The sequence below is a fragment of the Anabrus simplex genome, chromosome 6 (assembly GCF_040414725.1).
Source record: "Anabrus simplex isolate iqAnaSimp1 chromosome 6, ASM4041472v1, whole genome shotgun sequence".
Lineage (NCBI taxonomy): Eukaryota > Metazoa > Arthropoda > Insecta > Orthoptera > Tettigoniidae > Anabrus > Anabrus simplex.
The window spans coordinates 332,753,880-332,898,058 of record NC_090270.1 but is presented as its reverse complement, the minus strand read 5'-3'; the positions used below and the strand labels follow the sequence as shown (position 1 = coordinate 332,898,058).

Genomic DNA, 144,179 nt, shown 5'->3' with positions numbered 1-144,179 from the left:
CGGTAGATTTACAGGCACATAAAAGAACTCCTGCGAAACAAAATTCCGGCACCTCGGCGCCTCCGAAAACCGTAAAAGAGTAGTTAGTGGGACATAAAGCAAATAACATTATTATTTATTAAAAGTACGAAACCAAGAAAATCTCCCAGACCAGGTAACATCCCTCTGGAACTTATTCCAAGTGGAGGACAATATTTTAAGACCAGGATTTTCTCCCCAATTCTTGTAATTTGGGAAACACGGAAGGTGCCTGGCGACATGAAAAATGCCACCATAGTAACCATTTTCAAGAAAGGTGATTGAGGTATCTGTGGCAATTATTGTGGGATTTCCCTACTATCCATAGCAGGAAAAGTTCTGGCAAGGATTTTGTTGAACCGTCTTCAGACTGTCTCTGAAATGGTACTGCCTGATTCTCAATGTGGGTTTCGTGCCTCAAGACGTACCATTGACATGATCTTTTGTGCTAGGCAAATCCAAGAGAAATGCAGAGAAAAACAAATCCCGCTTCTTTTAGTATTTTATGATCTGGAAAAGGCCTTTGATTCTGTTCCTAGAGAAGCTATGTGGATGGTTTTATGGCGCTTTGGCTGTCCTGACCATTTTTGTAGGCTTAACTAGGCTCTTCATGATGGAATGGTTTGGCGAGTTCTTTAACTGAATGAGCTATCAGAAGAATTCCCTATCACAAATGGGTTTAAGCAAGGCTGCGAGCTTGCCCCCACCCTTTTCGCCCTGTACTTGACAGCTATGCTTCACAAGATTTCTACTATCGACCGTGTAGGTTTGGAAATTAAGTTTCAGTACTAAACCAGGCTCTGTTCTCAGAGATTGACTCATAATACTCATATAATGGAGCTTCAATATACTGATGGCAATGCAACACCTGCCCATACACCTGAGGAGCTTCAAACATCCATCAACTGTTTGAAGTAAGCTTATGAACGATTTGGTCTAATCATCAACATCCATAAGACTAAAGTACTTGCACAGCCGGCACCAGGTGGTACCATCCCAGAACTAAATGTCACCCTAGCAGGAACATCTCTTCAACAAGTAGACCAATTCAACTACGTTGATAGTATTCTAACTACACGCTGCAACTCAGTAAAGGATATATAAATAAAATACACTCTGCCAATGCAGCTTACGGCTCCCATCAAGTCTTCTTGAATAAGGATCTCAAAATATATACCAAACTAATGGTGTACCAAGCTGTAGTCATAACAAAAGAAAATGGAATGATTCCATCAGCAGAAACTTAGATCCATCATAAACATCAAATGGGATGACTACATAAGCAATGTGGCAGTTCTTGTCAAGCCACATATGAACAGCATAGAAGCCTTCATCATCACTCATTGGCTTAGATGGATTGGTCACATCCAATGTATGAATGACAGCAGACTGCCTAAACAACTTCTCTAAGGCGAGATTGGTCATGGTTAAAGGCCTCAAGGTGCTCCTTTGAAACATTATAAAGACCAGCTTAAGAAGACTATGAATAGCACCAACATAAATGTTAACACCTGGGCAACAACTGCACAAAACCGTGTTCTTTGGTGCAAAGCTACTGCAGAAGGTGTCTCACTGTTTAAGCAGGCATGTCGCAGACAAGAAATTGAAACCCACAAAAAGCGGAAACTACATCAGATCCAACCACATCCTCCACCCACCTTTAGATGTGACCTGTGTGGCCACATGTTTCATGCGAAGACTGGCTTGAGCAGTCATCAGCGACATCTCTACAGAGCCAACAAACTTTAAGAAGAATTGCAGGAGGAAAATGTTTTCTCAGAAACGAGTAGCAGCCGACAACGACAGTTAAATCAGAATCATTTGTAGTACAAGGCAAACAGGTAAAAATTCCTTGAGATAGATGGAAACGAAAACAAACAACTGGCACTGTTCCTCATATAGTCCCCAATTTGTCACAATATCTCACGAAACAATTAAAGAAACAAAAGTCACCCCTTAAAAGACAGCCTCCGAAGTTGGAAAATAGTTCAAGAAACAAATCACACAGGCCTAACCGCAAATTCAATTTTGATACTTGTACTGAGAGTGCTCAAAGAAATGAAGTAGGTTCGGACACAACTAAAAAGACAGTAAGTTCACTTACAAAAAAAAGCTAGAGACAGGAATGTAATTTAGTGACCACTACCTGTATTAAATTAAAAATAGCTAATGGTAAGATTTTGTAGGAAAACAACTAAAGGATTCCAAGTTAATACAGTCAAATTATTTAAGTGAGTCAACATTAAGCAGAAAGCAAAAAGGGATTATTTATTTATTTATTTACAAGCCTCCATGCCTCAGGCAGCAGTGCACCGGCCTCTCACCGCTGTATACCATGGTTCAAATCCCGGTCACTCCATGTGAGATTTGTGCTGGACAAAGCGGAGGCGGGACAGGTTTTTCTCCGGTACTCCAGTTTACCCTGTCATCTTTCATTCCAGCAACACTCTCCATTAACATTTCATTTCATCTGTCTGTCAGTCATTTATCATTGCCCCAAAGGAGTGCAACAGGCTTCGGCAGCCGGTACATTTCCTATCCTCGCCAGGCTTCATTCATTCCGTTCTTGACCCAGTCGAATGACTGGAAACAGGCTGTAGATTTTCATTCATTCATTCATTCATTCATTCATTCATTCATTCATTCATTCATTCTTGCCTTACATTTGTTGCAAAGTTATGGCTCATGGCCCTCTCTTACACGTAACCACTTTCAATAATAAAATTTAAAATTTAAAAATATAAAATATACAAGTAAAAGTAAAACACAGTAATTCTACAAAACTAAATACTAGGGACACATACACTAAGATCAGGTTACAAATTAGTAAAGCATTAGGAGTGATTATATTAATAGTAAAAGTAAAAAGAGGAAATAAAAAGAAGAAGAGTAGTTAATGAAGTGCATAATAGATAACAGAAAACTCATTCATACAACATACGCATGCTGACTCTCACAACTCAGTTATATGTGCCCAAGAAGAATTTCCTGCAGGCAGATTGGAATGTATGAGAGGAAGTTAAGAATCAAATGTCCATTGGAAGTGTACTCCAGTCTTAATGCAGTAACTAGAAAAGTATGATAGGAATTTACTCAATTTAGTGGAATTTCAAGTAGGAAACCAGAACGGGTACTGATTTCGTGGAATGAGGAAAGAAAACGAAAATTAGAAGATAGGTAAATAGGAGTGTTCTTCGATAGCAGTTGGTAAATAAGTGTCATTAGGTAAAAACTCCTTAGTTCATTTATGCCTAGCCATCCCAGTGTCTTGAAATACGGTGTAACATGGGCGTCATGTCGCAGCTGGAAGGCATATCGTATGCATGAGTTTTGTGTTCGTTGAAGTTGCGAAGCTTGTTTACTAATACCGTATCACAGTAGACTGTAGTCTAAAATTGGGAATGGGAGTGTTTGGATCAATTTTAATTTAAGGATTTGAGGAAAAGCATTATTGCGTCATTTCAGGGGATATAGAACTGCATTAACCTTTCTACACACATTAATAAGTTATATGTTCATTCCAGGTCAGATTCTCATTGATACCATTCTCAAAAAATGTCAGCTAAGAAATAAGGAAGAGATGAGATGAGATATGACACTGAATTCCTTTTAGATAGCCTCTAACATAAAGCTAAATCACCTAAGGACTATAGGCACTGTTTAAGGAATGGCATGCTTCCATTTCCATTGGAGATCCATCTGCGAAAATGAGTTAAAAGTCTTCAGTGCCCTTGCTTGGTGAAATGTCATTACAGCTATTGAGAACTATTTCTGCGATGAGAAGAATGAAAACAATCACACAGGAATTCTCATATTTGACAAAGTAAAACTATGAAAAGAGCTTCACTTTAATACCAACTTATTAAAAGTCTTTGGATTCGTAAATTACGGAGAACACACCGAAGAACACTGGACAAATAAATTCTTAAACCATGTGTTAGTGTTCATGTTTGTGCCCCTATTGCACAATTGGGTTTAACCGGTTGCTGTGTATGCAAGCTGAAATTCCACACCTGTTGATATTTTGTCACAAATTTTAATCCACGTGGTCTTTCAATTGGAGCAAATTGGCACAGGAATTACTGGTTTCACTTTAAATGGAAGTCAATCTAATAAAAAGGTGTAGAAATGTTTAGGAATAAATGGAAAAGATTCGAATAGACTTTGGGCCTTTTCAGATGCTGTACATATAATTAAGTGCATCAGAAATAATTTCCACTACAAAAGGCAAGGCTATTACAATAATGAAGTTGTGGACTTGAAATTCTATTGGCAGATTTTTGAAATGGATAACTGCTATAAATTTGCAGGTTTGAAAGTTTGCCTCAAATTGACGTCTGCACATATAGACCCCCATTTAATTTCAGCGCATGAGCGTGAGACTTGCTGTACGATTACTTAGTAATTCTGTTGCAAAAGGTAGAAAGATTTTTAGGGAGAGAAACTCGGAGGAATTTGAAGACAGTGAACCGACAGAAATGTTCACTAGGGAATTAAATATCCTAATAAATGTATTAAATACTTCAACATCAGCAGGGGCTCTTTGTAAAGATTCAATAGGGCATCAAACCTTAATAAATGGAGAGATTACCTCAGTGGGAACAATAATACTTTTGCTTCAGACAGAACTCTTGAATGTGTAAAAGTAACAATTGAGAGCACTATACAGGTGTCCAGTATTTATGTAATAATGGATTCTGATATGTGCTCACAGCCAAATTCTATCAAGATCCACTAAAACGGCACTTTGGTATATTATGCTCATTAAGTTGCGATGGCCACCCTTCAACAATAGATTTTCTGAATTTACACATGTTGCAGTCTATTTATATCCCAACAAAACTTGCCCTGTCATCAGGTATTAATCATGTGCCCAAATCTGAATTGCCATTGACATCATTTGCCAATCTCCTCTTACTCTTACTTATCTCTTACTAGACACGGAGAACAATTTAGGCCTACTTAATCAAAATCAAATCAAAATCTCTTTATTTGCAAATGAGGTGTCTACCTCGGTGGCAAATGGTACACTAAAATACATTATTGTCAAGCACTAAATATTAAATTGACAAGAGAAGAAAATTTTCCTATAATACAATATTATACAATTTACGCTAACAATGTTTTCTATTAAACACACAGCTCATCCTTAATAAATTTATATTGTTTACAAAATTCTACTTATAATATCTCCTGTACTACTTACAAATATAGTCAACTGATATACAGTATGTGGAATTACTTCAAATGATACTATACAACTGGTATAAGATTAATATTTACATTGCATTTATTTATTTATTTATTTATTTTTTTTTTTTTTTACCTGTTCTGGATCCTAAGTAGCATAACGACCTGCTGCGTCTTAACCAGAGCCCCTTTTGCCACCACTTTTCAGAGTTCCTGAAGGGCCTTCACAGCTACCGTAGCGGTCCCAGGGCCCTTGAAGTCCCCACTGTACTTCACCCCTACAGGAAGTCCCCTACTTTGGCTGTCCAAACTCCTTAGACCAGGGGATGGAATTAATTTATTCACACACATTTTTTTATTTACAATAACCTGCACTGGTCGAATGCCCTCTAACACTTCATTTATTTTCTCTGTTGCTGTTTATTCTCTTCTTGAATATCTGTACAGATTTTGGAAAAGGATCACACACTACCCCTGGTAAACTGTTCCACTCCTTCACACCCTTCCCAATGAATGAAAATTTACCCCAATCGCTTCTGCTAAAATTCCTTCTAATTTTGTACTTGTGGTCAGTTCTGCCGATATAATTATTTTCCAACTGAAGCCTCTCACGGATATCTCCCCATGCTTCTTCTCCTGTATAGGCTCTATATAATCCTATAAGTCTAGTTTTCTCCCTTCTCTTACTTAAAGTTTCCCACCCAAGTTTTTTTAACATTTCTGATACACTACTCTTTCTCCTGAAATCCCCTGTTACAAATCTTGCTGCTTTCCTCTGCACACTATCTATTTCTTTTATTAGGTATTCTTGGTGAGGATCCCAAACACTGTTTGCATATTCCAATAATGGACGAACCATACTCAAGTAACTTTTTTCTTTTAATTCTTTGTTGCATCCTTTAAGTAGCCTCATTATGACATGTAATGATCTGTATGCTTTCCCAACAATGTCATCAATATGACCCTTCCAGTGCAAATTACTTTCAAATCTCAAACCTAAGTATTTGCACTTGCCATCTTTTGGAATAACTACCTCATCCAAAGTATATTCAAATTCAGTTTTAAAGCTCCTGTTTGTAAAAGTTGTAACAGTTGATTTGCCTCCATTAACCTTCATATTATTTTCTTCAACCCAATGTTGGATACTTTCAAGGTCCCTTAGTAATTCTGAACAATCCTCAATGTTGTTTATTTCCCTATAAACAATTATGTCATCTGCATACAATCTTATTTTTGATGTTATATTGTTCCCTAAATCATTTGCGTATATTAAGAAAAGTAACGGACCGATTATACTACCCTGTGCAATTCCCTTCCAAACTTTCTTTTCCTGAGATACATTATTTCCCACTTTGACTTTCTGAACCCTTGAATTTAGAAATGTTTTTATCCAACGTGTAACCCTTACGTTCAATCCTATTCCCTCCAATTTCTTTAATAATATTCCATGTTCCACTCTATCAAAGGCTTTGGAAAGACCTATGGCTATGCAATCTAACTGACCTCCTGGATCCAACTGATCTGATATGTCCTGCTGAAATCCCACCAGTTGTGCCTCACAAGAAAATTTCTTTCTAAATCCATACTGGCTCCTCATGAACCAATTTTTATCATCACATATCCCTCTGATGTACTTCGATATTAAACTCTCCAGTATTTTACAAACTATACTGGTCAGGCTGATTGGTCTGTAGTTCTCTGGTTTCCTTTTATCACCCTTTCCTTTATAAATTGGTATTATTATAGATTCCTTCCATTCCTTTGGTATTACACTATTATATATATATATATTCGTTTACGGCCATTAGAGACCACGTTAGATAACAATTACATGTTTCTGGAAGCCTTCCTCACAGCCCAGAACTTCAGCATCCTCTCTCTGGCAGCCTGTCTTCTTTCGTCCGTCCACCCACGGTTAAGTTTTGGTTCGTCATGGAATCCCTGAAATCTGTCGATCACTGACCTAAACATTGTTCGGTTTGAGATGTCTTCCGAATTTAGTCCCACCTGTCTGAGATCCTTTCTCACCTCCCTGAACCATTTGTCCGACACTTTAGGTCTGCTGTCTAGTATTGTGAAAATCCTTTTCGTTAGTCTCTTCTCATCCATTCTAAATAAATGCCCATAGAATTTAAGTCTCCGTTTTCTCATGGACTCAGTTAGCCTTTCATTGTCTCGGTAAAGTTCTTCCCTTCCTCGCAGCCTATACTGTCCATCCACAATCTTTATGACATAGTCAAAGATAAATTTTAAATAAGGCACTATGTACCACCCCATTGTCTTTAATACCTCCCCAGTAATTTGATCACTTCCTGCTGCTTTTCCTTGCTGAAGCAGTTGGATTTCTCTGAAAATATCTTCGTTTGTGAATGAGAAGCTTCTTGTTTCCCTCTGTCTCTCTCCCTCTCTATCTTCTGTTTCGGTTTCCAACTCTTGACAATCATCTACTGAATCTCTAAATTCCCTACTAAATAGGTTTGCTTTCTCAGTATCTGTTAAATAGTGTTCACCCCCTTCTCCCACCATTGGAGGAATTTGGATTCCTTTTCCTTTTTGATTCCTGATATATGAATACAGCTTTTTCCATTTCCGTTTGTGGTCATTACCCTCTTGAAATATGCCATTCATATAATTCTCTTTTGCTTCCTTTTTCAATCTATTCAGTTCCCTCATTAGCTGTTTTCTAGTTTCTCTAGTCTCCATACCCTCTTTGATTTTCCTGTTTACTATTCTACATTTTCTTTTTAATTTTCTTATTTCCCTTGTATAATAAACAGGGTCTGAGGTCATTTTACCCTTCTTAACAGGTACAAATCTCTTCTCTCCTTCCCAAATGATTCCTTTAAATTTAGCCCAAAGTGTATCCACGTTACTCCCTTCACTTATCCAACAACTGAATTGTGATTTAAGGTAAGTCCCAAATTCATCAACTTTAGTTTTTCTGTACAATTTCTTGTCTTGTGTAACCCTCTTATTAAGCCTTTTTGGTACGAGTCCTACATCCATTATTACAGCCTTATGGTGTCCTATTCCTTCAATTACCTCAGTTTTATCAACAATTTCCCATTGTTTAACCAAGAATACATCTAGTAAGTTATTGAGACGAGTTGGTTCTTGTACTACTTGTGTAAATCCTCCCTCCCAAATTAACTTATTTGCCAGTTTCTGTTCATGGGCTTCACTTGCAGCTCCATTCCATTCAACTTCAGGAAAATTTAGATCTCCCCCAATTATTATCATATCATTATTATTGTTTTTATGAGTATAATCTATTATTTTCTCAAAGATTTCCATGTCTCTTTCCTCTCTTCCAGGCCTGTATGTTCCTATAATTCCCACCTCCTTCATATTATCACAAACTAATTTTATCCCTAATATTTCATCCCTTTCATCGGTAAACCATTCATGTGAACAGTAAGTTTCCTTCACCAGAATAAACACCCCCCCTCCCTTTTTATCTCCTCGGTCTCTACGATAGACTGTGTACCCTTCTGAAAATACTTCTCTATTACCCACCCCTTCTTTCAACCACGATTCCACTCCTATCACCACATCAGTCTCATAAGATTCCATCAATGTACCGAATTTTAATTGTTTATTTACTACACTTTGACAGTTTACCAAGAGCAATCTCAGACCCCCTTCCTCCCTAAAACTTGACTGTTGCAATTGGGTAACTTGAAATTCCTTACTATCCTGAGTTTCTTTTTCTAGTTGACTGAGCCAGCTTGAAGTACAGCTGGCTCTTTCTACTAGTTTTCCTGGTCAGTATAATAACTCAAAGGAGTTGCCTGTTTTACAGTACCGGTACATATCTTAAGATTAATAAAATCTAGAACAATATTTGCTATCTTTCGTTTACCTGAATTGTTTAGATGGAGGCCATGTTTGGTATAACAGTATCTTTCAAAACTGCTGCATTCAATAACCTGAGTATTCCGAAAATGTTTACAAATTTTAACAATATCTGTATTGACCTTGTCCACTTCAATGTTCACATACGAGTCTCTACTCAAATCATGCCTGTGGGGCACGTTCACTACAAAAACATTAGTGTGGGTCAGCTTCCCTAGTGTATGTTTAAGTTGTGATCTTACATTCTTGGCGTCATCGTGAGTTACGTCGTTCGTCCCACCGATGATAAGCACTGCATCGCCGCTCCCGAAGTTCCTAGTTGCTGCTTCTACGTTGATAGACACAGTGTTGCTAAGGAGTGTGATTTATTATCTAGCAAATTTATATAGTATGCAGCATATCCAAGGTCACAAAATGTCATAAATGAGTCAGTCAGCTTCACAGAAATCCTACAGAAGAAATACTTGCTGCAGACCTAACATTTATGAGGGACTATAGCAATAAATACAAGCAATGGCAGCATTTTCCTCAAGAGCCATTTTTAATGTGTTCATGCAAGTTGAAAATGTACTGTAACATTAACACTCATATGAATATAGTTTTTGTTGCGATATATTTGACGAGTTATTTAGTTCATCTTCTGCGTTGAACCAATTTGTTGTTTTCTGTACATTCTGTTCAGTTTGCCGATGTTTAAAATACATTGCAGTATTCTTTGTCAAGGCGACTGAAATACCCCTACTCGATCTGAGGTAATCAGTCTCCCAGGCAGCTAGCTCCGTACAGTTTGCTGACATTTCAAATACATCATATTCAACCCAAGTCAAGGGCAATGTTCTCGCTCAAGACTGATTCTCCCTGTGCTGCGATCTGTGCAACATCACAGTAACTACGAGCCTAAGCTTGACAGTATATCAGCAGTAATTGCGTGAAATAACGTTCTCATGTGGAAACGTGTGCCGATAAATTTTGTCAAAAGCCTGGAAAAGTACTGCATGTTGTCTATGAACCCCTGAATACCATTAACGAAAGTGAAAACAGAATGTCAGTATCTTAAACGGTTCATGAATAATTTCAGTTGGACGTCTTAGCTGAAGAACCCAGGATAATTTATGAATAACTGTAGATAGGATGTACACCTACCCGGATACCTCACAGTTGTTGTTGAGATTCTCAATATTATGTGTTTTTAAGTGCCAGATCATCCCAGAAGTATTTCTATTCACATATTTTACTTCTCTAAAAAATCAACATGACAGGCTGTGCTATGTGGCATCTCTTGAAAACAATTCCACGTCCAAGATTTATGTCACGTGCAAATACACACTCCACCAACATATACCGAAGTAATTATTTATAAATGTTAATTAATTAATTAATTAATTAATTAATTAATTAATGTTTTTATAGCTAGTTCATGAAAATACAAACATGATCCAACTTACTTAACTAAAAGATTAGTACATGTTTCATTCCTAAAATATGGAAAATCTTCAGCTAAAAAATGTAAATGCAAAAACTGACACATATAGTTATAACACTCATGGTGATGTTCAACTCCATAATAAAATCTACGTCCACGATTGAGACTTGTTTATACAAAGTGGTCTTCCTTTCTTCAGAAATGATGGAACTGTTATTGTTATGCTTTGTATAAACTTTACATAACTTAAAGCTGACAGTAGTGGACTTAGAATTTAAAAATTTTATACGAGGACTGGCGAAACTTCTTGAGAAACCAAAGTTGAAGTTAGGTTTTGAGTAAACTTGAGTAAACTTGTTGGTAAGACAGGAGTAAAGGGAAGAAAATTAAAAGAAGAGGAAACCTTGCGGATGTGCAATGGATATCGAAAAACATTCAAACCGCTTACCTCCTGGCCAGTCCCGCTGTGCTTACTTTCCTTGTGCCGTCACTGACTGAGTGTGTGCATCATGTGGTTGACCTGTGAAAGGGGGAAGACTGCAAATGGAGGGGGAAGTAGGAGTGATGTCATCGGAAATGAAACCGATGGGAGGGAGACGTACTAAACGTTTATCCGGACCCTTTTTGGAAACTTTTCTTTGTAAATCCAGAATAGAAACCTCTTCCAATAGTACATTTATGTTTTCAGTAATCTCATTTATATCCAGATCATGATTTTTTCTTTGGTCAATCTCAATATCAATTATTTCCAGGATATTCATTAATTTACCCTTAGTTCAGAGTGTGTAGGATGGTCAAGTCTTTTTTCTATTGTAGTGAAACTATGATTATGCTCGGTCATATGTAAACTTATGGCTGAATATCTATTGTACTTCTCTGCATTGATATGTTCTTGGTATTTTACTGAAAAATTCCTCCCTGTTTGTCCGATATAAGAAGTATTACAATCTGCACATTTGAGCCCATATATCCCTGAATTTAAAAATCTGTTATTACTCACAACACTATGGTGATTGAACAGTAGTCTTTGGTTATTATTATTTGTACAAAAAGCTATGTTAAAACTGAGTCTTTTGAAAATGTTTGTAATTTGGTATATATTTCTGTTGTTGTATGTAAAGGTAACAAAGCTTTTCTTGTTACTTTGTTCTCTTTCAAGCAGTGTTCAAGGTTTACTTCTTTCATTTATTTTATTAATCTATCAATGTAGTTTTTGTGTACCCATTTATCATCATTTTAGAGTTCCAGTTTCCCGGGTACTGTTGGCAAGCCTCTTCCATTCTGTTTTATTGAGATATGTTCTGTTGTTAGTGATATCCTCCAGTGTCCTTCCCCGATCTGCAATGTCCATCTTTATGATGTCCTTCCAGTGTGGGTTCTTGGGTCTACCCACCATCCATTTTCCTGCCATACGTCTCTCCAAGTTAATATACGCTGTCCTTGTTAGCTCCATCCTCATTATATTCCCAAACCACCTCAGTCTGGACATGCTGCCCGGATCTAACAATGCTGTCTCAACCACAGCTTCCTTTCTAACAATGTCATTTTTTAACTTGTCCAGTTTTGTTTTTTGAGTTGTGGACCTCAAGAACTTCATCTCAGATGCCTGCAACCTTGATGAGTCCTCCTTAGTGAGGGTGCAAGTTTCGATACCATAGGTTTGATTTGATTTTGTTGGTACAGTAAAACTTGCTCAAAGTGGAATCACAAGGGTCCAAGTTTCTTTTCCGAATTAGACAAGTTTCCAGATTGAACAAAATTATACAAAAAGATTCACAAATTACTTACCCCTGATCCATTAGTCTCGTTTTGGTGATGCAAATCTCAGTAACACAATATCTTGATGTACAGTAGGTTTTTATTATTCTCACATAGACCTGCACTACAACACACTCAACATATTATGTGCAGTATGTACTGAATGTACCGTACTCCATGAAAACAAGACAATTTCTGCCTTGTTCCACATGTTTAATAAACAAACTACAGTATACATATACTGTAACACATATTGTATAACACAATTTCTGCCTTATTCCACAACATTAAACATATAACACATTATACACAATACTGTATTTGTCAAATTATTCTTTCTTCCACATGTCTAACAAAGAAACCTGTTTCACCTTACTTGATGTCATGTCTTTCTCAATGCAGTCTTTAGCACTGTACAGTAGCAGTGAATTCGACTTGACAGCAAATTTCATAATGTCTACTCAATAGCTTGTTCATGAGTGCGTATTTTTTCCTAACTTTCTCTTTCCTCCTCCTCTTCCTGGTCTTTGTCCCTCGGATTATCATCTTCTTCATTCTCTGTACGGCGGATCTTAAGAAGCTGTACAATAGACTGCAAACTGTAGTGAGTAGCAAGCTGGTCATATCAGATGTAAGGCTTTTCAGGCGTTTGCTCTATTAACCAGCGTTTCGTCTTAGGTCTGACACTAGACTCGTCAGAGTGGGATGTGTCAGACCCTACTCACTGACGCTGGGTGTATGCAGGTGAACTTATCAGAAGCCTATATAAGAGGCACAGTCTGATAACTGCATACGGGAGATAAATCTCCACAATGGAATTATTGCCCGCCTAGCAATTCCGAATGGAAAATTCTAAATTTCCATGGAGGGAATTAGATATTTTTCACCAATAGAGCATGTCAAAAACATATCAGATGTAAGGCTTTTCAGGCGTTTGCTCTATCAACCAGCGTTTCGTCTTAGGTCTGACACTAGACTCGTCAGAGTGGGATGTGTCAGACCCTACCCACTGACGCTGGGTGTATGCTGGTGAACTTATCAGAAGCCTGTATAAGAGGCACAGTCTGATAACTGCATATGGGAGATAAATCTCCACAATGGAATTATTGCCCGCCTAGCAATTCCGAATGGAAAATTCTAAATTCCCATGGAGGGATTTAGATATTTTTCACCAATAGAGCGTGTCAAAAACATAGATGTAAGGCTTTTCAGGCGTTTGCTCTATTAACCAGCGTTTCGTCTTAAGTCTGACACTAACACCTGAAAAGCCTTACATCTGATATGTTTTTGACATGCTCTATTGGTGAAAAATATCTAATTCCCTCCATGGGAATTTAGAATTTTCCATTCGGAATTGCTAGGCGGGCAATAATTCCATTGTGGACATTTATCTCCCGTATGCAGTTATCAGACTGTGCCTCTTATATAGGCTTCTGATAAGTTCACCTGCATACACTCAGCGTCAGTGGGTAGGGTCTGACACATCCCACTCTGACGAGTCTAGTGTCAGACCTAAGATGAAACGCTGGTTCATAGAGCAAACGCCTGAAAAGCTTTACATCTGATATGTTTTTGACATGCTCTATTGGTGAAAAATATCTAATTCCCTCCATGGGAATTTAGAATTTTCCATTCAGAATTGCTAGGCGGGCAATAATTCCATTGTGGACATTTATCTCCCGTATGCAGTTATCAGACTGTGCCTCTTATATAGGCTTCTGATAAGTTCACCTGCATATACCCAGCGTCAGTGGGTAGGGTCTGACACATCCCACTTTGACGAGTCTAGTGTCAGACCTAAGACGAAACGCTGGTTAATAGAGCAAACGCCTGAAAAGCCTTCACGTCATTATCTGTAAATCCTGCTTTTGCAAAACACTTTACGACTGTTTGAGGTTTGATCTGCTTCATAACCAAACTGATCCAGTTGACAGCATCCAGTATGGAAACTGAGCATGCAAGGGAATAGGTATTGTCAGCTGTATCAACATTCTTGATCAGTGATTGCATCAATAAATGCCAGTAGTGAGATTCAAAGGTGTAAATCACTCCTTGGCCCATAGGTTGAACAACGCTGGTTGTGTTAGGTGGAAACCAGGCTAGCTTGACATTGGAAAGCAACACATGTGGGTGACTAGTGGCATTGTCAATAAAAAGGATAACTTTGCAATTTTCCTTCTTCATCCTACAGTTTAATTCGTTCAGCCAATCTTCCATTAGAGCATTGGTCATCCAGGCTTTCCCATTGCTCCTTCAAGTTACCAGAAGCTTGAGCAAGTCCAAGTTTTTAAAACACCTTGGTTTTGATGATTTCCCGATTACCAGAGACTTTTCCATTGTCCCCCCATGTTACTGCACAACAGTACCGTAAGTCTTTCCTTCGACATTTTACCCCCACCATACTTTTTCCCACGAAGCACAAGTGACTTTGAAGGCAAGGCTCGAATAAACAATGGAATCAATATCTATGTAAACAATCCTGTTTCGTCAGTGTTGAAATTGTCCTTAGGTTCATAGCCTGAAATTAAATTTTACAGCTTCGATTCCCACTCGGCTACCCACGTATTTGGACTCACACACAGACTTCATTCCATACAACATTGTTTTGAAACTCTCCAGCCACCCAGTTGATGCTTTAAAGGAAGGCGGTGTTGCCAGTGATTTAGCAACGGCAAAAGCCTCATTCTGTAGCATAGGTCCACTAACCGGAAGGTTTCTCAAACGGGCAATGATGAACCATTCCCACACTAAATCATTGATTTCTTCATTGTCTGTTATCTTAGATTTCCTCTTTATGTGTCCATTCCCCTCCATCCACAGCTTAGTAATGTTGTCCTTATGTTTTAAAGTCTCAGAAACTCGAGTGTTTCCACATCTGAAACGCGACATAATTTCACGCACAGACAACTTTTCCTTTTCACTCGCTTCAAGAACTTTCACTTTCTTGTTCAGTGTCATTGACATATATTTCTTAACCATCAAGCTGTCTTTAAAATTGACACAAGTTTACTAACGGGACACAAGTAAGGGAACTGTTCACCTTAGAATTGGGCTCAAGTTGTACATCAAGATAAAGATCTCTACAAACCATGGCAAGAGTCAGAGGCAACTAGGGGAGATTTAAATCCCATTCTACCAGAAATTTGGGAAACCTGGAGCACATTAGAGCAGCATGTTATGGTGTGTAAACACCTGACTCTTCCCCTGGCGAAATATTTATGTACCTGCAGTACCAAGTACGCCTAAATAAATTTCACAGCTAAAGCATAATTTTCGCATTATACAGTAATTATTTTCATAATTTCTTTCCATTTCCATGTTGAACAGATTCCATTTTATACAACATAAATAACAAGCAAAGCCATATCCAGTGCGCCAGGATCATAACTTTCGTACACATTGGACAAGTTTCCGTTTTATAGATATTCTGCTTTGAGCAAGTTTTACTGTACTTTGGGATCCCAGAGGAGTGTTCGTACTTGCTGGTAAAAGTGGGAGCTCTTCTGCACTCTATTTGCCACCTCCTTTGTGGCTAGTGTATCTCAAGATATTACACTGCTGAGATATTAAAGTTTTTGACACTTTCTAGTGGATGGTTTCCTAGCATGATGTGCGCTGGTCATACCTCTCCGTTTATTGCCATCACTCCTGTTTTGGGTTCACTGATCTTGATATTGAATTCCTGGAACTTAACCTTCCATTCATTGAGTCTCAATTGTACTTGTTCTTCAGTTTCTCCCCAGATCATAACAACATCAGTGAAAGCTATTGCATTTAGTTCACCAGAGGTTTTCTTGATGTTCTTCCATGTCATACATGATGGTGATAAACAATAATGGGGATAGTGCACTGCCTTGTTGGACTCCATTTGTGGTCTGGAACCAGGGTGAATGTCCGTCACACTATTGCACATAGCTAGTACAGTCCTCATACAGCATCTGAACTTTCCTCATCAGTCCCTCTGGCACATTCCTTTTTCTCAGCCATTTCCATATCTTCTCTCTTGCAATGCTGTCATATGCCTTCTCAATATTGAGGAAAACCATAAACAGATCTTTGCCTTTTTCCCAACATTTCTTCATTTATGTATGGGACAGTGAAGATTATGTCTGTTGTGGACCTGTTAGGCCTGAAGCCATACTGTTCCTTTTCTAACTGTGGCTCTAAGATGACTTGCAATATGCTCTCCAAGATTTTCTCAAGAATCTTGAGCCCATGAGAAAGAACTACCGATTACCCACTGTTATTCTGTAGGAGAGGTTGATTTCTTTCTGTAAGACATTCTTAGATAAGGGGATATTACAGGCTCCATTCAACATGTGCTTCGGGGAGGTGCAAATATTTTTGTATAGTATTTAACATTTTGTATGTCTCCCTCCTGTCGGCTTCACTCCTTATGACATCACCCCTACTTTCCCCTCCATTTCTCGTCTTCCACCTCTTGACCCTCTCACACTCCAAATGTAACAGTATGGGCACCCACCACCGTGGGGGTGGCCGCAGTGGTGGGTTGGCCACATTTGGTTTCCAGTACCGATTTCGCTTTAGTGATCCTCACCTGGACTGTTTGGGAAAATAAGTATACGAATAATAAGTATAAATGAGTTGATAGCAATAATAATAATAATAATAATAATAATAATAATAATAATAATAATAATAATAAGTGTAGTAATGGTGGCATTAGTAGGTTATGTCTGTTAGGAATTTGTTTGGATAACTCGAGCTTTGCTCATTCAAGCTTTGCACCGTGTGTTGACTATGATTGAGGTGTTAAAACTTTAATAATGAGGGTGGCTCAGTGACAGGTAGTAGACCAGTATGGTCACCGATCCGGGTACTGACCATGCCCAATGTTGCTTAACTGTAGCAACCTTGAGCCCTGTCACTGTATTTTCAAGCATATCAAGAATATGTGAAATTCAGGTGGTTGATACGTTGTTGTGGCTTTAGAATATAGCATCTGTGATTGGCAGCTTCGTTGTATGCGTCCCGCCTTGGCGTCCGGTTATTTTCCAGTGCTTCTGTACAGGTGGGGATGATTACTGTTTTGTGGGATTAGTATTGGTTTGTTGTGGTTTTAGGCTATGTTTCAGTGTGGATTTAGAGTTAGAAGGCTGTTTCTTGGTAGGAAGTGAGGCTAGAAGGCCGTTTCTTGGTAGGAAGTGAGAATTTTCATGTAGTTTTTACTAGACTTGATGGGAATGATGCTTGGTAGGGGTGGTGATCTGGGGATATTTAGGTACTGAGGGGGTGGGGGTGGGGGGGTAGTAGTCTGGTTTGGGTCGAGAATAGGTTCAGTAATAATAACTGTAGCAGGGTGGTTGTGTCTGGGATGAGTGGGGTGAGAGGATTTATGATGGGTCTTGTGTTGGTTCGGGTAGGTCTTGGGTTCGATTGTGGTGGAACTGGAACTGAGAGGCTTAGTAGTGGGGGAGGTGTGGGTTTGGGTGATGTAGGTGGCGTGACTGTCTGTAGTGTGCCTTAATTGCTCTTTTGATAAATGGGCAGCCAGGGAACGAAGTGGCGTGGTTCCCTTGGCAGTTGACACACTTCGCCTGGTCACAAGGCACCTTACAATCAGTGTAGCAGTGGGGACCCCCACACCTATTGCAGAGGGTGGGTTCTGAGCATTAAGCTGCAGAATGATTTAGTTTTAGGCAATTAAAGCACTGTGTTATGAGGGATGGGCGTGGTAGTGTGTGGGTTTGAATCTGTGGTAGTGTTTTGAATGTTTGTGTGGCCTGGGAGCAGGTTTTTTTTACGCCTGTTCCTGGTCTGCATAATGGTATCTGTTTGGGTTGGCTGCGAGTTGGTTTGGGCTTGTGTGGACTGGGTAGGTGGCAATGGTAATGGTGGGGGTGGTGGTGGGGGTAGAGGGTTGGTTTGGGCTTCTGCTGGCCTGGTAGGTGGTGGTGGGTTGGTTTGGGCTTCTGCTGTTATGGTAGGTGGTGGTGGGTTGGTTTGAGTTTCTTGTGACTCGGTAGGTGGTGTTGGGTTCGTTTGTGTTTCTGTGGACTGCGTGGGTGAGGGAGGAGGTGGTCTGGGTGCTGGTGTGGATTCAGGATGGTTAGAGGTATCATTTAGTGGGTTTATCACAATTGGAGGGGAGATTTGGAGACCTTTGAAGAAGGTGAGAATTGTATAGACTGATTTGTTTCCGATCGGGGTTATGAGGAGGTGGTTGTGGGTTTCTTCTATGATTGCTATGTGGGACGGTATGAGTGGTTTAATTACTTCGATGATTAGGCGGCAGGTGATTGGAACAGGTCCTGGGTTTGTGAGGAGAAATATAATTGATTGCTGCTTATAAATCTCATATTTTGTCCTGTATTGGCTCAACACAACTAAGGTTAAGTTATAAGGAGGTTCCCACCTTCCAATACTTCTTCAGCCCTGAATTTAAATTTCAATCACCAAAGCATTGCAAGTAATAATAAATATTTAAATTCGGGGATATATAGGCTTAAATGGTCAAATTGTGCCAATTCATACATTGGGCAAACAGGACGTAATTTCTTAGTAAGATACCAAGAACATATTAATGCTGAAAAACATAGGAAGTACTCAGCCATGAGTCTTCATATGACTGAATATAAACACAATTTTACATCAATAGAAAGGGACTTGACCATTCTAAGAATATTAAACAAAGGTAAATTAATGAATATTTTTGAAAATATCTATATTGAGATTGATCAGAAACAAAACCCCAGCCAGAACATTAACGAAATAACGGAGAATATCAATATATTGTTAGAAGATGCTACCAAATTAGACTCGTCTAGAAAAGCCATCAAAAAGGATCCCGAAAAACAACCAACACACCTCCTTCCAATTAGTTCCACCCTACACAACATTCCCTCTACTTTCCCTTCCATTTCCCCTAGCCTATCACAACACTACTCCTCAGTTAGCTCCACCCTACAAACATTTCACCTGCTTCCCCCACTTCCCCTACCTCTCCTTCTGCTATTCCTTGCCCACCGCAGGCGCCTCACACACGCACACAGAACTCAGTCAGTTGACGACACGGCATAAGGGAGGACGTTACATACGACACGATCGACTACAAGGTAAACAACTCTATTATCCTTTTATCCTCACGAACATACATTCTTACAAGGTTTTCTCATTTAAATTATCCTCCTTTTACTTATATTCTTCTTGTTTCAGACTCATTTTAATAGTCTAACTGCTACTCAACTTCAACTACGGTTATTTTTCAAGAGTTCCCCCAATAACTATACTTTAAGAAAACCTTTTATATCTCTAATTTTATTTTCAAGATTGATTAACAAGTATACACGCCTCCAACATAAAGAAGAACCCTTACGCCGATTTTACTTCGTCACCTGGACACTGACTTGTTGGAAACTTTAACCCAACATGAATGAACATTTTATTTTATCAGCATAACTATTACATGTGTTTTAATAGTCTTGCCAATTTGTCAAATCTTTTAGCTGAAGATGTTCCACAATCGAAACTAAACATGTCCTAGAGATTAAACTGGATTATATCATGTAAATAATAAAATTGACAAGTATTGGAAGGTGGGAACCTCCTTATAACTTAACCTTAGTTATATAATTGATTTACGTTTGGGGGAGATTGGGAAGGGAGTGTCAAATTTGAGGTAATGAAAGGTTTGTTCGTAGTAGTTGTTTTCTTGTTCTGCAGTTGCTTCTTCTTCTTCTGCTGCTGTTTGGTTATTAGGATGTGTGGTTTTGTATGGGCCCCAGCTATTCGATCCACCGGGGTGGTCCATACTTGATGGAGAGGAGAAGATGCTGGGTTCGGTTCTGGGTGAAGATCTTTTTTATTCTTCGATAGAAGTTCTTGATAATTCTTCGAGAGAAGATCCTGATAATTGTGCGATTGCGGCGGGTGAGGTAGTGAAAATGAGGGTCATATGGATAGACGTTATGGTCCAGGGTTGGGAACTGGGGTGCATGAAGAACTGGAAACTGTCAAACTCTTGCAAGGACAGGCTTTTTACTTGGCACGACTCAGTGAGTACCGTCGGTTCAGGTATAGGTACCGTATCTCAATGCGACAAGTACCGAACAGGTGACTACACTTGAGCGCTAGACAAATTTGCTTTATTCTTTTGTGTGCCTGCTCTGGGATTGGGTGGCAGGCTGGCGAAGAGCTCACTGCGGGGCGCGAGCTGGGAGCTCACGACTGTGGCCGGTGTGGCGCTCCTAGAGGCAGTGAACAGTACTAGATAGTACCGTGGAGTGGTGCTGATGCTTGGCAGCTGGCAAGCTAGCAGGGTGCTGGCTCAGCAGCTTGGCTCTCCGTTGTTAGCTCAGAGCGAGCGCTTGGCAGGGAATTGAGTGCGAGTGAATGCCCCTCTCACAGGTCAACCATGTGATATACATAGTCAGTGACGACACAAGGAAAGTAAGCACAGCGGGACCGGCCTGGAGGTAAGCAGTTTGAATGTTTTTCAATATTCATTGCACATCCATGAGGTTTTCTCTCCTTTAAATTTTTTTCTGTTCCCTTTACAACACCTTAGCAAGAAGTTTACTCAAGACCTAACTTCAACTTTGGTTTTTCAAGGAGTTTCCCCAGTCCTCATATAAAAAATATAAAAAATTTAAGTTCACTAATGTCAGCTTTAAGTTATATAAAATTTATATAAAGCAACAACAGTAACAGTTCTAGCATTTTTGAAGAATGGAAGACCACTTTGTAAAAAACCAACTCGCTCATGGACATAGATTCCTTTATGGCTTGGACATAGACATATTTAGTGTGTTTTAGCATAACATTAAAACATTTCCAACCTTCTTGTCACCTTAAGTGTTTTAACTACACTCCTCAACAAAAGTCTGAAATATGAGTTAAAGAAAAGGAGAGATCAAATCGAGACAAATTTTGTTTCTATATGGAATAATTCATTTGGAATGTTAAATATGGAGAGAGGGCTTGATCTTACTCAGGAGAGTACAGGTAAGGTAAGGGTGTATTCTGCCCGAAGGCAGGTCCGAACCTCTGCAGAAGTGTGCCTGAACCGGAGTTTATGTGCGGTAGGGTGGCCAGTTCCTTTCCGCTCCTCCATTCCCTTTGCCCCACCAACATTGCGTATCAACCCATCCAAATCTTGACCATGCCCAATGTTGCTTAACTTCGGAGATCTCACGGGATCCAGTATTTCAACACGGCTATGGCCGTTGGCGAGGAGAGTACAAATAAAGAGTTTATTTATGTGTTATCCCGCAACATATTTATGGTAATATTCCAAACTTTTGTTGAGGTGTATATATGAGTCAATATTTGCATTTACATTTTTTTGCTGAAGATGTTCCATATTTTGGGAATGAAACATATACAAATCTTTTAGTTAAGTACATTGTGTCCCACTCCCAGCGGAGCCAGAAGACAACATGCACGTTCCGAGCGGTATATTCATAACCTCCTGCATATTCTATTACCGATATTATTACGTGAGTACAAAACGTTTTTTACAGGTGGTGTTAAAAGTAGTGTCCTTCAGCATTCAAACATTCCTGGCATCATCTAATTAATCTGCTACTCACAAGCATCAGTTCCTGTTGCATAATTGTCCTAATTACTGTTTTTAAGTTCATCTATGGTGTGAGGATTATTTCTGTAAACTTCATTTTTTAGAATTCCCCACAAATAAAAGTTGCGCAACATTAGAGCGGGGGTGTTGGGGGGAAGGGGGGGATAACCCTTTCGATATTAGCCTATCATCAACAACCCCCTCTATGTCTTGCAAAGAATCATGTGCAGTATGAGCTGTGGCAGAATCCTGTTGGAAATAGCCATATATTATCTCATTACCTGTCAACATTTGAAAAAATGGTGTGAAAATATTTGTGCAGTATCTCTCGGAATTTACGGTAAGATTGAAAAATATGGGGCCTAATATCCATTGTGCAGTTATAGCACAACATATACCAATTTTCTGGTCATGTAAAGGAACTTGCTCTTGCAACACGACACACAAACTCGAGTACCTGCCTTGTGGCTATGCAGTGAGTCAGCATGAGGTTATGAAGACATCGCCCGGAGCGTGCATGTGCATGTCAACTGCCGACCCCACTGGGAGCGAGACACACTGTAGTTAGACTAAGCTGGATCATCAATCAAACACTGCATTTAGAACAGTCGCCCAGGTGGCAGATTCCCTATCTGTTGTTTTCCTAGCTTTTTCTTAAATGACTGCAGAGAAATTGGAAATTTATTGAACACCTCCCATGGTAAGTTATTCCAATCCTCAACTCCCCTTCCTATAAACAAATATTTGCCCCAGTTTGTCCACTTGAAATCCAACTTTATCTTCATATTGTGATATTTCCTACTTTTAACACAAGAAGTGCCAAGGATCGCTAAAAGTGGCTCACTGCACCTTCCTGTGGTGCCAAGATAGCTTTTTGAGATCCACTGTAAATGTGTATTTTCTTTACTGTTATGCCATCTGTCGGTGAAACATTCGAACTACGTCAACTTTACCGTCTCTAGTTCTCACTATCACCACTGTTATCGCTTTTGGTAGTATTTGTTGGAGTTTCACGTCTATACAAATCTCGTATCTAGTAGTTGTCATGTGACAGTAGTAAAGAAACATGACAGCATCAAAATCAAAAACATTGCTAACTCAATTGGTTATTTTAGAAGCTCTTGATGATGGTAGTTACTTAAGTAGTGAAAATGACAGTGAAAATCATTCTGAGGACATTAAAAATCCAGGTGAGGCAGGAGGAAGTTTGGATAATTTGTCAGATGATGAGATACCATTGCAGACAACTGAGGAAGTGTTCTGTATGTTCAACAACAGCAGAACATAGAGGACAATCCAGACATTGGAGTCCAGGACGTACTGTAATTTGGGAGTCCATGAAACATGCTGGGATCAATTAGAGCACTTCTTTAGAGGAAGGGGACAGAAAATGAAGAAAGCCCAGAAAGAGGAAGTAGAATTAGAATAAGCTGGAAGAAAAAAGGAATGTTTTCTTTTTCCCCCTTATTGTGACAAAGTGTTTAGGAGTGCTATGTATAGATTTTCTTGAAACTTTCAGGGTTATTTCAGCATTGTATGAGGGACATTTTGTATATTTCATTCCTTTTTTTTTTTTTGGTAAGATGACTTCTTTTTCTGCAACTTCACTTTGATTTTTCAAGATAACAAAAATTCAAACCAACAAAAAAAATTCTTTCTATAAAGGATCATTAGTTCTAATATTTTCATTTTTTATACACAGTTCAAAAAAATTACGGGAACATGTTTTTGAAAGTATGCCATTCTCCACAAAACAATACCTCACACCGAGGTACATTACCAACTAAACTTTTATTCCTTATCATTGAAGTATACAAAAGAACATTGATGAATTCGGGTTTGTTTTCAGAACACAAACAGAAATGTCCAAGTAGGGGAGAAAATAAAGTGATAACAGTCCTCCAGGGAGGATTTTTATCACAGTTGGAGATCTTCAGTATGGTGTATGTCCTCCACGAGCATTTATCACAGCTTGGCACCTACATGCCATGCTCCGTATAAGTCGACGGAGGGCACGTTCCAGTATCAGGTCCCATTCTTCAATGAGAGCCTGTTCGAGGTCTTGGAGAGTCTGTGGTCGAACAGTACACCCATGAACATTTCTGTCAAGCCTATCCCACACATGTTTGATGGGATTAAGGTCGAGACTCACTGCTGGCCATTCCATCTCTTGAATGTCCAGTTCTCGCAAGACAGCCCTGGTGATGCGCGCTACATGAGCCCTGGCATTGTCGTGCATGAGTATGAATTCAGGGCCAACACCGTATGCAGCAACCAACACATGCTGCTTGATGTACCCCGCAGCGGTAAGATTACAACGGACGACGACAAGATCCATACAGCCATCAATACTGATGCCACCCCATAACCATCACAGAACCTTGTCCGAATCAGGCGCCTTCCTGGACAATATTTGGCATGTAGTGCTCACCACGGCATCTCCATACATGTTGACGTCCATCACGCTGTGTCAGGGGAAATCTGGACTCGTCTGTGAATAACACAGGTCTCCCTTGGCGAAGTAGCCAGTTGACGTGGGTACGGGCTAACAGAAGGCGAGATGCGCGATGTTGCTGCATTAAACGGGGCACTTGAACAGGGCGTCTGGGTCGTGAGGACTGTCTGGGCAGACACCGTGACTCCAGTGACCCTCCTGAGGTCTTGTTGCAGTTCTCTGGCAGTTGCTGAATGACGCAGCAACGCACAGATGGTCAGATATCGATCATCCTGTGGGGTTGTCATGCGTCCATGACCTTGTCCAACCCTCCTTGTGAAATGGCCTGTCTCATTGTAGTGATTCCACAAGCGGCGAATAACTGACGGAGAGACATTGAGATCCACAGCAACACGACAAAAAGTCGATCCTTCCTGGATCAACGTGACGGCCCTTGAGACTAGAACCTCGTTAAGATGTCTCCTGGGATATGCTGGTTGATGTACAACGTGCTCAAATGACCGCAGTAGTCTGTACCTCACAACGACACACGGACGCACCGCTATTCACTTTGTTTTGAGGGGTCACCTGACAGTTTAATATTTTCACTCCAGTCGACTGCTGTAGCAGTCGGGTGGTAGCTGTGCCTCATAGCCGGTCGACTGCTGTAGAAGTCACGTATCTTTTGGCTGTTTTCTGTTTCACTACGATAGACTGCTGGAGAAGTTCGGCCTTGGAGGTCTCTCGTGACTGTCTCTGGAGTCTATAGTTAAGGCTATGATCACCAGATGACAGGAGTAACTAGTTCGAAGACGAGAAGAACATGTCCGGTATGCTACTCACTTCGCGCCTAGTTGCTTCCCAGTGCTGATGTGCTTGTGCTTCTTGACTTAACTTTCAATCGCTTTGAAATTGTGAAAGTCCTGATGATGGAGGAAAGATATACTGCGGAGGAAGTTCTTGTCCTCATATTGGGTATTGACTTTGAAGAAGATGACGATGAGTTATTTGTCATCTGATTCTGCTGATGGAACGACTTCAATCACACCTATTTCAGGCACGTTTTCTACTCAAGTTAACTCTTCGTCATCTAAAAGGTCGGCCTACTTTGACGATTCAATTGAAGATGATGATAGGGAAGATGAAGATCAGGTGTCTGAACCATCGAGCAGAAAACTAAACTGGAAAAAGCCGAACTTGAATCCGAAGAAACATAAATTCGATGCAGCTAATTCCGGATTGAAAAGTTTAGTAGACGATGCTAGCAGACTGAAAAGTTCTAAAAATATAATCATAAGAATTTCATTGAATGTGCATTTCAAATAAAATAAAATACTTTTAAACTCTGCCTGTCCACTCCTTATGTCTCGGGATGACTGCGGAAGGAAGAGTGGAGCGAGACTAGTATTCCGTACAGCGGGCTCGGTGAGCCACTCGCTGCTCGCGTCCAGAGGGTCATGACACCATACTCCCTATGCCGGAGTAAAAGGGTTAACACATGGCTATGCCTAAGGTCTCATGGTATGCTGTATGACCATTGGAACCCCATCTACCAAATACCAGACGTTACAAACCATGTTACCCTAATTTTTTTTAACTGTGTATGTCTTTTTATCATGAAACAACCTTTTCTGATCAAAATGGTGCATATACTGTTGGTTTCTGAGAAGGTTACACGAATGAATCGTTTCCAATAAATTTCATTGTAATTTTTGTCCTAAATGGAGGATTAAAAAAATGGCGTATGGCTTTAAGTGCCGGGAGTGTAGAGGACATGTTCGGCTCGCCAGGTGCAGGTCTCTTGATTTGACACCTGTAGGCGACCTGCGCATCGTGATGAGGATGAAATGATGATGAACACAACACATACCCCCAGCCCCCGTGCCAGGGAAATTAACCAAGGATGGTTAAGATTCCCGACTCTACCGGGAACCAAACCTGGGACCCCTGTAACCAAAGGCCAGCATGCTAACCACTTAGCCATGGAGCCGGGCAATGGAGGATAATAATTGCTTTCACACAAATCAGCAGTAAAATTAGTGGTAAATTAATAAATACCATTATCACTAGAGAAATACAGATACTTAACTATGGTGACTATTTGGCTGTAGACACGACTTTCTTCTGTGCCATTCCACTTCATCGTGGCTGGCTGTTTCTTTCTCGAGGTCCAGGGCTAGCACCAATGAATGAAAGTGCTATGTCTGTGAATTCTCAATATCTTTATCTCTAGCGCGGGCAGTTCAAATGGCAAAATGGAGGCGAAAAGTGTATCGTAACACAAAGATGATTTTTGTTGAAAGAAAAATAGCATGATCCCTGGACCAATAATTAATGAGTTATGGGCACAAGACAACAACTCACCCCACCAAGTAACATCAAGCAAAGCAAAGCAAAGCAAAGAAATTCAAAGAAGTTCAGTGAGCAAAAACTTCACACATAAAAGTGTTACATGAATAAAGGACATAATGAAGCGCTGTGACGTAGTAGAATTCGTAGTCGTAATGTAGCAAAGTATGTACGCATATGTTTCTCTTGTAATAATGGTATTTGTTAATTTACCGCTAATTTTACCTTCCATTTAGGACAAAAATTATAATGAAATTTCATGGATACGATTTGTTCATGTACCCTTCTGATAATATAATATATTCTGATAATATTTATGAATTTTATAAAATATTTTTTAAACCACTACATTTTCAGCTTTAATTCCTGGCACTACAGAATATAGCATTGGCACTTGTAGGGTTAAAGACACCTCTCAAACTTATTCATCTACTAAGGTCATTCCACGCCATCTCTCCACTGACAGCTTGGAACATACCATTTAGCTGAGCAGCTCATCTCCTTTCTCCCAAGTCTTCCCAGCCCAAACTTTTCAACCCATTCAGTCACACTTTTTTCTAGTCGAATTGCACTCATTTTTGCCAGTAGTCTCCCACGATCACAAAGCGGAGGCGGGACAGGTTTTTCTCCGGGTACTCCGGTTTTCCTTGTCATATTTCATTCCAACAACACTCTCCAATATCATTTCATTTCATCTATCATTCATTAATCATTGCCCCAGAGGAGTGCGACAGGATTCGGCAGCCGGCACAATTCCTATCCTCGGCGCTAGATGGGGGCTTCATTCATTCCATTCCTAACCTGGATTTTAATTTTTCTCCCATGATCCACCCTATCAAATGCCATAGACAGCTGAACCGCGATACAGTCCATTTGAGTTTCTGAATCCAAGATATCAGCTATACTGTACCTTGCTGGAATCCTACAAGTTGAACTTCAGTGGAATAACCTTTCCTAAACCCAAACTGCCTGCTATTGAACCAGTTATGTTTGTATTTTCATGAACTAGCTATAAAAACATTACGTATTAGAAGGTGGGATTCTTCTATCAATGTTAGTTAATGCCAATACAGAATCAAAACTTATAAGTTGTAACTTGGCCAACCAGGCAAAAAAAAATGGTCTAACACATTTTTGAACAATATAATTATTAAATTAATGTAGTAATGGTCCACCTTTCAATTCTATAATATGTAATATTCTAAATTACATTAATTAGGTACTAGTTTCGGCCGGGGCTGGCCATCTTCAGCCTTAATATAAAACACCTAATAACTAAACAAATGTACATGCACACAATTGACATAAAAGAAATGAAAACAAATATATACAAAGTGACATTAAAAACTGGGATGGAATTATGAATAAATTTGAAAATAAACTAGGTTCTAACATCTTGGGTATGCTCATCATTGAGAAATAATTTCAAGTATTAATTTATATACACAGAACTGTTAGTTCTAATACTGCTGATCATTAATATTTGAATAGTAAATGGGAACTGGTAAAAGTTGATCCTGTAGTTCATCATCAAATCTATTTGTGTGATGTTAGCTGTATGTAATCCATTGGACACCGCTGTAAATAACCACTAGCTGACGGGGAACTGTTAGATGATGTTTCATCCTCAATCCAAGTAATGAAAAAAAAATGAAATGTCGTATGGCTTTTAGTGCCGGGATATCCCAGGACAGGTTCAGCTCGCCAGGTGCAGGTCTTTCTATTTGACACCCATAGGTGACCTGCGCGTCGTGATGAGGATGACATGATGATGAAGACAACACATACATCCAGCCCCCGTGCCATTGGAATTAACCAATTAAGGTTAAAATCCCCGACCTGGCCGGGAATCGAACCCAGGACCCTCTGAACCGAAGGCCAGTACGCTGACCGTTCAGCCAACGAGTCGGACAATCCAAGTAATAAATGAGATGCTCTCGTGGTGCTTGTTAAATCTTGCTGAAATCTCGTTGGACATTGTCAGGACGGCACATGAAGATTTGGTTAACACAGATACATTATGTCTGGTATAAAATTTGCAATTCATTGCGGTGCCCATGAAGTTAACCTGATGAATTAGATACAATTTTAATTAATGAATTGAATGAGAGAATGTGTTGGTTAGATGGCATAGGTTATATCTGACTTACTTCTCAATACAGCATGAGGTGTGTGGTCTATTGTTGAGTGTGCTTCACACTAACTGTTGTGAGATTCAAATGAAAAGGAAGGAGAGGGGAGTGGAAGGTCCTGAACGAGAGGGGGTTGGGGAAGGGAGTGGGGTGGGGGGAGGGGGATTAAGGTGGGGCTGAAGGATGTGGGAAAAAGGATGGCTGTTGAGGAAAGGTGCTGTGAATATTATGAAAAACTGAATTATGACTTGTTGGTTTGACATTGCTGAAAATGGGAATCAGAAGGTCAAAAAGGGTATTTGGCTTCTCTGAAATTTCATTAAGATTATGATTTGGGTTGAAATATTGATCTAAATGTATGAAGCAGCTTTCGGTAATGTTAAGGAGGGGTCCTTTATTGATGATTTTGAGAATTTCCATATCCTGTTTTATGTCTGTGAATTTGTGCTTATAGTCATGCATATGCTGTCCTACAGCTGAAAATTTATTGTTTTTCAGGGCATTGACGTGTTCTGAGTACCTTTTCTTAAAATTTCTCCCGGTCTGTCCGACGTAAGAAGAATTACAACTGTTGCAAGTGATCCTGTATACTCCTGATTTTGAGTAACTATTGAACTTGTTTATGGAAGTGGCATTATGTAAGATTTGTGCATTCCTATTGTTTGTTTTGAAAGCTACTTTTACATCGTGCTTTTTAAAGATGTTGGTGTCTTGCTAGATTTGTTCGTTGAAGGTAAGATAGAAAGAGAGGAGTTGTTTTTCTTATCTTTTTTCAAGGTGGTAAAAGGGCGGTATTTATATTTATTGATATGGAAATTCTCAAAATCATCAATAAAGGACCCCTCCTTAACATTACCGAAAGCTGCTTCGTACATTTAGATCAATATTTCAACCCAAATCATAATCTTAATGAAATTTTAGAAAAGCCAAATATCCTTTTTGACCTTCTAATTCCCATTTTCAGCAATGTCAAACCAACAAGTCATAATTCAGTTTTTCATAATATTCACAGCACCTTTCCTCAACAGCCATCCTTTTTCCCCACATCCTTCAGCCCCACCATAATTCCCCCCTCCCCCCTCCCTTCCCCAACACCCTCTCCTTCAGGACCTTCCCCTCCCCTCTCCTTCCTTTTCATTTGAATCTCACAACAGTTAGTGTGAAGCACACTCAACAATAGACCACACACCTCATGTTGTATTGAGAGGCAAGTCTCATAACCTATGCCATCTAACTAACACATTCTCTCATTCAATTCGTTAATTTAAATTGTATCTAATTTATCAGGACTTCATGGGCACCGCAATGAATTGCAAACTTTATACTAGACATAATGTATCTGTGTTAACCAAATCTTCATGTGCTGTCCTGACAATGTCCAACAACATTTCAGCAAGATTTAACAAGCACCACGAGAGCATCTCATTACTTGGATTGAGGATGAAACAACATCTAACAGTTCCCCGTCAGCTAGTGGTTATTTACAGCGGTGTCCAATGGATTACATATAGCTAACACAGCACAAATAGATTTGATGACGAACTACAGGATCCACTTTTACCAGTTCCCATTTACTATTCAAATATTGTAACTGTTCCCTCCTCAGCAAAACACTTGGGGAGATGAAAGTTATTATCTTGGGACACATGAATATTAAATAAACTATTTGTGGCTTGCCCGCAAATTGCCACGCAAATAGAAACAATTAATATTCCATGGTTCCCCATTTCTCTATGTAATGTTTGGGCGCCATGGTTACAGTTTTAAACAAAACTGTAAACCAAAATTTATATTTACTAGCATAGAGACTTATACTGAAATCACAGGGGTAGGATTTTAAATAATTAACCATTAAGTATCGCTTAAGAAAGAAAATTAACGCAATATAAAATACAAATGAATTTATTATACAAAAAAATGAGATGAATTGGAAAAGTTTCCTTAAAGCGTAGAGGAATTTATAATTTACTGAATTTACCATTGCTTGCTTTATCTAATTGAAGCTCACCAATTGCAGCTTTCGTTGACGTCATCTGGTTTCCGTGGTTACTCGTTCTCTTCTTCTTGATGTAGACTTTGCTCCATGGACATCCTTCCTTCCTTCTCTGATATGGTACGGGCTATCTGGACTAATACTCCCTACTTGCCTAGTCTTTAAATTAGACATTGGCCCTATACTTGTAATAACTGATCAGCGTTGATCGTATGAGGAGAAAATTCAGAGATATGAATTTTTCCATATTAGTAGAAATCTCAATCCAACTGAGCTATACTATTTATACGGTACAGACTTGTACCAAAATTCCGTAGACTTGAACTAACCATAGTTCTTCGTCCACAATATTTACTGAATATTACACAAGCCATAAGCTTGTTTCGTTTCTCGTAGATCCGATAACATAACCGAATCGACAACACATTGTACAAAAGTAACTATGTCGCGGAGTGACCACACACTGTTTCAAAAATCAAATCACGATGTACAAAGTAGATGTTCACAGTAGAAGTAGTAGTGATGGAGTACACGTAGTTAGGTTGTAAGGTTGTAAGGTCGTTAGGTCCCGTTCTCGTGTAGAGAATCAGTATATATCCGGGCTCACCCCCACTCTTGGTAACAGTTCAATCTCAAAACTCATATACAACGAAGTATCTGATTCGATAGATCGAAGCATCAACTCCCCTTTTCTTCTTCCTCGACAAGTCCAGAAGGCGTGGCGATGATATAGCTGACCAGCTTGCAAGCCTCGCGCACGGGTCGCTGTTTACTAGCCTTGGTCATAAAATAAACCCATGACTCAAGCAAAATCCCAAGCTTCAAGAATAACCCTCCGTATACACAAACATGAGATGAAATGAAAACAACTATGTCTCAACATATTGACCGTATTTACAACATAATGAATTGTTATCCTACATAATATAATAATTTAAATAATAAAACAATATTATCATATATACAATATGATTCCAAAAAGCCTTGATTACAAATGATTGATGTTGAATAAATATGTTATTACAAATAATTGCCGATGGCGGATAAACTTGATATCAAATGATATCGCGTAAAATTATATTATATTAAATTAGTAGGGCTGGAGAAGCCTGGACGGTTACAATATTAATGATCAGCAGTATTAGAACTAACAATTCTGTGTATATAAATTAATACTTGAAATTATTTCTCAATGATGAGCATACTCAAGATGTTGGAACCTAGTTTATTTTCAAATTTATTCATAATTCCATCCCAGTTTTTAATGTCACTTTGTATATATTTGTTTTCATTTGTTTTATGTCAATTGTGTGCATGTACATTTGTTTAGTTATTAGGTGTTTTATATTAAGGCTGAAGATGGCCAGCCCCGGCCGAAACTAGTCCCTAATTGATGTAATTTAGAATATTACATATTATAGTATTGAAAGGTGGACCATTACTACATTAATTTAATAATTATATTGTACTTACAATTCAATACGGATCAGAACCATGAAGTTTATGACCTATGACAGTTTTGAACTTAAAACTAAAAGTGTCCAAATTGGCAAGGATATTAACTTTCTCAAACAATGTTTAAATCAGAGGCTTACTCCAAAATGTTTAAATTCAGTACAGAGAAAACCTTGTACAACTAAGGGCCGGTTCTACCACCTACTGGTAAAGTAGCGAGTAATTTGCCCTTCGCGTAAAAGGATGTTTCCGTTCGACTACTCCCAGGTAGCGCTATCAGCAGCATAAATCAAAGTTACCCGGTGCGTAATTTATTGGCCATTGTGAGGGCCCGATCCGGGCAAGTTTTGAGAGCTGAACATTATTAGCTGTATTTCTGGCGACATACAACTTAAATTAGCTTAGTATACTGAAAAAAGCATGATACTGTAACAGTGATCGACATTGTATCGCAGGATTTTGAACATTAATGCTTCCCTCGAGTTGCAACGGTCATACCAGCCTCTCACATTGGTAGCGTAAGGAAGACATTTAATACGTCAAGCTTTCGCAAAGAAACTCTAAAAGGATATAAAATCAAAACCTATTTGGAAATCATTTCAAATGCGCTTTAATTTTCTACTTTTTCAGTTTTCAGACACCAGGAATAAGCTGGTGTATGTATCGCTGTTATCCCAAGTTTTCTCGTAGCGTAATGCCTAACGCACTCATAATATCAATATAAATGGCCCGTTATTGGACATTATAAATTTTCCAGCTAACTCATTCCTGGTTGCCAGTGTTTCGCCCTCGTGTGCTAGGTTGGGCTCGTCAGTTGGTACCTAGCACACCTACCAAGACACATGGCTAGTGCATACCGTGGAGGCCACTGCGTAGGCTACCTGAACCTAGCACACGAGGGCGAAACGCTGGCAACCATCAATGAGTTAGCTGGAAAATTTATAATGTCCAATAACGGACCATTTATATTGGTATTATAAATTTACTCATTCGGGACAAATATTTCTGATTCCCTATGGGAATCAACATCTATAACGCACTCATTTCATAATACGAGGTATGCAGGTTCGATTCGTCATTATGACAAATCTTTTTTTTTATTTTTATTATTAGCGTTGTATTAATCTGTATGTCTCTTTACATACGTTCTCTTGTTAATTATATATCTGTATGTCTCTTTTCATACATTCTCTTGTTAATTATATATTTCATTGAAATGTTTAATCACAATATTATGTCCACTAGGAAAATGCTTTATGTGTGTGCTACTTATAGAAAGTGATGTTATGATTAATATAGCATATAGGACTGTCACCCAGGTAGCAGATTCCCTATCAGTTGTTTACATAGTCTTCTTGTAAATGATTTCGAAGAAATTGGAAACTATTCCATTCCCGAATTCCTCTTCTATGAATGGATATTTACCCCGAGTAGTTATATTCACAGTATCTTCCAACTTTATCTTCATAAAGTTAAACGTTAGAATGAAATGCATTATCATTAAATGGAAGTATGTGGAACTAAACAAGGTCACAGAGCTAGTTACAAATAGAGCATCGTGGAGATACTTAATCAATTCCCCTGCAGATAGAATGCTCAAAGGCAATAAGTCCGTAAGGAAGATGTGTGTGTATATACATAAATGGAAGCGCGTAAAAGAGAGTTAAGAACAACCGCAGGGAACGAAAATAAATTTTTAAATGTAAATTAGAAAGACGATGAAAACCTGCGTACTTTCTATTATGGAGCGAGCAACTTGACCAATCTACTATGAGAATACTTCCCAAAAACGCTGTCTTACATGACAGGTTATAACTGGCGTAAGAAAATGTAATCTCGAGATTTTAATCCCAATTAGGTATTGATTTTGAAGCTTATAGATTAAAATCACGAAAGCTTGACATTATAATACCAATATAATGGTCCGTTATTGGACATTATAAATTTTCCAGCTAACTCATTCTTGCCTGCGTTTCGCCCTCGTGTGCTAAGTTAGGCTCATAAGTTGGGACTTAGCACACCACCCAAGACGCACGGCTAGTGCATACCGTGGAGGCCACTGCATAGGCTACTTGAAGTCACCAGCAGTGCCATGCACTATGAGAGCTATGTCTTATTTCTAAAAATTGATGCCTGCCTGGCCATCAGATAATACAGATGTTTATTCCCATAGGGAATTTAAAATATTTGTCCTGAATGAGTAAATTTATAATACCAATATAATGGTCCGTTATTATGGTATTATAAATTTACACATTCAGGACAAATATTTTAAATTCCCTATGGGAATCAACATCTATATTATTAGCTTGACATTAATCGTTGTCCATAACTCTTAAGACTCCCCTTAATTAGGCTTTTTGGTGATAATCAGCATATGCATGCACAGGAAAATAAGAGAATCGAAATGAACTTCATACGTCTGACGATAGATAACACCACACTCGAAAGCGAGATGATGCTGAAAATCAGTCTAGCCAACTCCATGTATCAGTGTCTAGCTCCAGGTAGCTACCTAGCGCTTGCGCGGAGGTGGTTGTACGCAAGGCAAAGTACCAGCTGCTTTACACCCAAGTAGTTTACCTCCCAGCCAGCAGCCAGCCACTTTATCAGCAGATGGTAGAACCGGCCTTAAGTGGCAAAAAGCTACACAACAGAAGACTAATGTTTTGTGACATCCGCAAAACCAATAAAGAATTTAAGTAACAAACAAGTATTGGATATGATTCGGTTTTTGTTGCGACCTTGAAAACAGTACGTGAAACATTCAGAAATAATTTTATTTGCTGTATATTCTGTGTCCCTTAACGTAATAAATTATCATTCTCCAGTGACAACTGGCTGGATAACAGAACGAAAGAATGTCAAGATAAATAGGATATAATTTACAAAGTAGTAAAAATAAAACTTTATTGAAGGGTCATCATACAAATTTAATTATATAACAAGTAAAAAAATTCAACAAAAATACAGTCTTAGTTCCCTAGTAGGTTTGTAGTTTCAAAAGTTTCCACAAGGAAAATGTTCCTTATCAGGTAAAGAAGCAAGCTGTAACAAAGAACACATGAGTTAAGAGCCATATTTTACGAAGAAAAATATTTTCCTACGAAATCATTCAACAAATACTGTAACTAAAGAAAAAAAAAGAATATTTCTAACAGACCTCTCTGCTCAAAATTGAAACTCATTTGTTGGTAAACTTTGGAGGTCGTTTCTATTTGTTGGTAAACTTTGGAGGTCGTTTCTCAACAAATGCTGTCATTCCTTCCTTGCGATCCTCCTGAAAGAGATGAATAATCAATGAAAATTAGATATGTTGGTATGATGTACACACATATCATACTACTGACAAGAGAACTGCAGGAAGCAATAATGAACAATAAAAATTATTACTTTCATACAAAGATTATAGACAGAAAATAAATAAATAAATAAATAAATAAATAAATTAATTAATTAATTAATTAATTAATTAATTAATTAATTAATTCAATCATATACACAGCTCAAAATGGAAACTGCAATGTCATGAAAGTGCAATTGCACATGCAGTGATGAAATAATGTTTTCTAGTTGCTCTGTGCTGATGTTTCAGCAAGTCAGTCCAGAGTGTGACCAGCTGGAGCTGCAATATATTGCTGAATTCTTTGGAGCATAACGTAAGAAGGGCCCTAGGTAACCTCTTGTGGACTTGTGACCCATGCATGCTGCAGTTGTCTCACAATACAGGGTGACTGATGGGAGTTGTTTATTTGTTTACCCATCAAGTTCAACAGACCTTAGGTCTGATGACCTAGTGGGCCATTGTAATGCTATGATGTCATACAGATACATACAATGAAATCAAAGGCATTGTCCTGCTGAAATATGTCATCTACAACATTGGCTATCAGAGGAACAACCTCTGAACTAAGTACCCTGTCAATATACTGTATTTCCTCGTGTATTAGACTTTTATAGCTGCAAAAAGCAAGGGGTCCTATATGCGAAAGCCTCCCATTTTTAAACCAGGAATTTCTCCATCTCCCAACTGATCATTTTCCTTCAATTTTCCCCTCGATGAGTTGGAGAACTTCATATCTGCTCAATCTACCTGAGCTTTCGTTCTAAGTTCTACACTGTTTGTTGCTACTAGTTGCTAATGATACCACCCATTACTTCACATTTGAGATGGGGAGATTTTTAATACAGGTAATAATTTTGTTACATATTCTTTCCCACATAAGAGATACACCATAACTTTTTTGTTATCAAAATTGGGGGGAAATGTTCATCCATTATGTGGTAAATAGAGTATGTCATCAGAAGTTTACTACACAAAAGTTAGTCCATAAAATCTTATTCTGAATGGTGCATTAGCATTTAATTTTTCTTCCACTCATTATTTCCCTCCAATTTGAAGCCATTATTGAAAAGAATATGAGATAAAATTGTACTAAAAACTGGAACAAACAAGTAAATACTGACTGTGTTATGCTTAAAATCTGCTCATACATTACATAAATGAAAGCACATAACGTGAAAAAATAAAATATAACTAATTTTTGTACAGGGTCTCTCATATAAACCCAAACTGAATCTACGGTGTTTGTACTCTGCGCTGCGGCAGCTGCAGTATGGGAGGCACACACACAGTTTTTGACCTTGCAAGCAGCCTGCACACGTTCGACTTCAAATTTATTAAATCGTGTTGTGACTTCGCGCCTGGCAGTGTTTGCAGGCTTATTCAATGAACTGTTCACCTCTTCTCATAAACATTTTAAGGCACAGTGCTGGACATTGTGTGTGTTGTGCTACTCTACAGGGACTTGCGCCTTGCTACATATAAGTGACTGATCTTCGACTTCTTCTGGATTTCATTATTTAAAATCGCGCAGTGCTAATCCCTATTGTCTTATATTGCTTCTTGAACTGCTTTTGTGAAAGACTTATCCTTTAATTTTTTGTTTTGCTATGCATCGATTTTGTATTTTTAATCGGCTGATGATCACCCAGATTGGTGGTCAAAACCGGTACCGTTTTTAACCAAATAAGAATGTAATACTACATTTCTTATTTACTTGTATTGAATAGGTTGAACCACTTCATTTCTTGTTTCAATTTAATTCTGGCAAACATGAGTTGCCAGTCTGAATCTCAGCTGTTAACATGACAAGACAGTTATCATTGCAACACTGTATTTTTGTATGTAAAATTTATTTTAAGTAAGAGTCGGCTCGACGGGTCCGTGATGCATTAGTTCAGCAATTTCCTGGTGAAATGCCACCTTCACGAGCATAGATTCATGTAATTGTAAATAAATTTAGCAGAGGTGTGAATCTTGAACGGTCACTGAATAAATCACACACAAAATTAGCATAACTCATATCAGTTTCGGTTTGTTCTGCACACAGAGCTACAAAGCTGTTACACATCAAACCGTACAGGTTTACAAGGGGCCATTGTTTAAAACCTGTCGATCCAGCCACAAGAATGAGATATTGCGAGTGGTATCCTGCATCAATGAATGATCGTTTATTCGACCCACAGCTTGTGTTCTTTTCAGACAAGGCCTGGTTTCATCTTAATGGTTGTGTGAACAGTCATAACTCTCGCTATTGGTGTGCAGAAATTCCTAACGGCATTAATAAAGTCCCTCATTATGACAGGAAGATTGGTGTTTGGTGTGCTGTTAGTGCAAAACTAATAATTAGGCCTTTTTTTTTTTTTTTTTTTCGAGATGACAGTAAATGCAAAGAGGTACCAAGATGACATTTTAACGCCGTTCTTCCATCAGTTAACGGATGAAGAAAAATCGCGTGGGTGTTTCAACAAGATTCAGCCCTACTCATACAGCAGAAGACTCCCATCTTACAACCCTGGAAGTGTTTGCAGACAGAATGATCAGTGCTGGTCTATTCCCCCCCCCACCTTGTTCTCTAGATCTAACAGAGTGTCATTTTTTACTTGTGGGGTAAACTGAAAGAAAATATTACAAATGAAATCACAAACATTACAATGGCAGAACTCACTCACATCAGTCAGAATGTGGTTACCAGACAGAATGCCTTGTATAACCCAGGAAGGACGACACTTCCAGCATCGTTTATAAGGTAAGATTTCATATAAGATTGTATACACGCTTAAACCAGGGCAGCTGAGTATGACATAAGTTTGGCTGACGCAGCGCAGAGTACAAACACCGTGCGTTTAGTCTGAATTAGGTTCCACACTATATTTTTACTCATAACATCTTTGGAAAACTTTTTTAGGGCGGCAGATACACACCGTACACTAGTCTACAAAAAGTAAAGAAGGAATTAATGGGAATAATTGCATGAAATAACTTACAGTAGCAAAAGTAGCATCAAAAATCTTCTTCTCAAAATGCAGTCCTTCCTGCAGTGTAGTTTCATATGCTGTAAACAAAAAGATAGAGTACAACATAGCAATATTTTGTACACTGTTTAACAAAAAAGCGCATCCTCACCAAATCTTTAGACAAGTTTGAATAGTCTTGCACAGTTATGTCAACACAAAAAAACAGAACTAAAGGACATTTAATTTATAAATTCATAGCTGAATGACTGGCAACTTAAAAATATGAAGGATCAGCTCTATAAGTAGTTCAAAGAGAGACACAAAAAAACACAATAGAATGTTTTCTAGAGTCCACAACCACAAGTTTTCTTTCATGGTATGTTCTGGAGTGGACCATTTATAAAGGACAAAGGAGTAAGAAAATGTGTACTTCCATATTCATTATCATCAATTTCTCTTTTACAGTTCCAGCTAGGTTGAGATGTTAATGGCACCTTTCGAACTTCCTTTTTCCAACCATTGCTGTTCCTGTACTGTGTTCCAATTCAGATTCCTTCTTATTACAGTATACTGTTCTTGATCGAATCAAACCACCTCAGTCTGGGCCAAGCTCGAGTTCTCCTTCCTTCAACTTCATTCTCTGTTATCTGCTTCAGTATCCTTCCTCCTACCGTCTTAATATGTCCAAACCATCTCAATTTATTTCTCTCCATTCTGCTGGAAAGCTGTTCTATTCTGATTCCCTTCTTGATATAGTCATTTCTTACTCTGTCTTCCTTGTCTTTCCTTTCATACTTCTTAATAATGTCATCTTACTGGCCTGGATTTTACTCTCCTGCCTTTTTTTTTTTTTTTTGGCCAGTGTCCAGGTCTCTGCTGTATATATCGGTATGGAGCAGTAATACATCTTGTAAATCATCTCTTTACATTTCCTTGATACTTCTTTCTTCCAGATCAAGTTCCTCACACCCTGGTAAAATGCATGTCCCTCTAGTATCCTTTTACTGATCTCCATGCCCAATCCTACATCAGCTGCTTTTCAAGTACTAGAAGCTTTTCACAATTTCAAGGCCTTTTCACAGTACCTTTCCCTTCTATTTGTCCTCAAGTCAGCACCAATGTCTTGCTTTTCTCCATGCTTATTTCCATCCTACCCCATAATTACCAATATCCTTACTCAACATGAACAGCTGCAACTGTACTGCCCTTAGGTTTCCTCCCCACACTATAATGTCATCTGCAAACAATATCACTGACCCCATACATTTTCCTTCGGCTCCTACACAATTTCATCCATTACCACAATGGACAACGACGACAGCACACTGCCTGGACACTGCTGCAACAACTGTTGGAGCTTGGATGTTTTAGAACATTCATTGTCCAAATTCCTTCTGTTTCATGAATTTTCATACTTTTATACTGGGAATGGTATTATATGCTTTTCCTAAATCGAGGATGTCATTACTCATCACCATTTCTCTTCCACATTTCCATCTGTTGTCTCATTCTAAAGATGGGGTCTACTGTTAGAACTTCCATTTCCACTACTTCTACTACTGTCTTTCCACCTTTCATTCTCATTCTCCTTTCCAACTTCTTTTCAAATAATTTTTCTACTTGTGATTTGAATGAAATTCCTCAATAATCATTACATACTTTCCTGTCACCTTGCTGATCCCTCTATAATCATTGCATACCTTATTGTCAAGGATGTATTTATGGGGGGAGGGTCCAAAGGGTCCCCCTCTCAAATTTCCTCAGTTTTATGCCAGCCTATTTGTGAATAATTTATGTTCCAAGGTGAAGTCACTAGGTGATCAACGTCCACTAGAATTGACGTTGTCTGAATATATAAATCATACAGTGAGCTGGACAGGAGTTGGATAGCATTCTTTTTCATTTGTTATTCGATTATATGCAAATAAGGAAGTATTATTGGACTAACAAGCCTCTGTGGCTCAGACGGCAGCACGTCGGCCTCTCACCGCTGGATACCGTGGTTCAAATCCCGGTGACTCCATATGAGATTTGTGCTGGACAAAGCGGAGGCAGGACAGGTTTTTCTCCGGGTACTCCGGTTTTCCCTGTCATCTTTCATTCCAGAAACACTCTCCATTATCATTTCATAGCATTTATCATTCATTAACAAATCACCTTGGGAGTGGCGACCCCATTGTAATAACAGCCTATATATGTTTCATTCATTACATCCCTGACCCGGTCAAAGACTGGAAAACAGGTTGAAGGTTTTCATTTTTCACATTGGACTAACAATCAGTCTTATTGAAATCCTTTACTGCAACTACATGATAACAACAACAACAACAACAACAACTCAATAGTAATCTGCATGTCCTATCACATCCCTGTAAATCTTGTATAACACCAGCAGTACTTTAAAGATAAATATTCTGAATTCGCAAAATTTAGGCAAAATATCAACCCTCGACAAAATGGTGCCAGAAATCCCCGGAGATACATTTCTAAATACGTGCCTACTTCTCATCACCTTTATTATCATTATTATTATTATTATTATTATTATTATTATTATTATTATTATTATTATATATATATATGTGCATTAGGCCCTCTAAGGAGCACGTAGAACCATTAGTTAGCATTCTTCTTCTTGTTTCTCTTGTCCTCCCAAAACTTCTTCATCCTCGCACTGTGAGTCTGTCGTCTTTCTTGAGTCCATGCCTCCTGGAGTTTCAAGTTTCTTGTACATTGTCTGGCTTCAAAGCTGTGCAAGTTAATTTTGTGTCTAAATGTAGCCCGTGTAGTTGTCAGTGGGTCAACGCCGACTTCTGCGAGATCTTTTTGGGTGTCAGCAAGCCACCGTACTTTATTTTGTCGGGTTCCGCTGATAATGAGGAAGATTTTCTTGGTCAGTCGCGAGTCGTCCATTCGTGCTAGATGTCCGTAGAATTGCATACATCTTTTCCGGGCGATTGAAGTGAATTTTTCGGTCAGCGAGTAGAGTTCTTCCGAGCTTTTTCGCATCCATATTCCATCTTGGAACTTTGGTCCAAATATTTTCCTAAGTATTTGCCGTTCCATTTTCTCGATGCCATTGATATTGATGGTCAGTGTTGATGTTTCAATCGCGTAGAGTGCTTCAGGAAGAACTACTGTATGGTAGTGACGCAGCTTGGCTTGGATGGAAAGGGATTTCTTATTGTAGATATTCCAGGTGACTGTGTAGGCTTTACGTAATTTTTCGGCACGGGTTTTGTTGGCTATCCTGTCGTTACCAGTGCTTCCGATGATTTCACCTAAGTACTTGAAATGTTTAACTCGTGTGATATTGCCATATTTGGTCCCAAGTGAATCCACATTGGTGTTCTTGGAGTCCATGTATTGTGTTTTCTCATACGATATTTGGAGGCCAGTCTTAATAGCAATCTCATGCAGATTCTCAAGAGCGGATCTGGCTTCCTCCGGAGTGCGGGTGATTATTGCTAGGTCGTCAGCAAAGGCAAGGCACTTAATATTGATTCGCTTATCTCTCGTTCCCATATTTATCCCGTGTACTTCTTTCTCCCATGTTCTAACGATCTTGTCTAGTACAAGATTGAACAGCAGTGGAGATAATCCATCACCCTGCCTCACGCCTGTTCTTATCTCAAATGATTCGGAGATTTCGCCCATGAATTTCACTTTAGAAGTTGTGTTAGTTAAAGTCTGTTGGATTAACTTCGTTGTTTTGTTGTCAACACCATATTCATGAAGTACATCTAATAGGGTGGCACGGTCAATCGAGTCGTAAGCTTTTTTAAAGTCAACAAAAGTGACCACTGTTCGAATTGATTGGCGATGTTGGAGAATCATCTTGAGGTTCCAGATCTGTTCTGCGCACGATCGGTGAGGTCTGAAGCCCGCCTGGTATTCTCCAATCTTCCATTCTATCTGTTGTTCTAATCTGGTACGGAGAGCACGAGAGAATACTTTGTAAGCAATTGAGAGTAGAGAGATACCTCGGTAATTGTTCGGATCTGTCTTGTCACCCTTTTTGTGTAGAGGATGAATCAAAGCAGCTGTCCACTCTGCAGGTATGATTTCGCTCTCCCATATATCCGCAATGATGGCTTGTAATCGGTCAATAATGACCTCACCTCCGATCCTGAGCATCTCGGCAGTTACACCATCTTCCCCTGGTGCTTTGTTGTTTTTCAGATTTAATACAATATTCCGTATCTCGTCATGTGTTGGTGGAAGTGAGTCATGGTTTGGGGTGGATATGCTGAATTGCAGTTTTTCGGCAGGAGGTTCACAGTTATGTAACGCTTCAAAGTACTGCTTTAAGATTTCACAGTTGGCTTTTGTATTCGGCTCAAGTGTTCCATCGATGCGACGAAAACAAATACTAGGGGGTTTGTAGTTAGTCAGTTCTTCTCTAAAAGTTCTATAGAAATTTCGAGTGTTGTTCCTTTTGAAATCGTAATCGATTTCCGACAATCTATTGAGGTGGTAGGTACGTTTAACTCGTCTAATAGTTTTGGCCGTTCGCTTCTGTATTTCTTTGAAGTTACTCCAATTTTCTGGTGTTTGGTGACTATGCCAATTCTTCCAGGCTTGCATGCGGGATTCCAGAGCTCTATCGCAATCGGCAGTCCACCACCTGTGTTTACGTTTTCGTGGAGGTTGGCCAAGTTTCTTCGCTGAGTCTTGAATGGTTGCAAGAAGGGTGTCCCATGTTTCTGTGTTAGTCTGCATTGATTCCATGAATTCCTGTGCGTGATCTTTTAAGTATTCTGGATCAATGCGTGGTATTTTAGGTTTCTGATAACTTTTCCGGTTAGGTCTGAAGCGGACTTTGATTTGTGAAAGATGGTGGTCGGACTCTACGTAACCCTTGCGAACTCGTACATTCATGATTTCAGGAGAGTATTTTCTTGTGATGGCTACGTGATCAATCTGGTATTCACCTATGTAGTTGATTGGTGATTTCCAAGTGGTCATTTTCCACGGAGGTTTCTTAAAGTGTGTGGACATTATTTGGAGGTTAGCCATTCTACATATGTTGATTAGGCGATGTCCATTGGCATTAGTCTTCTTGTGTGCTGAAAAGCACCCAATGATGCTTCTGTATTCTCGTTCCCTGCCGATTTGTGCATTGAAGTCCCCAAGGAGAATTTTAACGTGATGCTGAGGTATCTTGGCGAGTGCTCGTTCGAGTTGCAACCAGAACTTCTCAATTTTGTTTTTGTCAGTTTCACTGTTCACCGGAGCGTGTGCATTAACCAGTGTGTAGGCTTTGTTAGCACATTTAACCGTGAGTAGAGAGAGACGTTCCGAAGGTGATGTAAAATTTATTACCGAGTTCTGTATGCTGTTATGTACTAGGAATGCAGTGCCCAAAATATGTAAATTACTATTTGCGAGTTTAATTGCAGGCCTCCCCTTATATATTCGATATCCACCTGAATCAAAGTGATCGTAATCACGAAATCGCGTTTCTTGAACTGCAAGAATACGAATTCTAAACTTGTCACAGGTATCAGTCACAATCTTGAGTTTGCCTGTTTTAGCCAGAGTCTGTACGTTGAGTGTACCAATGAACTGCATTCTCTTGGGTTTCAGAAGTTTTGGGAAGCTCCGACTCTTCCCTGCATGATGTCCTGGTCCCCCAGAATCCGAATGACCAGGTTCGCCTTTACTGTTAGCAGTGCAGGCCTGAGGTAGTTGCTCTGTCATTTGTGCTTCCATCATGCTAAGTTCGTGGTTGATGTTAGCTGGTGGGCGTGAGCCCGGGACGGATGAATCATTCATTTTGATTCACCCTCATCGTAAGGGTTGTTAGTCCATACGGGTAGCTGATGTTCTGCTATGATGTTTATTATTATATTATCACAGACCACCAAGATGGCTCCCAGCAGTAGGCTAAGATATGTTGCCTTAGGAACGCCTCAATGGAAGAGTGGAATTATACATCTAGTTTGTAGTATCTATGGAGACCAAGAAAATTTAGCGCGTGGGTGGTTGTTAGGGCAAGGTTAGTAACCAACATACATTCTTAGTAAGCTATCTATGGAGCAATTGTAGTTAAATACAACATGGAGGCATTTAGGGCAATAAAATGAAACAAAACTATGCCCTCAAATCAATCAAAACAAGCTCTAGACTCCCAAGACAACACGTTCACATAACCACCACACCAATCAAATGCTCAAATACTTCCTGATACCCACTGACACTACACAGAACGCGAGAAAAGATGTCAAGATCGCGGAGCTCCACTTCATGACTCCAGCTTGGCGGCCATGATATTATTATTTTTATTTTTTTTTTTATTATTATTATTACTCCCTTCCTAAACAGTGTATACAGCCACATTCCTAATGCATAACTGTACCATTCCATATGCTGAAGTGGTTCCAGCTGCACAGAGATGAAAATATTCCTATTAGTGGGCCTATGCTTAATGAAAAGGCAACTGAACTAGCAACCAGGTTTTATATTAGAAGATTGTCATGCCTCTTCAGGCTGTCTACATAACTTTAAGATTAAGTGTGGAATTAGCAGCAAGCACAGAAGTGGTGAAAGTAAGTGTTGATATGAATACCGTATCAGAGTGGAAAAGAAGTCGTTTGAAGAAACTGACATCCCAGTATGCCCCCAAAGACATATTTAATGCCAACAAGATAGAACTTATTAAAAAGGTAATGCCTGACCCAACAATGGCATTCAAAGGTCAGATTTGTCATGGCAGGAAGTGCAGTAAGAAATGTGTGATAGTGTTCTTATGTGCAAACAGGGAAGGAACAGGAAAGTTGCTTCCTTTAACTACAGGGAAATTCACAAAGCCACCACATTTAAAGCACTGTGACACTTCGAAGGAAATAAACGAGTAACAAGAACTTGTGGATCACAACAAAGGTGTTGGATGATTGGTCAAGAGGAGTAGATGCAAAAATGGGTGCAAAAGATAGGGAGAGATTTACCACACACCCTGCTGACACATCATACCTCAGAAAAGTGACTGTAGAATTTTTCTTTGCAAATTGTATGAGTGAACTGTAACCACTGGATCTTCAGATCATACACAATTTTAATTTGCACTATCATAAGATGTTCGTGCACCACGCCATCTGCTGCATAGATATAAGAAAGAAGGATGCAATGAAGATCCACGTTTTACAGGTAAGATTTTTTTTTTTTCTCTCGTAACTAATTACAGTTGAAACTGGTTGAGACGTCCCTCTCTAGAGCGTTTCCCTGGTTATTATGCTATTCTTCCAAAGTCCCAGGCCATGTCTTATTAAATACATGCTAAAGAAATCTGGATAGCACATTTACATCACTCTTTAGTAAGTTTGTAACTCCCACCATACGAAATTTAAATTAGCGTTCCTGGCCACATTGCATATACAACAGGCCAGCGACAATTGGCCTGGGAGAATTTAATTTCATAACCCCGGAGCTCGATTGTGTGTTAGCCTACAGCTGCAGAGAGTGTCAGTCCCAAACCAGTCTTTGCTAAGGCTTTTTGGATCGCACAACGGTAGCTCGTCTGACATGTTGATGCATATTTTTACGTTCATAAGCGAACTGTGTAACAATGTATGTAAATTAGGCCTACTGTACTTACGTATACAGCTGACGTGTTGGTGCTTAACCCAATGCCATACTTTGATGGAACCTTCCGTCCTGCGATCGTAAGGTGGTAACATACTTTGATGGACACTTTCGTCCTGATGCACGGAACATTTATAAATTCATCATCGCAGTCAGATGGTCAGAGAGATTTATTCAGTTTGTTTTGCAGCCTACCCGATAGATGTAAGATGATACCCTAAGCTATTTTCTCTGTGTAAATAGTAACTCTGAGCTGAAATACGGAAAATAAAAAGCCCCTCAGTTTGCCGTTAGTTGTAAACAATCATGGCGGCATCCAAGCGCGGTATGTATGACGCTATGCATAACTGGCTTGAAAATAGTGATGTTGAAAGTGGAAATGATTCACTGGAGAGTGAAAATACTTCTTCTTCAACTGACAGTGATGAAAGTGATTCCAATTTCAGTTCCAAGGTAATAGTGCCAATCAATACTACGAGACAAAACAAGAATTATTAATAATCTTGACCATGATGGTCAGGATTTGATCCGTATTGACTTAGTAACAGTAAATATGTTGGAAGATGGGCCGCCTCGTCAATACTATTTATTTATTTACCTTTCACCTTAACATCTAGTACATGTTTCGAGAATATTATGCATTCTCTTCCTCAGCTAGTAGATTAAAATTCAGTATACAATAAGACCTGACTAAAATAGGGGGGGCCCCCATTAAAAATTCAAAACAATGAGTATTACAATGTAACACTTAAAAATTTGGATAGTACAAACATAGAATTAAAATCCCATTTTGTCAAGTACAAATTAAAAACACAATATAATAATGTCTAATTAAATACAACGTCTTGTGATGATATGAATTCACAGTGTCCTTGAAGTTGCCTTGCGTGGTTCAAAAAAAGTTGAGTTAGGAATGAATGAAATTGCATTAAAACTTGAAGTCCTGCCGATATCCACCGTTAATAGGTGTTAAAATGATGTCTATTTAAATTAAAATATTGGACACAACGTCGTATAATGATGTGAATTTACGGTGTCCTAGGAATTGTAATACTATCTTGCGTAGTTCAATTGGATTTGTACAAGAATAAATGAAGTTGCGTTAAAACTTGGAGTCCTGCCATTATCTTCAGTTGATAGATGTATTATGCAGCCAGGTTGAAAATAGGTTAAAATGGTCTATAAAAAGGAAATGAAATAGAATTTAACAAAAAGGCTCCGACATGAACAAATGAGAATACAACGGGGTAAAAATATTAAACCTTACCAGTGTGATGATGTAAATATTACGTGTGGCATGCATGTGTTAGATAGACGTTTTTTTTTTTTGCTAGTTGTTTTACGTCGCACCGACACAGATAGGTCTTACGGCGACGATGGGACAGGAAAGGGCTAGGAGTGGGAAGGAAGCGGCCGTGGCCTTAATTAAGGTACAGCCCCAGCATTTGCCTGGTGTGAAAATGGGAAACCACGGAAAACCATTTTCAGGGCTGCCGACAGTGGGGTTCGAACCTACTATCTCCCGAATACTGGATACTGGCCGCACTTAAGCGACTGCAGCTATCGAGCTCGGTTTAGATAGATGTGAAGGCACCTGATGTTGTATGGCAACTGGTTACGGAATTACATTGGGTTGCGTGGTGGATGGAAAGAGGGGTGGAAGGAACCGCCCCTGATACAACAGTCATACTTCCCCCCTTACACGCTTGACATCATTTGGCCTCTTACTAGGGTATTGGGTTACCAATTTAAACAACTGATTGTCTTCTGCAATGTGTTCGTTTAGGCTGTTCTCATTATCAAATTTTGCAATTTGTATATTTCTAATTTCTCTAGGGCATTCATTTGTTTGCCTTTGCTTAATGAATGTAATAAAGTCATATCACGTTCAATATTTGTGAAATGATGGTTGCTTTCATGCATGTGTTCACACATTGCAGAGTATCTAGAATGTTTTCGTGCAGTGACATGCTCTTTATACCGTACCACCACACTTCTACCTGACTGTCCGACATATTTTTTCCCGCAATCTTGGCACGACAGTTTGTATACTCCTGACTTACTGAACCTACTGATGTTGTTTACGCTGTTCGAATTGAACAATATATTATTATTATTATTATTATTATTATTATTATTATTATTATTATTATTATTATTATTATTATTATTATTATTATTATTATCTGTCCTAAAGGATACATGGATATTGTGTTTCCTAAATAGTTTAACCAAACTGTATGATTGTTTATTAATGTAAGTGAATGTAGCGAATTTCTTTTTTTCTTCCTTATTTACAAGTAGAGTGTTAGGTCTATTCACGACCTTACTCTTTATCCTATTGACATAGCTTTTGGGGTAACCGTTTCTTTTGACAATATCTTGTATAATGTTTATCTCTTTATTAAAATCATTTCTGTTTAATGGTATTCTTACTGCTCTATTGATGAAGCTGTAAAATGCCGCTTTCTTATGTTCTCCTGGGTGGTTCGAGTCTTTCCTAATAACAACATCTGTGTGTGTAGGTTTTCTAAATACTTGGTAAATCAGGTTTTTATTGTCTCTAGTTAATGTTACGTCTAGGTAGTTTAGACTTTTATTATCTTGCGACTCGATTGTAAACATTATATGTTTATCAAGGTTGTTTAATTGGTCTAACAGTTCGTTTGGCTTGAGTTCTTGTTCGTTAATGATAGCGAACGCGTCATCAACAAACCTTAACCATAAGTCTAATCCTTTTATTTTTACCGACTATTTTATTAGATTCCATATGGTCCATAAATATATCTGCAAGAATACCAGACGCTGGTGATCCCATGGCCAACCCATTAACTTGTTTGTACACGTTGTTGTTGAAAGTAAAAAAGTTGTTTTCTAATATGAACTTTAATAAGTTGATGAATTCATCAATTTCTACTTTACTCAACGAACTATGTGTGTTTAAGTTGTTCTTAACAATGTTGATAGTCTCCGTGATCGGAATATTCGAATACATATCCTTCACATCAAAGCTATGGATAGTATTATATTGCGATAAAATTAAATTTTTTGTCCTATCACAAAAATCTGTGGTATTGCGGAGACTTGTATCTACATTAAATCTGTAATGTTTCTTTAAAAACATGTGTACAAATTTGGCCGTTTTATATGTGGGACTGTTTCTGAAGTTTACAACCGGTCTAATGGGTATGCCTTCTTTGTGTACCTTAGGCATAGCCCTCAATTTCGGTAATCCTGGGTTCATATTTACCAAGCGTTTTGTTTCATTCGAATTCATTAAAAAAAAAACAAAAAAAAAAAAACCGGCAGGACTTCAAGTTTTAATGCAATTTCATTCATTCCTAACTCAACTTTTTTTGAACCACGCAAGGCAACTTCAAGGACACTATGAATTCATATCATCACAAGACGTTGTATTTAATTAGACATTATGATATTGTGTTTTTAATTTGTACTTGACAAAATGGGATTTTAATTCTATGTTTGTACTATCCAAATTTGTGTTACATTGTAATACTCATTGTTTTGAATTTTTAATGGGGGCCCCCCCTATTTTAGTCAGGTCTTATTGTATACTGAATTTTAATCTACTAGCTGAGGAAGAGAATGCATAATATTCTCGAAACATGTACTAGATGTTAAGGTGAAAGGTAAATAAATAAATAGTATTGACTAGGCGGACCATCTTCCAACATATTTACTGACAAAACAAGAATGCAACAAGAGCGGGTGAGAATTCTAGTGATGATACTTGGAATTGGGATCTTGTTGACAATAAGCCTGTTTCTGTAACATGCAAACCAGTTTCTGAAATTCAATCTATAGTGAGGAGGAGGTTGGGGAATAATCCAAAAGAAATTGACGTAGTGAATTAATTTCTAATCGCACAGTTCTGGGATCACGTTAGAAAGGAAACTGATGCCCATGCCTCTAAATTTCTTGCTAATTTATCTGCTTCCCTTGAAACCAGTAATACTTACGAACAAAAACATTGGTTTCCTGTTACTATAGACGAACTAAAAGCTCACTTTGCTCTGTGTATTCTTATGTATGTGAAAAATAAATGGTGTGTAAGGGGATATTTCCTTTCACATGTAATGGTAGGCCAAAGGGTTAATTTTACATTTGTAAGTGAATTGTATAACAACGTACATAAGTTACACCTACTGTACTTACACACAATGGTTTGCAGGACATTCATGGAGAAGAAAGCTAGGCAGTTTACAGATGATGAAAAATTAAAGTTTATTGAGAAAGTGGATGCTAATCCACACATGAAACTTGTGCAAATCGCCCACATGTTGGACAGTCCTGACAACTTTAAACATAATTGTGAGCAACGTGTATAGTTCACGTTTCTAAGAAAGCTTTTCCTTGATGTTTTACTATGTTGGTTTTCTTAAAATGTACTATTTCATTAATTATAACTGTAAACTCTTATTTCTTTGTTTTCATCGTACCGTAATTATTTTATAATACCAATATAATGGTCCGTTATTGGACATTATAAATTTTCCAGCTAACACATTCTTGGTTGCCTGCGTTTCGCCCTCGTGTGCTAAGTTGGGCTTGTCAGTTGGGACTTAACACACCTCCCAAGACGCAAGGCTAGTGCATACCATGGAGGCCACTGCATAGGCTACTTAAAACCACCAGCAGTGCCAATGCAATATGAGAGCTATGTCTCATTTCCAAAAATTGATGCCTGCCTGGCCATCAGATGATATAGATGTTGATTCTCATAGCCAACTTGCGTCTTGGGAGGTGTGCTAAGTCCCAACTGACGAGCCCAACTTACCACACGAGGGCGAAACGCAGGCAAACAAGAATGAGTTAGCTGGAAAATTTATAATGTCCAATAACGGACCATTATATTGGTATTATAAATTTACTCATTCAGGAAAATATTTTAAGTTCCCTATGGGAATCAACATCTATATCACCGTAATTATTTTTACGTTCAACCTAACCTTAAATTTAACAGTGAAATTGTTTTTCATTTCTTTTAGCACATTCCCTCCTTATGAAGTTTTTTTGGTCCCCACAAAAACTCCTAACCAGTTTTGGCGGTATATTTTAGTCAATTGCTTTCAAATAATATATTTGTGTCTTGTTTCTTTTCTGACATTATTAACTGTAGAAGGCATAGGGATGTGGTGACCTCATCGCCCAGTGCGTAAGCACGGCAATTAGCCTCCCGAATACTGGCGGGTAAACCATAAACCTTACTGGCATGAGGAAATGCATGTCAGGCACCGACCAGCTAGTACATAACAAATATTAACGCAAAGATCCATGATAGGCCTAGCAAGCCAGGGGTAGCATATTAAATCACTTTCAAGAATCAAACGAGCCTCGGATCAAATGTAAAACCAATACCAAAAGTGACAAAGCCTTTGTGCAGATCTGTCAGGTATGGCGGCCAAAATGGCTCTAATGATAGACAAACCTGTTCAAAGAAAAATATAAGAAATGGGACTATTCATGTAGTATACTTAGAAAAGGATGCAAGAATTCAAGAAATCACAGACAATGACAGAGAGAAACATACCGATAATGGGACTAAGTGAAATAAGAAAAAAGTGAGTGGTTGTAAGGTGCTGGAGAGGGGATATAAAATGTGGTGGTCAGGAAGAGACAAAAGAAGAAATGGTGTTGCAACAATAGTGGCTAAAGAACTGGCCAACAAAGTACTCAATGTGGATTATGTTTGTGACAGAATAATTAAAGTTCAGTTGATGATGGAAGGAAATATCCTTGATATAATCCAGGTTTATGCTCCTCAAATAGGTTGTGAAATAGATGAAAAGGAAGAGTTTATCCCTAAACTGGAGGATGCTGTAACATCTAACAAGACTGTAATTATAGGAGACTTCAATGCTAGAATAGGGAATGATAGGAGGATGATATGAAACGGAGATCACAGAAATTATGAAGGGGAGATGTTATTAGACATGTGTCTGAGAAATAAATGGATCATTGGTAATGGATGGTAGAAGAAAAGAGACAGTCACAAGTATTTTTTTTCTGCTTTACGTCGCACCGACACAGATAGGCCTTATGGCGACAATGGGACAGGAAAGGCCTGGGAGTGGGAAGGATGCGGCCGTGGACTTAAGGTACAGCCCCAGTATTTTCCGGGTGTGAAAATGGGAAACCACGGAAAACCATCTTCAGGGCTACCAACAGTGGGGTTTGAACCCACTATCTCCCGTAACCACACGGCCATCTCGCCCAGTAGTCACAAGTATACCAGATACAGTTAGAACTTGCAACAGAAATCCATAATTGATTATATTATAATAACGGAAGAAATCAGAAGGTGCTTGAAGACGTGAAAGTGATACCAAGCATTAATCTTGACGGTGACCACAGACTATTGGTGGGGACATGGATGAAATTCAGAAGGGGTAAATATGGGAGGAAAAGACAGGCAAAAGTCAAATGCTGGAAACTAAGAGAAATCCAAGAGATATGTAGGGAAAAGATTAAAACTCAACTTCCTAAAGATGAGAGGAAGGATGTTGAGGAAGAATGGAAAAGGTTCAAACAGGCTTTAGTCAAAGCAGTAGAAGAAACCTGTGGAAGTACATCAACAAAAGTCAGACACAAAGAAGCTCCATGGTGGAATCAGAGAATTGCACATGCAGTCAAGAAGAAGAATAATGCATGGAGAGAATGGTTCAGAAACAGAACGGAAAATAATAGAGACAAATGGAAACGACTAAGCAGAGCAGCAAGGAAAGTGATAGCATTGACTAAAAAGATATCCTGGGAAAAATTTACAAAAGAGAGAGAAGAGAATTATAAGAATGACAAGAAAACATTATACTGCATATTAGGTAACAGAAGGAAGCAAAAAGGAAATACATCAAAAGTCATCAACAAAGATGGAAAATCTGTGTGGGAAGGAAAAGAAGTTTTGAAAGTATGGAAAGAATACTTCCAAAATTTATATGAAGGGCAAAATGAAACAAATTAACCCAAGGAAATAGATGAAGATAAAATAAATATCACCATTACAGTGGAAGGGATGAATAAACGATCAGATGAAATAGGAAAAGACCTAAAAATGTTGAATGTAGAAAAAGCTGCATTAGAAATGAAAAATGGCAAAGCTCCTGGAATAGATGACATCACAGTGGAAATGATTAAAGCTGCAGGACTTATTGGAATGCTGTGGCTGTATAGAATAATGAAGATAGGATGGACTGAAGGAGGGATTCCTGATGATTGGACGAGGGGAATTATTGTACCTATTTTTAAAGAAGGTAATAAGGCATTTGTGAGAACTACAGAGGAATAGCATTACTGTGTCATTGCATGAAGATTTATGAAAAGGTAATCTTACAAAAAATCAAGAACAAGATAGATTCACAATTAAGAGAAGAACAATAAGGATTTAGACCCAAAAGATCAACTATTGATGCCATATTTACAGCTGGACAAGTAGTAATAGTAGAAAAGAAATGGGAATGACACTGCAGTAGCATTCATAGATATACAAAAGGCTTATGACATGGTTAGAAGAGAAGAGACATGGCAAGGGCTGAAAAGAATGGAAATGTCAAGAGTAATGCAATTCAGAATTAGAAACATGTATAATAAATATCTGAACTGTGTTATAATAAATGGCAAAAAATCAGAATGATTTGGAATAGACAGGAGTTCGACAAAGAAGTGTACTTTCACCAGTGCTCTTTAATATAGTGATGGACAACATTATCAGGAAAGTTTGCCAAGGGTCAACAGCAAATGATATGAAAGTCATAGCATATGCAGATGATGTAATGATATGGGAAGAAAATGAACAAAAATTGGAAGAACAACTAAATACCTGGCAGAGGGCAATTGAAGAAGTGGGCATGGAAATAAGTTTAACGAAAAGTGAGGTAATGAAAATCAGTAGAGAAAACAAATGAAGTATGTTAGGTGTAATGGAAAAATTCTTAAAGACGTAGATGCTTTTAAATACCTAGGAAATAAGATAACTGGGAAAGGAAACATCAAGGAAGAAATTTCGGAGAGGATAGGAAATTGCTCAAAATTTTGTATATCAGACATAATTAGAAATTGTAAAGTATCTACCAAAGCAAAAATCATGATATATAAATCGTATTATTTGCCAACATTGACCTATGGTTCAGAATGTTGGACTCGGACAAAAAAAAAGATCCGAGTAGATTACAAGCGACAAGAAAGTTGCGGGGGATCTTGGGTAAAACAAGGAGAGACAAGATAAGAAATGAAACCATACAAAACACACTACAGATCAACCCTCTAAAATAAACTATGGAGAGAATTAGACTGAAATGGTTCAGTCACGTCAAAAGAATGGGACAAGAAAGGTTACCAAGAAGAGCTCTGGAATGGACAGAATCTGGAAGAAGACCAATAGGGAACATGCATGATCCGGGGTTTTAATTAAAAATATGCTGATCTGATTCAAAATTGCATGCAGAATTCAAAAATGTGATCAGAATGTACAAATAATAACTCCAAACATGATAAAAATGTACGAAAATGTCACGTCACGCAAGTACGCGATCTCATTGGCCTGACGTCATCGTACAGGTTGACTGAATTAGCAGACGAAATAACACAGTGTGTGCTGTGAGAAGCAGGATACACTTCGCGTATTTCTACTTTACGTTAGTGTCTAGTATGGTTAAATTCGAGGTCTATACATTGGATAATAATCTGAGTGGTATATTTTAGACTTAAAATGAATCCTGTGCAGACAGTGAGGCAGAAAACTTATAAATGGTGTAGAGTTCCGATGTGCAATAGCACATCGCATACCATACCAAACAAATTGTTTATAAACGTTCCAAAGACACTAAAACTAGGGAGAAATGGATTTTGGCGAGCTGGAGAAATGCTGGTGATATAATATCGGAAAAGTCTTCAGTTTATTTTTTTGAAGATTTTAACGTAAGATGAATTTGTTTGAATTTTCAAATCACTTTTCCGTGTCAGCTGTTCTAGTGGTAAAACTTTAAATTTTAATGTATGATGCTTTATTTAAATGCTTCAATTACATCTTGGAATATGAAAGTAATAAACAGTGCATTAAATAATGCTGATTTTTAAAGTATTCTCCAAACCTAACCTATGTTTTGGGTGATCCATGTCAAAATAATAAATCAAAGGAGTTATGAACCATTTTGACAGCTCTAATTCTACCAATATATCTTGGCATGGGACAGTTATGTATGTCTTTATTGAAGATCTTAATTGGTAAAGAAATTTAGGCTATATCTAAATACTCTATAATGTAACAAAGAATAGGCGTGTACAGCATGAAAGGAAACAATGTGAATTTAACAAATGTATAACTCTACACAAAACCAATGCTTGTCTGTTGGGGTCTTTTAAGTTAACAATGCTCAATTATAATAATTATCATAATATTAATGAAATAAATAACATAATTGCACAGAGGTGAAAATAGTGATGTAGGTGTTTAAAATATTATCCAACTTAGCCTAAGTTTTAGGTTATACAAACCAAGTCAATAAACCGAAGGGTAAAAATACCGCGCGAGTTGGCCGTGCGGTTAGGAGCGCGCAGCTGTGAGCTCGCATCCGGGAGATAGTGGGTTTTGAACCCCACTGCCGGCAGCCCTGAAGATGGTTTTCCCGTGGTTTCCCATTTTCACACCAGGCAAATGCTGAGGCTGTACCTAAGGCCACGGCCGCTTTGTTCCCATTCCTAGGCCTTTCCTGTCCCATCGTCGCCATAAGACCTATATGTGACGGTGTGACGTAAAGCAAAAAAAAAAAAGTAAAAGTCACAGCACCCAAAGACATTCCTGTATTGAGCAAGTAAAATGTCACCAGGACACTTTTCTTTCCTGATATGCTCAGCTTGTTAAAAGCCAAATGTAATTAATGTTACTGGCTTCACGCCCCGCAAACTACTTCTACGATTTTCGGAGACGCCGATGTGCAGGAATTTAGTCCTGCAGGAGTTATTTTACGTGCCAGTAAATTTACCGACACGAGGCTGACGTATTTGAGCACCTTCAACTACCACCGGACTGAACCAGGATCGAACCTGCCAAGTTGGGGTCAGAAGGCCAGCACCTCAACAGTCTGAACCACTCAGCCCGACTTGTGAAAACTAGATGAAGTCATATTTATCTTTTTCATGTTTAACTTTTTCCCTCCACAAAGATATTTAATTTTCTTTCATGGGCCCCGGAAGTGGGTAGGCCAGTTGTCCCAACAATAAATATATATTTTTGGGGGAATGATAGATTATAGCCCTATAGTACTATGATCTTTCTTTCTTTCCTTCTTTCTTTCTTTCTTAATCAGTTTATCCTTCAGGGTTGGTTTTCTCTCGGACTCAGCGAGGGATTTCACCTCTACCACTTCAAGGGCAGTGTCCTGGAACGTGAGACTTTGAGTATGGTGATGAAACTGGTGAGGAGGGCCATTACCTCACCCAGGCGGCCTCACCTGCTATGCTCAACAGGGGCCTTGTTGGAGGATGGGAGGATCGGAAGGGATAGACAAGGAAGAGGGAAGGAAACGGCCGTGGCCTTAGGTGCCTGGAGGAGAAGTAGGAAAATACGAAAAACCACTTCGAGGATGGCTGAGGTGGGATTCGAAACCCTTCTACTCAGTTGACCTCCCGAGGCTGAGTAGACCCCGTTCCAGCCCTCGTACTATTTGTTTTCAACTTTCATGGCAGAGCCGGGAATCGAAACCGGGCATCCGGGAGTGGCACACATTAACCACTACACCACAGAAGCGGACTAGTACTATAATGCTACCTATATGTTTATGTTAGTGCTGAAATCCGATTTCTTACTTTACTAATGCTGAAAGCCCGAAAATGTAATGTTATTCTTTAATAGGGGAATCAGTCTAGAAGGAAATGTTGAAAGTGATGTGAAATCTATCCAGGTTCGTTGTTATCCTAATACTATGGGTTACAGTACATTGCACATATATAAAAGACGCCACTTACAAACTTGCTTGTTATCCGCGAATTTCTGCGGCCACAAAAGTCACTATTTTTCAAGAATGATGACATTTACACATGATAGATTGTCTGATTGTGCTGTTTTGAACATTTCTTCTGTCACTTTGAAGTTATTCGCGATCATGAATAATAAACAATCGGCTTTTAGCAACGGCTGATGCACAATGTCTGGTAGAGCTCCATGCGGTACTGGATCGTGACGTCACAGCGCGCCGCTTACATCAGAGGCCGTTTCACTCGCCTTGCGGAAAGGCACTATTAAATATTTTTTTAATGGTAGAAAACAAGGCAACATACCACAATGTAATACGTTTACGTACTATTTCATTGATGTAATTTTCAAAAAAAATATTTTTGAAAATGATGCATGTTCCCAATTGGAAGACCACAAAAGATGGAGGGATCAGGTGGAGGATGATGTAAATCAGAGAGACTACAGTGGCAGACAGTGATAACGACAAAATATGGGAAAAAGAGAAGATTGGGAGAGGCTCTGTGAACGACCTGCATAAGCAGAAATGTATTAGGAAGAAGAAGATTAACTGTAGACCCAAAATTGCACAAATACTAAATGTAACACTTGAATCTCTTCAATAGGGAATGCATTACATCTCAACTTCATAACGAGTGTCACAATGAACCGTACCCAACTGTTTTTGTACAGAATTTAGCGATTGTGGAGACTCAGGCAACGACGATAAAGACGATGTTCTCGGTGGTGACTGTGAATGGAGCAGCTTTTTACAACAGACATTATTTAATGAATACATAATGTCATTACAATTGAACCCATGACCATTCAGCAAGAGTCGGGACAGGAAGATGATGACTATGACAGTCAGCCATCGAAAAGCCCTGTGTTTAAATTACTTTGTTAGTGCCCTAAAACTAACAAATATTACGTGATGAGTCATAATATAAATGATAAAATAATCAAGATTACGATTTGAGAGCATAGTTTACACCATAGCAGCAGACAATAACAAACAGGCTAAAATTTTGTAGGATGTATATTAATTTTCAATGCTATACACTCCTGTGTTTTTTCAATCAATCACTACTGATCTACATTTACGGCAGTCGCCCAGGTGGCAGATTCCCTATCTGCTGTTTTCCTAGCCTTTTCTTAGAAGAACCACGGGGGGGGGGGGGGGGGGGGAATACAACATGGGAAAACCGAAAATGCAGGAACAAATGAACCATCAACAATTTGGCTAAACATCACAAAAATGAAATATGTATAATTATCATCTTACAAACACTTCTAAACCAAACCAAACTACAGCCCCAATGGGCCTTTGCCTACCAAGTGACTGCTGCTCAGCCCGAAGGCCTGCAGATTACGGGGCAACACATGGTCAGTGTGACGCATCCTCTCGGCCGTTATTCCTGGCTCTCCAGACCGGAGTAGCCATCTGACCATTAGATAGCTTCTCAATTAAAGGTAATCACATAGGCTGAGTGGACCTGGAACCAGCTCTCATATCCAGGTAAAAATGCTTACCGGGCCGGGAATCGAACCCGGGCCCTCTGGGTCAGAGGCAGGCAAGACAGATCGCTGGGTCGGCTTCAAACAATAATTACCGGTACACAAATTTAAAATCTCGAAACTATACATTCAGTTTTACCAGGGAAACTTCATCAGATTCCCATGAAAACTTCTTTCAGTTCAGCAACTTTGATCAGCCAAACTCTCTGAAATATCTAATACCGGTAACGCCAAGCCAAACAACAATCGACCACAAGTAGTTTTTAATTCTCTAATCTAATAAAATAAAGCACATCAGATAAAAAAGCACCCAACATGTCAAAATCCCTTTTTTAAATCTTCCATTGTAATTTGGTCACCGATATACTGTTCGTAGTCAGTTTCTGAAAATCTTGTACCGCGGGTGTAAAGGAGGCCTACATCGACTTTTAAAGATTATGTTGAACTCGAGAATATGGTTTTGAATTCAAGTATGGATTCTCAAAAGTTCTCAAATGCATTATATTCAATTCTGCCCGTCACTAATCACAATCAAATTGGAAAGAGAAAAAAAATCATCAAAACTTCAGAAATTATGGTTATTTATGACCTTCACCTCAGCTGGGCAAATAAAACGACTGCAGTTTTTATAACACTAACAAAAAAACGTAAATTTCCCAGTCTTATATTAGGACCAAAACAGTAATAGGAATAGGTAATCCCAAAACCTCCCATGGCTTTATGTATGTAAGGTGCAACGCAACATCTGTTCTGGTCTCAATAAGATAATCGTACATGATAATATTAAAATAATATTAAAATTTGTGTTAAGAAGGAGCAGTTTCGATTCCTGCCTAAAAGCCCAGTGACTATACAGTGCCCTGAGGGAATTGCCGAAAATCTGTTTGGCGATACAATCGCAAAAAGTAAGAAAATAAACATCTAACCCTGGACATAATGTAGACCTTTTATGTTGTAACCAAGGTTGAGATTTACAAAACACAACTTTATTATTCGCTTCAAATGCAAAATACACTATTTACACAAATAAAACTGAAATTTAACTTGAAGCAAAATGAATTAGGAATCTTGAGAAAGAGTCTATCTTTTGTACACTATATACAAGTTTACAGTATTTACATCCACTTCTATCTCGAAAAGATAGTCCTTGATATGAAAAGTCGATAGTCGAAAACTATCAGAAGTACTGACATAAATGTTCTGGAAAGTCCTTCCTTGCTGAGTTCATAAAAGCAAGTTCAATGTTGGAATAATTCTTACTTGGCGAAACCAAGGGAGCTTGCATTAATTAGGGAAATATAACGGTATGTAATAGTATGACTGGATATGGGCAGCGGAATGAGAGGAGCGGTGACCAGAGGTGAGACCTCGTACTGCCAGAAATTCAGTCCACCTGGCCGAAGCACATTTTCAAGAGGAGTAGCCTCCGTGCTCGACGTAGGGTGTATTCTGGAGCTGGACACCGGGGCAAGTGGGCATCTGGACAGGCTGAGAGTTCCTCTTTATAGTACACACACGACGGTTCAGGCACGCGCACTGAGGGCTGCGCGTCGAGGCTAGAAGAATGACACTTGGCGCGCGTGTAGCTGGCTGGCGGAGCGAGAAGGGAGCGCCGGACATACAACATTTTACAAGTACGAACATTTGACGAAACTTGTTCTGTCTTCAAGTAGAGTTGTCGAAATGCGCTCTGTCTCATTCCAATTGTTGTGGCCACTCTCTGCTTTACAATTTCCAAGAATTCTCTGAACGATTCCACCTGAATGCGATGCTAAGATGGTCCCCTATGCAAGGTCACCGCCGATTGCTTTTCCAGTACAGTACTTGCTCTAATTATCAAAATGACGGGGCATTAACACCAAGATCCATAAGTATGCTGTAGCCGTCCATTGGTGAGATACAGTTTCCTGAAAAATGCCTGATCGAGGATTTAGCGTTGATGGGACTGAAATTTCTGGACAGTTGATCCGGGAAATTGTTTCTTTGAGGAATGGATAATGTGGGATTTTTACAATGTGATTTAATTAGGATGCTCATGGGACCACGTAATTTGAACGAATAATCCGGGAAAACGTAGTCTCCAGGAACATATAATCGAGGTTCTACTGTATTCATAATCATTAACTTTCTGCAAAGATAAAAGGCCCCGCAAAAACATATAAATGAAACTTTACTGTATTCTATTCATAAGTGTACTTTGCTTGCTCCTTTCCATTACTTAAATAGCATTTTTCATCAACATTTCAAGTCCCTTCAACTACAACTGTTCTACAACTGAATTCTTTCCTGCAACAGAGCTCTCCAATAAGCATTTAAGACTATTAACGAAGGTCTCTTATACATAAGAATCCTGCACCAAGAGTCATTCCCATAAGTACATACTGAGCCACCTTGTGAAAATCATTGGTACACTTATCCAACTATCTGACAAATTCACCATGACTGTAATTCCCTCTCTGGAGCAAAACTAAGTTTGTAGAATATCAAGAATTTAAGCATTTTGCCTGATTTTACTCAGTTTAATAATAACAAACTTATTTGCTTTACGTCCCACTAACTACTTTTACGGTTTTTCGGAGATGCCAAGGTGTCGGAAAGTCCCACAGGAGTTTTTATATGCCAGTAAATCTACCAACACGAGGCTGACATATTTGAGCACCCTCAAATACCACCCGACTGAGCCAGGATCGAACCTGCCCAGTTGGGGTCAGAAGGCCAGCGCCTCAACCATCTGAGCTACTCAGCCGGACTTTTCTCGGTTTAACCATGGCTAGAAATCCAAGCAATGAAAGCCTTATTCAAAACTTTAAAAAATGGGTTTAAATAATGCAAAATCTCTACCTTCCATAATTTTTTTTTTTTTCATACTTCACTATGAATATCACCAACTTGATCACATCACTTTGTGTCTATGTTACATGATGGTATCAATAAGATTCATGTTTATAAATTGGTAGTTCATATTTTATCAATTTCTTGAATCAGGCAGACTTTTGTTCATTTCATTAAAATCATGTTTCACTGAAGCTAAAAAATTTAAAAAATCATAATTACATTAATAAGCATTAAATCCATCTCACCTGTGTTGACAGCTTCTTTACATAATGCCACAATGAGCTGAGAATGTGACGAGATCTTCTCTCCCAGTTTTATGGCTTCTTGCACCAGCTGATCAGGAGGGAAAATCTTGCTCACAAGCCCTAGAGGGTAAGAGAGATACTGCTTGAGAATATATAAATACTGTATACCAACTCGAAGACTTTGGTCAAGAACTAAGTAAAGTAAAAGAAAGTACTGTAATAGCTGAATTTGGAGTAGAACTTACACTACCTTTTAAACTCCAGTATTCCAGTTAAGAAATGTTACTACTACAATTAACTTATAATCAGTGATCCAAAAGTTACACTATCCATTCAGTATATTATTTAGAATAGCTTAACAAAGGGAAACATTAGTATTAGGATATTTTCTTTGGTTTCTTTCTTTTCTTATATTCATCATCATATTCATCATGATCATTACTACTACTCCTCCTCCCCTTACCCTCATGGAGAGATGCTGCAGAATGCTAGGCATAACAAGAGCAAATTCTCTCAAAACGAAAAGTTATAAGGCTGCTGAAGAGGTACTGTATCTGGAGTTGCCAATAATAGTAGCAGCAGGAGAACTGACATCATATCCAATTAAAGGGTGGGGGATATTTATAATAGACCTCACAGTTCATTTTGAAATCTCCACAGACCAGCCAGAAGACGCTGACAGGGAAAAGAAGCTGATCTATGACCCGACCATATTTTATTATAAAATAAATTTTGATTGAAGGACATTAAAGTGATAAGATTAATGGTAGGAGTTCAAGGACTAATCTTAGATTTATTATACATTTTTGGAAGCAGTTTAACTTAGACATTCCAGAACTGTTAGTCATTTCTTTGTTAGCTTTAGAAGGTTCAATTTCATTGCTTAGAAAACACTGTTATATGTTATAACTCCTGTAATTTAACGACGTTACAAGAATAATTTAATTAACAAAATTATAAATGTAAGCCAAAATTATTAATTTCATTGACTCGTTACACTTTGTCCACTGCGGCAAACTACAAGTGAGGGAAGTTTTTTGTAAATAAATTTATTATTATTATTATTATTATTATTATTATTATTATTATTATTATTTAGCAGGTTTTCACTTCCTACATGAAGAAAGAAGATAACAATACCCATCACTTTAAAGCACCTAACAATCCGATCACTGGCCCAAGAAGGAAGAATTCCCCAAGGGCCTCTCAATAAGTGTGGATGCCTGCTTCTTTACTGAAGGTGAAAGGCAGAAACACCTAGAAGAACTGAAGCTGATTAGGGAAGATTCTGTCTATGAAGACAGAGTGTCACGACATGGAGTCAGTCCTATGATATCACGTTCATCTTGTCTTTCATTTTTAGATAAATATGTCTCATGGCTGGGGGTCATCCAAAAATTTGTGCAATGTAACGCGACAAAACATGTGACGGAAATGTAACCATAGCAACCGTGCAAGCTATGTCTTATGGCTGGTTGCCATCTGAAATTAGCAGCCGGTGATGATGGCTATGACTGGGAGACAAATTTATGATCATTTGATTTTCACAAAGGGAAAAGTGGTTTATTTTTTTTGTTACACGCCTTACCCACACAAACCTGTTAAGTACCATGACTCAGTTTAGGATACTTATAAAAAAAAACTACAGAAGATACAAATAAACAACCACTATGGCTGTACATAAGTTCATGTACTGTAATCCAATTTGGCAGGCATGCTCAAGAACTGGACTAGGAATTGTGGCACACACAAAAAAAGAGGAGGAAGAACTGATATGAATATTTTATACAGCATGTTGCAGCGAAATGTAATGGAAGGAATTTGTAGAAAGATATGGAAAGCCAAATTTTATGGAAGTATAGGTTTTCAGAATTAAGTACAGGAAGTTGAAGGAAATAACTTCCAGTCTCCCTGAAGTAGTTCCAGAATTGTTTCCAAGGAATGTAAATGGAATTAAGAAAATGTAAGATGAAATGTCAAGTAAGGATAATAAGTAAGTTGCGAGTGCAAAGAACGCATAGTGAAGAAAAATTTGTGTAAAAAAAACTTGAAGTGCACAGCAAACAGGGGGTTAAATGAATAAGATAATTATTAAAGTATGAAGGCTTTCACGGTCGGTGTCAATATAATAAAATTCTTCCAGGCTATTATGCCGTGGTCCACTCTTCTCGCTTCTACCAGACGTTTCGACTACTGCTGCGGTAGTCATCTTCTGTGGCGTCGTGTAGATACGCTCTCCTGTATCCCACTGGCGACTGTAACATAATGCCCTTGTATCCACTAACCCGATAAGAAACATTCATGTAGTAATCTTCAATGGACATAATAGATAAAGGAAACCTTTTAAAAAAAATATTCGGATTTGAACATGGGCCTAAAAGTGTGAGCTTATTATGCTCTAAGAGGCACATAAAGCACGTCAGAAACTTCGGTTGCCATTTTCTCAGAAACGGCAAGTGTCTATGGATAAGCCGAAACTTGTTCACTTATTTCGGCCCCTCTTTCACTGAACGAAGTTTTTGGGAAATCGGGTTGTTACATTTGGTGGTTTCCTCTCATGAGTGAACCACAGGGCCATGTGTATAGCAGAAGTGGAAGTCTTGTTCCTAAATTTTAAGACTTTATGATGGGGAATTGAAACCATGCCATTCAGGGTGAACTGAGCATGTCTCAACTGCATTTGTTATGCCACTCCAAATACTTTAATATGACAATACGGGACAGCTTGCTGTTTTCAGCGAGAAAGTCGATTCTGCTGCTACCTACACAGCTTGGTGTGATCAACTCTTCAATAACATATTGCTATCTGTATGATTCTTGGCGCACTGCCGTGTTGTTTATAATGTATCAGTGTTTGTCACTAAATAATCGTACATTGCAGTTATATTCCAAGAAAAGTGTTATGCGCTGAACACATTACCCAGCAAGATAATGGACAAGGGAACTGATAAGGACCGCAAGTATTAAAAAAGGTAATGACCTCGCATCTGTGTTGAGGTTACATTCTATGCTCCTTATATTAAGAAAATCAATCAAATACTCTACTGAAATGTTAGTGGGACCTAAAACCAATAATATTAACAAATATGGAACTCTAGTATACTCAAACTTGAGGGTCCACATTGTTAAACAGTACCACAAATTTCACAATTGGAAACTTGTGGGCCTGTAGCGTAATGGTTATCGTGGTAGTCTTGAAATTGAAAATTGAAGGACATGAGTTTCGAATCCAGTCACCTTTTTTTACTGTAAGAAAATAATAATATATTTTTTACATCCCACTAAGTACTTTTACGGAGAAGCCGAGGTGCCGGAATATAGTTCCGCAGGAATTCTGTGTTGGACCTCTTCCATTTCCCTTCTGATTAGTGTTAATAGAGGATGGCTGGTCAGTTGTACTTCCTCTTAAAATAATCATCACCACAGAATGGTCAGCGTACTGGCCTTCGGTTCAGAGGACGCTGGTACAATTCCCGGCTGAGTCGGAGATTTTAATAGCGTCTGTTAATTCCTGTAGATCGAGGGCTACGGATTTGTGTTCGTATTCATACGCATCTTCAAGTATATACAACACATCATACAGAAAACAACCACAAAAACGCGATAGTGAGTACGGTATATATCCCTCCACATATGATTGCTGTTAGGAAAGGCATCCGGCCGGAAAACTAGGCTAAGTCCATACAAAATCCTGCGCTAGGTAATTGAGAAAAGGCTAAAAAGAAGACGAGAGAGTAGTTGTTAAATATTTCCCCCAGAGGCTGGGTGGATCCTCAAACAAATTCTGCTTTATAATTTTTAAGACAGCGAAAAGCACGGCTAACATAATGCTCGTTTGGAGGTTTATGAAGGAGGCATTTCATATATTAAAATTTCATTATTATTATTATTATTATTATTATTATTATTCAATTATTTTAACAAAAATATTTCCGATGAGTGTAGTGCATTCCTCTCCCGTTGGTCCTGACTGTAGCATAGACAAGTATGCAGTTCACACCAACACGCTAGATGTCACCACCGTCGCTGTTCGCACTCCACTCAATGCTGTTGAGATAGAGCTGTCCGGTATTGGTGTATTAAAGTATTTGGCCACTCCCACTATGTACCATAAATAGATATGAAATATACAAACAATGAACAACAATCAAAAATGTTTATCAACTTATCCAACACAAATATTCTTAAAAAGTATACTGTACCTCAAGAGGAAAAACATCATCATCATCATCATTATTATTATTCTGGAACTGGCACAACTTAAACTGAATCAAGTGATGCAACGGGTAAAGGGATGGATGAACAACCACAGACTAACACTTGCTGATCATAAAACGGAAATTGTTCTTTTGACAAGAAAAAGAATTGAAACCACTGTGTCGTTTCAAGTTGGAGGGATAGCCATTGAAACAACTAAGAGTGTGAAATATTTAGGCATTACGCTGGATACCAAACTCACATTCTGGCATCATATCTGGAGGGTGACAGAAAGGGCAGCAAAATATATGACCGAACTTAGTCGACTAATGGGCAATATCAAAGGCCCGAGATCTAGCAAACGACGACTTCTGATGTCAACAGTCCAATCAGTACTTCTGTACAGCTCTGAGGTATGGGCTGAATCAATGAAGATAGGAACGTATAGGAGAATGATGGCTGCGGTACAACGAAGAGCAGCATTGCTAATAGCATGCATATATCGTACGGTATCTGAACCTGCAATCCTCACCATAGCTGGAGTAGCGCCTATTGATTTAATTACTCTTGAACAACAGGAAATCTGTCGTACCCAAGGAGAACTCTGACAGAAACGTGCAAAGTAGTCAGCCCGTAACCACCGAGTGGAGCGCTGGAAACATAGACGAGAAAGTGATCCTCGAGGGAAATGAACAAAGCGAATAATACCATGTCTAAATGATTGGATTGAACGGACTCACGGTGAGGTAAATTACTATATTATTCAGCTTCTAACAGGGCACGGATAAAAATGCATTTACTGTCGTTATATAGATGACGTCCTACATACTTTCTTCATGTGTGATCACTGGTTGACAGAAAGAAGTATTGTGGAAGCCGAACTCAAAGTACTGACGCCAGATAATATTGTGCTTGTGATGCTGAGAAATCAGGAATCTTGGGATAGGGTGACATAATATGTGGAAAGTATCCTGCGCCAGAAGAAGAGGGATCTGGTTGCTTTTGAACATTAGTGAAAGATGAATGAAGGAAGAAGAAGTCTGAATGACTAAAAGCACGATACTACCCTGAAGTAATGCGGGGTAGAAACAAACATCGTGGGAAAATGGTTGTGTGGTTTTTAGTGGGTAAGAATCCCACACACTCGTGGAGTGCGGACCTTTCACGAGCGTCTCGTGTAAGATTTTCCACAATCCCTCGCAATAATTTTTTTTTTTTTTGCTAGTTGCTTTACGTCGCACCGACACAGATAGGTCTTATGGCGACGATGGGACAGGAAAGGCTAGGACTGGGAAGGAAGCAGCCGTGGCCTTAATATTATTATTATTATTATTATTATTATTATAATCATCATGATCATCATCATGATCATCATCACTTGGCAAACAAAATGGAATTCGAAGGGGAGTTGTTAATATTAATGAGGCTTATGGAAGAAATAAAGCAAACCTGGTTGAGTTGGCACAAATGATGCATCTGGACGTGTTAGGAGTTAATGATATTAAGGTAAAACAGATGTTAAAAAGGGAAGGGCAGACTGCGTGAGATAGAACTGATCATCAGGAATGCTACTGTATGCAACTTAGTCTCTATTACTTAAAATGAGCAAATGATGTGGGTAATGAGCAAATGATGCAGGTAGATTTAGCAGATGGAAAATTACAACAAGAATTGTCTCAGTCTATTCACCATGTGAAGGTGCAGATGAGGAGAAAGTTGAGAAGTTTTATGAAGCATTGAGTGACATCGTGGTCACGGTCAACAGCAAGGATAGGACAGTGTTAATGGGCGATTTCAATGAGAGCGTTGGAACTAGAACTGAAGGATATGGGAAGGTGATAGAAAAATGTAGGCGAAGATATGGAAGGAAGGAAGCTAATAGGAATGGAAAGAGTTTATTGGAGTTCTGTGCTAGCATGGGAGTAGCAGTTACGAGTACATTCTTCAAGCATAAGGCTGTAGTTTGGTTTGGTTTATGGGTGTTTGTAAGATTATAAGTATACATATTTCTTTTTTGTGATGTTTAGCCAAATTGTTGAGGGTTCATTCGTTTCTGGATTTTACGTTTTCCCATGTTGTAAGTTTTTTTTCCTTGGTCCCTCCAAAAATGGAGAATCGAGGTTCCACTGTATTAAGAACAGATGGCTTGAGTATACTGAACAGCTATATTCCCACAATGGTAAAGCTGTTACACCATGTAGCATTGAACCATATGAATTAGAACCTGATATCCTGCAGGAAGAAGTGGAATGGGCACTGAAACCGTTACCAGATAATAAAGCTCCTGGTTTCAATTGTATCCCAGCTGAATTGCTAAAGCCTCTGTCCCTTTGGCAGCCATCACTGCTCTGTGCCAGAAGATATGGCAAACCACCACCTGGCCAAAGGGATGGAAAAGATCAATCTTTATCCCATTGGCTAAGAAAGTGACTGCTCTAATTATCGTACTGTAGCTTTGATTCCACACGCTACCGAAGTTAGAAACGCCTTACACCCATCCTTAAAGCTCAGTTACCTGATGTTCAAGCTGGTTTCCGTCGAGGTCGTGGCACCCACGATCATATTGCTAATCTGTAGGGATCGTGGAGAAAGCACGTGAATACCAGAAAACAGTCTACATGTGTTTTATTGACTACAGAAAAGCCTTTTTAACTGTGTCGAACATGACAGACTATGGGAAGCCATCCTGGACTTAGGGTACATTTACATCTGACTCAGTTGATATGTTCACTTTATACAGAACAAGAGGCAGCAGTTTGCACACCAGATGGCAACACTGAATGGTTAAAATTTGAAAAGGGTGTCCGTCAAGGCTGCATTCTTTCAAGATTTCTTTTCAATCTGTATGCAGAAATAATTATGCAGAAATTAAATATAGAGGAAATCGACATTGGTGTGAAGATTGGAGGAAGAACTATAAACAATTTGACATATGATGATGATACAACCTTGCTAGAAGAAATAGAAGATCTGCAGCTTTTAATTTCCTGCCTCAATGATGAAAGTGAAAAAATGGGCCTCTATCTCAATACTAAAAAGACCAAAGTTATGACTACAGATGAGTGTGGTACAGTTTGTCTAAAACTAAATGGGGAAGAGATAGAGAGAGTGGGGGATTTCATCTTCTTAGGAGCCAAAATCAGTCAAAGTAGAGACTGCGGTCCTGATATCAAAAGACGGAGTTTGCTTGGATGTATCGCTATGATGACTATGTCCCCGATCTGGAAGAGCAGAGACATCAGTTTGGCAACCAAGTACAGATCTGTCAATGCGATTATATTCACACTGTTCATGTACGGATGTGAGAGCTGGATGCTGAAACAGGCAAACAAAAGGAAGAGTTTGAGCTCTGGTGTTGGCGAAGAATCTTACGAATGATACCCATGTTGATTCTCATAGGGAATCTGAAATATTTGTCCCGAATGAGTAAATTTATAATACCAATATAAATGGTCCGTTATTGGACATTATAAATTTTCCACCTAACTCATTCCTGGTTGCCAGCGTTTCGCCCCCATGTGTGAGGTTGGGCTCATCAGTTGGTACCTAGCACACCTACCAAGACGCATGGCTAGTGCATACCGTGGAGGCCACTGCGTAGGCTACTTGAAGCCACAAGCAGTGCCAATGCACTATGAAAGACTTTGTCTCACTACCAGACATCCGATATCTATAAGCAAGGGAATGGGAAGTAATGTAAAAACTCTGAAGATATTTCACTGTCCAATACATCAGGCAAGCAAGCACTAGCATTTTAAAAGAGAGGGTGCAATTAGTGATTGAGAGTAAGTTGGATGAAAACAAACCAGTGTGGTTTCAGACTACAGACAAGCTGTCAGGATCAGATTTTCAGAATGCACCAGGTAAATGAAAAATGGTATGAGAGAAACAGAGAGTTATGTTTATGTTTCGTAGATCTAGAGAAGGTATATGACAGAGCACCAAGAGAAAAGATGTTAGTCTACTAAAGGATTTAGGATAGAAAATCAATAAAAGGAATTCATGTTGACAATTAGGCTGCAGTGAGAACTAATGGTAGAATGAGTTCATGGTTCAAGGTACCCACAGGGCTTAGACAAGGCTGCGATCTTTCAGCTTTGTTGTTCATAATTTACACGATCTACTGAAAGGTATAAAGTAGCAGGGAGGGATTCGGACAGGTGAAAATGTAGAAAGCGGTTTGGCCTATGCCGCTGGCTTGATCTTGATGTCAGAACATTCTGAAAACTTGCTATCTATAAGGGGCAATTGAATGAAAACAGAACACCTGCCATAACACACATTCCACATGGAAGATGACAGACCTGTTGTTACGTATCGATATTGCCATCGCTGTGGTAGGAGAACTGCATAGCGACAACTCACAGGGGTATGCAGTTGTTGGGTTATGTCTTGGTTGGTGTGCAGACTGGTCTAGTGTGTTCGTCCAGCTGTAGAAATGGAGGCAAACAAAAGATGAGCAGAGAAGTGTGGTTTGACCTTATCTGGGAAAACCAATGAATCATGGGGGAAGAAATTTGTGTTCAGGTCAGCATTAGCCATGGCTCCTTACATGCCACTATCAAAGATAACTTGCATTTCCGCAAAATTTGTGCGCAGTGGGTTATGCATCAACTGATGGAGGGACAAAAGATTGATAGAATGGCATCACGTCTAAATCATCTGCAGCGGTACCACGAGGTGATTTTCAAATTTTTGGCAATCTGAAGAAAGACATTCGTGGACGTCTGCTTCCATTCCGAAGAGGAGGTGCAAGAGTGGATGTGGTTGTAGATCCATCAGCGACCTACCTCGTTCTACAAAACTGGAATTGATCGTCTTGTCTTCTAGTGGGATAAATACTGTATATTAACACTCTTGGTAATTAGTTTTAAATAAAACCATTCCACGGTCACATCGTAGCGGGGTGTTTGGTTTTCATTTGACTGCCCCTTATAATATCTAAGAATGTGAAAATAAATGAAGCGAGTATGACATGAAAATTAGTATTTTCAAGTCTAAAGTGATGTTAGTAGGGAAGAAACCTAAGAGAAGTGAATGTCAGGTTGGGAATACAAAGCTGGAACAGGCAAATCATTTTCCAGAATGGTAGTATAAAGTGAGATTGAATTGAGGTGCAGCAAAGCTAATGCAGTGAGCTCGTAGTTGCGATCAACACTATTCTGTAAGAAAGAAGTCAGCTCTAAGATGAAACTATCATTACAATGGTCTATTTTCACACCAACCTTGCTACATGGGAGTGCAATCTGGGTGGACTCAATATATCTTATTCATAAATTAGAAGTAGCAGACATGAAAGTAGCAAGAATGGTCACTGGTACAAAGAAATGGCAACAATGACAGGAAGGTACTCAGAATGAGGAGATACAAGCTGTTAGGAATGAACTCAATGGATGAAACGGTACACATAAACTGGCTTTGGTGGTGGGGTCATATGAGGCAAATGGACGAGGATAAGTTACCTAGGAGAATTATGAATCAGTCATGGAGGGTAAGAGAAGTAGAGGGAGACAAAGACGATGATGGCTAGACTCACTTTCTAATGATTTACAGATAAGGGGTATGGAACTAAACAAGGCCACTGAGCTTGTTACATATTGAGTGTGGTGGAGGTGTTTAGTAAATTCTCAGAGACTTGCAGACTGAATACATAAATTCATAACAGTCTTTAATGAATATGTACTTATGAATAATGGTGGTGTTGGTATTGTGTTATAATAATAATAATAATAATTATTATTATTATTATTATTATTATTGTCCCATGATTCAAACTAAAGCCAACATATTACAAAATTGAGTTATAGCCCCATCTTGTTCCAATTTGTTTAAGTTCAAAATGCAATAATCTTCTATAAAATCTTGCTAAGTGACTTTGAAGTGCTTCCTAAGTCGAAATGTGTTCGGTCTCAAGAAGTGCTACCCCATTAGATAAATGAAAGTAATTGGAACATATATTACATGACAAGCAGAGGGTCACCAGAACAAAAAACATACCAGTATTCAATAGTGGCAACAGTTAAGAGTCTTAATATTCACTAATGATAATTATCACCAAACTATCAGGAAGTTAACTACTGCTTCCATAGAAGTATTTAATATTAATATTCTGTGCTCCTTTGCAGCATAAATGCCTTGAATAATTCTACCACATGCTTATAAAATGATACTGACCCATTTTTTCAGCTTCTTGGGCTGTCACTTGATTGCCTGTAAGGCACATTTCCATAGCTTTTGACTTTCCAACAACTCGAGTCAACCTTTGAGTACCTCCAGCACCTGGGATGGTACCGATAGCAATTTCTGGCTGGCCAAATTTGGCCTTCTCTCCTGCATAGATAATGTCACACATCATGGAAAGCTCGCATCCACCACCAAGCTAGAAAAAAAAAATGATATCTTAATTAATATTTAGAAGATAATCTGAGAGGGAAGAATATCTAATATCACCTGAACCTTCAACATCTGAGTACTAGAATGAAAAGTAGACCTATAGCAAAAATCACAGACTAAGTATGATTGGTATAACAGGAGTATTATATCAATGTCATTGAGCCGTGCAATGTTTGGTGGCTAGCAAGGGAACAGGCAGCAGCAGAGAGTAGTGAAGTAAGCGTGAGAGTAGAGCTGGCGCTGTCCCCAGTCAAACAATCTATGGCTCACGCAGGTAGTATCGCCACTTGTTGGCAGTCCTGATAGTTGTTCATATCCTCGAATGCCTGGGTGGAGGAGAGCGGGCAGTACATAATATCAATGTTGTTACGATTAAAATTGCCCTCCAGTACTAACATTCTCAATAAACTGACAATTCAAATACCATGCTTTATACAAAAATGCCTTTCTAAACAATATCTTGGAAACATACACAAGACATCAAGTGTTACTGTTCTAGGAATCAGTGGCTGAAGATTGTTATTCCCAAATGATAGAAAACACTCCAGCAAGTAACTTATTTGCCAACATGCCTGACTGATACATTTTATTTTTTACGCATGGGACTAATTTCGACTGTTTGTCATCTTCAGTTATTCACTTGTACAAGCTGAACTAAAATAAGGACACAATCATTAAATAAAACAGGATTTGTAAACCCTGAGCTAAAAGTACAAATACATTGTGAAACACTTTAGTCCACATTAAAATTCTTGGATTTTCACTTGACACTAGTCTTCTTAAGTAATGAGAATAGACTAATTTAAAAATCTTGATAAGAATGTTCCAATTGTGTACAGTTTGCATCATACAAAATAACAGACATTTTAAAAATAATCAAAAGATTATGTTCAAATTACAAGCAAAACAACCTAATAATGGTTGTTGAAATACTAAAAAACAATAGTTACAACTGGACCATGAATACATTATTTTGTCTGGAACATATTAAGCCTTATGAGAGTAACATGTATATCATTGTCTGTTGCTGATCCATAGTATGTAGTTCATAAAACAGCTAAGAAATCAAAATGATCATTCTTCAAAGATGGAATATTTGAAGGATATCCCAATGTTCTTAAAGTGAGTTTGCATCCGTCCTTAAGGGGTTAAATGGGGATATCCTTCGAGGCCACTGTGTGATACCTGGACCAGCTGTCACGTTACTTTACCTGTAATTTGAATGTAATCTTTTGATTAAAGTGAGTTACATCCATCAATACGGGCAAAAAAGAAAATGATTGCTTACATGCCTAATTGTGCATCCCAACATGCTATGTTAAGAGTACTTCATAATGATGAACCCTTGGACATTATAGATTAATACAGTAAGCACCACCAGATGACCCATAGTGATTTTTAATCAGTTTTAAATTAATTCTCAACAATTAGTACATTAAAACAACGAGCTTGATAATATTTCCCCTTTACACCTCAGATCATCACAGCTCCATTAATACAACTTTGCAACAGTATGCACAATTGTAGAACCAATGTGTTGCCAAAGCTCCTTCCTTCTGTTTACCAACATGTCCGCCAATTCCAGCTGGCAGGTTGCGAATCAGTGTCATTGAGATAAACCTGTTGCACTTGTTCCTATCTTTCTTATTTAATTACACAATGCACATGTGTCCCGACAAAACTTGTGTTTGCCTGGCTGAGCGTTGTGGATGGGTCACAAGTTTTCTCGCATTAGCATTCGCTAAACAGTATTTCAAGCTTCAAAGTTCAATGTGCATTCAGAGTCATAGATTTACTAACAATACTCAAATGGAGCTAATACCTTAACACTTTTATGTGATGTGGCTTATCATAATTGAATATATAACAATTTTTTGTGAATACTATTCTAAGCTTTTAATAATCAAAGACATTACTGCCAACTGGCCAAGGGTACATAATGCAAAGGCAAGAATACTTGCTGGACCATACAGTAGGTCTGTAATGTCTGAGGTTGACGCCAGAGGTACTCCTGAACCATGTGGTAAATGGATGGGGAGGGCCCATGGAAAATAAACTGCAGCTAGTACGCATGGTTGTTGACAGGGTGGAAGGAGTACCTTTGCTGTCTGTTCTGTAAAAAAAAAAAAAAATAATAATAATAATAATAATAAAGCATCACTGGTGTAGGTGTTTCACTGTGTGCCCCTTCCCAGAGGTCATACCACACCAGAAAACATTATTAGGGCTAGTTTGATTCTATGCATGCTCTTTAGCATTAAGTTGCTCCGGAAATGCCCGGGCACAGGGAATGTGCAGTGTGAGGAGCACCTTGTCAGTAATGTGTTCACCGATTTAGTAGTTATTTAGTCTGTGGTAGTGTGTTTATTAGCTCTCTCCATGAATTAATGGTATGGACTTACAGCATATCCATTCACAGCGGCAATAACTGGTTTCTTACACTGTGCGACACGGCCCCAATTTTTTAACAAGCCGCCTCGTGCTATCATAGCATAGGTATTGTTCTGCATCTCTTTGATATCAGCACCTTTAAAAAAAAATCAAAATATTACTACCTACTATTAAATATTAAAATATAATTAATTTCTACGATAACAATACTAATGAATGCAACAAATTTATTATTCACTTATTATCAACAGGTAATAATGGATTATCCATTACATCTTGAAAATGGTAAATAAATAAATAAATAAATAAATACATACATACATACATACATACATACATACATTATCATTATAGACTGTTATGCCTTTCAGCGTTCAGTCTGCAAGCCTCTGAGAATTTACTAAACGTCGCCACAATCCTCGATTTGCAACTAGTGTTGTGGCCTCATTTAGTTCTATACCTCTTATCTTTAAATCGTTAGAAACAGAGTCTAACCATCGTCGTCTTGGTCTCCCTCTACTTCTCTTACCCTCCATAACAGAGTCCATTATTCTCCTCGGTAACCTATCCTCCTCCATTTGCCTCATATGACCCCACCACCGAAGCCGGTTTATGCGTACAGCTTCATCCATCGAGTTCATTCCTAAATTAGCCTTTATCTCCTCATTCCGAGTTCCCTCCTGCCATTGTTCCCACCTGTTTGTACCAGCAATCATTCTTGCTACTTTCATGTCTGTTACTTCTAACTTATGAATAAGATATCCTGAGTCCACCCAGCTTTCGCTCCCATAAAGCAAAGTTGGTCTGAAAACAGACCGATGTAAAGATAGTTTCGTCTGGGAGCTGACTTCCTTCTTACAGAATACTGCTGATCGCAACTGCGAGCTCACTGCATTAGCTTTACTACACCTTGATTCAATCTCACTTACTATATTACCATCCTGGGAAAACACACAACCTAAATACTTGAAATTATCGACCTGTTCTAGCTTTGTATCACCAATCTGACATTCAATTCTGTTGGATTTCTTACCTACTGACATCAATTTAGTCTTCGAGAGGCTAATTTTCATACCATACTCATTGCACCTATTTTCAAGTTCCAAGATGTTAGACCGCAGGCTTTCGGCACAGTCTGCCATTAAGACCAAGTCGTCAGCATAGGCCAGGCTGCTTACTACATTTCCACCTAACTGAATCCCTCCCTGCCATTTTATACCTTTCAGCATACGATCCATGTAAACTACAAACAGCAAAGGTGAAAGATTACAGCCTTGTCTAACTCCTGTAAGTACCCTGAACCAAGAACTCATTCTACCATCAATTCTCACTGAAGCCCAATTGTCAACATAAATGCCTTTGATTGATTTTAATAATCTACCTTTAATTCCATAGTCCCCCAGTATAGCGAACATCCTTTCCCTCGGTACCCTGTCGTATGCTTTCTCTAGATCTACGAAACATAAACACAGCTGCCTATTCCTCTCGTAGCATTTTTCAATTACCTGGCGCATATTGAAAATCTGATCCTGACAGCCTCTCTGTGGTCTGAAACCACACTGGTTTTCATCCAACTTCCTCTCAACGACTGATCGCACCCTTCCTTCCAAGATGCCTGTGAATACTTTGCCTGGTATACTAATCAATGAGATACCTCGATAGTTGTTGCAATCCTTCCTGTTCCCTTGCTTATAGATAGGTGCAATTACTGCTTTTGTCCAATCTGAAGGTACCTTACCAACACTCCACGCTAATTTGACTACTTTATGAAGCCATTTCATCCCTGCCTTCCCACTATACTTCACCATTTCAGGTCTAATTTCATCTATTCCTGCTGTCTTATGACAATGGAGTTTATTTACTATCCTTTCCACTTCCTCAAGCATAATTTCACCAACATCATTTTCCTCCTCCCCATGAGCTTGACTGTTTGCAACACCACCATGATGATTTCCTTTTACATTGAGAAGATGTTCAAAATATTCCCTCCACCTCTCCAGTGATTCCCTGGGATCTGTTATGAGTTCACCTGAATTACTCAAAACACTGTTCATTTCCTTTTTCCCTCCCTTCCTAAGATTCTTTATTACTGTCCAGAAAGGTTTCCCTGCTGCTTGACCTAGCCTTTCCAGGTTATTACCAAAATCTTCCCATGACTTCTTTTTGGATTCAACAACTATTTGTTTCGCTCTGTTTCTTTCATCTGCTCGGCCCTTGTTTGGAGCCATTTCTGATAAGCCTTCTTTTTACGTTTACAAATAAATAAATAAATAAATAAATAAATAAATAAATAAATAAATAAATAAATAAATAAATAAATAAATAAATAAATAAATAAATAAATAAATAAATAAATAAATAAATAAATAAATAAATAAATAAATAAATAAATAAATAAATAAATAAATAAATAAATAAATAAATAAATAAATAAATAAATAAATAAATAAATAAATAAATAAATAAATAAATAAATAAATAAATAAATAAATAAATAAATAAATAAATAAATAAATAAATAAATAAATAAATAAATAAATAAATAAATAAATAAATAAATAAATAAATAAATAAATAAATAAATAAATAAATAAATAAATAAATAAATAAATAAATAAATAAATAAATAAATAAATAAATAAATAAATAAATAAATAAATAAATAAATAAATAAATAAATAAATAAATAAATAAATAAATAAATAAATAAATAAATAAATAAATAAATAAATAAATAAATAAATAAATAAATAAATAAATAAATAAATAAATAAATAAATAAATAAATAAATAAATAAATAAATAAATAAATAAATAAATAAATAAATAAATAAATAAATAAATAAATAAATAAATAAATAAATAAATAAATAAATAAATAAATAAATAAATAAATAAATAAATAAATAAATAAATAAATAAATAAATAAATAAATAAATAAATAAATAAATAAATAAATAAATAAATAAATAAATAAATAAATAAATAAATAAATAAATAAATAAATAAATAAATAAATAAATAAATAAATAAATAAATAAATAAATAAATAAATAAATAAATAAATAAATAAATAAATAAATAAATAAATAAATAAATAAATAAATAAATAAATAAATAAATAAATAAATAAATAAATAAATAAATAAATAAATAAATAAATAAATAAATAAATAAATAAATAAATAAATAAATAAATAAATAAATAAATAAATAAATAAATAAATAAATAAATAAATAAATAAATAAATAAATAAATAAATAAATAAATAAATAAATAAATAAATAAATAAATAAATAAATAAATAAATAAATAAATAAATAAATAAATAAATAAATAAATAAATAAATAAATAAATAAATAAATAAATAAATAAATAAATAAATAAATAAATAAATAAATAAATAAATAAATAAATAAATAAATAAATAAATAAATAAATAAATAAATAAATAAATAAATAAATAAATAAATAAATAAATAAATAAATAAATAAATAAATAAATAAATAAATAAATAAATAAATAAATAAATAAATAAATAAATAAATAAATAAATAAATAAATAAATAAATAAATAAATAAATAAATAAATAAATAAATAAATAAATAAATAAATAAATAAATAAATAAATAAATAAATAAATAAATAAATAAATAAATAAATAAATAAATAAATAAATAAATAAATTTATTGACTAGTTTTTATGGTTGATTCAGATTTTACTATTGTGAACTATTGGACCTTAGTGAACAATTCTACTTTATGAAACCAGGTTAAGGGCACTGACCTAATTTCAGGGTTATGTTTTTCTGGCTGATGATGCTTACTATGTTTAAGCAAAACATGCCCCAATATTTAACATCTGTATAATGTTTGTATCCTAAATATAAGGATTGTGAAGTAATGGAAAGGTGGTTTGTTTGTAAACTTTGATACAGGTCATTTACTCTAGCATTCATCATGGTGCACCACACTGCTTGAAGGGAAACTGGAAGGAAAGACTAGAAGAGGACAAAACTGGAAGGAAAGACTAGAAGAGGACGACCAAGAGCAGGTTTCCTCGATGGCATTAAAGAGCAACGTCCATATCAACTAATCAAGCAGTTGGCTCAGGATAGAAGGTCGCTGGACGAGGACAGTCATGCTACCTACCAACCATCAGGTTGAGGAGAACGAGAGAGAGAGAGAGAGAGAGAGAGAGAGAGAGAGAGAGAGAGAGAGAATATTTAGCTAGCTCTTTGAAGGCCAAGGGATGATTTTTCATTCCTCTGTGAACTCGCCGAAAGTGCCAGGAATGATATTTCATCCCTCATGCAGACTCGTTTAGAAACCGTCGTAGTTCTTCCTTATCCGTTAGATGGTAGCACATCAGTATATTCTTATCAAGGAAGGCGCGTAGTCTCCAAATTTACCACTAAGTGCTGCATAAAATTATTTGTTTCCGTGTGATGAATATTTTAAAATGTTGAGGTCTTGTCCGCACCTTGCGCATGTCAACAGAGATGGCAAACTTACCGGTACATAACTACGTATTTACAAACTATGATGATCTAACTGATTACATACATAGTTTAGGGAATGATGATTATGTAGAGGCAAAAAATGAACTGGACTTCATAAGAGAGTTGAAAACACTTCTAGTGAGGTTATCATCAGCGAGAGTGATTCTGAAAACGATTTTGTAAGGTGGAACACTGCCAATTGCCGCGGTTAGAGATAAATCGGAAAGTAACGAAGATTTCCACAGTAATATTGGTATTAATAATAACACACACTGATATTATTCAGTGAAGTTACCCCTGTTAGTGATTTTCCATACCAACCATCTCACCCTTTCGAGTTACGTGGACCAAAACATGCCCCTCCTCATAATGCTGAACCTACAGATTATATTTTGAATTTTATGACATATTGTCACTCCAAATAACATAACTTTATCCAAAGCAACAGTCAAGAGGGTGTACTACAAGAAATACCATCAGTTACTGTGTCGTACTGATTTTTAGAACTACATATTTGCCTTAAAATGTGGATTTTCATTAACGGAATTTTTAATTTTTTAATTCATGACTTATTTTAATTTTAACTATAAATGTTTTTAGGTATAAAGTGCCTTTAATTCAAAGAGACATTCCTTTTATCATCATCATCATCATCATCATCATCATCAATGTCCCCCTCCAGTCGCCCAGGTGTGGTTACATTCCTTTCATATAATAGAAAAAATTTTCACTGAGAATGGGTATAAATTACTGTGATGAAATTTTTTCTAGACAGTTGCAAATCGGACGAAAAGTGGGTGGCACTCTTGGCTAATTATCTAACAAATACGCACGGCACTGAGAGGGTTAATATACAGAAACTGGTCTCTTGTATTTATGCACTCAGACACCAACTAAGAAGCAATGCACTTCTACAACCTTAAGAATAACGCTATGCAACAAATTGAAGACAGCAAATACCCCACACTTGCACAGACTGGCCTTCCAATTGATCTGACAGACAAAACTATTATAGTTTTCCTTCTCCCTTTCTTCGTCATACTCATGCGGATAAAGCAGCAGGCTGCACACACTCAAGTCTTCCAGCCTATGTTAAATAATAAACCCAACATCTCTCGAATACTTGAAGCCAGATGAATTTATACAGGTAGTTTATTGTGTGTCCGCCTCTGTGGTGTAGTGGTTAGTGTGATTAGCTGCCATCCCCGGAGGCCCGGGTTCGATTCCCGGTTCTGCTACAAAATTTGAAAAGTGGTACGAGGCCTGGAAGGGATCCACTCAGCCTCGGGAGGTCAACTGAGTAGAGGTGGATTCGATTCCCACCTCAGCCATCCTCGAAGTGGTTTTCCGTGGTTTCCCACTTCTCCTCCAGGCAAATGCCGGGATGGTACCTAACTTAAGGCCACGGCCGCTTCCTTCCCCCTTCCTTGTCTATCCCTTCCAATCTTCCCATCCCTCCCGCAAGGCCCCTGTTCAGCACAGCAGGTGAGGCCACCTGGGCAAGGTACAGGTCATCCTCCCCAGTTGTATCCCTGACCCAGAGTCTGAAGCTCCAGGATACTGCCCTTGAGGCGGTAGAGGTGGGATCCCTCACTGAGTCCGAGGGAAAAATCGACCCTGGAGGGTAAACAGATAACGAAGAAGAGGAAGAAGTTTATTGTGTTATCACTATTCCAGCATATTTAGTTGTTAAAACTAGTATACAGTTGACGAACTGGATGTATATACAGCTGTTGCATGTGTATTGAAAAAAATAAAAAAAATTAAGAGTTAGCTCTGCACCACTGCTAAGTTTTGTAAACCAATCTAAGGCCCCTTCTTGGTCTACCAAGAACAACAAATAGTTATAGTACCACAATTTTGACACAAAGAGATCTTCGCTATTTATTCCAGGTTTCTTAGCCATCAATATCTTCTTCCGTTCCTTTGTGAAACTCCGATATTTACCATTTATCTTTTTCGACATAGTTTTCTCACTAGCTTTGGGATCAATTGTTCTATTTCTTTTCTCTCTCTCTCTCTCATCTCATGGTTGTGGTATTTGCTGCTTTTGTCCTTCCAAACAGGACGACAAAATTCTTCAAGGCATTCCAGCGCAAATGTTTTGACCATTTTACCATAACAAGGTCCAGTTTCAAAATACCACATTTTTTTTAAAATGCGAAACAGTACTGAAAGAACAGGAGAAAGCAGCAGCAAGTGACTGACTGGCCTGCCCGTATCATACAGATGCATTCAGCTTTCCGCATGCTTATATCCTGCACACAGAACTGATGGATTTCAGTCTTCGACTGTGCAAGTCAGACTGTATGTGTATTGGGGGGCCTAAGATTCTTTCTGGAACTAGACATAACAAAAACAAAAATGTTCTCAACTAGTTGAAAATTCAAGTCATTTTCTTTCTCTTCCTGGGATGTATTTGATGACATGATATTTTGTGGGAGTTCATGATACTCTGAAGGAACAAGTCACAATAATTATATCATAAATAGCTCATGTGATAAACCTGGAAAATGGGAGCTTCAGGATGGGATCAAACATTCAAAGTGATACACCTAAATCCTACTTTGTTATGTTCCATCTTTCCCTTTCAATCTTCTCTCCCCTTGCTATTATCTTACACACTACCAACAATTTATTTAACTAATGGTATAATATTACCGTATAATCCCCGAATACCACCCGCACATTTTTATTTATTTTTTTTTATTTTTTTTTATTTGGGTGCAGGTCATATTTAAGCCTTTCGTATTGTGATCTCATAACACATTGTTCCGAAGATGTGTCAACGCGGCAACGGCCTAAATCTTGCTCCATCGCTCACTTCTGTGTATGGTGTAGCAATTGATTAATACTTTGTGTTCTGAGTGAAGAAGCATCAGTGATAACAAGTGATGAATTCAAAAAGCGTTTGCAGTCATTTACTGTAAGTGAGAAACTTAAAGCTGTGACAGAAGCTGAAACTATCTGAAATATGATATTGATGAATGATGTATTCACAACTGGAGGAAGAAGAAGGAAATGTTATTAAAAAATAACAATGATCATAGAGCTTTCCAAGGGCAGAGTGCACAGTTTCCTGAAAATGAAGAACGCCTTGTTAAATACGTGACTGAAAGACATGAACTAGGTTATGGTGTATCAACTGAAATGTGTCAACTAAATTCATTAGAGATTGCAAAGGAACCTAGAAAGGAAGGTTCTACTCCATGCTGTGGGTTGATGGGAAGGTGACAGTGATCAAAGTTCCAATGGTGATAGTTCTGATGATGTTTAATCGTGACTGATTTGTACATTGAACTAATATTATTTCTCATTGTGATGTTTTTAGTGTTTTTATTATTTGTAAAGTGTTTTAAACTAGCAATTTTGTGACATCTGCAGAAATTAAAAGATTGGTAAGTAAACATGCGACATTTTTTTTTTTTTTCAAATTTTGTCATTAGAAATTCAGGTGTGCAGGTGGTATTTGGTGGCAGGTGGTATTTAGGATTGTATACAATAATTATCAAATCCAGCATGTTTCAAATACTTGAATTCACACATCATAGGGTAATTCGAACTAATTCTATAGTGTGAATATGTTACCCATTTAATGATGATTGTTGCTTAAAGGGGCATTTTATTTAGGACATCAGCCCCTGATAGAGTATGATACAAAATTGAATGGTACATTTAAATTTACCCACTAATACCAGTTAAAAATAAAAAGATAATGAGGAAAATGTTTATGAATTCAAAATAAACAGTGGATCTAATTTGCTACGCCATATTTTGAGGAAATGATTAAAACATAAATTAAAATGTAATCAAATTACATAAGGCATTGCTTTTAAAAGTAGTACCATGTATATTAATTCAAACTAAAACCTGAGAAAAAGATAAAAAAAATACAAAAAATTGGTAAGAACATTTAACCTTCAGTCAATTTATTCATATATTAGTTTTAACAGACAGAAGAACTTAGAACACGTTTATACTGTTGTTAGTTGAGCTGTGCCTTTTTTCTTCAGCTGCCACTCATCCTCAATGTTTTGCATTAACAAAAACTAACCCACCAAAAACAGGTTTGTTTTATGTCACACTAACACAGATAGGTCTTATGGCGACGATGAGACAGGAAAGGCCTAGGAACGGAAAGGAAGCGGCCGTGGCCTTAATTAAGGTATAGCCCCACCATTTGCCTGGTGTGAAAATGGGAAACCACGGAAAACCATCTTCAGGGATGCCTACAGTGGAGCTTGAAACTACTGTCTCCAGATTGAGAGCTCACAGCTCCGCGCCCGTAACCGCACGGCCAACTCACCCGGTGATCACACCATTTAATCTTATCTAACTTCAAAACAATCTAATCTGTACACACATAAATAATAATAATAATAATAATAATAATAATAATAATAATAATGACTTTGCAGTAATCTCAAAAAGCCCAGAGGTTGCAACCATCAAAATTAACCTTTTGGAAAAAATTGCCAGCCAAACATGATGCAATATCTCAAAGGAAAAAACCAGGGTACATGCACCTGCAATACCCACGAGAGAGAGACCAGAAGGAGGTGTATCTTGCTTTCTGAGGGATACAGTTGGTAAATAGAGATTCATATAAAGAAGACAATATGGTAATGGTGAGAACTATAGAAATCACTGTCACTTGCATATATATAAATCCAAACTCCAGTACAGAAGGGGTTATAGAAAAACTCGCAGCAGCTATGCAAAATTGAACAATAGAGACAGAAACATATTTATAGCAGGGGATTTCAACTTCAGGATAGACAAATTACTGTAAATACAAAAACCGAACTAATGCTTGACATGATGATGGATGAAGGTTTCACAATAGTAAACAAGAAGGAGAAGACATTTTGCACCCAACAAATCTAGCAGTATAGATTTAGTTTTCTACAAAGGAGAAGGAATTACTATTGTGTCGTGTAAAAACTGTTATTCTCCCCGGCCTATCTTCTCTTCATCATCGTCCTATTGTATGTGCTTGCAAGCTGTGTTATGTATTGTGTATTTCTTCGATGTATTTACATGTATTTTAACTTGCTATGCTTTGCCCCTCTTAAGGAATAAATGTGTTGCCTCCCATCCCGCACGTCTTCAGAGAAACGCAGATTTTATCTCGCTCTGAAGTGTCTTCCCTGCTTTGCAAGGTCTCTCTCTCTCTCTCTCTCTCTCTCTCTCTCTCTCTCTCGCTTCGCGCCCCTCTGCTCCTCCCCTATCCTCCAGAGGGGAGTTCCGGTCCACGTGACTGGTGCGCTGCTTGCAGTGGCTTTGCCTGGCTGTCGTGTCATTCTCCTGTTGGCACTGGTGCACTGCGTTACTCTCTGGGCTCGCCTTGTGGCCCGTCGAACCCGGCACGCTAGCGCGGAGGTAAGACAGAGAGGGACCTTGATATAGTACAGTACCCTTAAAATGTTGAACTTGGAAAGGTGCCTGAGGTAAATATGAAAATTATGAATGTATAATGGTAGGAGCCTTGTGCTTTCGGTCTTATCCTTATTTAAGGTTTTGAGTCAACGTGTTCGATTCAGTTAAAATAAAGTGTTTTCATGGCTGAAATGTTTTCCCCTTCTGGGAAAGACTCTTGGTAACTAATTATGTACCTCACTTGCCCCCAGATATTCGATAGTGGGGTTAGATTAGGGTTGTTTTTCTAGGGCATTGTAATTTGCTACGCATTTTCTATACGCCTTAAGACATTGCTTCTTGTTTAGACACCGAAAGGCCATGTTTTACTTATTCTCAATATTACTGTTAAGTTTATGAATTTTTGATGGTGTTTTCTCATATTCAGAAAGTCTCTATTATACCTTATTCCTGTTCGATGCCCGGCTTATGTTTGGGAAGTTAGCACGAGAAACCCTTCACAAAAGTGTCTGAACATGTACCTGATAGTGAGGGCTGGTTCCCTCACTCTTATTCTGTTGTAATTTAGAAAGTACATACGGGTATAATTTTCTTAATTGCAAATTGTTGGTATTTGATATTTTTAAAAGAGTTAAAGCTTTCAGCATTGTATTTAAAGAAGCTTGGCGAGTTGTCATTGTTAATTAAAGTTTGGCCTTTTCACTTAATACGCCCTTTAATCCGGCCCCCTTTGACCGCCGCTTTTCCCGCCCGTACCCACTGCTCAGCTGGTAGCAAAACGAGGGTTGTATGGGGCTAGTGTCGTATTGGTAAACGTACTTGATCGCTTGGGAGGGGTGTCCCTCGGTGTCCTTCCGCCACGTCGTGCCTCATTTTGCCTGTTAAGTCATCAAAATGTCTACTCGAGACGTAGCCTATCCAGGGTCCCTCTGAAAGGAAGAATTACTCTATGAGTTGACCATTCGGAAACTCGAATCTCGAGGTACGGTCAAGAGCGATGAGGCATTTTTATGAACCAACTTAGATAAGCCGGTCATTGTACCCTGTTATACAGATGGCAAGGTGGGCAGTGCCGCGTCCTTGATTGAAATGAATTTAACCGATATTGCTTCAATTATGTACTTTTTGGAAAGCGACATGGTATCTAGCCATCAGTTGAGGAGAGTTCAAGGTCGCCTCATGCATTACGTTCAGCGTAGTGGGGATCTTTTATCATTGGAGTTAAAGGATGAGTTGAGGACCCAAGTCAAGCACTTGGAAGATAGAGCGCTTAGCTTGTTGGAGAAAACAGACTCGTAGCTGACGAAGTTGGCAGGCAAAATGAAACCTCCCCCTTTGGTCTCCGTGGTAGGTGGAGATGATATGGATAAACCTATAGGGAATCGGGAGGTTGGAATACAGCAAGAACAGCAACCTTTGCAATCTATTCTACCGTCAAATGTTTCTATATTCTCCAATATTCCTCATCCATTAACACTAATATTGAAGGGTGCCCCATACTACTCTGTCAATTCGGTTCGCGACACCGTAGCCTTCCTCCGTTTTCTGGTCGAATTCCTGGACCATGCCCTGGTTTTTGGAATTTCACATAGTCATATATTGCCGATTATTTACCCCTTGGCGAGTGGTGAGTTGTCGCATAGGATTGTTAAGGCCATTAAAGAACAGGAAACTATTCAGCAATTCCATGTGCACTTATTGACGCATTTTATTCCGGCTAGGGCGTTGAATTCCTTTGTGCAAAAATTTTACTTCAGAGTCCAGCGTAATGATGAGTCTTTGGCTGATTTCATTTTGGATATTAAAAATTATGCCAGGGTCTTCGCACTCCATTTTTCAGAAGAGCAAGTCGTCTCGACTATTGTTGAGGGCATAAACCCCTCGTACCGTTCTTGTTTGTGTTTCGCGGCCCATCCCCGCAATTTCTCGGAGTTGGAGGCGATGGTCGTTGCCGCGAAAGTCGTCATGCGGACACATTGCGTACGGGGAGGTCTTTCACCGCCCAATGTATCCGGCGCTCCCGCTTCTACAAAGCCCGCTAATCTGAGAAGATGTTATGAGTGTGGATCACGTGATCATTTACGGATTCGTTGTCCCGCCAGGATTCCTGATCATCGCCCGGTGGGCACGCTGACTAATGCCAGTGTCCCTCATGGGAGTAGCAATTTCGTCTGTTGTAAGTGTGGGCGTCCGGGACATCTCGTGAAGAACTGTGCTGGGACTTCAGCGTCAAGCTGACTAGGTAAGGGGGCTCCCGTCGCTCACGGTCCCCCAGTTGATGACAGCCCTCAATGTGCTTCTGTTCAGCCTTTATTCGATACGTGTCCGCCCGAGTGTTTACGGATTTCTGCGGATCTGAAAGGTAGTGGTCTCTTCATTAAGGTTGAAATGGGGAGCGAGCCTGTATCAGCCTTACTGGACTCGGGGAGTGTAGTTTCCTTGGTCAGCGAGAAATGGTATATCGCACACAAAGCTATATGTAAATTTTCTGACTTGCTTCCTGCCTCTGTTTCGTGTGTATCGACCAATTCTTGTAAGGTCGATATTATAGGTAGTTTCACTAGTAAAATTAGAGTTTCTAACTTTTCTTGGAAGTTTTCCTTTTATGTAGCCAAGGATTTGTCATGTCCTGTAATCCTTGGGACTAATTTTTTTCTTACTCCAGATTGGTTTTGGACCTACAAAAGGGGGGTTTGTTGGTTCAGATTTTCTCAATCAGTAAAAATCCTCCTATGTTCATTTAATTCTGTGTCTTTTTGTTCGGTTACGCCCCCTCAAGAAGAGATGGTGTGTGACCTTAGCCATCTCCCTGGGGATCAGGCGCGGAGTGTAAGGGAGCTGTGCGACACTTTTTCGGACGTATTTTTTGAGGAATTGGGTGTGACCAATCATTTGGAGTAAAAAATTGAACTTTCTGATTCTATTCCAGTAAGGATTCCCCCTTACCGTTTGTCTCCACCTAAGATGAAGGCGCTGAAGGAGATCATCGATAAGATGCTTGACCAGGGGATTATTCAACCTTCTACGTCCGCTTATTCATTACCCATATTCCTAGTCCCTAAACCTCAGGGCGGGTTCAGGCCCATCCTGGATTATAGGGTTCTCAATAAAAAAGTTTCTTGCAGTCCGTGCCGCTCCCCGATTTACACTCCTGTTTCTCCTGGTTTAGAAAGGCTCGATATTTTACTATCTTGGATTTAAATCAAGCCTACTACCAGAACCCCTTGGCTCCTGAGTCGCGGCATGTGACGGCATTTGCCACCAACTGGAATTTATACGAATTTTTGCGCATCCCTTTTGGGATCTCTACTGGCGTCACCATCCTTACTAGGCTTTTGGATAAGCTGTTTTCGGACATTAAATTTAACTACTTATATCATTATTTGGACGACCTTGCTGTTTATTCTGAAACTTTCGAGGAGCACCTGTTGCACCTTAAGAAAGTGTTGGTGCGCCTCCGGAAAGCGGGTCTTACCGTCAAGCTTTCTAAGGTCTCCTTTGCGAAGCCCCAAATGTCCTTTCTTGGGCATGTGGTTTCGCCTGACGGTGTTTCGGTGGACCTCTCTCGCACCCAGGCCATTTGTGAATTTGCTCCTCCTAAGGATATGAAAGGCGTAGCACAGTTTGTGGGCATGATAATTTTTTTCGGAAGTTCGTTCCGGACTCCGCTAAGCGTGCCAGCCCGCTTAACTCCCTGCGTTGGAAGGGGGTTAAATTTGATTGGGGACCCTCTCAGCAGATCGCCTTTGAGGATCTTAAGTTGGTCATCTCCAGCGCGCCTATTCTTGCTATACTCGATTTTTCTAAACCATTTATAGCGCAGACCGATGCTTCTGCATCCGCTGTCACCGCGGTGTTGTTGCAGGAGTCAGAATTTGGCAGACGCCCGATTGCCTATGCATCCAGGACCTTGTCCGCTCTCGAATCGAAATACTCGGTGTACGAGCTTGAAGGTTTAGCCGTGTTATTTGCCCTCGAGAAGTTCCGGATGTATTTAGAGCACATTAAATTCCAACTTGAAACGGACAACCAGGCGTTGAGCTGGGTAATGGGTCGAACCCGAAGAACAGGCTGTTTGGCCCAGTGGGCGATCAGGATCTCTGCCTTTCAGTTCGAAGTGCGACACATCCGGGGGTCGGATAATTTTTTGGCTGATTCTTTAAGCCGTATGTACTCTCCCGAGGTAGTGCAAGATGATCAACCCTTTGTTGATGAGTCCCTTGCCCTGCCGATTTCTGCGGCATTTCTGTCCCATACCCCCATGTTGTATCACGACATTGGAAAAATTCAAAGAGAAGACCTTGTGTTTGGACACATCATCCAAGATTTAGAGCTAGGTAAACCTGTTGCTCCCTACGAGTTACGGAATGGGGTCTTGTATTGTACGTCTCACCATGATAAAAAGATGAAGGTGGTGGTACCTGCCGTTCTCGTGCCCATGATTTTCAAATATTTTCATGAGTCCCCCCTTGCGGGCCACCTTGGGGTCTTTAAAACAAGAGAGAAAATCCGTGAGAATTTCATTTGGGAGGGTTTGGATGATGAAGTGCACGAATTGGTTAGAGCTTGCAAGCTTTGTAAAATTAGCAAGCCACCACCGAATACTCAGGTCAGATTTCTATCTTCTTCTCAAGCCACTCGCCCTATGGAGCGTGTGTTTATAGACTATGTCGGGCCCCTCCCCAAATCGAAGGGGGATGGTAATAGGTTTATTCTTGTCTGTGTTGACGCTTTCACTCGCTTTACCTGGATGTTTCTCACTAAGCTTGCCACAGCTGACACCACGGTAAAGTGTTTGAAAAGCATTTTTTCTACATTTGGGCCTTGTCAAGTTTCAGTCTCCAATAATGCGAGGGCTTTTATGTACAATTTCTTTAAAAAATTCTGTTTCGGCCTCTCCATCTCTCACGTTACGACTTCTGCTTACTATCCTCAGCCGTCATATGCGGAGAGGGTAAACCGTAATTTGCGCTGGGCGCTTACCGCCTTGCATCACGAAGATATTTGGAGGTGGGATACGACTATTCCTTGGTTAACTTATGCTTTCAATACCGCTGTTCACGAGGCACGTAAGTCGTCCCCCTTTTCTCTCATGTTTGGTTTTATACCTACCTCACCTTTGTCAAATCTGTGGAATATAAATGATCTGTTCCCCGAAAATATTGATCCTCCTAATGTTAGGGCTATATGGAAACGTGCTATGGCTAACCTTAAGGTTTTTAAGGAAGCAGCAACGTTACAATCAGGGGCGAGAACCTGTCAGCCTGGCTGTCGGTGATAATGTTTTTGTGAAGAATTTTGTACCTTCGGGTAAGCTCTCTCCTCGCTTTTGGGGGCCTTGTACTGTTATTAAATTTTTTACTCTGGTCACATTGCTCCTTAGGGACCCCGTGGCGGAGAGGGTATTTAGGGTGCACCTCTCCCAAGTCAAGCCCGCCTAAATTTTTGGTGTCGTTTTGCACCCGGTTCGCCTTGCTTCGAATTATTTGTGGAGGGTTTCTTTAGTTAAGGATGATATCTTGTTGTATTTTAAGATGTTTACCCTTGTTAAACTGCGTGTCTTGATTAATTGTTCTTGTACTTCTTTTACCTCAAGCCCCTTCCGCCTTTCTCTCCCTCCCTTCGTTTGCTTCCCGGCTTACCTTCGCGCTGCTGCTGGGTTCTTATGCGGCCTTGGCTTTGTCGACCTGCCCCCGGTCCTCCTTGAAAAGCGCAAAGAGACAGACTTCTGTTGGCTCTGTTATTTTTCCAGCCATTTGGTGCATCCTGTTGCCGAGCTCTCTGAGAGGGCCCCTCAGTGGAGCTGTTGGTACGTCTTGCACGCTGTGACCTGTTTTTCGGCTCCTCATGGACCACATCACGCCTTCGGAGCCCCTATCTTCGTGCCTATCTGATCTTATGGCGCTGGATTCCTTCTGGTTGCTCTGCTTCTGCAACCTTGCTATGTGAAGGACCGAGTGGGAAATTCGTCGCTGTACCTTATTCTCCAAGTTTCAGTGCTGCCTATGAACTTTCTCTGTGGCTCAAATACCTTTCTTCAGAGTCCACTTGTGATTTTAAAAATGTGTGCTCCTTGAATCAGGAGATTTTCCAAAGGCATGGAACTCTTTTAAGAACTGCATTCATATTTTATCTTAAAAGTTCCTTTCATCTTTCTCCGACGTCGGCTTTAAGGCGGGGAGGGTCTGTGCTGTGTAAAAACTGTTATTCTCCCCGGCCTATCTTCTCTTCATCATCGTCCTATTGTATGTGCTTGCAAGCTGTGTTATGTATTGTGTATTTCTTCGATGTATTTACATGTATTTTACCTTACTATGCTTGGCCCCTCTTAAGGAATAAATGTGTTGCCTCCCATCCCGCACGTCTTCAGAGAAACGCAGATTTTATCTCGCTCTGAAGTGTCCTCCCTGCTTTGCAAGGTCTCTCTCTCTCTCTCTCTCTCTCTCTCTCTCTCTCTCTCTCTCGCTTCGCGCCCCTCTGCTCCTCCCCTCTCCTCCAGAGGGGAGTTCCGGTCCATGTGACTGGTGCGCTGCTTGCAGTGGCTTTGCCTGGCTGTCGTGTCATTCTCCTGTTGGCACTGGTGCACTGCATTACTCTCTGGGCTCGCCTTGTGGCCCGTCGAACCCGGCACGCTAGCGCGGAGGTAAGACAGAGAGGGACCTTGATATAGTACTGTACCCTTAAAATGTTGAACTTGGAAAGGTGCCTGAGGTAAATATGAAAATTATGAATGTGTAATGGTAGGAGCCTTGTGCTTTCGATCTTATCCTTACTTAAGGTTTCGAGTCGACGTGTTCGATTCAGTTAAAATAAAGTGTTTTCATGGCTGAAATGTTTTCCCCTTCTGGGAAAGACTCTTGGTAACTAATTATGTACCTCACTTGCCCCCAGATATTCGATAGTGGGGTTAGATTAGGGTTGTTTTTCTAGGGCATTGTAATTCGCTACGCATTTTCTATACGCCTTAAGGCATTGCTTCTTGTTTACAAGGCACTGAAAGGCCAAGTTTTACTTATTCTCAATATTACTGTTAAGTTTATGAATTTTTGATGGTGTTTTCTCATATTCAGAAAGTCTCTATTATACCTTATTCCTGTTCGATGCCCGGCTTATGTTCGGGAAGTTAGCATGAGAAACACTTCACAAAAGTGTCTGAACATGCACCTGATAGTGAGGGCTGGTTCCCTCACTCTTATTCTGTTGTAATTTAGAAAGTACATATGGGTATAATTTTCTTAATTGTAAATTGTTGGTATTTTATATTTTTAAAAGAGTTAAAGCTTTCAGCATTGTATTTAAAGAAGCTTGGCGAGTTGTCATTGTTAATTAAAGTTTGGTATTTTCACTTAATACGACCTTTTATCCAGCCCCCTTGGGCCGCCGGTTTTCCCGCCCGTACCCACTGCTCAACTATTATTAAGCAAGAAACTTTGTGGAACTTAGGAGCAGCAACTATTAGAAAGCATTTGCCGCTAGCTGCAGATTTCACAATTGGGAGACATGAGCAATCCCAACCTGTAGGAAAGAAGAAGCCAAACTCCTTAAGAATGCCTGATTTAGCCGAACTTATAGAAAATGGGGAAACAGAAAAGGCAGCTCAGCTCATAGAGAAAGGTGACCTAAATGGGGCGGTGGAAAATCTGACAACAGCTCTACAACAAGCAACAAAGCTACGCAGACGGAAAAGAGCCCAACTTTCGTTTGAAAGCAAATGCTACCCAAAAAGTAAAGAAACCCTCCTACCCCTGTATAGAGCCAGAACTATAGGATCGGATTTGTACTTACACATCTAATGATGTAGATGTTGATTCCCATAGGGAACCTAAAATATTTGTCCTGAATGAGTAAACTTATAATACCAATATAATGGTCCATTATTGGACATTATAAATTTTCCAGCTAACTCATTCTTGGTTGCCTGCGTTTCGCCCTCGTGTGCTAAGTTAGGCTCGTCAGTTGGGACTTAGCACACCACCCTATGGGAATCAACATCTACATCATTTGATGGCCAGGCAGGCATCAATTTTTGGAAATGAGACATAGCTCTCATAGTGCATTGGCACAGCTGGTGGCTTCAAATAGCCTATGCAGTGGCCTCCACGGTATGCACTAGCCTTGCGTCTTGGGTGGTGTGCTAAGTCCCAACTGACGAGCGTAACTTAGCACACGAGGGCGAAACACAGGCAACCAAGAATGAGTTAGCTGGAAAATTTATAATGTCCAATAACAGACCATTATATTGGTATTACTTACACATCTATGCGAACCATAGAAAGGGATATAGACAGCTTTCAATAGAAAAACGGTCAGCAAATATGGAAGCAGAAGCTAGGAAATTGGTGGAAAAAGCACAGTTAGACCCCTTTATCGCACTATGGAAGAAAGCAACACTAAACGGCAAGGAAATACCTATGAGTGCAAGGGAAACACACTTGGGGGAAATACTGAACAGCCGAAACTTTGATTACGTACAAAATTAATTGAGTCACCCTTCAGGGATAGACACTACATCACGACCCATAAAGGAAACAGAAGTCCTACAAGCAGTGAAACAAGCAAGAAATGGGAAGGCAGCTGGCCCTGACCATATTTATTATGAACATCTCAAACAGTCCATTGAAATGCTACTACCACTTTGGACCAGCATATTCAACTACTGCCTTAGAACAGGATTAATATTCTGGACAGATGGAGACAGTCCACAATAAAAGTTCTGTATAAAGGTAAAGGAGAAACAAATGACCCCAACTCATACAGAGGAGAGGCACTGGAGAGTATTCCCTTGAAAATACAAAAATAATAGCAAACAGACTGGAAGAAGAGGCAAATATACCGGACTGTCAGTTTGGATTCACTCGAGGGAGAAGCACTACACAGGCAGGCAGTTGCTTGCTTGGAGAGACAGAAGAGGCCATGAGAAAGGGCAAATACTATACAGTCTTCATTTACTATAAGAAAGCGTCTGATCTATTAGACAAATCATAATTGAAAAAGTAAAAAACATGACTGGAGTGAATAATCAGATAACAACATCGTTGGAAAACATTTTGAGGTTCAACACAACTGTTACAGAGTATGGCGTCACTACTTCAGAACCCATCATACAGACGAATGGCGTGCTACAGGGCAATCCCCTAAGTCCACTATTATTCAACATCACCACAGCAGACATTACTGATATCATAAAGACAACTCCAAGAACTCACTCATATTATATGCAGACGACATGGTAATATGTTCCCAGAGCAGAGAGGAAATACAAAAGTTACTAACAGAGCTCGAGAAATGGCTGAAAATGAATCACCTTGAAATTATTGAGAAAGATAAGACAGTTCAGATGACTTTTAGGAAGGGACGAAAAACCTCAATGAAAGACACACTTTACTTGAATGGACAACCACTAGAAATGGTCAATAAATTTAGGTATCTAGGAACAACCCTGCAAACAACAGTGAACAACATCATGTACAAGAGAGTACAGTAGCTGCGATAAGAGCAATTTATAATACCGAGAATATAACAGACCTGTCCCTGGCCACAGCAATGACCCTTTTCAAGACAACCATATCTCCAATAGCAACTTACAGCTTACAGGTAGTTTGGGAACACTAGTTGATTAAGAACCTGTTAAAAATTGAGAGTGTAAAGAGTCGATTTTTAAAGCATGTACTGAGAGTGGGGAAATTTGCACCGACAAGGCTGGTTTATTAACTAGCTAAAGAATCCTTCTATGTAGAAGTTCTGAGGTTACTACTATCGCTGTCATCCACACAAAGCTATATCGAGCATAAAGAAAGAAGAATAGCCAAGAGGAGAGAAATCTATTTACATTTCTACACCACAGACGCCATTCTCAACAGGAAGTGGACCAGAGAAAACCAAGAGCAAAGACATATTATAATGCGACTTGCCATTCATGGCTTTCACCATAAGATTTGTGTGAACAAAACCTATCACAATCCTAATGAAAGTTGTGTGTGTATTCTGTGCAGTAAAAAGTGCGATAGATATCATATAACCGTGTGCCGAGCGAAAACAAGATCGTTGAGTGACTATTGTAAAACCTAGTTTATAATCTAATGCCCATTCGGGCGAACCTTTCTTCTTAATAAAAAGAAAAGAAAAAAAATTCACAACCAACATCAAACAAGGAACAAAGTTCATCAAAACAGAAAGAGGATGGATCGAAATGGTCAAGAAGTTCAAGTATCTTACTGTCACCATGTAGGAAAATGGACTAGAAAAAGCTGCAATGGAAGATCGAATTTCAAGAATGAAGTGAGCATATGGGTTAACAAAAACCATCTACAATAACAAGTGCATATCCTGAAATATCAAAATAAAACAACACCATAATTAAAACAGAATGCCTGTCCATGAACTACATGTTGGAGAAGCTAGAGGTCTTAGAAAGAAGAATCCTCTGAAAAATTATGGGCATAGTACAGACTGAAGGCGGATGGAAACATTGGAGCAACACAATAGTTTACCAGAAGGTGAAGAGAATCTTAGAGGCCATGAAGAGGAGGAGGCTAGCACTTCTAGAACATTTGTACAGAATGAATGGAAATAGACTTACCACGCACATATTTGACCACTACAGCATGGATTAAGGAAATGTGTAAAGATATGGTAAGCTTAAACATCTCCGAGGCCCAAATGTTCGATAGAAATACATTCAGGAACACAGTGACAATTTTGAAAGGGTCTCAAGATGAAGGAAGAACTAAGAAGACCAGAAGAGTCTGGACAGAACAATGGTAGCAGGCCAGTGAATGCATGAAGAATTGAGATTGTAGCAGAATCCTATGCAATTATTAATAATAATAATAATAATAATAATAATAATAATAAAGTCAGGAGGCAATGAGCTTCATGTTAGGCCCATTAAAACAACACTCATGGTGATGACATTTATTGACATTGAGAAGGCTTATGACAGTGTGCCCAGACAGTTGGTATGGGACACATTAAGGTAAAAACAAGTTAACAGAGTGGAAGCGCAAATGATATTGTGTTTGTAGTGTGAAGACTAGTATAGGAAAATCAAAATGGTTTAAAGTTCAAACTGGTCTCCAACAGGGAAGTGTACTATCCCCCCTACTATTCATCATAGTCATGGATGAAATTCGTAAGAACATTAAATAGAGATTGGGAAGACAGGCAACAAAAGCCATGTTATTTGCAGATGATATAGTGATATGGGGTGAAGATGAAACAGAAATGCAAAAACAAGTATGTATGGAATCAAGAGATAGAAAAATTTGGAATGAAAGTAGCACAGAGAAAAGTAAAACAATAGTGATGACAAGGGGAAAGTACTTGGGGAAATGTGATCACAGAAGGTGGAAAGATTACCAAGGAAATTGGAAAAAGAATACAACAAGCAAACAGCTTCTACCAGAGTGTAAGGGGTATTTTGTGGAACCAAGTTGTCCTGAAGAAATCTAAGAAAGTATTATATTCAACCTATTATGAACCCATACTAACCTATGCAGATGGATCGTGGACTACAACAAAACGAGAGGAGAGCAGAATACAGGCAGCGGAGATGACATTCCTAAGAGGTATCGAGGGCAAGACCAGAAGGAATAGAATTAGAAATGAAGAGATAAGGAAAAGGACAGGAATCTTGAAACTTCAAGACAGGTTAGAGACAACAAAGCTAAAGTGGTATGGGCATATGATGAGAATGGGAGAAGAGAGTGCAAAAAAAAAAAGCTTTTTCAGAGAAGTCAATAGGAAAGAGACCATGAGGAAGACCCCGAAAGAGATGGACAGATTCAGTGTGGGAGTGCATAGAGAAGAGGGGAGGAAAACCAGAAGATGTATACTTAGAAAAAAAAAAGAGAGTGGTGGAAAGACAGGCAGCAATGGAGGTCCTTGATTCACAACCCAACCCGAGAAGCTGGAAACGGGAAATGAAGATGATGATGATCTTCACCATATCACTTAATAGTATATAAAGTTATATTTACCTGCTGCGAAAGCTTTTTCACTTCCTGTGATGACAATGGCACCAACGCTTTCATCAAGTTCAAATTTGTTTATGGCATCCCCTACTTCAGACATCAATCCATCACACAGAGCATTCAGGGCCTTAGGACGGTTCAGAGTTATGAGTCCTACATTCTTCTTCTCGCCAACTTTTTCACTCAAAATGTACTCGTAACTTGATCCTGAATATAAAGAGAAATAATAATATTAGTTCCAGGTAATGAAATTTAGTTAAGTATAATTAACAATAATAATTATTACTGATTATTAATCATAATTAATTAATAGTAAATTGTATAGCCTAATATCCGGATGGGTTACCTCGCTACGGTAACAGAGCAGACCATACAGCAAGTGCCTCAATGCAAGATTGTGAGCGACTGCAGGGGGGCTTAATGATGTGAGATGGACAGCATACAATGGTATGAATGTAAACGGGATGAAAAGTCAAGTTGTTTCACCAAGAGGAAAAGTCCTCTCAGTTTTAATTATTGTGTTCATGGGGTGATAATACCACTTTTTTTTTTTCCTTTTTTCTTCTAGTTGTTTTACGTCGCACCGACACAGCTAGGTCTTATTACAAGTCATTAACCTCATTTTTGGTCCGTATTGACGACAGTGATTACATACAATTTACAAAATATTCGTTTAATGTTAACCTAGTCAATACTTACAATACCACATTTTGTGGTTAAATAATTATACAAAATAGAAAGATCGTGAACATGTTTCGCCCTTCTTATTGAGCATCATCAGCACAATGGATAACCTTAAAACAAATAATTACAATTAAGATTGTTTACAATTATTGGTCATATAAAATTGGAATGAGATGTTGTGATGTTAAAAGTTATTTTCGATATCATGATTAAAATGTTTGACGTGAATGTTACAAACACAAGTTAAAACTATTGTAGTACAATTTTACAATGTGTGTTTGAGTCATCAGTCCATAGATTGGTTTGATGCAGCTTTCCATGCCACCCTATCCTGTGTTAACCTTTTCATTTCTACACAACCAGGGGTCGAAAAATACCGGGCACCCAGTCGCCATGGCGCCTGAATTTTGAAATTCGGTTTTGATAATTTATTTTCCGAAATCCGGAGTTTCTTTACATGTACGTCCCCACCACTTTGTAAAGTAACCATTCGTAACTTAATGGTGTTTCTCGTGTTTACTGTAGCTGATATATTATATCTGCAATAAACATTTTCACTGCTTTTGGCAGTCTTGAAATTCTGTAATTGGCGCTTCGTACTTTGGAACTTGACGTTTCAGTTCTGCGTGAGAGCTGCCTCGCGATCATGAGAGACATCGTTGTAACCCGTCAAACAAGTAGCTTTTCATGGGGACATATGGAGAAATGCAGAGAACTAGTGATGGGTCGTTCATGAACGAACTGACTCTTTTGAACGACTCATTGGAGAGAGCTAGAGAGTCGACTCTTGTAAGAGAAGAGCTAGCTCCCTCCTTGCTCCTTGAGAGCTAGCACGAGCCGACTCTTTTATCAACAGCTAGTCGTTCAATTACGAGTCGACTCTTGCATGAGCTAGCTCCCTCCTTGCTCCCTGAGAGCTAGCACGAGCCGACTCTTTTATCAGCAGCGACTCCAAGAAAGAGCTAGCTCGTCACATCGACTCTCGTTCATTTCTAGCCAATGCCATGCCTCAGATAATCACGTGACGTGCTGAAGCCGCTTTCTTTTTTATAGGCTGCCCAGTCTAGCCTCTTCCCGCATTCAGTCAGTGCTCTGAGTGCAGAGTGCAGTGGTTCTGGTCTGTTTGTTAGGTACGTTTTTGTGCCATAGTTCTGGCAACTTGCAACGTAACGAAACAATGAAATGAAATAAACAACATGTTATTGAGCAATACTTACCTGTTCACTTCCTGTATGCACTCATAATCTATGAAGGATGTAGGGCCTAGTATAGATCCAGTAGGTTAGGAGCAAATAAACGACACGAAGTTCGGGTTAACTAACCTCAACTAAGCACGAACAAACAGTCGCTATCCAGAATACTGAATATACCACTCGGCAAGTGGAAACGGCGTAGTTTTATTCTGTCTGAAATAATTAAGAAATACTCTGACAAATCCTCATCTGTTTCTTAAATGAGTTCGTAATTATGAATTAACATATTGCCAAAATCTTTCGGTTTTACGGTACAGTGGATAAAATAATATACCGTAGTTTTAAATCGAATTAAGGCAAATAGAAAATAACACTAGTTTTGGCTTTAAAATATAGGCTAAATAACTCATACCAACGTGTATACCGCAGTACATTTTCAAATAATTATTTATTGACGTGTAAGAAGTCCGACTCCTTAGCTAGATGGTCAGCATTGAGACCCTCGCTGCAGAGGGTCCCGGATTCGATTCTCGGCCAAGTCGGGAATGTAATTCTTCTGGCTCGGGAACTGGGTGTTTGTGTTTGTCCCAACACTTTCCTCTTCATATTCAGACAACACACCACAATACCAACTACCATAGAAACACGCAATATTGATTACTTCCCCCCCGCATAAGGTTAGCGTCAGGAAGGACATCCGGTCATAAAACAGGGCCAGCCGGGCTGAGTGACTCAAACGGTTGAGGCGCTGGCCTACTGACACCAACTTGGCAGGTTCGATCCTGGCTCAGTCCGGTGGTATTTGAAGGTGCTCAAATACGTCAGCCTTGTGTCGGTAGATTTACTGTCACGTAAAAGAACCCCTGCGGGGCTAAATTCTGGCATCTCGGCGTCTCCGAAAACCGTAAATGTAGTTGGTGGGACGTAAAGCCAGTAACATTATTACTTATTATAAAACAGGGCCAAATCCACATTTGCGGAACAGTTCGCACCCGCGAACCCACAAGTGTGGGAAAAGTGGTCGAAGCGGAAGAAGAAGAAGTTAGTTTAGATAGTGTAAGGAATGCCAATATATCGAACATATACGACTCATACGGTTTAATTGTTCTTGAAAAAAAAAAAAAATAGAAGAGAGTGTGACCATACTGTACACGAAAAATAGGCAAAATGCTATGCGTACTGTAGTATACTTGGTTATATGTACATTTGTGCTGATAGTAGTTTCCATTATTTTCGTTAAAGATCGCGTTTAATCAGTTATGTTTCCTACGCTGCATTAATGAATGAAAGAATCTGTTGTCCCAACGCGGAGTGTCAAGTGAGAAACTTTCTGCAGCTCCAGTCGAAAGAGGATATTCTGATGACATCTTTTGAGTGAAATGTAAACTACGTGCACAGGAATATTCTTCTTATGCTTATCTGGATTGCCGGGGTCGAACGGAAGTATTGCCAATATCTCGAACATACGTCCCGTACGGTGCATTCAATCTTGAAAGACATCATTTTAAGGAGAATGGAACTTAGGCAAAGTAATATTAGATGTTATCAATCAACACTGTATATTTGTGACACGTTTCTCCGTTACTGTGTATAAAACGTTATCATTGGATTAATTGCGAATGTTGGCAGCGATGTACATTTGTTTTATTCCAAGAGTAGCGTACCAAACAGTACATTGTGTTGCCATCTGTTGTGTAAAAGGTGAACTTTCTCGCACCATCTCGCTCCTTCAAATAAAAACGGGAGTCATGATTAATCTAGAAGATGTAAAATCACACTATTTTTGGCGTTTCTGAATAAAAAACTCATGCCTTAGTGTATACTATAGTAACTTATATCCCATTACATTCTTAAACAATTATTTATTAACGTGTAAGTATTGCCAATATCATGAACATACGTCTCGTCACGGTGCATTCAGTCTTGAAAAGCATCATTTTAAGAAGAAAGGAACATGGGCAAAGTAATATTAGATGTTATCCATTAATACTGCATATTTGTTAATCATTTCTTCGTCACTGTATATAAAGCTTTATAGTTAGATTATTTGCCAATGTTGCCAGGAGTGCATTTGTTTTATTTCAAGAGAAGCTTTCTGAACTAGACGTTGTGCTGCCATCTGTTGCGGAAAATATAAACTATTTGCGCTATATCGTTCGTTCCCGGAAGTCATACAGAGCGACCGGAAGTCATGAAGAGCGACCGGAAGTCATAAAGAGCCGTCTGCCCTAAACCGGATGAACGAATGAACGAACGAACCTGGAGCGGAGAGCGGCCTCTGACTTCCTGGCTCGCTCCTACCTTTCCGCTCCCAAGAGTCGACTCTTTTGAACGACTCTCAGTTAGGAGCGGGAGCGAATGAGCTAGCTCCCTCAAAAGAGCTAGTTCGACCCATCACTACAGAGAACTACTACGTTAAATAATTCCACGAACATCACATTACCGCCTTCGTTCCAGTGACTTCCGTCTAGCGACTGACACTCAGGAGCCGTCTCGGCTATATTCGTTGTTACTCGGCTCATAGAGCCGAACGCATCGTGTCGTCACTAGTTCCACTCACCTTTGATTATTTGAGAATCTGTATTATTGAATTATAAAAGAGTCATGAAGAACTTCGTGTGCCCAGTATGTTCTACCGGTACATCCTTTAATTATAGACAGACTAGACTTTCTTTCCTTTCTTGTAGTGTTTGCTTTCCCGAAGATGCCGCGCAACAATATACTTTCTCTCAACCTGTAGCTTGCGGTAGTCAGATGAAGTTTGTTAAAACGAGGGCTTTATTTCATTTTTTAGAATTCTTGAGTGAAATTATTAATGAAGCTAGTGTATTATTTAATTCTAAAGTAGTCGTGAATAACTTGGTGTGCTCAACATGTGTTGTACATGCTTTAATTATAGAAAATTGAATCGTCATTTTAAGATGAAACATTCAAGCAGTGATATTTACATGTAACTTCTGTATCTACAATATTATATGGGCTTCCACCATAACGATATGATAATGAGAATATTTGTAATATTTCTAATAATATTAGCCACTTATTTTCTGTTTAGGATGTTAGAAATGATGCATGTGTACGAAGTAGCATTAGAACTGATAATAAACTGGGCACGCAGTAGCATTGTCAGCGTGAGCCTACAGTATAATTATGTTCACAATACTCCTTAATACTCTGAGCTCGAGGAAAGTTAAAAACCTTAGTTTCGAAAAGGTCAAGCAAAGGGAGGGTGTATGTAAATATCCTGCCACGACGACAATGCGCGATTTTAGCCGATGACGGCTCCTGAATGTCAGGCGCTAGAACAAAAGTGACTAGAATAGCCAACCTAGCCGTTCCTAAACTATTGCCGTCAAAGCAGTGCTGATAAATTGCCGTGGAATTCATTCTTTGCATTTAAAACGTACAGAATGACGGTTTATCAATTCTTGTATTTTCACTGAACATTATTTTCACTTTTCATTTAATTACAGCATATTTGTATTGAACGGTTTGCACTTTAGAAAATAATACGGTTGTTTTCATTCCTGTGCGGCGGCGGAAAATTGGCAGCGTTGCATCAGACATCGAAGCCCGCGAACTCGTAAGCCATTTAACTCTGGTGATTTATTGTAGTCTATTACGTGTTTTACGTTTCTGTGTTATACTTCAGAACATTGGAAAAATGAAACGAACAAAGCCGCACAAATTGACTGATGCGAGTAAAAAACAGTGTACTCTTTCAGATTTCTTCGTAAGTAATGTAACACAAAGTGATACAGAAGCGAGTAAATGTGAGAAAACACTTGATGAAAGTGCCAATTGTAGTGTTCAGGACAATGACCAGAGTGAAATTTGTGGTGTTCAAAACAATGATAAGTCAAACATTAAAAATACGTCGAAATTTCAGTCAGGCAAACGGAAATTTCAGCAATCGTGGCTTGAATTACTACCGTGGCTGCGCTTTGAGGAAGGAACTGCGAAGTGTGAATTATGCAGTAAATTTCCTAGTATTGCCGACCAAAATTCTAAAGTTGTATCCGGATTTTCAGGACTATTTAAACTGGAAACTTTTAAAAAACACGAAAAATCCTATCCTCACTCGAAGTGTCAGGAGGCTGAAAGTTTCAAGAAAAATCCCGAATGTGCACCCTTAGCTAAGTGTGTAAAGAAAATGGATGCTAATATGTTACAGCATAATATGAACGCATTGTTCATGGCATCTTACCATATTGCAAAAAATAACAGACGCTACACTGATTTTGAAAGTTTGGTTGCATTGTTGAGCAAGTTGAATGTTACTGATTCTGAGAAGTATGTGAATGATAAACAATGCAGAGAATTTACTTCATACATTGCCTCAGATCTTCGTGAAGATTTGGTATGTGAAATTAAGGAAAGTTCATATGTCAGTATCTTACTCGATGGATCAACAGATAAATCTGATGATGAGGAGCTCATACTTTACGTTCGTTTTTTAAAAGAAAATAAGGTGAAGGAGACATTTTTTTCTATTGTATCATTGGAGGATACAACAAGTGATGGCTATATGGAAGCTCTGGAAACAGAATTGCTTCAGTTAGGGCTTGGAGAACTCTCCACAGGTACAAAACTAATCGGTATAGGGACTGATGGAGCACCCTGTATGATTGGTGTTCGTAATGGTTTGGTAACATAAATATCTGAAAAACTTGAGAACTTGGTAAACGTTCATTGTGTTGCACATCAACTCCAAGTCACCGTTCTTCACTCACTGAAAAATGTGAAACTTAAAATCATTGATGAAATTGATTCTACACTCAGGAAACTATACAAGTTTTATTGACATTCACCAAAACGACTTCGCGAACTGAAGAAAATTTCGGAGTTACTGGAGTGTGAAATATCTAAATTGCAGTACTTACACCAAGTTAGGTGGGTAGCAAGCAAATTAAATGCTTTGCATGCAGTTGTCAAAGACTGGGAATGCCTAGTGGTGCATTTAGAGAATATTTCTGAAAGGAAAGGTGAAGAAGGAATCACGGCTAAAGGTCTTCTAAAGAAGATCAAGGACTTCAAATTTGTCATCACAATTCACTTCTTGTATGCTTATCTGAGTATATTCAAAAGACTTTCACTTGTATTTCAGAGGCATGATCTGATTTTAAGTCACATAAGAGTGCATGTAAATAATGCAATTAATTCATTGCAGCAACTTCAGAACACCAAGGGCCAAATGGAAGAAAAATTTGTTTCTGCTACAACACTTTCAGGAGTTTTCAATGGAATACAGTTATCAGGTCTGTCGGATAAGAATTTCACGACCGACAAGGAACATATTTTGGCAAGTGGGATTAACTTTCTGAAAGACACATTTCTTCAAAATGAAGATATTCAAAGTGCCACTGGTGTTTTGACACATATTCCTGGCCTTCAGGAAAACAATTGGAAAATTATGGCAACAGTGAAATACAGCTTCTTGCCACTCATTTTTCAAAACACCTTCAAATTGAGGAGAACAACGTAGAAGACATACTGAGTGAGTGGTACGAGTTCAAAATAGTCGGGAAAGATCTTCCACTGAGTGATCTACTTGAAAAATCGCGGACTATGAAAGGACGATTTCTGATTTTAGAAAAGCTCCTCAGTATAGTGGCAACAATTCCTGTATCGACCTCATCATGTGAGCGAGGGTTCAGTACAATGAATATAATTAAACACAAAATGCGAACCAAGCTTGCTGTGAAGAACTTAAGTGATCTCATGATGATATCTTTGAATGGATCATCTATAAAGGACTTTGATGCAACAAAATGTATTGATCGTTGGTATCTTGGTGGGAAATCAAACAGGCACATGTAGTATAATTTCAAAAGATGCTGACCTTGAAGGCGACTGGTGACTATTTGGGTTAGTATTTCTTAAAATATAAACTGTTTCTATTTCATTCTTATATGAATTGATAGACTAGACTACTTAGGGACACACTTCAAAAACAATACATAGCTTAATCCTAGTCTAACCTGTGGTTTTTGTAATGTTTATTTGCAAAAAAATGTGCTGGCTCCTGATAAAAAGGTGCTGGCTACTGAATTATTTCTACTTTTTTCTACCCCTGTACATAACTATTGCATCCTACATCTGCTCTATGAATTTGATATTCAAAGGAGTTATTAGATCAAGTAACTTTTATATCAAAAAAATTTAAAGAGCCTCCAACTTCATCTTCTTTTGTAAAATTTACGTTGGGGTTGATCTTGTTTAATTCATTTAATATTTCATTACTATTGGTGACATTCTTGTCAATTATGACAAATGTGTCATCCACAAACCTTAACCATAAATTAATCCCTTTTATGTTGGTTTTAATTTTTGTGTGGTCTATCGTATCCATATAGATATCGGCTAGGATACCCGAAATAGGGTCTCCCATCGCCAAGCCATTCTGTTTGTAAATTCTACCATGAAACGTGAAATAGTTATTTTCTAATGTAAATTTTAATATAATCATAAATTCTTCGATCTCCATTTTACTGAGGTTACTGTATTTACTGATATTGTTGTATATAATATTAGTGGTATCTTTAATCGGAATATTTGAAAACATGTTAAGTACGTCGAAAGAGCACATTATATGATGGGATTGAAGTTGAATTCGTTAATGGTCTTGCAAAAATCAATCGAATTCTTTAACGGATGTTTGTTATTAAATGTATAATGTCTTTTGAGGAAGCTATGAATATATTTAGAAATTTTGTAGGTTGGGCTATTACGACAGTTAATGATGGGACGTATTGGGATATCTTTCTTATGTATTTTGGGGAGGGCTCTAGCTTTAGGGAGGCTGGGATTCATGTTTATGAGACTTTGTTGTTCCTGATCATTAAAAAGAAATGATTTTTTTAGCAATGATTTTATGTTTCGTTGTATTCTTGCTATCGGGTCTTTGTATAGTTGTTATCATTACGAAAATCTTCTGTTTTTTGGATATATGCCTGTCTATCTAATAGAACTATTGAGCCTCCTTTATCAGCTTTGGTTACAATGATGTTGTTATTATCTATTTTTGTCTTCATGTTCTGTATTAATGTATGTTGTTCAGGGTCAAAATTAGTGTTCAGGTTTTCTGCTAACCTTGGGAATTTTTTCTTTATATCAGTTCTTAAATCGTTTTGTACATCACAAGGTAATTTGGAAATGTTACTTTCTATTTCGGCTATGGTATTTATAATATCGACTTCTTTATTTTTGTTAGGCCAATTATGTTTGGGACCTTTGTATAAGAGTTCTAACTCTTCATTCGAAAACTGTGTATTCGTCAAATTTGTTACTACAGGTGTGATGGAATGTATTAGATTTGTCTTCTGTGTATCTGTATTTAGCCTAGGATGTTGAGTTTGGGTTGTTTTTAGCTGCATAAGTTTTTTTGTCAAGTGTTGTCTGCTTTTTGTCTATTAGCTGCGTTAGTTTATTGTTTACATACTGCTGGAATGACTTCCATTCTAATGGGACTACTTCTTGGGATACTATTAAATGTATTTTATATAGTTGAAAATTCAAATGGGCTTTCTTCTGGTATCTTATTTTAATTTCATTCCTAAACCAAATGTCATTTACTCTGTTTTGTACCTTATGTGCGGTTGTGCCGTTCAAATTCTTCCTTTGCGTCCTTGCTCAATTTACATATTTTTGTTTTAAGATTAAGAAATTTGTTCATTTGGTATTTTGCCTGGTTGGCTATTATATTACAAGTCATCAAGTCATTAACCTCATTTTTGGTCCGTATTGACGACAGTGATTACATACAATTTACAAAATATTCGTTTAATGTTAACCTATTCAATACTTACAATACCACATTTTGTGGTTAAATAATTATACAAAATAGAAAGATCGTGAACATGTTCCGCCCTTCTTATTGGGCATCATCAGCACAATGGATAACCTTAAAACAAATAATTACAATTAAGATTGTTTACAATAATTGGACATATAAAATTGGAATGAGATGTTGCGATGTTAAAAGTTATTTTCGATATCATGATTAAAAAGTTTGACGTGAATGTTACAAACACAAGTTAAAACTATTGTAGTACACTTTTACAATGTGTGTTTGAGTCCTCAGTCCATAGACTGGTTTGATGCAGCTTTCCATGCCACCCTATCCTGTGCTAACCTTTTCATTTCTACATAACTATTGCATCCTACATCTGCTCTAATCTGCTTGTCTTATTCATACCTTGGTCTACCCCTACCGTTCTTACCACCTATACTTCCTTCAAAAACCAACTGAACAAGTCCTGGGTGTCTTAAGATGTGTCCTATCATTCTATCTCTTCTTCTCTTCAAATTTAGCCAAATCGATCTCCTCTCACCAATTCGATTCAGTATCTCTTCATTCGTGATTCGATCTATCCATCTCACCTTCAGCATTCTTCTGTAACACCACATTTCAAAAGCTTCTATTCTCTTTCTTTCTGAGCTAGTTATCGTCCATGTTTCACTTCCATAGCCTACAATGCCACGCTCCATACGAAAGTCTTCAAAAACAACTTTCTAATTCAGATATCAATGTTTGAAGTAAGCAAATTTCTTTTCTTAAGAAAGCTCTTCCTTGCTTGTGCTAGTCTGCATTTTTTGTCCTCCTTACTTCTGCCATCGTTAGTTATTTTACTACCCAAGTAACAATATTCATCTACTTCCTTTAAGACTTCATTTCCTAATCTAATATTTCCTACATCGCCTGCCTTCGTTCGACTGTACCCCATTACTTTTGTTTTGGACTTATTTATTTTCATCTTGTATTCCTTACCCAAGACTTCATCCATACCATTCAGCAACTTCTCGAGATCTTCTGCAGTCTCAGATAAAATAACAATATCATCGGCAAATCTCAAGGTTTTGATTTCCTCTCCTTGGACTGTAATTCCCTTTCCAAATTTCTCTTTGATTTCCTTTACTGCCTGTTCTATGTAAACATTGAAAAGGAGAGGGGACAAACTGCATCCTTGCCTCACTCCTTTCTGGATTGCTGCTTCTTTTTCAAAGCCTTCGATTCTTATCACTGCAGACTGATTTTTATACAGATTGTAGATAATTCTTCGTTCTCGGTATCTGATGCCTATCATCTTCAGAATCATAAATAGCTTGGTCCAATCAACATTATCGAGTGCCTTTTCTAGATCTACAAATGCCATGTACGTGGGTTTGTCCTTCTTGATTCGATCCTCTAAGATCAGACGTAAAGTCAGGATTGCTTCGCGTGTTCCTACATTTCTTCTGAAGCCAAATTGATCTTCTCCCAACTCAGCTTCAACTTGTTTTTCCATTCTTCTGTAAATAATACGTGTTAAAATTTTGCAGGCATGAGATACTAAACTAATGGTGCGGTAGTTTTCACACCTGTCAGCACTGGTTTTCTTGGGAATAGGTATAACATTCTGCTGAAAATCGGATGGGACTTCTCCTGTCTCATATATCTTGCACACTAAATGAAATAATCTTGCCATGCTGGTTTCTCCTAAGGCAGTCAGTAATTCAGAGAGAATGTCATCAATTCCAGGTGCCTTGTTCCTATTTAGGTCACTCACAGCTCTGTCAAACTCTGACCTCAAAATTGGGTCTCCCATTTCATCAGCATCAACAGCCTCTTCATGTTCCAGAACAAAATTATCTACATCTTTACCTTGATACAACTGTTGGATATGCTCCTGCCATCTTTCTGCTTTGACTTCTTTCCCTAGAAGTGGCTTTCCATCTGAGCTCTTAATATTCATACACCTGGATTTCCTTTCTCCAAAGGTTTTCTTGATTTTCCTGTATGCAGCATCTACCTTTCCCAGGACCATACAGCCTTCGACATCCTTGCACTTCTCCTTCAGCCGTTCTTCCTTAGCTACTTTGCACTTTCTATCCACTTCATTCTTTAATCGCCTGTATTCTTTTCTGTCCTCTTCATTTCTAGCATTCTTGTATTTTCGTCGTTCATCAATTAGGTCTAGTATCTCCTGAGTTATCCACTGATTCTTAGTTGATCTTTCCTTCCTTCCTAACATTTCTTCAGCAGCCCTACTGACTTCATTTTTCATGACTCTCCACTCTTCCTCTATAGTGTTTTTTTCAGCCTTTTCATTTAGTCCTTGTGCAACATGTTCCTTGAAACAATCCCTCACACTCTTTTCTTTCAGCTTGTCTAGATCCCATCTTTTTGCATTCTTTCCTTTCTTCAATTTCTTCAACTTCAGATGGCATTTCATGACCAACAAATTGTGGTCAGAGTCCACGTCTGCTCCTGGGAAAGTTTTGCAATCCAACACCTGGTTTCTGAATCTCTGCCTAATCATAATGAAGTCTATTTGGTACCTTCCAGTGTCTCCAGGTCTCGTCCACGTATACAGCCATCGTTTGTGGTGTTTGAACCACGTATTGGCAAGGACTAAATTATGATCAGTGCAGAATTCAACCAGCCGACTTCCTCTTTCGTTCCTTTGTCCCAATCCAAATTCTCCTACTGTACTACCTTCTCTTCCTTGGTCTACCACTGCATTCCAGTCTCCCATCACAATTAGATTCTCGTCACATTTTACATATTGTATTAAATCTTCTACCTCCTCATATATTCTTTCGATTTCTTCATCATCCGCTGAACTAGTAGGCATATAGACCTGCACTATTGTGGTGGGCACTGGTTTGGTGTCTATCTTGACGACAATAATTCTTTCACTATGCTGGTCATAGTAGCTTACCCGCTGCCCTATTTTCTTATTCATTATTAAACCAACTCCTGCATTTCCCCTGTTTGATTTTGTGTTGATAATTCGGTAGTCGCCTGACCAAAAATCTTGTTCTTCCTGCCAACGTACTTCACTTATACCAACTACATCTAACTTTAGCCTATCCATCTCCCTTTTCAGATTCTCTAACCTACCACAACGATTCAAACTTCTAACATTCCATGCTCCGACTCTCAGAATGTCAGTATCCATCTTCCTGATGATCGCCTCCTCTCGTGTAGTCCCCACCCGGAGATCCGAATGGGGGACTAGTTTACCTCCGGAATATTTTACCCGGGAGGAAGCCATCATCAGTAAATCATTCATACAGAGAGAGCTGCATGTCCTCTGGAGGTAGTTACGGCTATAGTTTCCCGTTGCTTTCAGCCGTGTAGCAGTATCAACACAGCTAAGCCATGCTGAATATTATTACAAGGCCGTATCAGTCAATCATCTAGACTGCCGCCCTTGCAACTACCGAAAGGCTGCTACCCCCCTTTCGATGAACCATTCATTAGTCTGGTCTCTCAACAGATATCCATCCGATATGGCTGCACCTGCGGCTCGGCTATCTGCATCATTGGGACACGCAAGCCTCCTCACCGCGGCAAGGTCACATGGTTCGCAGAGGAGGAATTTTACAATATTGTCTAAAACATATATATTTATATTGGTGAGAAGTTTTTAATCGGCATTCGTCTGGAATTGAAATGGATCCTCTCCTTTTAACTTTTTGGTGAAAGTCAATATTATTGTAGATTTGAAGAATAAAATATGTATAAAACATATGTTCCTATTGTAGAAAATTAGGTCAGGAATGAACATTCCGCATATATTAAAAGTTGCCAATTCAACAACTCCATCTACCCCCCCCCCCCCCTCTGCCCGAATACTAAACCTACAATTCCCCCTCCGAGTAAGCCCCCTCCCGTACCGATACCAATACGTATTACTCCGCCCAATTCTTCCCTCCCTCAACCCGTCCCCCTCCCTCCGCCACACCCATACAATACGTGTAGCAGGAACGCCAGTCAGACTAACGCTAATAACAGAACAAGATAGACACTCTACGGCTTTCGAGTAAGTATCCATTTTTACGTAACCCATAACACTATACAATCACATCCATTATTTATACATACACATTAAATGCGTTTTTATATTTGTTTGCAGTTTATCAACATTCTAACCATTGAGATTTACACAACAATTGGGAAGACTACTGTTATAGTGATAAATATTCCAACTAGTACATCGGATAAAATTTTCAACGTATATTCCATTTTTACGTATTTGCACCTGAATGTGTTTTAACCAATTTAACTCAAGAAGAAACACCAAATGTTCATTCCTGACCTTTTTTTCTACAATAGGAACATATGTTTTATACATATTTTATTCTTCAAATCTACAATAATATTGACATTCACCAAAAAGTTAAAAGAAGAGGATCCATTTCAATTCCAGACGAATGCCGATTAAAAAAACTTCTCACCTATATAAATATATATTTTTTAGACAATATTGTAAAATTGTACTACAATAGTTTTAACTTGTATTTGTAACATTCACGTCAAACTTTTTAATCATGATATCGAAAATAACTTTTAACATCACAACATCTCATTCCAATTTTATATGACCAATAATTGTAAACAATCTTAATTGTAATTATTGGTTTAAAGGCTATCCATTGTGCTGATGATGCCCAATAAGAAGGGAGAAACATGTTCACGATCTTTCTATTTTGTATAATTATTTAACCACAAAATGTGGTATTGTAAGTATTGACTAGGTTAACATTAAACGAATATTTTGTAAATTGTATGTAAACAGATAGGTCTTACGGCGACGATGGGACAGGAAAGGGCTAGGAGTGGGAAGGAAGCGGCTGTGGCCTTAATTAAGGTACAGCCCCAGCATTTGCCTGGTGTGAAAATGGTAAACTACGGAAAACCATTTTCAGGGCTGCCGACAGTGGGGTTCGAACCTACTATCTCCCGAATACTGGATACTATCCACACTTTAGCGACTACAGCTATTGAGCTCGGTGATAATACCTCATAGGGAACGCTGTAAGTACCCAGTTGTTAATATAAGGAATGATCTTCATTGGGGTAATCATATTAATGAAGTTGTTAAGAAAGGTTGCAGATCTCTGCACATGGTTATGAGAGTATTTAGGGGTTGTAGTAAGGATGTAAAGGAGTGGGTGTATAAGTCTCTGGTAAGACCACAGTTAGAGTATGGCTCCAGTGTATGGGACCCTCACCAGGACTACTTTATATGAGAACTGGAAAAAAATTGAATGAAAACAGCATGATTTGCTCTGGATGATTTCCAATGAAGGAGTGTATGTGTATGTTTAGTCCTCAGCCCGAAGGCTGGTTGGATCCTCAACAGCTCCACCATCAGCTATCATAGATGGCCTAGGCATCACTGAAGAGGCGTACTAGGGAAATGAGGAGTGAGGTAGTTTCCTGTTGCTTTCCTCGCCGAGCCAGAAGTTGCTATTACATATCAGTCTGCCAAGCCCACTGAAATGCATGCACCAACCGACCCTATGAGCAATATTTTCACACCATTCATAGCAGGGACTGGCTGCAGAAGGAATGGCATTACTTAGCATCACTCATACCTCAGTCACTTTCATTTTGTCAAAGCCAAGGGTAAAGCTGAGACAGATCAATGAAAGTAACAAAACTGCAGCTCCTAAACAGGGCAGCAGCAGTATCTGAGGTGGATGATCACTTGAGTGACAACGGCAAAGACCACTGCGTAAAAAGAAGGCAATGGTAAACCACTCGTATCACCAGCCCGAAGGCGGAAATTCAGAGTTTCTCAACGGCGGAAGAGATGGAAACCTAGGGATTCAACCTGAATGAAATCCAGGACAAGCAAGATTCTGTAAGCTGTAGGGAAATCAGCTTGCCTAGGAGAACTCCAAAATCAAACCTAGGCAGTGGTAAACAACCCCTATATCAACAGCTGAAGGTGGAAGAGGAGAGTTTCCCAATCGTGGAAGGGACAGAAGACCTAGGGAGTCAACCTGAATGAAATCCAGCACAGGAGACACCCAATGTCCAGGGTTCAGCGGACATTTCCTGACGGAGGGCAAGAGCTCCAACAGTACCACATATCATTGATAACCAGTCTCCTCTCTGGCAGAAAACAAACAGTGGTACACCCTGAATCTGCCTCATCATGATTATCTGTGTTGTCAGGTGTATCAGGGCAGTATTCTGGGACCCCTACTGTTTGTTCTCTATATCAATGACACGGACTTTGAAGAGCAGGCAACAGAGTAGAATTCAAATCAATAAGATGAAATTCTTAAGAAATATGATAGGAAAGACAGAGTGAGAAACGAAGATGTTAAGAAGGAAGTTGGGATAGGAAAGCTAAGTGAGAGTGTTGAAAAGAATAAACTAAGGTGGTTTGGACATGTAAAGATGATGGAGGAGAATAGAATTCCAAGACAGATGCTGGAGGCAAGGTGCAAGGGCAAGAGGAAGACCTAGCACAACGTGGATTGAATCAGTGAAGAGTAGCATAACAGTGAAGAGAGGCATAAGAAGACGAAATTTATACTGGGACAAGATCGTGGAAGAGGAATGGTGGAAGGAAACAGGAAGATGGAGAAGTGCCATAAGTACCCCGATGCAGCAGAAGCTGGAGAAGGGGAAATGAAGATGATGATAATCGATGACATAATTCTGTGCACCCAAAATAGTCAGTGTTCCGTCCTCTTATATGCCGATGACCTGAAAATCCTCATTGTATTTTTAATTATAAAAAATGCTATTTGTTCGGGGACATCGACCTATAGAGATCTTTTGCCCCTGCCTGAAAATCCTAAGGGAATTGTCTACGCCTGATGATTGTGATGAATTACAGACTCTTCTCAATTTGTGTGGCGACTGGTTTAAGAAATGGAATCTTTCTCCCAATGTTAAGAGTAACACAATACAAGGGGCACTAGGAAAGTTTTGCAATGTGAGTGAACGCTTTAAACTTTTCAAAATAATTTCCACCACACTCAATACACTTCTCCATACGCCAAAACCAGTCACTGAACCAACTCTGCCATTTTTCTTCGGTTGCATTTTCACACTTTTGATCCCATGCTGCCAGAAGCTCCTCATCCGATGCAAAACGCCGCCCTTTCAGCTTCATCTTCACTTCTGGGAAGAGTGCGAAGTCACATGGGGCAAGATCAGGACTGTATGGAGGGTGATCAAGCACAGTCAACCCTGATCTGGCAAGAAAATCCATTGTTACATTAACATGATCTGCTGGAGCATTGTCGTGATGCAAGAGCCAAGTGTTGAGCTGTGACCTTGGACGCAGCTGCTTGAGAGCCTAGATGATCTGAGGTAGACAAGTCTCACTGTACCACTTCGCAGTAACTGTCCTTTGTGTTTCTAGCACAACCCGAGTCAGGATGCCCTGTTTAGTGAAGAATACTGCAATCATCCTTTTCTTCACTGACCTTGACTTTCGCACTGTCACAGGAGTACCCTCATCTTCAAACAGCCACACCTTGATCTGGGATTTTGTTGGGACATCATAATAATAAAGCCAAGTTTCATCATCTGTAACGATGCTATTGACGTTACGCGAAGTCCCATTTTCAAACTGTTTTAGCATTTTTTGGCACCATTTCACTCGATGTGCCCTTTGTTCCTCTGAAAGTGAATGGGGCACCCAAAGAGAACAAACCTTTCTAACATGGAGATGGTCGTGTAGAACTAAATGAATAGCTGGTGCAGGGATGTGGAGGGTCTCTTCTACCTGTTGATACGTCACCTGCCTCTCTTGCTGCAACATTTTCCTCACAGCTTCAATGAAAATTGTTGTCCGGTGTGGACAGTCTTTCCGCAGCACAGGGGTCATTTCCTCCAGGCACTGGTCAACAGTTAATCCACGAGCAAAACTGTAGTGGATAATTGCGCGATATTCACCTTTAAATCACACTGACATCTTAACTTGATTTTAATCCCACTGCTTGGTAACAACTGGTGTGAAGGTCGCGCCTTGCTGTCTTCTAGACTGGTTTTCACCCCTCTTTTCATCCCTCACCATAACAGGGGTGTCCAGCCAACCGTTTTTGCATATTGTAAAACTTTCCTAGTGCCCTTTGTATCTTTTTCATTGCTAAAGCAAGGTATGAACACTGCGTATATTATCCAGGGAAATACACTGCATCAGATTCTCAGGTAAGAGACCTAGGTGTTACAATAAACTGTAAACTGACCTTTTCTGCTCATATTGAGTCAATAAAATTCTGTGCTATGCACACCCTGCGCATTCTTTACAGGTTCACTGAAATCAATGACATCAATGCCTTATAATTATACTTAGTCTCGTATGTTCTTCCCTTCACTGAATTTTGTTCCCGTATATGGTCCTCATCTGCTATCACAACATATCTCAACTAAACAGTATTTTTAACTTTTTCACTTTCATTGTTAAGACTCACAATCCTGTTTTTAAGAACAAAACTAAATCTGACATTTTGAACTATCTGGGTATGTACACCTGACCTGAGAAGCCGTTTACATTTCTCCGATCTATGTTACCTGCATAAAATAATCATTGGTCACACCAAACGTTGTGAGTTTCACAAACAGGAAAAATCCTCAGTTTTAATTACTGCATTGAAGGTGTAAAAGTTCCTTATGGGGATCACTGTAAATACTTAGGTGTTAATATAAGGAAAGATCTTCAATGGGGTAATCACATAAATGGGATTGTAAATAAAGGGTACAGATCTCTGCACACGGTTAGGAGGGCGTTTAGGGGTTGTAGTGAAACCGTACAGTGTCCTGTACAACTCATTGGAATTATATGTGCCTTTCTACCTCATTAAAACCACTTCTAAAGGTCGCGTCATTGGTAGTAGTATGGGCGATGGGGATCGAGTGGCGCCCGGCCAGAACGGAACCCGCGAAAGAGCGCCTGGAAAACAAAGGGAAGACTGAGCAGGAGCCAAGCCCCCGCGAAAAGACCCTCTCAACTTGCAGAGAGAGGTGGAGATATGACGCGACGCGGCCATAGTCAAACGCCCTGAGGTGTGGCCTATTCTGCCAGGGATCCAAACTAACAGAAGGAACTTCCGGTTTTTTATGCACGTTTCACGAGTGTCAACGTCGAATTTTGGTGCGTAAAGATAATAAGATATTTTGATCCACACATGGGAAAATTATGTGAGACACACCAATGAATAGAGCTGAATTTTCTGCATATCCCAGACTAAAAATATGTAATACTTTATTCAGGGGAAGAAAGGAGGTCATCAGATGTCCAGATTTAACAGATTGCAAACACATGTGAACGAGAAAGTGTCCCCCAAGCTATGAGTCGCGCTCAAAATTGACTCCACCCCCCAGATGACGCTCATGGAATAATTAAAAGCGGGAAGCGAATTACGTGGAATCTTACAAGTAATAAATTTCATTGTAGACCGTATTGGACATCAGATATGAACATTAAAACAAGAATAATAGTTAACACCACCTTTCCAATACTTATCTTTCCTATATTTAGGATATAAACATTACAACAGGCGTTGTAAGATGGGACATGTTTTGCTTAACAGTAGTAAGCATCATCAGCCGAAAATAAATCTTAGCCTAAAGTTAGGTCAGGGCCCTGAACCTAGTGTCCTTAACATATATGGCACGCTAAGAATCAACATTTATATTTATAAAATGAAAATAGGCTTAAAACTAGTGTGAAAAAACATGGAATGTTACAACATGGCTAAGAGAAAAAACACAATCGAGTTGAGACAGAGGATAAGAACAGAAAGTAGGCTATAATACAGAGATGGTAGTGAAATAATTAAAATTATTAGGATATCATTGTTAACATTCTTATTAACTGACTGGCAGCCATGAGTTTGATACTACACTGCCAACTCTATGTTGTACCTTATGTTTTTACCTCTGGCAACACGATTACGTGTTTTTCCTAACTCAGCCATGATGAACACTCTCATATATTTTCACGCTTGTTTTTATGTTTGAACATTCTGATTGACTGACTGGTAACAATGATATCCTAATGATTTTAATTATTTCACTACCATCTCTGTATTATAGCCTACTTTCTGTTCTTATCCTCTGTCTCAACTCGATTGTGTTTTTTCTCTTAGCCATGTTGTAACATTCCATGTTTTTTCACACTAGTTTTAAGCCTATTTTCATTTTATAAATATAAATGTTGATTCTTAGGGTGCCATATAAGTTAAAGACACTAGGTTCAGGGCCCTGACCTAACTTTAGGCTAAGATTTATTTTCGGCTGATGATGCTTACTACTGTTAAGCGAAACATGTCCCATCTTACAACGCCTGTTGTAATGTTTATATCCTAAATATAGGAAAGATAAGTATTGGAAAGGTGGTGTTAACTATTATTCTTGTTTTAATGTTCATATTACGTGGAATCTGCCGATCGTCGGTAGGGCACGCCTGGTTCAAATAAGAGAGCAAAGAGTGGGTTACATAATGCACCATTTAAATGTTCTGAATTCCTGGGATGAAAGGAGCTGCTGTTCTTAATGAACCGTGAATCGTTTACACCCATTGTTTTCCGGTGAGTAGACCATAAAAGCTGAGATGACCCTCGCTGGAGACAGTTCTTAGCGGGTCGTTGAGAGGGGACAGTGTGTCCCGTTGTGCTCTAGTTTTACAGTCCGAGCCCTACTGACCGCATACTAAGACAGTGCTATTGTGTCCGTCGCGGCCGTGAAATACGAAGCCTTTGTGAAGTGTAGACGGGAAGCCAAGTGAGCCTAGGCGAAGGTCTCTGTACCGCGTGTCATTAAATAAACTGCGGGCATAATTTATAAATGAGTAGCAGGTTCCGGATATATACAATGCCGGCCTAAATGAGTCCGTGATATGAGTAAACTGGTATCACCCAAATTGCTACTCTAAGTCAGGGTGCTCAAGTGTTGTGAGCTACCCGATTCATGCTGTGAACGCGCTCGCTGTGATTAGCATGACCTGCTTGTTCGTGGTGTAAACTCTGTGTTCGTGTTGCGGTAAACAGAAGGCCATGTGACGAGTGGTGAAGTGTTACACATGTGGATTACTCTGAGATTTTAGCTGTGAACGAGATCTCCAGGATGTCAGACTTGTGTGGACCAGGAGTGAAGGACAGCACGCCCATTTCCAGCGCCGAGGCCATGCAGCAGTAAACACCGCCATGGGTCTCCCGTGGAAGGAAAAACCACGGCCACCAAATAGATGAGTGATGTCAATATATATCTTAGCACGTTAATATTAGAACCGGTAGTAGGATGAGCTTTCCTATGTAATACCTAAATGTTGTAAAATAATGCATGTCCTAATATGGAAATTTCATTATTCTTGATCATGTTAACTTAAGATTCAAGGGAAGCTAACTCCCCAGACAACCCATTGTTTTCTTCTTAATGATTAGTTTATCGTGAGGGGTTATTCCTAGTAATATGTAGAATATCCTAGCAAGTAAGGGAGACAAGGACAGGAGAACATTTGAGTTCCCCTAGGGGTGGCTGGAACAATAATAAATGAGCAGGGAAAACCATGTCCATAGGTTGCTAGTTTATGTCCAACATGGCTATCGTATTGCTGGGGAAACTCATGGGTCAATCAGACGATGCATTCGTAATTTACACATAAATTAAGTGCATGTACAACAAGAGAGAAGAAATGGTGGTGCATAAATATGTTAATTAGGTATAATAGTGAGGGACAGATCGCGAGTTTCCCATGATTCTTGATTAGTTAACCAGAAATGTATGGAATTTTTTTTTTTTGTATGCAACCGGCTGAGATTCAGGGAAGCCAGAGTCTTAATGGATGGTAAAAATATAAATATATGCATAACCTTGAGCGGTGACCGAAGAGGAAGCGTGGAATTGAGGAATCATGAGAGTCCTATGCCCAAGGAAAGAAGGTACACGATATGAGACGTAATGAGAGGGCCAAATGCCCAGATAGTTTTATGATGAGATGATTCGGAACTGATCGCTCTACGAGGAGAATGAGAATGTATGGAATAAATTACTATTTCTTGGGAATTTTGCGGTAAGATGAATAAACAAATGAAGTGGACCATAGATATATGTTCCCGAGAAGGGAAGGCTGGACGTTGTGAGGGAGAGAAAAATCTGGCGTGGCCAATGAATGAGAAGTGGTCGTATGAAGTGAATGACCGACCCCTCCTTTTTTTTTTTTTGTGAGTGTTTGCTTCTCGCCCTGGGCTATTATCGTTAAGGCTTGAGGCTGTGGATCTCCCCCGTAATTGCTGGTTATTTTAACTAGTTCAGCTAAGATACTTCTGTCAATGATAATATCACAGTAATATAGAAGGTAATTAATAAATGAGTAGGGATCTCCCCCCAATATCCGGTGATATGAGACCGTACCTAGTTAGGGATTTTTCTTTCAGGAATGCACCTCTCAGTCGGGATTCATCCAGTTCGAGCCCGGAGTCAGCAGGGGTCACCTTGGGCAAGCTTCCATTAAGCTTGCGCCAGGGGCAGAAGATACTGATAACTATGTTTTCCTTAAAGGAATAGCCTCCTTTATGCATGATGAGTAGATTTCTGTGTGTGTAGTATTAAATGTGTATCTATTTTGAGTTCAAACAGAACCGATGTTCAACGTTGTATTGTCTTGGTGACAGATACGGGAAGTCCAGGGGGGATTTTAGCTAATGGTGTGTGTGTTTTTTCTATGTATTATGTAAATATATCTTTTAATATGGTAATCATGTAGTGCAGGAACTGGTTAATTACGTGCTAAAAAAAAGAAATTAGTAAGTGTAGGGACATCAGCTCATCTCATGGTGTGATCGACAGAATATAAAAATTCAACAAAAGGTACAAACTAATGAGGGAAAGATAGACAGTAGTGGTCGCAAAACCTCAGTCATACCTTTGTGCAGACGACGCCCATAGGTGAGTCGAATTTTAAAGTGTTAATTATTTTCTTTCCCTCCCGTATGCGGGGAATTCATTGTATAGGGCTGTATCTATTTTTTTTATTATGCCATATTTTGAATAAATTAGTCTTTGTAAACCCCCAATTATATGCCTCTTGTCATTTGTAGCAGTGCTAAGCAGTATCCAGTAGACAGCTGAACCCAGAGAATCCTACTTTCAGATCACATAAGGCTCCATCTTAAATATTTGTTTTGTTTTATTTTTTTCTCTTTTCTTTCGAACGTAACCACTCCCCAAGCACTCGAGCTGCCGCGGCCAGCACAGAAAGTAGGAAGGGATCGGTTCGAAGCTCGTTAGGCAAGTCGAGCCGCTCCTTACTCTAGTCTCATCCGTGGATGTTTACCCTGTTATGTGGAGGCATTCTTATGCGCGGGTCCTCCATTCGAGGCCCAGAAGGGCGTAGTAGTAAGGATGTAAAGGAGAGGGCATATAAGTCTCTGGTAAGACCCCAACTAGAGTATGGTTCCAGTGTATGGGACCCTTACCAGGATTATTTGATTCAAGAACTGGAGAAAAATCCAAAGAAAAGCAGCACTATTTGTTCTGGGTGATTTCCGACAAAAGAATAGCGTTACAAAATTGTTGCAAAGTTTGGGTTGGGAAGACTTGGGAGAAAGGAGATGAGCTGCTCGACTAAGTGGTATGTTAGACATGCTACTTGTTTTAAGTATTTTAGAACAACTCATTCTACCACAATTTTAATGTATCTCTCCTACTAAGCCTAAGTTATTAAGGCACGTTACCAAAGATTCTGTATTTTATGATACTGTAGTAGAGTAAGTTAAAGTTTGTGAAAAAATGATTTAATAATTCTTAAGTCATTATTTATGAACATAACCATTCTTCGAGATTCAGATTTGGCTGATTATGCTCTGTAAGGGAGCGAAACATGTCGCACAAATAACTTTTTAATTAATGAAATTTTAAAAGTGACATTATAATGTATTGAACAGGTGGATTATAATAAAACTTTGTCATTGCAAATAAGTGGTATGTTCCAAGCTGTCAGTGGAGAAATGGCGTGGAATGACATTAATAGACGAATAAGTTTGTGTGGTGTCTTCAAGGGTAGGAAAGATAACAATATGAAGATAAAGCTGGAATTCAAGAGGACAAATTGGGGCAAATATTCATTTATAGGAAGGGGAGTTAGGGGCTGGAATAACTTACAAAGGGAGATATTCAATAAATTTTCAATTTCTTTGAAATCAGTTAAGAAAAGGCCAGAAAAACAACAGATAGGGAATCTGCCACCTGGGTGGCTGCCCTAATGCAGATCAGTATTTACTGATTGACTGAACATAATACTCTTCCAACGTACTTCAATATACACGTATCCCCCCGCCCAACACGCAACCGGCATACTCATGATACCAATTATAGTTGGTCTGTTATTGGACATTATAAATTTTCCAGCTAACTCATTCCTGGTTGCCAGCGTTTCACCCCAGCGTGCTAAGTTAGGTTCATGAGTTGGGTTTGCTATTTACCAAACATCACCAGACTGAGTCATGATCAAACCTGCCAACTTGGGGTGAGAGGCTGAGTGCCTCAACCGTCTAAGCCACTCGTCCAGGCAATCCAGCTTTGAATTAATCATGCTAGTAAAACACATTTTAAATTATTCTCTACGAAACCATAAAATATGGAAGTTACTTTAAGATAAAACTTTAAATTATGTGAATATATGAGAGTTTCATCAAATTTGTAAATTTAGAAAAACATGCACTAAAGCTGGAAATATGGACAAATTATGGAAAACAAGATATGTTTTAAGTCACTCCAAATATTCTAATTCATACACATATGACAAAATTTTTTACTGTAGCTAAAGAAAAAAAGAAATAAGTACTTACAAAGAAATCCCAGGCCTTGTCATTAATAACATCCACTTGCTCATGATACGGTTGTGTTATCAATCATCAATGATCTGCATTTAAGGTTGTCCTTAGGTGGCAGACTACCTAGCGACTGTTTCCCTAGCTTTTTCTAAACATTTTCAAAAAACTCGGAAATTTATCCAACATTCCCCTTGATAATTTATTCCAGTTCCTTACTTATTTTCCTACAAATGAATATTTGCCCAATTTGTCCTTTTGAATTACAACTTTATTTTCATATCATGATCTTTACTACTTTCAAAAGCTCCACTCCATCTCATCCGTCTACTAATGTCATTCCACGCTATCTCTCCACTGACAGCTCGGAACATGCCATATATTAGAATAATAACAGTAAGTTATTTATTAAATTGACCACCTAATCAATACAATCAATACAATACAATATTATTACATGTAACATGCCACATAGTCGAGCATCTAGTCTCTTTATTCCCAAGTCTTCCCAGCCCAAAGTTTGCAACTTTTCATAACCCTATTCATCTGTCGAAAATTACTCAAGACAAATCGTGCTGCTTTCCTTTAAATTTTTTCTAGTTCTTGCACCAAGTAGTCCCCATACACTGGAGCATACTCTAACTGCAGTCTTACCAGAGATATATATGCCCACTCCTCTCTCCTCTTTTTTGTCACACCGACACAGATAGGTCTTATGGCGACGATGCGATAGGAAATGGCTACGAGTGGGAAGGAAGTGGCCATGGCCTTAATTAAGGTACAGCCCCAGCATTTGCCTGGTGTGAAAATGGAAAACCACGGAAAACCATCTTCAGGGCTGCCGACAGTGGGGCTCGAATCCACTATCTCCCGGATGCAAGCTCACAGCTGGGCGCCCCTAACTGGATGGCCAACTCGCCCGGTATTCCAGTTCTTTACTCATATATTAATATATATGTAAGAAACCCAGTAATACTGCTACGTGGAAACCCCCTCTTAATCATTACAGGAATAGATAATCCTTTACCTACTCTAATTCGCTCAGTTCTATTGGTAAAATTCCAGTCCTAGCGACAAGATATTTCAAATGTTATTAAGTAGAGCCCGGATTTCCATGCAAATGCATGTTTTTAAATAAGCTAGTTACACTTCACAAACTTTGCAAATATTCGTTTCATGACTTAATGATTCCAAATAACCGTTTATTTTTTTATTTTTTCCCCTGCATGTTTGCATATTTTGGCCTTTTTAGGAGAAAATTCATGCATAATGCATATATGTTGACAATTTGGGATTTAATAGCAAATATTTGGATGTTTATATTGCATAATATGACTTTTCTTCTGACTTTGGCACGTATATAATGTTAACTTGTATTATAGTGCCTTTTATGAATGGTGGTTTGCGGAATTTGGGACCGTTTTTCCATGTTTCATAGTAGGCTACGTCTGTTATTGAGAGATGGAGAGAATGTATTCCTGGCATTCTATCTAACAACCAAAGTTAGTAGCAGACATACGGTAGAGATCCCATAAACCAATTAACCAAGCACTTTCTTATCTGTTGCTTGAGTAAACATTGACGTAACAGCTTATAAAGCTCCTTATAACTTAACCTTAGTTAACAATGACATAAGCCGGAAGGCCCCACGTTGATCTCTGTAATTCTTAGGAATAAGGTGCCCCAGTTATAAATTGCTATAAATTGAACGTTACTAAATGTCGGTTCATTTTTTTTCTATGTTAGACGAATTAAACAAAACTTGTACCACACTTCTGAGAGACCGCGTTACTGAGATAGCAGCTTACAAACCTTGGTTTGACACTGAACCTTCCGTTGTTATCCTGGAATTTCCTACCCGGAACTCTCACTTGTTACATGTCTTTGTTATCGCAGCTTCAATCTTTAACAATTTTTGAAGACATCATCATATGCAATCATCGCATGGAGAAGTAACTGCGGCAGCTGGAGATAAGCTGAACAGTGATACTTTCAAATCCTGATTTTGAATTTGTCAAGCTTATAAAAGACGTATTGTGGTGAAAAATGCAAAGACGTAAAATTTGACCTCATTTTGTCCCAGATGTATTCATTTAAGTATGCACCTGTCACTTCTTCTTACGTAGAATATTCTGTGTTTAAAAATGTGCTGACATATAAAAGGATGAGCTTAAATGAAGACAATTTGGAGAAATTAGATTTTGTACAATGTTTCAAAAGGAACTAAATTTTGCTAGTGCATCTTTTCCAGTTTATTGTGCATGTTTTGCCATATGATAGAGCATGAATGCATGCATATTTTGAGACTTGATAGTGCATGGAAATCCGGGCTCTAGTTATAAGTGGAAATTAATGAAATCTTACTTGGAATGCCTCTCAGAGGAGAGACGTGTTCATTGCGATGTCCAGGAACCGACTATCCCGCCCCAAGAACAATATTTACTTTTATAACCTAATGAAGAGTATTACATCCATTTTCATTTCTGAAGTAGCTACTTGCATTCCTATTGGCCAATGTAAAGTGGCACGTGATCTCATTCCCATCGATAATGTTAATCATAATATATTACCAACCCCAGCACAATAAAAGCGCAAGGAAATGTAACATGAGACTAACTCTAACACCCTCCCACCTTCACTCGTCCCTATATGACAGGTGTTGTCCAGATCCTATCCTAACCGTCCACACGGCAAGAACCACTATAGACCAATCGTGTTTCCACATGAAACTAGAGGCCTAGGGCCGCTTCGTGGCTTCTAACCTGGGGGCTTACGCCCCTAGACCCCCTTTGCTTATTCCTATATCACAGGTGTTGTCCCGATCCTATCCTAACCGTCCGCACGGCAAGAACCACTCCAGACCAATGGTCTTGTCTAGGTCCTATCCTAACCATCCACTCCGCAAGAACCAGTCCATACCAATCGTGTTTCCACACGAAACTAGAAGCCTAGGGCCGCTTCGTGGCTTCTAACCAGGGGGCTTACGCCCCTAGACCCCCTTTGCTTGTTCCTATATCACAGGTGTTGTCCCGGAACCCTCCGCACGGCAAGAACCACTCCAGACCAATGGTCTTGTCTAGGTCCTATCCTAACCATCCACTCCGCAAGAACCAGTCCAGACCAATCGTGTTTCCACACGAAACTAGAAGCCTAGGGCCACTTTGTGGGTTCTATCCTGGAGGCTTACGCCCCCAGACCCCCTTTGCTTGTCTCTGTATCACTGGTCTTGTCCATGTCCTATTCTAACCGTCCGTACGGCAAGAACAACCCCTCACCAATCGTGTAACAATAATCACCACCACCAACTATCGAAGCACCATTCACTCATTAGTTTATAAGTACAGAGGTTGGCAGCACTGAGCACCGCTTGACAACATCCTTCCCGAGAAGGCCGCGAGCATGTAAACAAACGATAGTCGTTCTTCAGGTATGAAAGTCTTGTCACTTAGCCATCCATTTAACCACTCTTTGGTCTAGTTCAATAGTCATTTTCATCTATAATTTGTCATGATCTACCCTATTAAGAGCCTTGTATAGATCAATAGCGATACAGCCCAGCCAGCTAGCCAGTAGCTTTACTTATCTTCAAATTGTTACCAATAACATTTTTAGGATCAGTGGAGCATTTGGTTTGTTCATGAATATTGGCTTGGACAAGCTCACTGCATTTTCAAAAACACCAAGACAGGCCTCCCCGCACATCAACAAAATTGTTCAACAAGTGTTATCCTTGAAATACATTGGGATTACAGTGAATGAGCATTGTGATCCCAAGAATGAAATGTTATCCAGGATCGGGTAAGCCAAAAATATGTTCAACACTATGAGGGCTCTATTCACAAGTGAACATCTCAAACTTCAGCTCCAAATTTGGATGCAGCGATGCTATGTTTTCCCTGTCCTCCTGTACGGTTTTGAAGACTGGACGCTCAACCTTATACTGGAGAGAAAGATTGAAACTTTCAAATGTACAGCAGAATGCTTTGAATATCCTTGGTAGAATGGAAGTCCTCGACGTGTTACATAAGAAAAAAAGAGCTTCTAATAACCATCAAGGACTGAAAACGCAGGTTGATCAGGCACATCATGAGAGGTGAACGAAATGAGCTTCAACTTATCATCAAGGGGAAAATCAAAGGACGACAACCTGTGGGGGGGCGAAGAAATTCCTGGCTTAAAGACTTGCACCACTGGTATGGACAAACTATTACCGATATCTTTTGAGCCTTTGTTTCAAGAGTGATCATAGTTAATTGGATCGGCAACCTTTGCAGGGAGGCAGCATTCTAAGATGATAAGCAAACAAACAAGATAATGAACAATTAAATTCTAAAAAACTCGTAAGTTAGCTGGTCAACTTATAGCCTAATGGTTTTGTATAAGCCCATGGTGTAGTACAGGATCGCACAACCAATGAGAGCAATTCAAAACTTGCTTCATGGTGTGGCATTTGAAGAAACACAAACATAGCTTGATACTACTCTACCTCACAATAGCTAGGCCGACCCACAATTTAAGAAACTGTAACAACATGAGTTATCGTCTGTATGTTCTTAAGGGTACGAGGAATTTTCATCTCCTATTGTGTTTGTACTCTGAGGTAGAGTATACGCACAGTATTGAGACCACTTCCTTTCAACTCCACTTGCCACAGCAACAGGCAAATACCCCACAAGACTGGGCAACCCAATATTGGAGTATATAAAGCCTCAGTTTTCATAGAGCCAGAAAAAAAGAACCCAAGACCTCCTAGTTTGTAGTCTTGTAACATCAATCACGAGATCAAAGAAGTGAAACAAGAGTCTATTCCTCAGTGGTAATCTTTTGAAAACATTCACTCAATCAAAATTTTAGTGTTCAGGCTTCTTCATCTTAGAAAATCCAGCGTGGCAGCTGACTCATTTTCTGGATGAAATCCTAGGCAGGCATTTGTAGGAAGTGGAGATACTTACCTCCCTTAGTGCATTGTCACTGCATTTTGCTATAAAGGAGGCCTGCAGTCATGTCTCAACAGTCTAGGTCCACTAGCCGAACTCTTCAGAGGAGTGACATGCAAACTGAAACTCGCTGCCACACTGGGGCAAAACGCTGGTTTTCTAAGCAGAGAAGTTTGAACCCTGTCAATTTTGATTAATTGATATTCTCAGATGGTGTGATTAATTTACTGTATGGTTACTTACTGGTGACCTAATTTTTGAACATTCATTCAAGCATTACACTCGGTATACCTTTAGACAGAGCTGTACTGGAGGGTATACACCATATGCCCTCTGCTTAACTCCACTCATTAAAGTATGCCTACTGAATTCTTGCATATACTTCGATTTCTTTACTTTTCCGAGCTTGATTTCCTAGTACCATACCATATATGGGCTATTATTACGATGGGGTCGCCACTCCCAAAGGCATTTTATACCTAGTGCCAGGTGTTATTCTAGGCTGCTCCTCTGGAGTATAGACGCCTTCTGTAGCCGCTCCTCTGGAGTACAGGCGCTACAAGTTTCCATCTTCCGCTACCGATGCCGTACCAAAGTCCAACTTCTCCGCCACTTATGCTGTTGGGGTCTTCACCCATACCCTGGGCTTGGGCCCTCCATATTTGTGACCCCTGGAGAGAGGGTGTCCCAGTATTTTAAAGCGACTAGGGTGGACATGGAGATTAGAAGGAGGGTACAGCACAGTAATGCATTCTACCAAAGTGTAAGAAAACTTGTTTGGAGCAAAGAAGTACGAAGGAAACGTGAAGAGATAATGTACAAAATGTACTATGTATCCATACTGATTTATGCAGCTGAGACTCTGACTTTGACTAGCAGGCAAGCCAGAGAGATGAAATTCCTAAGAAGTATGATAGGAAAGACAAGGAAAGACAGAGTGAGAAATGAAGATGTTAGGAAGGAAGTTGGGATAGGAAAGCTAAATGAGAGAGTTGAAAAGAATAAACTAAGGTGGTTTGGACATGTAAAGTGGTTGGAGGAGAATAGAATTCCAAGACAGATGCTGAAGGCAAAGTGTGAGGGCAAGACAGCAAAAGAAAGACCTAGAACAAGGTGGATTGAATCAGTGAATAGCAGCATAGGAAGATGAAGTTTAGACTGGGACAAGATCGTGGAAGAGGAATGGTGTAAGGAAAGAGGAAGATGGAGAAGTACCATAAATACCCTGACCTGACAGGAGCTGGATAAGGGAAAATGTTGATGATGATTTTAGTTCTTTACTTTTTAATTTTGCTATTCTGGCAGTGAGTTTCAACTCTCCAGCTAAGATCGTAATTGTGAAATCAAAGATTTAGCTTGATAAACAACATTATCAGCCATTACTTAGTTAAGATCATCACCGTTCGTTGCTTACATCTCTAACCTTATGTTCATACACTGAACTGCCTCACCAGTTGACTGATTTAAGCCTGAGAAATATATGAAAACGTTGCTGCAAAACCACCATACTGCAACATATATCAATTCAAGAGTTTATTCCAGTGAAAAGTGTGATCACAAATCAAAAGATGCACCCTGAAATGTTTAATTAATAGCTGGACGTAGATCCAATAGAAAACTACTGTGTAAGCAAATTAAGATTTTCAAACTAGTGCATTAAAACATAGATTTCTTCTTTGTCATCATAAAAGGTTTTCTATAGGCCTATGCCTAATTTGTGCCAAATTGACAGAAATTAACAAGCTATAACACCTCAGACAATGCATGGAAAGATAGTGAAGACTTTAAAATTTGTTCCCCAATGGAATATATCCGTACCAGGGTTATTACTTCAAGAGATAAAAAATAACCCAGAAGAACAGATGCAGAAAAATCTATGTCTAACACGGCTATTTTGTGGAGAATTGGCTACTTTTTTCTCCCAAGCCAACGAAACACGCCCCCAACCCGCCCCGCCTACGCGATAAAATAATAAGCTCCAATATGGAATAGGCTACACGATCCTAGTACTTTTAATTAAATACATATTTTGGGCCTTTATCAGAATAGGATTTTTTCGTTAATAGATGCTAATCAACAGAGGAAAAGACATGGATTAAAAACAATACGAACTAGTGATCTTAAGTACCTATTCAGAGACTAACCTGTGCTTGAAAATCTTATCGCTGATCCGACGAAAGATCCCTTGTTAATTCCTTGAATATTTCCTATCAGGATTCGAGAAATTCGAAAAGAAAGAGCCATTGTAAAAGCCGATCGTCCACCCTACAGTGTTACAAAACAAACACTCGCTGCTCCCTGTCGTCAAGTAGACTACTGGCTGCTCGAAAAATGTGCTTGTAATGACGTTATCTCTACGAGACAACCATGAACCAATAAGAATATTTAACCCTGAAACATAAGGCCGGAGGTCAATCGGTATAGTTTTGTAACACTCCTCAATATACTAGAACTCAGTCAGCATATCTGAACTTCTGACGTAACTAAAAGATAAAATAAAGCACCCTACGCGTACGCGTATTTGCAACTCCAGTTTCGGCAAGTGCACAGTGGGTCTGTAAAACCAACTGTACAAATGCATTACACGCTGTTAAAAATTGCCTTGCAACTTGTTTACGATATCAAGTCATCGGCGATAATTCCTTCGATTATATGAAGATAAGGATGCACGGTTAAAAGTTAAGATGTTCAAGAACGCTGAAAATTCTTGATGAGTACAGTTGGTTATATCATCACGCGCGTTGTTTAAATCATGGGTTGATGTGCAGCCTGTATTTGGTGCAGCATAGCCAGCATTAAGCTGGTAAGGCACATTATCTGATAACTATAACCTGTTTCAACCTCTATAAAAGTCCTGAATATTTCAACCTGATGGACAAAGTACATCAGATCAGCTCGTCATTCAGCTGCAATGCGATATGCAAAGAGGAAATGGCGTGAAATGAAATGAAAAGGAAAGGGAAAAGCTTCTTACAATACAAATTGCTACAGAAACTCGGTGATGCAATGTTGACACAATTGCAGAAAAAGAAAAAGAAAAAAAATACAGAATTTACATATTTTGTCCAATGTTAATATTTTGCCTGTGTTCAATATGTTAGTTATTTTAAGATCTTCGCTAATTGGCTGATGATGACACTCTAAATGTGTTGAAACCGGTCCCATTAAACAGGTTGTAACTACTTTTTACTACGGAGTATTGAAAGGTGGATCCTTCCCTATAATATTGTACATCTTCTTATTTTCTCTATTCAATACGGAACTATCATGAAGTTTTTAACTTTAAATAAACTTACTACCTCAAGAGATTCAATCACTTCTAAAACTGAATTCTTGTACTTCAGCAACTCTTATGTAAATGAAAATACTCCATAATCCATTCTTGTACCTTTGCAACTTTCATGTTACGTAAATGTAAATACAGTCAGAAATAATTCTCTGTAATCCTCATATTGATGATGTACATATTTTATATGTTGTATGTGTTTATATGTTCAACCATTTACTAATTATCTTATATACACAAACTATATTTTGATGTGTAAGTGCCCGCCAGTATGTAATGTCCTGTACAATTCCTATGTATGAGCCTGCAGGCTCGTTGGAATTAATTGAAATAAATGAATGAATGAATGAATGAATCAAGAACAAGGAGAGTGCTGCTCGGGAAATATAATTTCAGTTAATTACCCAAACAGCATTTTTTAAAAATCTGCTCTCCATAGCCAAAATTAAATAAGTAAATAAATAGTCCCGTTTCTTCATACGAGGTCGAGGATAAAGTGAGATGAATATATTTGGCATTTTTACGGCCGGATGCCCTTCCTGACGCCAAACTCAGTTGAGGAATTAATGAAGAAGAATTGAATGAAATTGGATAAGGAGGTAGGAGGAATCAGCTGTGGTCTATGAATAGGAACTGCCCTGGCATTTGCCTAAAAGTGAAAATGGGAAACCACAGAAAACCAATGGTGGAGTTTGAACCCATGCATCTCCCAAATGCAGAACTTGGCTCCACAGCCGTAGTGTGCTAACACGCAAGACCACTCCGCTCGGTAAATAAATAAAATAAAATAAAGGAACATCAATGAGGGAATTAAAAGTAGATGTTTTTCAAAGATAAGATAAGAAATACAAATCATTAAAAGAAAACTTTGTTCTTTCAAGGTAAACCATAATGGTAGTATCTTATAGGCCGACTGCCATAATGTATGTGTCATGTCACTCTCTGTCAGCCTACTATCTTCCTTCATTAATCTGTTTTCCATTACATTATTTCACGCCCACTTTGCTTTATATTTCTTTTCTTCTTCCTGGCATTTTGCCAATTACCTAGAGCCAGCAATTGATATGGATTTGGCTCAGTTTTACGGCCGGATGCTCTTCCTAATGCCAACTCTGTGCGAAGGTATGTAATCAATATTGCGTGTTTCTGTAGTGGTTGGTAATGTGGTAAATTGTGTGTATAGGACCCTCACCAGGACTACTTGATACAATAACTGGAAAAGATCCAAAGGAAAGTAGCACGATTTGTACTGGAATAAATTGTTCATAAATTTCTAAGTTCTTTGAAACAGGTTTTTTTTTTTTTTTTTTTGCTATGGGCTTTACGTCGCACCGACACAGATAGGTCTTATGGCGACGATGGGATAGGAAAGGCCTAGGAGTTGGAAGGAAGCGGCCATGGCCTTAATTAAGGTACAGCCCCAGCATTTGCCTGGTGTGAAAATGGGAAACCACGGAAAACCATTTTCAGGGCTGCCGATAGTGGGATTCGAACCTACTATCTCCCGGATGCAAGCTCACAGCCGCGCGCCTCTACGCGCACGGCCAACTCGCCCGGTTTTGAAACAGTTTAAGGGAAAGCTGGGTAAATGCTGATAGGGAATCTGCCACCTGGACAACTACCCTAAATGCAGATCATTGATTGATGAAGAAAAGCATATCATTACAAATAAAATACTGTCTGTTTTACCAATTTGGGATAACCCAATTAGTCTCTCTTTCTTTTTTTTTACGTTACATTGATACAGATAGGTCTCATGTTGATGACAGGATAGGAAAGGGCTAGGAGTAGGAAGGAAGCAGTCGTGGTCTTAATTAAGGCTCAGCCCCACCGTTTGTCTGGTGTGAAAATGGGAAACCGCAGAAAAACATCTTCAAGGCTCACTTTTTACAATCTAGGTTTGTACTTTACAATGGCAAAAAATGAGAGTATCCTCCTATTCAATACATCTATATTCCGTCATTAGACGAAGCAAACAAATTCAAACATGTTTCGGCTCACTTGAGCCATCTTCAGTGAAAAAATTAGGGGGGTTGGAATAATTTACATAATATAAGTTGAAAAAATGCTAAAAAACATAATGAAAGAGCAAAGGGCCGGCCCTTCCGACCCCTTTATAATAAGGCAAGACACCAGCCAACATTATGAAATAATAATGAAGAAAGGGACCGCTAGATTGAGAAGATATTGAGAATGCTGCTATTTCTAAAGCCTTAAATTTCATTGGTGTTTTTTCTCCTTGTCACAGGCTTTTCGCCTGCAGGTTATATCAGGCTTGGTTTCTCAAAAATGTTTGCTCCCGCTCTCCTCCTGACCAATTTCATGTGATGGGTTTCTACTAGGATGATTTTGACGGCAATTTCAAACTGTTTTGTCATTTTTACTAAACCAATAATTTGTAAACTATGAGGTCCACAACCTCACCATGTGCTACTATTATTCATTTCCATCTGCATCATTTGTTTTCTCATTCCCTTGATTCTTAGGTTAACGCAGTTTTTAGTTTGAATTATGATTTTAATTTAACACCTGTTTCACTGAATTTTGTCGCAATAAGTTATTTTTTGCTCTGCATATTGATGTAAATATTGTATATTTGTGCTAATTTTGTTTTCCGTCTAGGCTCTCTTTGTTTGTTTTTTAATTTGCTCTTTCATTATGTTTTTTAGCATTTTTTCAACTTATATTATGTAAATTATTCCAACCCCCCCTAATTTTTTCACTGAAGATGGCTCAAGCGAGCCGAAACATGTTTGAATTTGTTTGCTCCATCTAATGACGGAATATAGATGTATTGAATAGGAGGATACTCTCATTTTTCGCCATTGTAAAGTGAAAACCGTCAATACGGAATGATTCTAATGTCTTGTGACCTAGGTTTGTAAGGTGCTGTTTTATTCCACCTAATCAATAATATATTTTTTACAAATAAGACTAGTTTCAACTGTATAACTCTGTCATCTTCAGCTATTCATTTACACAAGTTACGCTAAAATAAGGATACAATAATTAAATGTCCCTTATACATCAGATTCATATTATGGATCATCAACAGACAGTGATATACAGATTACTCCCATAAGACTCAATGTGTTCCAGATGAAATAATTTCTTCATGGCCCAGTTTAAATTATTTTGTTTTTGAACATTTTAACAATCATTATCAGGTTGTTTGCTTGTAATTTGTACATAATCTTTTAATTATTTAAAACTTTGTTAATTTGTATGACGCAACTTGTACACAACTGGAACATTCCTATCAAGATTTTAAACTAGTCTATTCTCATTATTTCAGAAAACTAGTGTCAAGTGATAGTTCAAGAATTTTAATGTGGACTAAAGAGTTTCACAATGTATTTGTACTTTTAGCTCAGGGTTTAAAAATCCCATTTTATTTAATGATTGTGTCCTTATTTTAGCATAACTTGTGTAAATGAGCTGCTGAACATGACCGAGTTATACGGTTGAAACTGGTCCTATTCATAAAAATTTATATGTATTGATTAGATGGAATAAAACATCAAGTTACAAACCTAGATTGTAAAAAGTGAGTTGCATCCATCAATATGGGAAAAATATGAAAATTATTGCTTACATCTTCAGGGCTGCTGACAGTGGAGTTCCAACACACTATCTCTCGGATGCAAGCTCATAGCTGCGCGCCCATAACCATACAGCCAACCCAATTAGTACACACTCATGTAAAGATATTCAACCATGACTACATTCCACTAATTGCTGTCTATTTACAAGTCACTCCAACTGGGCAGTTTTTACCTAGAATGGGCTATAACCTTTATTAACTGGCTTGACCTTCCACTTTCACTATACATGCTCAATCGCCTTGCTCAACAGCTGCACGTAGATAGGTGTGAACCCAGGGCTGCTGACCACCATAGCACACGATGACTCATCCTTGGCTTGACTTCAGACGAAGTCCACCATTCACAAAGTCAACACAGTTACTCATATGACTGCTCCATACAGAAAACTCAATCTCAATCACCACTTATCTGCATTTAGGGCAGTCGTCCAGGTGGCAGATTCCCTATCTGTTGTTCAACTAGTCTTTTCTTAAATACTGTAACTGCAATGAATTTGAAAATTTACTGAACATCTTCCTTGGTAAATTGTGGACCCTTAACATAATTTTTTATTTATAATATACTAGACATTCACTGCGGACCAGAAATGAGCTTCATAAGTGTAACATACCACTTAGGCGAACAGCTCGTCTCCTTTCTCCTAAGTCTTCCCAGCCCAAACTTTGCAACATTTTCGTAACGCTACTCTTTTGTCAAAAATCATCTAGAACAAATCGAGTTGGTTTTCTTTGGATCTCTCCCAGTTCTCAAATCAAGTAATCATAGCTAGGGCCCCACACACTGGAACCATACTGTAGGTTGGGTCCCATTTATGTGATTACTTCAATGATGATCTTTCCTTATATTAATAACTAGGTACTTACAGCAATCCCCATAAGGGACTTTCACCTCATCAACATAGTAATTAAAACTGAGAGGACTCTTCCTATTAGTCAAACTGAACTACTCAAACCAAATAGCAGTTGTTTAACAGCAATGAACTCAACAGTACTAACCGGCACTCCAATACTCACAACAATGCTGGAAATTATTAATGGGTACAGAACCATCCGTCTACAGTCCACGGTAGTTCACACACACAGTACTCCAAGTCGGTACATACACAGTACTCCTCTCATTACTAGGGCCCGGATTTTTTAAAAATGCATATGCGCATATGCAATTGCATATTTTGACATATTTTGAGGGTTAGTGCATATTCTAGACGTAACAGCATATTCCGGTATATAATGTCTGAATTTAAGGATAATTACAAGAACTACTAAAATAAATCTGTTTTGTACATCCCTAGCTAGTTGCCTATTTTATGTGCATCCCTCGCTAGTTGGTATTTTCGACTGTCTGTGTAACGGCACTTTACTTTCACAACTGAAAATGGCAACAGATAGCTTAGGTGTGGGTAGGCAGGCTGGACTTCCCTGAATTCCTTTCTCTACCACAGCAGATAATAATCTCAGGGGGCTGGGCACTTTGTCAGGACAGAAGTGTCTTCAGTTCACTAGTTACGTTCTATTTTAGTGCCCTGCATCTCATTTCTAAAAGTGTTAGTTTTTAAAAAATGCCTAAGGAAAAGAGCAGCAGAAGAGATTTACTAAATCAGTGGGTGTCGGGTAATAGGGACTATTCGACAGATGGTGTCATCGTGTACTGTCAAGTTTGCTCAAAGGAAGTGAAATGTGAAAAGAAATTTCAGCTTGAACAGCATTCAAAAACAACTGCACATATTAAAGCAAAGGAGGAGAACAGCACACCACAACTACTTTTTACACAGGTAAAGCCCAAGTCCTGTAGTCTTAATACATTTTCAAATGATCTTTGTCGGGCTTTCGTATGCAGCAACATTCCATGGAATAAATTAAACAATCCAGTTCTGCGATCATTTCTCGAGAAATATTGCGTAAATCAAAAAATACCAGATGAATCAACTCTTAGGAAAAATTACCTACCTCCGCTATATGAATCTACCCTGGAATTGATCCGTTCTGATATCGGAAGGAACTGTGTCTGGATATCGGTGGATGAGACAACGGATTCGTGTGGCCGTTACATAGCAAATTTCGTGGTTGGTAAATTACATCCAGACGAACCCGGTAAGCCACATCTTCTTGCTTGTAAAGTACTAGAGAAAACCAACCATAGCACAATAGCAAGATTTGTAAATGATTCTCTGTGACTATTGTGGCCATCTGAAATTGAGACTAATTGTTGTAAAGTGCTTGTACTACTCACAGATGCAGCTTCGTATATGTTGAAAGCAGCAAAGGCCCTCCAAGTATTTTATCCAAAACTCATACACGTAACCTGTTTAGCGCACGGATTACACCGCATTGCAGAAGAAATACGCGCACAGTTTCCAGCTGTTAACAATTGAATTGGATGTGGGAAGAAACTGTTTCTGAAAGCACCAGCTCGTGTCCAGCTCTACAAAGATTGTCTACCTGAAGTTCCTTTGCCACCTGAACCTGTCCTGACTAGGTGGGGGACATGGTTATCTGCAGTATCATTTTATCAGGAACATTTTAATGAAGTGAAAGAAGTGGTTACAAAACTTGAAGATGAACATATTGCGTGTGTCCGTGATGCAAAAGGTGTGTTTGAAACCGCTACTGTTTATCAAGATGTGAATTTCATTCATGCACATTTTTCTAAACTTCCAAAAGCCATTGAGAGCTTAGAATCTTCTGGTACTCCACTCCATGAATCACTTGATCTCGTTGAAAAAGCTGCATCTTCGTTGAATTACGCTCCAGGCGAAATTGGAGAGAAGATTAAATGCAAGTTAGAAAAGGTGTTGAATTCGAACCCAGGACTGAAGAAGATTAAGTTAATTAGTCAATACTTGAGTGGAATCAGGGTATCCTTGCCAGATGTATGCTCCGAAACGTTGGTGCCCATGTATAAGTACTGCCCAATTACGTCAGTTGATGTAGAACGATCATTTTCAGCCTATAAACTCATTTTGACGGACAACAGACATAGTTTGTCTCCAGAAAACATTCAAAGACTACTAGTTACCTATTGTGATGCTTCTTTTTGCAATAAATGATACCTGTAAATAGGTAAGTGAATAAAATTGCATGTTTTTAAGAGCATATTTCCTTATTTTCCGTGCATATATTGTAACTTTTTAGTGCATATTTGCATGCATATTTTCAGGTTTTTTAGTGCATATAAATCCGGGCCCTACTCATTACACACACAGTACTCTGACAACACTCGAACACAACGATAACAATAATAATTATTATTATTACTTTTATTACTTTGATTATTTTTACCTTTTTTAAATTCTATTTTGCATTGTATGGCCTACATTGGACCACTCTAGTCAATTATTTTTTGCTTTTCTGTCAGCCCAATATTTTTTCATTCTGAGAGATGCTGATTCCCTTTCTTCAATTGAAAACACTGTTTTTTAATCTTGGTCTGTAGTCTGGTGTGTTTCTCAAAGTACGTACCTCAGTTTTGTCTGTTTTGTTCTATCTGTCTATTGTTATTTGGAGTTCTTTAATATCATCCTTAATTTTCATAATCCATTTAATCTCTTCTAATCTTACTATTCCATAGTTTTTCTTCTGCTAATTCTGGTGTTAGGTATTCTGATAAGATGCCCAAAGAATGATATACCTTTTTACCTAATCATGCTCAATACCAGTTCAGTTTCCTTATAGGCCTAAACTGTTTAATTTTATGCTATTCTCCATTAACTTGATAATGGTCATTTATGCATGTTCTAATTATTATCCTTTCTGTCGCATTTTGTCTATTTCAGCTGTATTAGTGGTTTTAAAAATGGCTTCACTAGTGTATGTTATTTCAGTCTGTGCAGCTGTTTTATAACGTCTTAATTTTGCTGCTACCGAAAAGCTTTTATTGTTGTACCGGTATGTGGTCTTGGTAATATAATTTGCTTTGTTCAGTTTATTTATTCTATTTGGTCAATCTAGTTTCTCATTAAGATTACAAGTTACAATTTCTCCTAAATATTCAAATTTATCAACAGTTTTGAATTCTTGCCCATCAATTGTTATTTTATTTAACAGTGGTGGACAGTAAACATGATCTCAGTTTTTCCAAAGGATGTACTAAGACCTATTTTTTGTGCTATTTATTGTAGAGATTTAATTTGGTGTCAAGTTTCCTGAATATTGTTGGACAATCAGCAAGGTCATCAGCAAATCCTAAACAGATTAAACTTAAATTTTGTTTGGAACTTCCAATTTTTATGTTCTTGTACCATTTCCTCATTCTAATGAAAAAATTAAATAGTAAACTAAAAATGATAATTATAATATGGCCTCGGCTACTGCATATTGGCATTTTGATCTGACACCATTTAAGCTGCCTGCATGTCACTTTTGACATACCCAATGAGAGAGTAAAGTAGATCTCTCTCGGACAATCTATGGCTGAGTTTTTTCAGGTAAACACCAAAAATGTCACCAGTGATCTTTTACATGCTAAAAAGTACAGTAAACTCGTGTCCTTATCCTGAGCTGGTGCAGCTCTTTTTGGGCACACTCCCAGTGGAGGTGAGCTGTATGTACCATTTTAACCACATTCCAGACCTCCTGTCATTCTTAAATTTCTGACAGTACCAGGAATTGAACCCAGGCCCCTGAGGACGGCAGCTAATAGTGCTAACAGTTATGCTACGGAGGCGGACTGACATTGTATGACATGGAGTGTCAGAACAAGCATTTTTCCACCTTTCAAGAATCCTATTTAGTACCTCTACCAGGTTTGAAATGTTCTACTGTGTGGCATTTCAGAAAAGTCTATTTGAAAGCTGGCTGATGGTAAACAGAATCTGAGTGTTTCTGTCTCGTAGCTGTGACAAGTTTGTTACACACCACAAGAAAGAGAAGATATAGAGCCAGAACAATAGGGCTCGATATTCCATTCCTTTGTAAATAGGATTTGATACAGAAAATGAAGCTGATTAATTGCAATTCCATTCCTAACCCAGTCAAATGACTCGAAACAGGCTGTGGATTTTCATTTTCAACAATAGGACTCAATGACGAGAGTGTCCATCTAGACCTGAAAATCCCATCATTTTGTCTCTCAAAGTACCACCAGTCAGAGTCTATACATGAAGGTGACAGTAGATCTACACTATGTGAAGATTTTGTCTTTGTCCTCCTCTCTCCTTTCTGTTTTTCCCTCTATTCACACAATGATGTATTATTAGTAGAGCCCGGATGTTAAGGAATTTATAGACTAAAATGCAAATTTACTGAAGCAACTAACAAGTACACACTAGTTCTGCTAAGAGATTTACATAAGCATTAGGGCCTGGCCTATTATGTTACTCTCACTATATTACGGAAGAGCGGGCTAGTCGACAGTGCCTACCAGTCAAATTCTAACCTATTATTGCGTAAACATAGTCATTAGCATTACAGTTTGTGTTAGTTCCCATCCTCAAACACAATTTCAGTATTTAAATGTGTGTATGTCAAAGTTAAGACACCATAACTTTCAAGGTACACAAATTTGTTAATTTTGATTTAGGGAAGGAAAAAGTGCGAGCAAGTGAATAACTAGAATTTAGAATCAATTTATTTTGATGTACAAATTCAAAAATTTCAGAAGTCTAGTAGAGATATAAATAAAATGGAATACAATACTGAGAAAACACATACAGTACATTAAGAAGATATTTTAGTTTAATAGACTACCAGTATAGTTTAAGAAATATACCAATTTATAGCCACCACTAATAAGCAGGACTGTAATTTTACTATTTCAATGGCAATATTCTTCACTCTGCAAAATGTATACTTTTCACTTTCAATATTTGCAATATGATCATTATAATCCTTCTTTCATTTCTCCTTCTGATTTTCATACAGTACATGGAAATATTTGATTCTGGAGAAAGAAGGATGATAAAAATAAAAAATATCAGTTAAATATCAGACATATTATTATTAACAAGATCATTAGCATCAACCCAGTACAATCAGAGCACAGGGTTGAACTCCACTGAATAAAAAACACTAAAAGTAAATAGTTCTAAATTAAAAACAATTTCATTTCATTCATTTGTAGAGCATATGGTAGGTACTACCCATTGCATGAGTCCTTGCTGGTGGGAATCAAGTGTGTGGTGTAGTAGACTGAGTCAGAGTGCCTGGTACAGTCAACACACGTGTATCGTTGTGCCACTAGCTTTAAGCTCGGTTACATGTTTCATTCAGTGTTGTTATTCCATATTAGAGAACTTGAAAACATTCAAGGAAATTATACAGAATCTGGCATTTCATGTATTGTATTTAGAGTGCAGATCCCACAAAGAAATTGGGTGAAATGCTCTGATCTCAGAACATGAACTTAATATGTCACATTCTACAGTTTTGTAAAGAGGAACAGAAGATAGGTCTCATAATCCCTCTCCAGAAAGCTGTGGAAAAGACTGCTAAAGCTATCGGTAGAAGTGAAAGAAAGGACTTTCATAATATTGCTGGGCAGTGTGAAAAAGCTGCAAAAGATGGCACTGTCCTTGTTGGAAGAAGACAGAACTTGACAAATTCAATAACGCACGTGTTGTGCACCAAATATTTCTGGAATTTGATAAAGTCTGCTAAGACATCCCCACTTTACAACACTCGTGTATCATTGTGCCACTAACACTTTCTACTTTTGTATCTTTCTGCTTTTCCCTCTACCTATACAATGATGGTCCCATATGAGGTTAAGTCAAGAAGAGAGAAAAAAAGCCAAACCATGGCCTACCAAGGGACTGCTGCCCAGCCTGAAGGCCTGGAGATTACGAGGTTCTGTGTGGTCGGCCATTATTCTTGGCTTTCTAGACTGGGGACGCCATCTCACCGTTAGATAGCTTCTCAGTTGTAAACACGTAGGCTGAGTGGACCTTGAACCTGCCCTCAGATGCAGGTAAAAATCCCTGGCCGGGAATCGAACCTGGGGTCTCCGGGTAAGAGGCAGGCACGTTACCCCTATACCGCGGGGCCAGCTTAAGTCAAAAAGAACGTTCCCTAATTCTTTGTAGTTGAACAGATAAATATAGGTCCACTGCTTAGTTCAGCAGCACTCCATAATTTTTTGATATAATAATGCTGTCAAAAGAATACCATTTACAGGAGGGAAACACGCATTCTGGAGACATAAAAAGTATGGGGTTTAAATTTAAAAGGTTTAAAATGTGAGACATACATAAATATTGGTTTGGAAAGTAGTGATTAAGACAGTGATCAGTGATCTGGAACCCAGTACCATCAAAGACAGGGAACTGGATGGTAGCTCGACCAATTCGGCAGTAGAGACTACTGATACGGCTGATGAAATTACAAGTTCAACTTCAGATGCCAATCAGTAATGAATTATTGTAAATTGTATGTACAACCCATTTATTTTTATTTAAATTAGTTTAATTTACTTTAAAATAAATGGCTTCTTATTATACTGATTTGTATATTGATGAATATCTGCCTGGTGTCAATAATGCTGCAGTACGGAGTGTACTTCTCTCCCTGCTAGTCCACTGTCGTGTTGCTCTCTTCTGTTAGTCCCCTGCATGTTTCTCCCCCCCCGCTAGTCCCCTGGCGCGTTGCTCTCCGCCCGCTAATCCACTAGCGTGCCACTACATTTCAGTCAACAGACACCAGAGCGCTCACACATGAACAGCAAAGCCTCATATAATGGATAGTAACTATGCTACAAACCAAAAATTACGGAAACAAAAGTATTGTGGCATAACTATAAACATGATTAGATACAAACCTTATACATAGCGCTCGTAGGCTGCAACAGTGGCACAACTCAAACAATACACATTTGGAGTTAATGCACTCTCCAGAATTGCAGATTAGTCCTCCTTCCAGCAGCAACAGTAGCATATGTTATAGTTCAATATTCCACCAACAAATGGCAAAAGTGCCACTGTTGCATTTTCTGCTTTGTTGTTTACATTGACTGCAATGCTGGTGTTTCTCAGTTTGGACCTGGAGCTTGGCAGTCGCATAGCGCATTCAGTTCTTTAATAGTGACACACTGTAAATTGTGCCAGTGTTGCAGAAGAATTTAATTATTGTCTACAGTCTGTTAGAAATTTTAAACTCATTTATCCCAGAACTTGCTTTTATTGTTGTTGTTGTGCTACTATTCTATCCACGAATGATATAGCACACATAAAATAAATAAAAAGTATCTGTGTTCATCATACCAAAGAAAATAATTATAACATTATCCTAATTTGAAAATAAATGCCTTTTACATAATTTGTTAGGACATTTCCCAAGTTACCTATATAACAACAAACACAATAATTAATTAGAACAAAATCAGCTAAAAACCTGAAGAAAAAATTCTCATTACCTTTAAGACATATCGATGGTCTAGTCCATTTTTATTAAAATATTAGTTATGAAGCTCAGCGAATGTCCCATGTCCACAGCTATGCTGTGAATGACAGAGAGGGAGGGGATCCATTTAAAACACCCGATATCAATAGCACCGTTTTGTTCTATGTCCATATTTCCTATTAATTTTTGGACCATACTGTTCCATGTCCAAGAATCACAGTACCAATGTAATGTCAGGCACACCATGTCCATTGCCTTTATTATTATTATTATTATTAGATGTGAAAAAGACCAGAAAACTGATCACGCAAAGCTCACTTAGAAGTTGTGCATTTCCTTCTTTGCCAGGCAGCCTTCAGCTTTTCTCTCATCGTGGTTCTTCGTTCTTCTGTCCACTTAGCTCCTGTCTTCTTCTTGTGGTTTCTCTCTGACTCTACTTCCCACTTGTTGATTTTCGTTCTGTAGCAGGTTCGGTTAGCGATGTCGGCCACTTTGATTCCTGATTTTTCCAGGTCTTGGCAGATTTCCGTTGTCCACCTATTTGTTTTGATGTTTTCTGTTGCCTCAAGTAAGATTCTTGTCAGTCTGTTTTCTGGAAGGCGTTTGATGTGTCCATAAAATTTCAGGCGTCTTTTTCTGATGTCGACCGCAAGGTTTGAGAGCTCCTCGGTTTTTGTACGAGATTGCAGTCTATATCCTTCGTCAGTCAGTTTTGGGCCGAGAATTTTTCTGATGATTTTATGTTCCTCTTTCAGGATGTCTTCGAGTACTGTTTTCCTGTGGAGATTCAGTGTTTCACTCGCATATAGTATTTCAGGTTTGATCACAGTGTTGTAATGTCGAATTTTGGTGAAGATTGAAAGGCATTTTTTGTTGTAAATGTTTTGCGTTCGGCTGAGGGCTCTCTTCATTTTCTGGATGCGGACCTTGAGGGCCTTCTGTTCTTTTCCTGTTGGTACTATAATTTCTCTGAGATATCGGAACTCAGTTACTTTTTCGATTGTGCCAAATTTCGTGTTCAAATTCTGGAGGCTGCAGTGGTTGCACATGACCTTGGTTTTTGAGAAGGAGATTTGTAGGCCGAATTTTTCTGAGCATTTCTTGAGAGTTTCGATTTGGCTGATTGCCTGTTGTTCGTTTGTTGCAAGGATCGCGAGATCATCTGCGAAAGCGAGACAGGAGATTTTTACATGTCTTCTTGCCTTGCCTTTATTATTATTTTTTTTATTATTATTATTATTATTTTTTTTTTGAAAGCAACAACTATAACATAAACATTATACAACATAAATATCAAGAACTTAGTCATAGTGCTGTTCGAGAGTTCAATTCAATGCACACAGCTACAGAATGACATACTAGATATATGGAACTCTATAGTCCATTGTCTGTGTTCAGAGTGTTGTTCTGACTGTACGGTAGGTCAAATAAGAAATTCAAAGTTAGCCAAATGGTGCCAAAAGATGCTTTTGATTTTAAATCGGTTGTTCTTCAATCAAATCTAAACAAAGTGCCATACTCAAAATTAAAGCATATACAATATGAAAAAAAGTAGTAGTAGTTCTGTGAAATACAAATGCTCATTTTCAGATAGTGATTTTAGGGAAGTTAACATATTAGTGCACACTATGACGAGGCCTAATTCTATTGTAAGTTTACCACAACCAAAATGAATTAGCACTGCAAGCCTTAAACTTAATGCAAAAAATAGTGATGGTCACTTGACAAGTATTTCTCACTAGAAGACAAAGAGATATGGAACCGTTTTCTGTAGTGAAACTTGTATCAATGATGTCAGAAACTGGGTTCTAATACAATTATTTATTAAAATGAATATAATTAATATGAATGTTCTAAGTCCTTCATCTCTAAAATAAATATATCTCTGAAAGCCATTTTGTTCTATGTCCATCACCTCTCTGTGGCCTATTAATTTACAATGTTTGGAATGGTTTGTTCATAAAGTCACAAGGTCAGCCTATGATAATAAATAAGGTATAAATTGACTATGCTAAAATGAAATTGCTTCTACTGTAAAATGAGATAAATGGGACTTGAAACAACATGGTTCTAGACCATCGATTGTTTGATTGAGAAATACAGCTGCTAAATATAAGATAATAACACTGAAGATGTTCAAGAAATTTGTCTTGTACAAGGTTAAGTCAAAAAGAAAGTCTCTCTCTAATTCTTTGCTGTTTAATGGATAAGGATAGGTCAATATAAAGAACGTTGCTTATTTCAGCAGCGTTCCATTATATTTTGACATATTAACAAAAGTTATTCCAGTATTTATCCTAGCTTTTAAGAGTTCCTCCATTCTCTGATGATAGAAAGGGGTGTCCCACTCATTGAGCCATTTCACTATTTCATCTTTCACGTCACCATCCCCAGAAAATCGCTTGTCCTATGGGTGTTCACAATGACACTAACAAATGAGTCCAGTGCTGACCGATGGCTACTCAGCCATTCAAAGTATACAAACTCATGGCATCATATTAGAACTTGTTGAGCAGGCATCACTTTCTCTTCTGTTATTGTCAGGCTGCTCCATGTTTTCTGGCTAATGAAAATGATCACTATACGAAACTCCTCCCATAATTATTCATTCTTATACCTTCATAATTTAGCGACTGTCATTGCAGCCAGGTTCCTTTTTCATCTACTTGAGCACCTATGCACTAACATTCAGTGGGACTGCAAACTGTCAGATACAGAAGTTACAGCGAGCTCTATTTCTTTCATTCTGAACAATAAAATAGGGAAACTCACTTTTTAACTTACCCTCGGATATAAAACCACATCAAAAACCAGTTAAACAATGTTCAATTCTTGATATTAGGTCCATATAGCCAAACAAAGAACAAAAATGACTAAGGACTTGGACTTATTATGTATATACTGTATACATTTAATAAATTATAGTACAATATGTGTTCACAGAGGTGATCTGGAATAGGTAGATTAGAATAGGAGAAGGAATCTTGCAAATCATTTCCACAATTTGTTGCCCAGTTAAAACTGTACAAGAGCAGCAATTACCAGATAACAGACAATAAATATACTGTATTAATATTCTTAAGGCACAGTATTAATTCGTTTATAACAGTGTCATGATTAACAATTAAAACTTATTTTACACG

The 144,179-nt window shown here is 38.6% G+C and overlaps 1 protein-coding gene across 1 annotated transcript; it reads right to left on the bottom strand.

Moving 5' to 3' along the window:
• Nucleotides 1-35,359: 35,359 nt before the first annotated feature.
• On the bottom strand, nucleotides 35,360-133,377 carry Echs1 (Enoyl-CoA hydratase, short chain 1). Its single transcript, XM_068228305.1, has 7 exons — nucleotides 133,317-133,377; nucleotides 96,439-96,639; nucleotides 74,586-74,710; nucleotides 71,965-72,169; nucleotides 61,594-61,713; nucleotides 38,476-38,543; nucleotides 35,360-35,425 (listed from the first exon to the last, which is right to left on the bottom strand). The coding sequence occupies exons 1-7, from the start codon at nucleotides 133,375-133,377 to the stop codon at nucleotides 35,360-35,362; spliced, it is 846 nt and encodes a 281-aa protein (XP_068084406.1).
• Between the last annotated feature and the right edge of the window lie 10,802 nt (nucleotides 133,378-144,179).

Coding starts and splice junctions, on each gene's coding strand:
- Echs1 (XM_068228305.1), bottom strand. CDS start 133,377: ATGTTGCAAAGTTTGGGCTGGGAAGACTTAGGAGAAAGGAGACGAGCT. Junction 72,170..74,585: donor CCGCTGTGAATGGATATGCT/GTAAGTCCATAC, acceptor TTTTTTTTCTAG/CTTGGTGGTGGATGCGAGCT. Junction 35,426..38,475: donor TTGATGCTACTTTTGCTACT/GTAAGTTATTTC, acceptor CATCTCTTTCAG/GAGGATCGCAAGGAAGGAAT.